This window comes from Schistocerca cancellata, chromosome 6 (genome assembly GCF_023864275.1).
Source record: "Schistocerca cancellata isolate TAMUIC-IGC-003103 chromosome 6, iqSchCanc2.1, whole genome shotgun sequence".
In the NCBI taxonomy this organism is placed as follows: domain Eukaryota; kingdom Metazoa; phylum Arthropoda; class Insecta; order Orthoptera; family Acrididae; genus Schistocerca; species Schistocerca cancellata.
This window is the reverse complement of record NC_064631.1, coordinates 441,451,419-441,595,597: the sequence shown is the minus strand read 5'-3', so window position 1 is coordinate 441,595,597 and position 144,179 is coordinate 441,451,419.

Here is a 144,179-nt window from a genome sequence, read left to right as displayed (position 1 = left end):
ACAACAGGCAGGCTGGCAGCAGCATTCTACGCTGCTCTTCAGCCGTAGAATAGACAATGAGAAAAAACATAAGGAATACACATGATTTACATAATGGCGGGTAATAAAACAGTAGACACATAAATACAAAACCACGGAGCCGTTCACACACTTGGCAATAATCCACATTACAAACTGTTGACACGACGCACAAACACTGATGATGTCAATGGTACATGTGAACGATGGAGTGTGACGGTGAACACTAAACACAAAACACGACGGCACACACGAGAAACGGACGGCGATGATCTCCGGCGCGTGAATGTTCACGTAACGTGTGCGAGTCCGGGGACCTTGCAAGAGGGGGAGAAGGGTGAGGGGGAGGGAGACGGGAGAGCAAAGATGCCAATGGCAGAGGAGATGGGGGGAGGAGGAGTAGAGGGACGGGGGCAGGGGAAGCCCGGGGGAAGAGTGGGAAGAAAGGGAGGAGGGAGGGAGGGAGGGAGGGAGGGAGGGAGGGAGGGAGGGAGGGAGGGAGGGAGGGAGGGAGGGAGGGAGGGAGGGAGGGAGGGAGGGAGGGAGGGAGGGTGCCCAAAGGAAAAAACACAGGAAGTGTGAGGGGCGGATCAAAGTTGGTAGGAGGGATAGATGGAGGGGAGGAGGGCATCATCAGGGAGGGGGAGCTGGCGGAAGCCACCTTGGGAGAGGCTAAGGAGAGTGGAGAGATGGAGAGTAGGTGGGACATGGGAATACAGGCGCGGCAGTGGGCGGGGGTGGGAGAGGATGGGTGAGACAAGCGGGTGAGGAGGATCGAGTTTACAGGAGGTGTAGAGGATCCGTATCCGTTCGAGGAAAAGGAGGAGGTGGGGGAACGGAATTAGGTTGTACAGGATCTGCGTGGGGGAGTGGAGACGGATGCGATAGGCAAGGCAGAGGGCATGGCTTTCAAGGATCTGAAGGGATTTGTAAAAGGTAGGGGGGCGGAGATCCAGGCGGGATGGGCGTAACGGAGCATAGGGCGGATGAGGGATTTATAGGTGAGGAGTATGGTGGAGGGGTCCAGGCCCCATGTACGGCCAGAAAGGAGCTTGAGGAGAAGGAGTCGGGAGCGTGCCTTGGCTTGGATTGTCTGGAGAGGGGGGTCCAGGAGAGGCGACGGTCGAGGGTGACGCCAAGGTACTTAAGGGTGGGGGTGAGGGCGATAGGACGGCCATAAATGGTTAGATAGAAATCGAGGAGGTGGAAGGAAGGTGTGGTTTTGCCTACAATGATCGCCTGGGTTTTGGAGGGATTGACCTTAAGCAACCACTGTTTGCACCAAGCGGTGAACCGATCAAGATGGGAATGCTGCGGGGTGGGGGCAAGGGCAAGGAAGGCGGTGTTATCGGCAAACTGGAGAAGGTAACGTGATTCTGTCTGCTACACACCATTTAAATGACGCCGTGGTCATGAGTCTTCACACATCTCAGAAGATTTAAGAGCTGTGACGTTCAGTGGCTAAACTGCGACAGGTTTGTGACTGATATCAGTGGGGTAGTATGGATTAAACACGTTGATAATTTATATAAGCATTTTACCCATTACATTGAATCATATTACCTAGAATGTAAAATCAGTAGGCATTTTATACATATGATAATGTTCAGAAGTAAAAAAGTAAATAGCTTTTTCAAAGCGTAATTACTATTTCATATTTCGCGTTTATCCTTCAAATCAATAAATATCTTGTACTACACACTTTCTGAAGTACCTTACGTTCTTCCTCATCGGTCAAGCTATCTCCTTACAAAATTTCTGGAAAATCGTTTCAGTAGTTTAGTCATGAAAACGTAACAGAAAGAATTACTTTCGCATTTATATTATTAGTGTGGGTTGCCGGACACGTAGTCAATGGACAAACAATTTTCATGTGGCCTACGTTTTTTACTTTACACTGTCAGTATTGTCGTAAGCGATGTTGATCTTTTCCAAGAATCGGTGCACATCGAAATAGCAGACGCATTGCGAGCGATATATATCGAAATTTCGACTCTGCCGAGTCTCGACGCAGGAGATACTGATATTTTTTTATACTTTGACAGCGTAACGTCGGATGAGGGCAGTAAAATATTACGTCATGGAGCTACATGTATCGGGTTAGCCTACCGTGATGAATGTATCGGATTCTCTTACGTGGAAGGAGTTGATTCCACGTTTGAGCGATACAACGAAATGTTAGGAGTATGGACTGCTTCCTAGCCACCATGCGAGAAATTACATACGTTGTGACGCAATTTCCATTTACCCTCTGCAAGAGAGAAGTCAAACTTAATTATCCTTTATCAGCATTCGCTTTCTTATTTGACTGAATTGGAAGAGAAAAGTTATGAGTAAAATTCCTGATGAGTGCGTTGTCAATATCTATTTCCAGTAAGAGCTTTATATTGGCCATGTTAGATTAAATGTATCATTTTTACCAGCAATGGACTTACGGTGACTGCATGACTTTGGCAGGATTTACTTATAGAAATGGTACTCAATGTTACCATTTATGTTTTCTATTAAATCAAGTCCACGCAAAATTTAACAATTTAATGTATGAAAGGATTAATACACATTGGAGAAATTTTTGCAATTCATGTTATTTGAGGCAGAGACATATCTAATACGACTTGCGCGTGAAAAAAAGTTTTAAATTTCAATGGATATCCAGTGACTGTAACTAATAGAGGTCGTGGACATACTGATTGCATTCATTATTTGTGATAGATTGAGTCGTTGCTTTTCGCTACAAATAGGCATTGACAATATTCTCGATCTCGGGCTTGACTCAAAGTGAAGTGCGCTTCTTTTTGGGCACAATTATGGGTCACTGGCAACCCTCTGTAAGCCGGCAGAGATGTGCGCAGTCTAACACTCGATAGTTGTTGCTGATATCCAGGATTTGCCGGCTGAACAAGTATATCCTCCAATTTATCTGTCGTACACGAAGACGCAACGTGCTTAGAGGTCTCTTATTGAACATCATGACGAATATAGAGAAACAGCACTACATGGATGTAACAGTTCTGTTTCGTTAATAGAAATTCAAAGGGGAAGTTGCAGGTAGACCGATACGGCAACTGCTTAGAAGTTTGTTATCAGACATCGCGACAAATGTTTCTGACAAGCAACATTGTAAATATAATTACTGATCGTTTCAGTCGCAGTAATCCAACTTTTACTCTTAGATTCCTGTACAACCACATTCTCGTATATCGTAACTCTGTGATAGGACAGGTAATTTTAGCTTTCCCATTTCGCTTCAGTTAAGTAAATAAAACGGTTACACCCATGTAGCGACTGCTTGTCGACGTACGTCGAGATGTCCAATACCAAGTAATACCTTTCATTTACCAAGAAATATCGCCTAACAACCGTACGTTTTGAGAAGTTATTTTATTTAGATAACCAGTTTCGACCTCTCAACATTATCTTCAGACCCTATATGCACTTCACACGTAGCCAATCACAAGTGTCGATACCCGAGCCATCTGTATCTGGATGCCGTGAATTCTTTATTCGAGTGTTTCCTTCGAAGGCTGGAAAAGACAGCAGTTGTCAAGCCTTCGAAGGAAACACTGGAATAACGAATTATCGATATCCAGATACTGATGGCTCCAGTGCGCAAATATTGATACATCTTGTATATACATTACGTGCATATGGGGCTTAAAGACTGCATTATTGAGGTGCTGAAACTGGTTTTCTAAATAAAATAACTTCTTACAAAGTACCGCTGTGTGAATATTTTCCTTGAAAATATTTGACCAGCCGCTGTCCCACATCCACAATGGATCAGCAGAGATTCATTGAACTTGTCATGAACTTTAATGTGTCATTTTATATGCAAAATTTGCAGCTCTTTTCAAATCTGAAATAATAAATTGGGGTTCCAATGTTAAAAAGTCACTTTAATCTCCAAATCACCTTCATGGTCATGGTCGTTAGTAACAATGCATCACCCTCTGTGCCACCTGTGCTTTTCATCTAAATTTTTTGCTGTATTTCCTCTCTATTCCAAGTTATTCCCATTAAGGATTAAAGTGGTTCACCCTGTATATCGCTCGCAGCGGGTCTGCAACTTCGATGTGCACAGATTCTTGGAAATTATGTCTGCTACCCTTCCATTTTACACCCTTTTTTGTTTTTTAAATTTCGTTCTGGCACCGCTTGCTCTATCTTGTTATGCTTTGTTTGATCCGTGGTTCATGCACTATTACTTTTCAGTACTCTAGTGAGAAGCTGTTGACATAGACCGTCTATATTCATCGAGTTATTGGTCTACTCACGTAATTTGTTAGTGCTGTTTGCATACTAGCTAGCTGTAGCTTATAGGTAACGCTAAGGCCCGTCTCACACAGAGCAAGGTTCGCCACAAGTTTGCGAGATGGCGTGCATGCCTGCCGGCTTACAGGGGAAGGAGCCGGCTATCTTCCATGCCAAAGCTTCCCCACGGTGCAAGATCGGCAGCTAGTTGTGTTGTGATCGGCTGGATGTTGTATCGAGCGAAGATGGCTGCTTCAGGTACAGATGTTCAGAGCAAACTGCCGTTATTAGCTGTTTTGGTGCTGAACGATGCAGAAATGCATGCTAATGAGAGAAGAAAGAAAGAATGGACGAAAAACTGGATTAAGAGGAGAAACGCTGGAAAAGGTATGCTCTCCATGCTTCATAAAGAGTTGTGGTTAGTTCGCATAACACATACTTTTGTTTGAAAAGTATCACCATGTTGAGTCAGGCCTATGGATGTGCTATTTCTTGGCAAGCAATGATCCGCAAAAAACAGTAACTTATAATACCCTTAGGTTGGTTTGTATATCTGCAAAATTGTAAGTTCATATTAACATAGTAAAATGTACGTGGGAAAGCAACATCGTAATCCATTACCATTCAAGATTATGTGGTTTCAAAACTCGGGTGAATATTCAGTGTGATATTTCTAGGAAATAGTCTTAAATGTGTCCGATTTCTGCAAGTAGTAGGTTTCTACATTCAACACAAAATTCATAGTTTTCTACTTACGTCGTTCATCCCAGCGCCACTGCTTTTCGATGATTTTACTTTGGCGTACTCCACTTTAAAGTGAGTACGTAAATTGTGCATTTTGCTATAGCACTCCTTGCTCGTCGTATACGGTCGAAGAAGACACGGCACTTTCAACTCTTTCCACTGCTTCTGCACACAAGTGTTTATTATAATAGTTTGCGCTTTTCACGACGTACAGACACTGTTCTTCGCTATAAGTACATATCAATGCTTCAATCGCTTCCTTGGGCCATTGCGGTGCCATTATTTAATAATTATAAGAACTTCCTACCGCACCTCACAACGGCAGAAAAGCGACTATCAACAAAGGCTTTCCGCCCGAGCTTTCCGCGTCTGACGTCACAAACGAAACGTCGCATGATTGGCCAAAGCAGGTAGAAAGCAGGGAACCTTACAAGAAAAATAGCACCGGACCTATCTTGGAAATCTTACAAGGTTCCCAGCAAGGTAGCCCGCAAGCAGACGACGGAGCCCGAAAGGTAGCCGTCGCGCGAGCCAGCAAGGAAACTTACAACGAATCTCGCTCCGTGTGAGACAGGCTTAAGTAGACGTTTGCAAGACGGTTTCAACTGACTACACTTATCCCATCGCGCGGTGGGGTAGTCCAGCACTACTGATTAACACCGGCTGCGTAGCTACAGGCCAAGTTACTTTGTGTGCATTCTATGCGGAGAACAGCATTTTACCATAGCTATGACGAACCTTTCTACACAGATATACCATTTTTTCCCAAAAAAAGCTTAATACGGACTCGATGTGCTACGAAACTAATTTTAAGATACCGCAGGTTTCGACATAGGACAGCATGAACGCATGCATATTTTAAGGTTTGTAGGGTATAGAAATTTGGGCTCTATCGACTAATGAAAAAACTGAATAATTCAATATTCCTACCCTTTATTTGCAACCAGGCGTAGACCTTTTATACAGCAATCATAAATTAAACAATTTTAGGTTACCTAAATAACAGAAAAATTAATGTGATTTCTGTTGTTGAAAATTGTATGCCAAATAATTTAGAGTAGGTGCATATTTTATAACTTTTAGCAGAACGTAAGCTGAGCTCGAGTCAGTTAAACTGTTCTTAACTAGTCAATGTTATTCGTTTCAGAAAATGATAGAGGAATAAGCAGATGATTTGCTATCAAGATAGCAAACGACAGTTCCTTTAGACAGCTGTATGTGTCTGGAATTTAATTCCACGCTTTCGTAATTTTAAAGTCAGCAGTTTTGTTCATATTGCCTGAAAGTTCAAGACTAGTTTTTATGGAAGAAAGGTGGCTCTATTTATTCAAGACGATATGCGTGAATACTTCGCGTTTGTGAAATTTTATTGGTTGTAAAATTTACTAGGCTAGTCACGACGAAAGGGGAGAGGGTAAGAAAGAAACTCTTCATGGGCTAGCCGGCTTGTCAGTGATTGGTGACTAATTTATGGAGTACGTAAGTTCCGTAAGGAGTGTTACCCACTGAGGCATGTACTAAACGGAATCATCTCAGCCACCTGTTACTTAGCAAAACACCTGACATCTAAATTGCGCCGTCTTGTGGGACAAATAGACTTATGTGAAGGATTCTTCCCTCTTTGTTCAAATGATTAAGGACCAACTGACATTGTGGTTAATTTCGGTATCAAGTCTCTCTTTACCAATATACTTATACAGGAGACCATTCGCTTCTTACAGGAGCAGATTCCATCTGATATTTGTGATTTGGTGCGCTTATGCCTATCATCAACGAACTACACTTGGCGGGAAAAATTGTGAAAGCAGTTATATGGAATGGCAATGGGCAGCCCCCTCTCCGCAGTCGCTGAAGATATCTTCATGGAAGCTTTTGAATAAACGGCCCTAGCTACTGCACCGTTACGCTCCCGTTGCTGGCTACGGTATGTAGACAACACATTCGTTACCTGGGCACACGGGGAGACAGTTCAGAAGCTTCTTTCACCATTTAAACAGTCTGCATAGTAACAATTTAACTCATGATTCCGAAAACAACGGTGTTATTTTTTGGGCATGGAGGCATATGAAACTACTGGAACATTGGGACACGTGTGCTCGAAGCCAACCCACATGAATCGGTACCTGCACGCGGGGAGCGACCTTCACCCAGCTCAGAAGTATTCAGTGCTGTACACGCTGATTGCCCGTGCCTACCGCACAAGTGACACTAACAACATTAAGGAAGAATTATGGGAGCTACACCACACCTTTCGCGCCAATGGTATGTGAATAACAAAGAAAGGCGACCAAAGCCCATCGAAATAAAACGAAAGAGGGCAAGGACGAGATGCTTCCGCTAGTGCACTTACCGTATGTGAAGGGCGTCAGTGAACGGCAAGGCAACGTCTTCTGCCGATGAGTTTTCAGACAGTTTTTCCGCAGCAGCCACAGTACCCACGACATGATAGGTTCCAGCAAGGACGCAGTCAACAAACTGAGCGCCTAAACGTTGCAGGAGTATATGAACTGCGTTGAGAGTGCGGAGCTGTCTACATAGGGGAGACAGGGAGATCAGTTAGCACACGAGTAGCAGAAAATGAACCGTACGTACGATTAGCGAAGCATAATAAATCGGCAGTAGGGGAACATAACCTTGACTGTGGACAACCTATCTTGTTCAAAAAAAAGTCCGTGTGCTGGCGAGAGAGTCGTGTATGCGTCAACGCAAAATTCGAGAGACGATTTAAATTATTAAGCAGCCAGACACCACCAATAAACAGGACGACTTCAAACTTCCTCCGCCCTGGCTGCAGTCTTTCCTCGTACAACAGGCCAAGAGCTGTCGCGGTAGCCTAAGCAAACGGCTAAAGGAAAACTGTCAGCGCATTTCCGCGCACACCAGGAAGAAAACGTGCCCACTAGAAGCTAACCTCTGATTTGCAGACTGTCGCCAATCACTGACAAGTCGGCTAGCATACGAATAGATTCCAAAGGCCGCTATACGCGCATCAACAAACCGACCGACAAATTGGGCGTCTGTAGGCGATTTGACTGACCGACCGACAAACTTTCCATTTCGATATGTCGGGCGGGTAGGACCAGCCGACAGCCAACTCCCCCCATCGTCTCCACCCCCTCCCCCAACCACCACCACTCCACCAAACAAATTGTGCCATGTTTATTGGTGTCATGCCAACCACCCGATAGAAGTTCGTCCTTAGTCACTGTTTCTGGATAAATTTAAAGAGACAAATTTTTGTGGGACACGCCTGTGCGAGGAGTATAAGAATACAGATGAAACAAATGAAGCACCTCTTTGATTTTTTTACGAATCTGTAATGGTTGTGTTTGTGTCGCACGTACAAAGAATAAGTCCGTTGGCCTACTGTATTCCTGGTTTCAGATTTTATTTCCGGTACTTATCGGAAATGAGACGTAAAAACAGAAATATAGGAATTCGATGGACATCAGTTCATAAAATATACTTTCTTCATTGTTCTATGTGTTAAAAAAAGTTCAGTCTATATCCAATCCCTCTGTTACAGTTGCAACAGTCTTTAATGCTTCATTTCTTATGTATCTATTGTTGCATTTATTAGATGATGTACACCACTGCCATTTGTAGTCGTTCTTCTTCGAATAAATAAATTAATAACGTTTAGACTAACGTCTTTTGTTTTATTTATCTTGCTTTATTATAAACTATAAATCAGTTAAAGTCACTTAGAACGTTCAAGAATCACTCTAGTTAATAACTACGGTGATATAACAGCACTGAATTTGAGGTCCTCTTTAACTTCTGCCTGTGGCAAGAAATCGTAATGCAGCAAACAGCCTCTCTCATGAATGTATTATTTGTCGTTAAGAATGGTTCGATGATGTTCAGCAGATACTAAATGCATGATTCATCCGTTCTTATATAATTACGAAAATCATCGGCTTCCAGTTGCTTAAATAACAAAACGTGAGTGAATTTCTTTCCTTGCATTAATCCCTTAATTGCCCTCAGTTCTGTTTTTTTTCCGCCTTGTTATCTCCAAAACGGTCAAGGAAAACCTCTGTTTTGGTTTCTATGTAAAACCATGCGGAATTTCGTAGAATATAAGCACAGTGAACCTAAGGTTAACAAATCAGAATAACACGACAGCACTTTAATCGCCAAGTGCAGTAGGTCGAGACGTGTAGACTGCCACGAAATCAGTTGCTCGATCGATAGGCCGATAAACCGGTGAGTGTGTAGGGTCCTTTAACTACCCTCTCCTCTAATCTACTGTATTCAAGGGTCACTATAATTTGACAAATAAGACGTATTGACACCTATCATATGCAATAAACAGAGCTACCTTTCCTCCACCAAAACCAGATTTGCCCTGAGAAAGACCGCTGTAATACAGTCGGAACATTGTTTTTATCGTTTATAATTACAGTATTTTACAAAGGGACGCTGTAGAACACACTGAAGAGTTTATCATCGTGACACCGGCCGCAGAAACCAACGTAGTTGTCTTTCTAATTTGTTTACTTCCAATTCTTTTCTTGTTCCGACGCATTTTTGAATTCATATCTGACTGGAAAGCGATCAGCTGCATTTCAATTTCTTAAGTTTCCAACCAACCAAATTTGGACAAGTTCACTTTATCCAGTGAAGTCACATCTGGATAAACAATATAAATTTTGGTGTTTCCGACAATTCTTTGACCTGAGAAAATCTCGATGTAAATTCTTACGTCTAAAGAATCCATTACCGAAGAAATATAACAAAAAAGAAGAGGAGTTAAGTTAAATGAAATATGGATGCCGTCCTTGCGCCAATTGAATGACGATAGGTTTCTTCTACTTCACAACGATGTCCGTAAAAAAGATCACTTTTTGAAGACACGTTATATCCATCAACTGTGAATATTGTACAATGTTTTGTAAAAAGAGTCTGATTTCTTCCAAACAATCCACAAATCTTTGAACATGTACTTGTATTTCAGTTATTTGAAAGCAGATAATAACGTAAGAAATAAGACTGTTTTTACAAAATGAAGGAAAAATTGAGCAATATTCACAGTTAATGTATGTTACGTGGCTTAAAAAGTGATCTTTTGTTACGGACGTGTGCCAGAATTTCACTGATTTCAACATAACGCTTTAAATCACGAACAAAATAGTTATTGTAATTTGGTAGGTCTTACTCGCGCTGACATCAGCCAGGAATAGACACTCGTTTGGCAGCACCTGAAAGATTAGGGTAACAGAGAATTTCAATCTTGGTGGACCGAGAAATATGCCATAATTAATAAAGGCAATAAAGTCGTATGTGTTTTACGTTCCACAATGGCACTATCGAACAAATTACAAATCTTTGTATTTTCAACATCGCAGCACAGTCAGAAATCGTGATAATCTAATATATAGGAAACCATCAGCCTCGATTGCGGTAATGAAACCAACTTTTACCTAGGTTTTAGCCCAAATAATTGAGCCATCCTCAGAAAATATACCTGAATCTATAATTTGTCTAAGAGTGCATGGTCTAGAAATAAATTCAGGCTGTTTTAGTTTTATTTCTAGACAATACCCTCTTAGACATTTATAAATAAATTTATTATAAATGCATTATTTTTATTATTTATTTTATTACTAATTTTATTATTTATTTATTATATATTTATTATAAATAATAAATTCAGGCTGTTTTAGTTTTATTTCTAGACAATGCCCTCTTAGACAAATTGTAGATTCAGGTATATCTTCTGAATAAGGCTCAATTATTTGGGCTGAAACCTAGGTAGAGTTTGGTTTCATTACCGCAATCGAGGCTGATAGTTTCTTATATATTAAATTACAAATCTCTGTCGAAAAAGCGAACTAGATCAAAATGAATTCAATGTACATGATATTAAAGACAGGAACAGACAGTCGGAGAACTGAAGAATCACTCCACATTTGCTCGTACGTAGAGCTGTCTGTTCTACCATGACTAACAATAAGTGAGCTTGAGCGTAGATCCGTCATTCACAACTTCCATGATGCGTCCACACCAATAACCCCTTCACGATCAGCTTTGTTACTACAACTTCAGATGCAGAAGAACAAATGAATTATTTCGATTAAGTACTCGTCGGCCGACGTGGCCGAGCGGTTCTAGGGGCTTCAGTCTGGAACCGCGCGACCGTTACGGTCGCAGGTTCGAATTCTGCCTCGGGCATGGATGTGTGTGATGTCCTTAGGTTAGTTGGGTTTAAGTAGTTCTAAGTTCTAGGGGACTGATGACCTCAGATGTTAAGTCCCATAGTGCCCAGAGCCATCTGATTAAGTAAGCCTACCTAAATTCCTCATTTAATGTCGTGTCCAAATTATTTGGCTGCGTGCCACTAACGGCGGCCCTATCCTACGGTCTCCCCCCCACCCCCACCCCTTTCCACGACGATATTTAAGCCCTAATTCACTAAACATCACTGGGGAAGTCATTATGTAAAATGTATGTTAGAGGAAGTAATACGTTTCTGGTTTTTTAAATGTAAACTGTGAATAAGGATCTTTTCAGTACCCGGTGCCTTTCTTCTGACGCTTTCCAATGTAGTTTATTGCGCATTTTCGTGAAATGTTCATACTAAACGAGCTAGTGGGAACACACGGAACTCTTCATAACGTCCTTCATAGCATCGTGTCTGTTAATTAATGACTTCAATTTGTTTAGAACTTAAATTATCATATTAAACTCAAAAACGAGGCTTTTGTAAGCGACCTCATGCTCAGAATTCTTGCATACTGAGGCAGCTCACGGACCAGCTTGCCGCGTTACATACAGGGTGAGACAAGTAATCTAATATAAGACACGTGGGACCGCAAAGGTCGGGAAATAGACCTACTCTAAAAGTGGATGACAAATGCTGAACATGTGCCGTCAGCAGATGACTTACATTGCTGCATGTGCATTGCGGTCGGTCGCTCCGGGCCTACGTGCGCCACGAAGCGTGTGGGGCTCAGGTTTCGAGTCTTGCGTCTGGCAGGTACTGTTTTTTTGTGTTTACATTGAGGTAATATTTATTTTTTTATTTACTGGTCTCGCGGTCTCCGCTGGTTAACAGCAAAGGATGGTACAACAAAAGACTAGCGATTTGCGTCACAAGTAAATACGTTTAAGCTTCCGAATTGCACCGCTATCAGTAAATTACCTATGTGTTCTTCACTAAATAAAGTCCGTAAACAAAACAAAAAAAGACAAAAGGAAAGAAACAGAAAATAATAACGACTTTGGCTTGGTTACACCGAGGACAATATTTTTATTTACTTCAATGTTTACCACAGATCACATGTGGAAAAGATGTTCGAAAACAGACTAGCCCATTGGAGCGATGTGTGTCACCGTCCCCTATTGCGAGGGTGTGATCGAAAAGTCCAGCCGCTGCACGGGCTGAGAGGGGCGTCATATGGCGATGTCACATCTTCAACACTTGTCATCCACTTTTAGGTTATTTCCCGACATCTGCGGCCCCATGTATCTCATAATAAAGTATTTCTCTCAGTGTCGTCTACGTCGGCTTGTGGTTATTTAAGCCTTAATAAGAATCAGCATGTACACACATTTACATCTGTATTCGTGTGTTCGGTGTAGCGTATTTTTTTGCCTCTATAATTCCGCCATTTTCTGTTCCTTTCGTGAATGATACGTGGGAAGAATGAGCTGGTGAAGTTCGATACTAGCTTTGATTTGTTCATCATGATCATTTCGTGAGAAGTTTGTGGAAAAAAGTAATATGTTGCCTTACAAATTGGCTGTAGCGGAACACGCTTTCCAAGCTAGCATTTTAGCAATGTCAACGCCTCGCCCTGCTGGCTTTCATAGACTGGCTGTGGACGTTTACAAACTTGATAATAATATTGATAGAAAAGACGAGATAGTTATCTTAAACAAGGCATGGATGCCAACTTTGCGCCAGCTGATTGACGACAGGGTGGTTTTTGTGGTGTCACCGCCAGACACCACACTTGCTAGGTGGTAGCTTTTAAATCGGCCGCGGTCCGCTAGTATACGACGGACCCGCGTGTCGCCACTGTCAGTAATTGCAGACCGAGCGCCACCACACGGCAGGTCTAGAGAGACGTACTAGCACTCGCCCCAGTTGTACAGCCGACGTTGCTAGCCATGGTTCACTGAGAATTACGCTCTCATTTGCCGAGACGATAATTAGCATAACCTTCAGCTAAGTATTCAGTTAAGTATTCCAGAAGCTACGTACTTTTCTTTATAGCATTCATTACGTATCCTGTTTCAGACCTCACGCCAGCCTGCGTGAGCTTATAGCGTGCATTTCGGTCTCCTCCAACAAAACAGTGCTGGCACGTCTGCCGACACTTCAGTTTTAACCGAGAACGATGACACCAGCCAGAAATAATCACGCATTTGGCAGCACCTGACGAGTGATGGTTCCCTCTAAACATTTCTGTAATTTCGGGGCCGCTTAAAACAGTTGTTGGTTTCCCTCAGAAGAAGTCCCCCGCCGTCGTAGAATTGAAGAATCACCTTCATACTTGTTCTTAGGTAGCGCCGTGACTTTGCAGAACATCTACACATATAAAAAAAAGCTTTGAATCACCCCGGTTCTCAGAATTCCTGAAGATAGACATTGACTGTGGATACTGTATCACAGACACAGTCCGTTTGACTGTTCAGAGATGTCACTAAACCCGCCCGAAGATGTAAACAACCCTGCATGAGCAGCATCCATTAGACGGAGGGGGTCCGACAGCCGATCAGTTCCAGTCATTCCACCAGGAAGGAGGTACACGGCTCGTGTTGTCTGTAGTTCAACCATGCCTGGAAGGTCACTACCGCGGTTCGATCGCGTCCGCATTGTTACTTTGTGCCAGGAATGGCTCTCAAAAAGGGAAGAGTCCAGGCGTCTCGGAGTGAACCAAAGCGATGTTGTTTGGACATGGAGGAGATACAGAGAGACTGGAACTGTCGATGACATGCCTCGCTCAGGCCACCCAAGGGCTACTACTGCAGTGGATGATCGCTATCTACGGATTATGGCTCGCAGGACCCCTGACAGCAACGCCACCACGTTGAATAAGGTTCTTCGTGCAGCCACAGGACGTCGTGTTACAACTCAAACTGTGCGCAATGGGTTGCATGATGCGCAACTTCGCTCCCGACGTCCATGGCGAGGTCCATCTTTGCAACAACGACAGCATGCAGCGCGTTACAGATGGGCCCAGCAACATGCCGAATGGACCACTCAGGATTGGCATCACGTTCTCTTCACCGATAAGTGTTGTATATGCCTTCAACCAGGCAATCGTCGGAGACGTGTTTGCAGGCAACTCGATCAGGCTGAACGCCTTGGACACACTACCCAGCGAGTGCAGCAAGGTGGAGGTTCCTTGTTGTTTTGGGGTGGCATTATGTGGGGCCGAAGTACGCTGCTGGTGGTTACAGAAGACGCCGTAACGGCTGTACGATACGTGAATGCCATCCTCCGACCGATAGTGCAACCATATCGGCAGCATATTTGCGAGGCATTCTTCTTCATGGACGACAGTTCAAGCCCCCATCTGCACATCTTGTGAATGACTTCCTTCAGGATAACCACATCGCTCGACTACAGTCTGCCTGGGATAGATTGAAAAGTGCTGGGCTGGTCCCGGCGGAGGTTCGAGTCCTCCCTCGGGCATGGGTGTGTGTGTTTGTCCTTAGGATGATTCAGGTTAAGTATTGTGTAAGCTTAGGGACTGATGACCTTAGCAGTTTAGTCCCATAAGATTTCACACACATTTTAACATTTATTTATTTATTTTTTATTTTTTTAAGGGCTGTTTATGGACGACGTGACCCACCAACCACTCTGAGGGATCTACGCCGAATCGCCGTTGAGGAGTGGGACAATCTGGACCAACAGTGCCGTGATGAACTTGTGGGGTTTTAGAGCACCTACATAAAATGGTTTAGTCTGAAAAACAGTGTTTCTGGCACCACACTCTTTTTCAATACTTGTCCAATCACTAACTTCAAGAGGATGTGCTAATGGTTATTAGAGGTACCGGTGTGTACAGCAATCTGGACCACCACCTCTGAAGGTCTCGCTGTATGGTGGTACAACATGCAATGTGTGGTTTTCATGAGCGATAAAAAGGGCGGAAATGATGTTTATGTTGATCTCTATTCCAATTTTCTGTACAGGTTCCGAAACTCTCGGAACCGAAGTGATGCAAAACGTTTTTTGATGTGTGTAGTATTCATAGTTTCTTAGGAATCTATTGTGTTCCACATCATTTTAAACTAATTTTTTCTCGGTTGAATATAATTTTTTTCTAATCTTGAGAAACAATGAGTCCATGATGAATCGCCAACTTGTAATACACTTAAAAATAGACTAGAAAATGTCGTGAGCTCCGTATTAGTGGAGTTACGTATTATCCCGTCCCGTTCCTCTGAGTTAGTAGCAATTTGGTCTAAGGCAACGAAACTATTACACGATCTTTGGCAAGTATCTAAGTCACTACAAAATTATCGCTGTGCTTCTCACTGTCACAATCTATTTCTACAATATTTTACTTCCATTTTCTTCATGATGCCAGGTAGATGAAATTAGGAACACAGGAGAGTTTCGCTAACGATCCATGTTAATGCATTGTAACGTGATATCCCGTAAAATGTTTTTAAATTCAGAATGCGTTAAAAACAATTTCTGACGGATGTGATCGATTGTTCAGGACGATTTTTTATCAGTCTCCGACGTTTCTTTTCTTTTCTTGCCATTGCATCAAAATTTGCTTATCCACGAACGTCGCTACCTACGTTATTATTAACACGTTCAGGAGCTTCTATTTTCATTCAAGGGGAAATTAAAAATTTCGAAAGAGACTGGCGCTGTCAGGATTCTGTGTCGTTTAAGAATTTTGGCAACTTTACATACAGCGACCTTTCATTGAATTACTGATAAAACTTGCAGATTAAGATACACTGGCGACGACCAAAGTTCGATTATTGTACCAAACTTTGCTAGCTCATAGGTCTCACAAATTAGAAAAATATGCGTTAATGTGGATGAGTAGGAAATTCAAACCTGTAATGTTCGCATACTGTATTACTAGTGTCCTGCTTGACACAGTTAAGTCGTTTAAATATCTGGACGTAACGTTGCAAAGCGACATGAGCTGCAACGAGCTTGAGAGAACTGTGGTAGGGAAGGCGAATGATCGACTTCGGTTTATTGGGAGAATTTTAGGAAAGAGTGGTTCACCTTAAAAGGAGACTGCGTATAGTACGCAGGTGCCACCTATTCTTGAGTACTGCTCGAGTGCTTGGGATCCATACCAGATCGGATTGAAGGAAGACATCGAAGCAATTCAAAGGCGGGCTGCTAGATTTGTTACCAGTAGGTTCGCACATCACGTAAGTGTTACGGAAATGCTTCGGGAACTCGAGTAGGAATCCCTGGAGGGAAGACGACATTCTTTTCGAGAAACACTAGTGAGAAAATTTAGAGAACCGGCATTTGAAGCTGACTGCAGAACGATTCCACTGTCGCCAATATACGCTACGCGTAAGGTGCACAAAGATAAGATACGAGAAATTAGGGCTTATACGGAGGTATATAGGCAGTCGTTTTTCCCTCGCTCTATTTTCGAGTGGAACAGGAAACAAAATGACAAGAAGTGGGAAAGGATACCCTCCGCCACGCACCGCACGGTGGTCCGCGAAGTATCTATGCAGACGTAGATGTAGATGTAGAAACATGGACGATAAGCCGAGTAAATAACAGGAGTATCGAATCTCCTGAAATGTAGTGTTACAGAAAAATGTTAAAGATTAAATGGGCAGACAGATAACCAATGAAGAGGTACTGAATCTGATTAAGGAAGAAAAGATATTTAAAACACCACCTGACTAAAACAAGGATTATGTTGAAAGAAAATATTTGAAGGCGTCAGTGGTGATAAAAGGAAATGTTGGCAATAAAAATTGCAGAGCAAGATAAAGGTTAGCCTACAGTAACCAGGTTTGAATGGCTATAGGTTGCAGTAGTCATGCAAATATGAAGATACTTAAACAGAAAAGACTAGTGCAGAGGGCTGCCTCAAAACGAACTTCACACTGAAGGCTAAAATAACAGCAACAGTTATAAAAAAAGCTCATTATTATTATTATTATTACCATTTAAGTGGTATTGCACGATCAGTTGAAACATTATACCACATGGCCTGTGCAGTCCTCCTACATCAATTTAAAGTTTGGACGGTTTATATTAGGACGATAAGGCACATATATTTTTTTTAACCTTATAGAACCATTACCTTCTGACAGTTGTGGCATGTGTTTTGTGCACGAAACCTGTCATACTGTGAAAATTATTTGAATTTTTGTCCCAAAATAACATTTTCGTTCATAATAAGAAATCTATAATTATACTTATGTACTGTGACAAGCAACCCCCCCCCCTCTCTCTCTCTCTCTCTCTCTCTCTCTCTCTCTCTGTCTCTCTCTGTATATATGTGTGTGTGTGTGTGTGTGTGTGAACTTAGAAATTGGAATTTTGTGTTGCTCACGTATTTCTGTTGACACTCTGGACGTCAAATTAATATTGTGAAACTTGACTGCATCATGCATTTCACAGAACAATTTATATGTGGACATACGATTATATGAGGGGCCATTGTGCGTTACACCAAATATGCTGCAGAGATCGAACTACATATGTTCACAAGTGTCTACCATACGTTAGGTCAGTAATGCCAAGCTATACCGGTATTGTCAATACTTTTACGTGTTTTCGATAAATAATCGAATACTGTGAATATGACGCCAATTTACACAAAATCAGGTTAAGCTTATGTATTTTTGACATCGAAATAGTGCAATATAGTCAATATCTGTCCATATTTTTGAACGAAACGCAACTTTACATATTTTTAAATATTACGCAATTTATAGATGTTCGGATAGTTCTGATCATTATGACTTAGACGCTGCTGGTACAAGTGAGCTACTTCTGCTATTCTGAATCTTTTTTAATTTCCCACTGTTGTTGTTGTTGTGGTCTTCAGTCCTGAGACTGGTTTGATGCAGCTCTCCATGCTACTCTATCCTGTGCAAGCTTCTTCATCTCCCAGTACCTACTGCAACCTACATCCTTCTGAATCTGCTTAGTGTATTCATCTCTTGGTCTCCCCCTACGATTTTCACCCTCCACGCTGCCCTCCAATACTAAATTGGTGATCCCTTGATGCCTCAGAACATGTCCTACCAACCGATCCCTTCTTCTGGTCAAGTTGTGCCACAAAATTCTCTTCTCCCCAGTCCTATTCAATACTTCCTCATTAGTTATGTGATCTACCCATCTAATCTTCAGCATTCTTCTGTAGCACCACATTTCGAAAGCTTCTATTTGTCGTCCATGTTTCACTTCCATACATGGCTACACTCCATACAAATACTTTCAGAAATGACTTCCTGAGACTTAAATCTATACTCGATGTTAACAAATTTCTCTTCTTCAGAAACGCTTTCCTTGCCATTGCCAGTCAACATTGTATATCCTCTCTACTCCGACCATTATCAGTTATTTTGCTCCCCAAATAGCAAAACTCCTTTACTACTTTAAGTGTCTCATTTCCTAATCTAATTCCCTCAGCATCACCCGACTTAATTCGACTACATTCCATTATCCTTGTTTTGATTTTATTGATGTTCATCTTATATCCTCCTTTCAAGACACTGTCCATTCCGTTCATCTGCTCTTCCAAGTCCTTCGCTGTCTCTGACAGAATTATAATGTCATCGGCGAACCTCAAAGTTTTTATTTCTTCTCCATGGATTTTAATACCTACTCCGAATTTTTCTTTTGTTTCCTTTACTGCTTGCTCAATATACAGATTGAATAACATCGGGGAGAGGCTACAACCCTGTCTTACTCCCTTCCCAACCACTGCTTCCCTTTCATGTCCCTCGACTCTTATAACTGCCATCTGGTTTCTGTACAAATTGTAAATAGCCTTTCGCTCCCTGTATTTTACCCCTGCCACCTTTAGAATTTGGAAGAGAGTATTCCAGTCAACATTGTCAAAAGCTTTCTCTAAGTCTACAAATGCTAGAAACGTAGGTTTGCCTTTCCTTAATCTTTCTTCTAAGATAAGTCGTAAGGTCAGTATTGCCTCACGTGTTCCAGTATTTCTACGGAATCCAAACTGAAATTCCCCGAGGTCGACTTCTACTAGTTTTTCCATTCGTCTGTAAAGAATTCGTGTTAGTATTTTGCAACTGTGGCTTATTAAACTGATTGTTCGGTAATTTTCACATCTGTCAACACCTGCTTTCTTTGGGATTGGAATTATTATCTTCTTCTTGAAGTCTGAGGGTATTTCGCCTGTTTCATACATCTTGCTCACCAGTTGGTAGAGTTTTGTCAGGACTGGCTCTCCCAAGGCCGTCAGTAGTTCCAATGGAATGTTGTCTACCCCGGGGGTCTTGTTTCGACTTAGGTCTTTCAGTGCTCTGTCAAACTCTTCACGCAGTATCGTATCTCCCATTTCATCTTCATCTACATCCTCCTCCATTTCCATAACATTGTCCTGAAGTACATCGCCCTTGTATAGACCCTCTATATACTCCTTCCACCTTTCTGCTTTCCCTTCTTTGCTTAGAACTGGGTTTACATCTGAGCTCTTGATGTTCATACAAGTGGTTCTCTTCTCTCCAAAGGTCTCTTTAATTTTCCTGTAGGCAGTATCTATCTTACCCCTAGTGAGATAAGCCTCTACATCCTTACATTTGTCCCCTAGCCATCCCTGCTTAGCCATTTTGCACTTCCTGTCGATCTCATTTTTGAGACGTTTGTATTCCTTTTTGCCTGCTTCATTTACTGCATTTTTACATTTTCTCCTTTCATCAATTAAATTCAATATTTCTTCTGTTACCCAAGAATTTTTACTAGCCCTCGTCTTTTTACCTACTTGGTCCTCTGCTGCCTTCACTACTTCATCCCTCAAAGCTACCCATTCTTCTTCTACTGTATTTCTTTCCCCCATTCCTGTCAATTGTTCGCTTATGCTCTCCCTGAAACTCTGTACAACCTCTGGTTCTTTCAGTTTATCCAGGTCCTATCTCCTTAAATTCCCACCTTTTTGCAGTTTCTTCAGTTTTAATCTACAGGTCATAACCAATAGATTGTGGTCAGAGTCCACATCTGTCCCTGGAAATGTCTTACAATTTAAAACCTGGTTCCTAAATCTCTGTCTTACCATTATATAATCTATCTGATACATTTTAGTATCTCCAGGGTTCTTCCATGTATACAACCTTCTATCATGATTCTTAAACCAAGTGTTAGCTATGATTAAGTTGTGCTCTGTGCAAAATTCTACCAGGCGGCTTCCTCTTTCATTTCTTAGCCACAATCCATATTCACCTACTATATTTCCTTCTCTCCCTTTTCCTACACTCGAATTCCAGTCACCCATGACTATTAAATTTTCGTCTCCCTTCACTACCTGAATAATTTCTTTTATTTCATCATACATTTCTTCAATTTCTTCGTCATCTGCAGAGCTAGTTGGCATATAAACTTGTACTACTGTAGTAGGTGTGGGCTTCGTATCTATCTTGGCCACAATAATGCGTTCTCTATGCTGTTTGTAGTAGTTTACCCGCATTCCTATTTTCCTATTCATTATTAAACCTACTCCTGCATTACCCCTATTTGACTTTGTGTTTGTAAGCCTGTAGTCACCTGACCAGAAGTCTTGTTCCTCCTGCCACCGAACTTCACTAATTCCCACTATATCTAACTTTAACCTATCCATTTCCCTTTTTAAATTTTCTAACCTACCTGCCCAATTAAGAGATCTGACATTCCACGTGCCGATCCGTAGAATGCCAGTTTTCTTTCTCCTGATAACGATGTTCTCTTGAGTAGTCCCCACCCGGAGATCCGAATGGGGGACTATTTTACCTCCGGAATATTTTACCCAAGAGGACGCCATCATCATTTAATCATACAGTAAAGCTGCATACCCTCGGGAAAAATTATGGCCGTAGTTTCCCCTTGCTTTCAGCCGTTCGCAGTACCAGCACAGCAAGGCCGTTTTGGTTATTGTTACAAGGCCAGATCAGTCAATCAACCAGACTGTTGCCCTTGCAACTACTGAAAAGGCTGCTGCCCCTCTTCAGGAACCACACGTTTGTCTGGCCTCTCAGCAGATACCCCTCCGTTGTGGTTGTACCTACGGTACGGCTATCTGTATCGCTGAGGCACGCAAGCCTCCCCACCAACGGCAAGGTCCATGGTTCATGAGGGGGGGGGGGGGGGGGGAATTTCCCACTGTGACAACTGTAATATTTGTGCCATTCTTTTCTTTTTTTTTTTAATTCCCCACTGCCGTGAGCTTGGATTTTTCAACTTCCCATCAGAAGCATCTTGATTCAGCAACTGTAGCACTACGACTATGCTATTCCTAGATGAAGAGGTTGACACACAATAGGAATTCGTGACGTGCCACATCAAACTACTTAGAAGAGTGATGCTAATGGCCCTATAAAAACTGTTTACAGAATATATAAATTATCTAGAGCATAAAGTCAGAAGGTCCATGAGGCTTTTTGCAGATGACGCCATCGTCTATAAGAAGGCTGCAACGCCAACAGGAAGACCTGTGGGAGATCGATGATCAGCGCATGAACTGGCAATTGGCCCTGAATGCATGCGCGTAAACAGGAGAAGATTTCCATTACTGTTAGATTACCCTATTAGTGAAAATATACTCGAAACAATACCTATAAGTAATCGTTCGAAGCCACTTAAAATGGAACAACAGCAATATTGTAGTAGGATAAGCAAATGCTAGGGTGAGCTTCACTGGAGGAATATTAAGGTAATGTAATTCAACCACGACAGCAGTGGCATACAAAACTTTTATTCGACAGACTACTGAGTGTTGTTTATCAGCATGGGACACTTACCAGATAAGATTTACAGAAGAGATAAAAAAGATCAGCGATGAATGACACGTTTAGTAACTTTTAATAATCTGAATTGAAGGATTTTTAACTATCTTAGTTTAAAGTTGATTGATTTTTCAAAGCTTCTCGTGACCATATCATTAACTGTCATTCACAGGATATGAAACACACGAGATCTTAGCGCCCTTCATTACAGCCAGACCACTGGAACAAGACGGGATTGGACATGATCATGGAACGTTTAAAGGGTGGAGCAAATCACGCCTGCATAGGTAAGTGGAGGAAGGTCATGATATGTTCCTAGATTTACCTGTGAGTCACAAAACGGTAATATAATGTTTATACTAACTGTGTCGAAAGGAGATCCAAATTGCTACTAAATGGTGAAACATAATATGATCAACAATATGAGGGAAGCGGATTCTCGTGTACCGATGGTTAGGACATAATCAACTACTCTCTGCCACAGCTAATATCGATGTACACAAACAGAGAGCTCTCTGTAAGTTTACTACGACATTAAGATTAAACAAAACATCGAAGTCACTAATCATACCCGTTGCACTTATAATGCCTTCAATACGGAGAAACAAGTCTCCTCATGAATATAACGTGCAGAGGAGATGAACTTAGGTTAAGAAACACTGATGAGTTTCCTATGGATCACAGTGCATCAAGGAATCCGCCTGATCGATACTACCGCATCATGGAATGTACTCGAACTAATAAGAATTCTTTCCTCGAAACGACACAACTGAGGCATTGTCAACCATCGATTACAATTCGTACGACTTAATTCCTGAACCTTGAGCCGGAACATCACTGTGTCGAAGGAACAGAGGATAGTAATGAAGTGGTGCAGAGAACAACGGTACTATACTATCCAAAGTTTTCCTTCCAGGAAGGCAATGTTTACAGAAGGGAAAAGTAGTGGACGAAAGAGACCATTACAGTGAAGGATACCAAATACAGTAACACTTCCAATCGAAACTAGGCAAGCTGAAACACGAATTTACCACTGGCGCAACTACCGTCTTGGAATTCTAACACATACCAATTCACAAAATATAAAACGACTGACTTGTATACATAACGTCACAAACCCCTTAACGTTAAAAGGCCGCTGCTGGAAAACTGGAACATGGTTAACTTCCCATCACTCCGTGCTTCACGCACACATCCTACATCTTCAAATCCCTGATCACCTGGCCATCTCTCTGCGGGTTAAACAACTAAAAAGGAACCCCTTGAGTGCAACTCGCAAGTTCAGTCTTTAGTAACACTCACCTGAAAGTGTTGTGTTGAGAAATATGACAGGAAAAATATTCACTGCTAATGACGCACCATGTGCATCAGGAGGGCGACAGAAAATGAGACCGTGAGGTGCAGAGATAAACCTTCTATGGGGTGTTTATCTACACATCACAAATGGACATTCTCGACATTCAAGAAATGTTAAAAACAAACCATTGACTTGCACCATGAACACCGAATGAAAAATAGCCTGTCACACTGATCACAAAGTTTGGCATCATCAAGATCGAAGATGAACTCCTTGGAAGTTACAAACCGTCCAGGACGTCAGATAGTTCTATACTCTTAAAGAATGGTTATACAATCATATTGGTGCAAAGGGGTGATGAGAACTGATACAATGTAATGGCATGCAACCGAAAGCGAAACAGTCTCTATGGAGCTTATCGTGAAAATGGCTATCCTTTAATAAGGCGTAGCTGCAGATAATGCGACAATATGTTTTGTAGACACAGAAAAACAAACACCCAGAATTTCTCCAGTGGTTCCAGGTGCCCCCCCCCCCCCCCCCTCGTGAACTGGTGGGAGGGGGCTTGCATGCCTCAGTGACACAGATGATAGCCGTACCGTAGGTGTAACCACAACGGAGGGGTATATGTTGAGAGGCCAAACAAACGTGTGGTTCCTGAAGAGGGGCAGCAGCCTTTCCGTAGTTGCAGGGCCAACAGTCTGGATGATTGACTGATCTGGAATTGTGACATCAACCAAAATGGCCTTACTGTGCTGGTACTGCAAACGGCTGAAAGTAAGGCGAAACCACAGCCATAATTTTTCCCGAGGGCATGTAGCTTTACTGTATGGTTAAATGATGATGGCGTCGGTAAAATATTTCGGAGGTTAAATATTTCCCCATTCGGATCTTCAGGCGGGGACTACTCAGGAGGACGTCGTTATCAGCGGAAACAACACTGGTGTCCTACGGACCGGAGCGTGGAATGTCAGATCCCTTAATCGGGCAGGTAGGTTAGAAAATTTAAAAAGGGAAATGGATAGGTTAAAGTTGGATATTGTGGGAATTACTAAAGTTCGGTGCCAGGAGGAACAAGATTTATGGTCAGGTGAATGTAGGGTAATAAATGCATAATCAAATAGAGGTAACGCAGCAGTAAGTTTGATAATGAATAAAAAAAATAGGAGCGCGGGTAAGCTACTACGAACTGCATAGTGAAGGCACTATAGTAGCCAAGGTAGACACGTAGCCCACATCTACCTAAGTAGTACAAGTTTATATGCCAACTAGCTCCACAGAAGACGAAGAGATTGAAGAAATGTATGATGAGATAAAAGAAATTATTCAGACAGTGAAGGGAAACGAAAATGTAATAGCCATGGGGGCTGTAATTCGATAGTAGGAAAAGGACGAGAAGGAAAAGTAGTAGGTGGATATGGAACGGAGGTAAGGAATGAAAGAGGAAGTCCCTAGTACGATTTTGCACAGAGCATATCTTAACCACAACTGCCACTTTGTTCAAGAATCATAAAAGAAGGTTGTACACATGGAAGAGGCCTGGGGACACTGGAGGTTTCAGATAGGTTATATAATGGTGAGACAGAGATTTAGGAACCATGTTTTAAACTGCAAAACATTTCAGGGGCAGATGTGAACTATGACCACAATCTATTGGTTATGAACTGTAGATTAAAACTGAAGAATGAGCAATAAGGTGGGAATTTAAGGAGACGGGGCCTGGATAAACTGAAAGAACCAGAGTTTGTGGAGAGTTTAAGAGAGAGCATTAGGGAACGATTAACAGGAACAGGGGAAAGAAATACAGTAGAAGAAGAATGGGTAGCTTTGATAGGTGAAACAGTGAAGGCAGCAGAGGATCAAGTAGGTAAAAAGACGAGGGCTAGGAGAAATCCTTGGGTAACAGAAGATACATTGAATTTAATTGATGAAAGGAGAAAATATAAAAATGCAGTAAATGAAGCAGGCAAAAAAGAATACACACATCTCGAAAATGAGATAGACAGGAAGTGCATGGCTAAGCAGGGATGGCTAGAGGACAAATACAAGGATGTAGAGGGCTATATTACTAAAGGAAAGATAGATACTGCCTTTAGGAAACCAAAGAGACCTTTGGAGAAAGGAGAACCACTTATTTGCTCATCAAGAGCTCAGATGGAAAACCAGTTCTAAACAAAGAAGGGAAAGCAGAAAGGTGGAAGGAGTATATAGAAGGTCTATACAAGGGCGATGTACTTGAAGACAGTATTATGAAAATGGAAGAGGACGTAGATGAAGATGAAATGGGAGATACGATACTGCGTGAGGAGTTTGACAGAGCACTGAAAGACCTAAGTCGAAACAAGGCCCCGGGAGTAGACAACAGTCCATTAGAACTACCGATAGCCTTGGGGAAGCCAGCCCTGACAAAACTCTACCATCCGGTGAGCAATATGCATGATAAAGGCGAAGTACCCTCAACTTCAAGAAGAATATAATAATTACAATCCCAAAGGAAGCAGGTGCTGACAGGTGTGAAAATTACCGAACTACCAGTTTAATAAGCCACGGCTGCAAAATACTAACACGAATTCTTTACGGACGAATGGAAAAACTGTTAGAAGCCGACCTCGGGGAGATTAGTTTGGATTCTGTAGAAATGTTGGAACACTGGAAGGCAATACTGACCCTACGACGTATCTTAGAAGATAGCTTAAGGAAACGCAAACCTACGTTTCTAGCATTTATAGACTTAGAGAAAGCTTTTGACAGTGTTGACTGGGAAACTCTCTTTCAAATTCTGAAGGTGGCAGGGGTCCAGTACAGGGAGCGAAAGGTTATTTACAATTTGTACAGAAAGCAGATGGCAGTTGTAAGAGTCGAGGGTCAGGAAAGAGAAATAATGGTTGGGGAGGGAGTGAGACAGCACTGTTGTCCATCCCCGATGTTATTCAATCTGTATACTGAGCAAGCAGTAAAGGAAACAAAAGAAAAATTTGGAGTAGGAATTAAAATCCATGGAGAAGAAATAAAAACATTGAGGTTTGCGGATGACACTGTAATTCTGTCAGAGACAGCGAAGGAGCAGTGCCTTGAAAGGAGGATATAAAATGAAAATCAACAAAAGCAAAACGAGGATAATGGAACGTAGTCGAATGAAATCATGTGATGCTAAGGGAATTAGATTAGGAAATGAGACACTTAAAGTAGTAGATGAATTTTGCTATCTGGGGAGCAAAATAACTGATGATGGTCGAAGTAGAGAGGATATAAAATACAGACTGGCAATGGCTAGGAAAGCGTTTCTGAAGAAGAGAAATTTGTTAACATCGAGTATGGAATTAAGAGTTAGAAAGTCTTTTCTGAAAGTATTTGTATGGAGTGCACCATGTATGGAAGTGAAATTTGGTGCTGCAGAAGAATGCTGAAGATGAATAGATCACGTAACTAATGAGGAGGTTCTGAACAGATTTAAGTGCCAGGAAGTATTTTCTGACAGTATTAGAATGGAGAATAGCCACGTATGATGATAACTAATTTAGACAAGAAGAGAATAGAAGCTTTCGAAATGTGGTTCTACAGAAAAATGCTGAAGGTTAGATGGGTAGATCACGTACCTAATGAAAATGTATTGAACTGAATTTGTGAGAAGAGGGATTTGTGGCACAACTTGACTAGAAGAAGGGATCGGTTGATAGAGTATGTTCTGAGGCATAAGGGATCGCCAATTTAGTACTGGAGGGCAGCGTAGAGGGTAAAAATCGTAGAGCGAGACCAAGAGATTAATACACTAAACAGATTCAGAAGGATGTAGGTTGCAGTAAGTACTTGGAGATGAAGAAGCTAGCATAGGATATAGTAGCATTGAGAGCTGCGTCAAACCAGTCTCTGGACTGAAGGTCACAACAACTACAAGTACAACAACAACAACAACAGTTTGCTCTAAAAGACTATTAATTTTATACGCAGCTAAGAAATCAACAAAAATGAAGTTATTTTGATCAGCTACTGGCCAAAAACAGCGCTCATACTTTAGTTGTCTTACGGACATTCTCCCACTCTTGCTTGCTGTGACGTAAATATTCCCTCCTGCCCTTTCAAGATAGCGCACATGAGAAAGAATTGTATGCGGCAGAGCACTTCCATCTTATCGTAGCGCAGTAAATAACTTTCCAGCCAATTTATCATCCTGATTGACAGTCGGTATATTTGTATACGAATCCGTTACGGCATTGATGTCAGTTGATCTTTATGCAACGCTCTTGGTACCTCTAATTTACAGGGCTCTTCATGTGCATTTCCTGTTAAAATCCCGATTGGTCAGATTTGAAATCAAGTTTCTTACTGAACGATGTTTGTTTTCTCACCCAAAAATTTTCGATTCCACAGTATCCTGCGCAGCGTCAAGTTGACACTTTGCTTGAAATTTCTTTACCTCACGTCTCCGAATCCTGCAGCACTGCTTGGAGTTATGCAACCATCCACTGATTCCCTTGAAATCACTGCAATCTATGTCGCGCGCTATTTGATGTGCATAACATAGAAGGTCATTATCACAAGCAGTCTGTAAATTGAATCGAGCATCATTGAAACACGCAAACATCTGTTTTTGTAACAATTGCGCCTGCCGCCCCCCCCCCCCACCCCCACTGAATATCCGTAGTTTTCCCTATGCACTTCACTGTCGCACTTATTCGAAATACATTGATTAATTTTTTATATTATGCTGCATCTGATCTTCTATACAGGTAATTATGTTTAGTATCCGCTCCTTGGACAACGATTCTCCGTTACTACGTCTCGAGATGGGATTTGTGACTCCCTGTCTGACAAGGATGATGAACTGACGGCCCGACACCTATTTCAATATCGCTTTCATTTGTTAAGCACGTATCATCACCATTCTACTCCTCGTGTGCTTTGTCCGCAAAGTGGAGGGTACATGACACCACTGACTCATCTTGTAGAAACACTAATATTTCATCTGCCACTTCTTTCTTTCTCTGCGACATTCCTTGGGTTCCATTCCGACGAAATGTCAATTTCTACAACAGTTGTAGACTAGCGCTTTAGCACTGTCGTGAGTTACTCGTCGACTAAGAAGTTCAACTACGCTCCATTGCCTCATGTTGTGCCCATCATTGAATTCCTCCAGTCCTGCCACTTGTTGCCATCAGCAGCCAATACTGTGGACGCACAGTTGACAATATACGGGACGTCGAAATCTACAAACGCCACTGGCATTTTGCGACCTCGGTATCAAAGGGTCCCTTGTCAGTCTCTAGCAAATCTCTTTATGCGAACATGTTGTTATTCTATAAGAATGATGTTTATCTGTAGTGTAATTGGTCTTTGCAGGGCTACGTTGTAAGTAGACTGTTCATATTTTCTTATTGGCAACGTTACGTAGCGCTCTGTATGAAAATCACTGGCTGTGCTGTGTGCAGTCTGTGGCTAGTTTGCATTGTTGTCTGCCATTGTAGTGTTGGGCAGCTGGATGTGAACAGCGCGTAGCGTTGCGCAGTTGGAGGTGAGCCGCCAGCAGTGGTGGATGTGGGGAGAGAAATGGCGGAGATTTGAAATTTGTAAGACTGCATGGCATGAACTGCTATATATATTATGATTATTAAGGTAAATACATTGTTTGTTCTCTATTAAAACCTTTCATTTGCTAACTATGCCTATCAGGAGTTAGTGCCTTCTGTAGTTTAAATCTTTTATTTAGCTGGCAGTAGTGGCGCTCGCTGTATTGCAGTAGTTGGAGTAACGAAGATTTTTGGTGAGGTAAGTGATTTGTGAAAGGTATAGGTTAATGTTAGTCAGGGCCATTCTTTTGTAGAGATTTTTGAAAGTCAGATTGCGTTGCGCTAAAAAAAAAATATTGTGTGTCAGTTTAAGCACAGTCATGTATAATTTTTCTAATACTATGTTATTTACTTTGTAAAGATGTTTAGACATTATTTATTCTGTTTTGTTTTAATGATCATGTGTGAAGTTGATGTTTCAAAAGTTATTCTGATCTTTTATGTATTTACTTATCTCATAATTCCTGTAACACTGATGTATATGTTTATTTCGATTCTTTTGTAAAGCCTGTACTACAAATGTTATCTGTATTGTTATGTTCTTTAATGATGTATTTTGTACCTTTCTTTTTTTTTTCTTATGTTATAAATTGTAATTGACACCAGTTCATCAAATTAAGTAACTTGTAAGTTACATTTCACTGCACACATTTCTGTTGGTCATAGTATATGGACAATATGTAAGAAGTAGGGACTGTTAGTGTTTGCACGTGTGTTAATAATTCAGCAAGGGACTGGATAACAGCATTGCTGGTTCTAAGGACAATTCCAAAAACATTGTGCGTGCACGAGTGGTGGTTTATGGACTTGCTATCTTCTCTGCAAGACTCTTCGATGGTGATTGTGCACCTGCACAGTCGCAGCAGATGGCTGCTGGCCTTCTCTACAAGGACTACAGTGGGTCTACACCTTTGATGACCCACCAATACCATTATTTCTACAAGGACTACAGTGGGTCTACACCTTTGCTGACTCACCAGTACCATTATTTCTGCAAGGACTGCAGTGGGTCTGCACCTCTGGTGGCCCACCAATACCGTAATCTCTACCAGGACTACAGTGGGTCTGCTCTGTGATGACCTACCTACCAATATTCTTCAAACCGTCGAATGACTCTGCTGTGGGTTTGCTCTGCTGTGAACCATTACCTGCCTGCATGTCAGGAGTCAGCACTGTCTTTCCGTTGGAAGGACAACACTACTTGTTCAAGACTGCATGGAAATCCACTACTTCCGTGTGCATTTTCTTTTACTGCTCAGACTTAAAAAAAAAAAAAAAAAAAAAAAAAAACACTGAAATTTTACTGTGATGGATGATCAGGACTGTCTTTATGGACTGTGAGAAAATTTTAGCTTTTGACCAATATTGTATCAATTAGTGTGTGCATTTGATTTCTTTGTTATTGTAATTATGAAAAATTTTATCAAATCATTATTGGCCACTGCCCAAAACAATTTCTAAAATTTTTTGTGGGGAGCATGGGGTCTATGTAAGTAGGCTGTTTATATTTTCTTATTGGCAACGTTACGTAGCGCTCTGTATGAAAATCACTGGCTGTGCTGTGTGCAGTCTGTGGCTAGTTAGCATTGTTGTCTCCCATTGTAGTGTTGGGCAGCTGGATGTGAACAGCGCGTAGCGTTGCGCAGTTGGAGGTGAGCCGCCAGCAGTGGTGGATGTGGGGAGAGAAATGGCGGAGATTTGAAATTTGTAAGACTGCATGGCATGAACTGCTATATATATTATGATTATTAAGGTAAATACATTGTTTGTTCTCTATTAAAATCTTTCATTTGCTAACTATGCCTATCAGTAGTTAGTGCCTTCTGTAGTTTGAATCTTTTATTTAGCTGGCAGTAGTGGCGCTCGCTGTATTGCAGTAGTTGGAGTAACGAAGATTTTTGGTGAGGTAAGTGATTTGTGAAAGGTATAGGTTAATGTTAGTCAGGGCCATTCTTTTGTAGAGATTTTTGAAAGTCAGATTGCGTTGCGCTAAAAAAAAAATTGTGTGTCAGTTTAAGCACAGTCATGTATAATGTTTCTAAGGGGACGTTTCAACGTTATAAGCATGTCTGCTAGTTCCTCCGAAAAATAATGCTCCATCTCTTTTAGCCAGTCATTAGGTATGGATAGTAGATAAAATATGTTTTATGAGTGCTACAGCAGTTTAGGAACATGCTGCTCACGCATGTTACTGCCTCAAGACATCGAGATGCTTGAAATGTTCATATGTAAGCATTGGTTCTCAGTTTCATCACATTCAGTACAGGTAGTCTGTCATCTGTATAATTTTAATCGCAAACATTAGAACTATGTAGTATGTAATTTCACCGAGAGAATTCCAGCACTTCCTGTATGTGTTTTATAATCTTACTTATTATAGAAATGATATTACGACCGCCGGCCGCTGTGGCCGAGCGGTTCTAGGCGCTTCAGTCCGGAACCGCGCTGCTGCTACGGTCGCAGGTTCGAATCCTGCATCGGGCATGGATGTGTGTGATGTCCCTAGGTTAGTTAGGTTTAAGTAGTTTTAAGTCTAGGGGACTGATGACCTCAGATGTTAAGTCCCATAGTGCTTAGAACCATTTGAACAATTTTTTTGATATTACGTCCAAAAGATTTTATTTAGCTGTTTTGTATTAGAACAAATCAACTCACTCGTATCATGTTTCACTTATATGTTTTATTCAATTTGTACAACCGTAAAGAAACACATTTGCAGTCGGTTATCATATATGTTACTCTAAGAACCGGTAAGAGGGACTTTGCAGATTTGTTTATAAAGACATGAGGTATGCTAATGTCATACCTAGATTAGCGATACTGCCGATTAGATATAAATACTATTGGTGTAGTATATAATAGCAAAAAAACCCATAAAAGTATCAAGATATGTTTCAGTTGGAAAGCTCATATTACAAAAGATCTACTTGCAGCAAGGTACAGTTATCTATCTGGCTTAGCGTTACTGCCGATTACACACAAAGTGCTATTGGCGTGGTATATAAAAGCAAAAGAGCCCACAAAAATGTTAAGGTATGTTTCACTGGGAAAGCTCATGTCACGACAGACCTACTTGCCAACAACGAACAGTTATATACTTGTCAACGAGGTGCAGTTAATTTTGTGATGGTCCTCTAGTTCGTCTGGTCTCACCCCACGCAGAACAATGGTGAACCCAGCCGCCACGCCATCTAAGGTTCTTTATTTCACTTGCGCCTTTGAGCATGCCTCTGTAAGTCAAAGCTTCCAGTTTAACGATGAGTCGCCCGACCGTTCCCGAATTGAGCCAAAACGCCCCCAAGTTCACACTACGAATACTGGGGAACTGCTCCGGTCCCCTACGATATCAAGCATGTCTGGGATGTTGTCCAGGGGAAAGTGCACAGCTTCAGCTCCGCTTCTGCCAAGCTCTGAATGTTCTATACAGCTGTTAGGTAGGCACTGATCATCATGATTCGCGGACACATCCAGTGTCTCGTGGAATTCATACTTCGACCAGTAGCTGCCCAAAGAGTGAAATCCAATATTTTATTGTTAAGGAAGTATCTTTAAAGAAGTTACTCATTAGTTTAAGGCAGCACCAAGAGGATCCTTAACCAAAAAGATTTAATTCCATCTATGACGTAATTCTAGCAATCAGCCTACTACACTAGAGAAATCCATAGAGACTGAAATCCATCACATTCTCCATGTCAGTACTTCCTTGCCGTACGGTATAAAAATATGCGCGTCTTCTTCAAGAAGTCTCTCCTTGCTACTAGCCAGACTCTCGTGTACATTTTAGAGTTTCTATGCCCCGTTTTTGTAGTAACTATCGCGGTATTCTACAAGGTGTTTCAAAAAGAATGTACGTATTTCGAATACATACATCTATGAAAGTGAAAGAAATGACATCTGAAACCTGGGACATATATTTATGAATCTATCAAGTTTAGATTACAGATGTTCCTCTATGAGCGACACTAACAATATCACATCGTTACTCACATGCCTCCAATACTCAGGTAGGCATTTCCACTTCACTGACTTAGTAGTAGTGCGGACCCAGTTCTACAACTCTTCTAGGTTCTTCGGTAGTGTTGTTGCATATGCGTTGTCTTTATGAAACCTCTGAGGGATTTTGTAGGACTACGTCGGAAAGCAGTTTGAATTTGTGCGATAGTTCTGTCGGAAACACGACGGCCGCCAGGATTCTGTGTTATTCTGATTACAAGAGAAAGTTCCTTTGGACATGCATGCATCGAACGATGACAATAAAAATTTGTGCAGGACCGGGACTCGAACCCGGATTTCCCGCTTATCGCGAGCGGTCGCCTTGCCATTTGACTATCCGTGCACGACTCAGGACCAGAGACAAGCTTCCACATGTTGCCAACCATGCACCTACGATCTGTACTCGTACATCCATTATGTATATGCCCGCACAGGTCGGACGTTGTAGTTTAAAGTCGCTTGCCCGGTATCGGCAAATAAATACGATGTGGACATGACCAAAGGAACTTTGCATTGTAATCAGAATAACAGACGGACTGCAATATTGTATTTATCAGCCGGTACCGGACAAGCGACTTTCTAGTACAACGTCTGATCTGTACGGGAATGCACATAATGGATGTACGAGTACAGCTCGTAGAGGTATGGTTGACGACATATGGAAATTAGGGTCTCGCCGTGAGTCGTGCACGGATAGCCAAATGGTAAGGCGACCGCTCGTTATAAGCGATAAATCCGGATTCGATTCCTGATCCGGCATAAATTTTCATTGTCGTCGTCCCATTCTACAGCTGATGGTTGTCCTTATTCGCAATTGCAAATTCATTTCATGTCTTTTCTTTCCATACAAATCCTATTTCAACAAACTGTCGACACCATCTCCGAAAGTTTCATCCATTCTGAGGACCAGTTGGGTGCTTCAACTTGAAAAGTATTTGCAGTGTAATCACGGAATTACACATCCCCAACTAAAGAACACAAAATTATTTCTATTGCTGAGTAGCCATTCTGCAACATGTGACGGTAAGCAAGCAAACAGAAGACAACCAACATCCAGCGGTTATGAACATAAACTAGATAATGTATTCATTCTTCGAATAACAGAGCCGTGGCGCAGTGATCGACAGTTTTCGCAACGTAATACTTTATAATATGTACGAGTATATTCTTTTTGAAACACCCTGTACCTCACTTTTACACTGAAGCACTGTCAGTCTTTACAATCACAATAGAATGGATTAGATATAGTTGCTCTGAAGGAGGGAGAGTGCTCCTGTCGCCAGGGGGAATGTGACATTTCAGGTCGTCCCGTGATTGAACACTCCATGTCCAAGGTCGTGCAGATACTTATTATTTTTATGTGTTCCCCGCTTTAATTGTGTACCGATAGTAACTCGATTTGACGTAATTACATGAAAACAATGGACTGATACAGGAATCGCCGTCAGCTGTAGGGAATTGAAGGCGGACAGATGGACCACACTAGAGAAAATCACACCAAACTGCTAAGGTCATCGGTCCCTAGGCTTACACACTACTTAATCTAACTTACACTAATTTACGCTAAGGACAACACATACACCCATGCCCGAGGAAGGACTCGAACCTCCGACGGAGGAAGCCGCGCGAACCGTGGCATGGCGCCCTAGTCCGCGCGGCTACCCCCCGCGGCTAACTGAATTATGAACAACCAGTTATACCATACAGATACGCCAAGTCATTGTAGGGTATAGAAGCGAGGGACAGAACGTGTTCCTGCTTTCCGCACTTCACTAGACACAAAAAGCCGCATAGTAGCAGAATGACAGCCAACACATGCTCCAGTCACCTAGACCGATGGGCCGTGAAGCTGGGAATCACATTGGTTCGCACCGACAGGGCACGATCACGTTGAGGGGGGGGGGGCGTAATGTGGTTCTTGAAGCATTTATGGCCTTGGGAGTCATAGCACTCACTCTCAAACATCACTTACGCAACTGAAAAGAAAATGTCTTATGTAAGAGGTGGAGTGACGTAATTCAGATTTTATTGACAATATCCCAGCGATCCTCAGTAGTAAGCCGTCATATACAATATTTAGATTGTTCATTAGTGCTTTCCTTTCAGTAATCTCGGCACGTTGTAATGCGGATGAAACACGCTCCTATTGAGCACGCATGCCTCCCAAAGGCTTTCACACGTGCTCTTGCTCAGCATGCCTTTCAGAAGACTTCCAACCTGCTCCTATTCAGAACACCTCCTAAAGACCTTCTGACCTAATATTCAGCACATCTCCCGAAGACCTGACGTGCTGTTAGCAGGCCGAAGTGGCCGAGCGGTTCTAGGCGCTACAGTCTGGAACCGCGCGACCGCTACGGTGGCAGGTTCGAATCCTGCCGCGGGCATGGATGTGTGTGATGTCCTTAGGTTAGTTAGGTTTAAGTAGTTCAAAGTTCTAGGGGACTGATGACCTCAGCAGTTATGTCCCATAGTGCTCAGAGCCATTTGAACCATCTGACCTGTTGTTACTCACTATATGTCCCAGAGGCGTTCCCACCAGCTGTTACTCAGTACACCTCCAATAAGGCCTTTTGATCTACTACTGATCATCACATACGAATGACAAAGAACTGGACACATCTTGAAGGCTCGCCAAGTGGCGAGCGATAATTGACTGGCAACTGAGCAGGACAGCTTTGCAAAGCTATTGGTGTCTCGTTGAATCTATTCCACGATGTGTCAACACCGTCATCATCACGACGCAACGGGGTGCTACCAAAAAGTGTATTCCAGTATCTATTTGGAATATTAACTGCTGTCTGATCCTTTATGGTGTGTTTTAAGTAAATTTCGAGATGAAGCAAATTTTTATTGACTATTCTATGGTGTTTATTTGACTTTTATTTCTATAAAACGCGTATTTTGTCTTTGTAATGGTTCAAATGGCTCTGAGCACTATGGGACTCAACATCTTAGGTCATAAGTCCCCTAGAACTTAGAACTACTTAAACCTAACTAACCAAGGACATCACACACACCCATGCCCGAGGCAGCATTCAAACCTGCGACCGTAGCAGTCCCGCGGTTCCGGACTGCAGCGCCGGAACCGCTAGACCACCGCGGCCGGCTTGTCTTTGTACATTGAATAAAACCATGGTGTGCATTTTGAAACTGTGTCTACTAGGTTCGTTACCCTACAACAGAACAGTCGTGTCAATACAAATCATGAAAAAAATCTTGAAGATTCCTCTGTCATTACGTTGTTTTCACCGTTTGTATAGTTACAGCATGGTAGCGGCATTCTAAGCGCCTCAAAAATATTTCTGTATTTCATATCGCACTCATGACGCTAGAAGTCATGGTCATTAGTCCGTCAGGTTTTTTCTGTACGAGCTTCCTCATTCCACAGGTCTGTTCCAGAAGAATTAGGTGTTCTTTCTCTACAGCAAGGACTTTGGTTACTCAACTACAGCCTGACATTCCAGGTTGTATGTGTTGTATCAGGCGTCTGGGGCTATACAATGTCAAGTTCCCATATATTCCTTCATTCATAACAAGTACTGCTGTAACCCTGTAACTAATACAGCTATTGCACGTAGCAAACGAGGCGCTATACAGTTTAAAGTATCTCAGAACGTGCTACGTAAATATGTAAGATGGTAATAAAGACAGCTTATACCCGTTGACTGTAGTCACCCTCTGTTATCTTAAATGTAAGATGCATCGTGCAAAATAATTAGTTCTTAGATAAACAACGCCACTGACGGAGGAGGAAAAATAGTACTTGCCATTATCAGTAGAGTCTCTTCACTCGCTGTTAGCGTAGACATACCTGCAAAGAAAGGAAGCAGATGATTATTCGGTAATAAAGGAAGCTTTAGTCATGTCTGAATGATCGTATTCTGTAAGATGTATGAGACTGTTATGTTCACGTAGTTGCCGCTCATAAGTCTCACCCAATCACAGTTCCTCGAGCATAATACAGTTGCAGAACGCTTGTTAATACACGTTGAAGAATTTTATAAGACAGAGCACTCACGTTTTCCTCTATAACCAAGTCTGTTAAAGCCTTTTACTTTCTGGCAATTTTTTCTGTCGATGCACAGTCAGACCCACATCTACATACAAATATTGCAACTTAGCATACGGTGCTTAGCGGGGGGTACCTCGTAACATTACTTGTCATTCCGTTTCCCATTTCACTAGCAAATGGAGCAAGGGAAAAATGACTATTTCACGGATGGTCAAGAATTCTGCACGTCTGCAGAACTGTCTCGCCTAGCTGACACTTCTCCCAGTGCGATACCACGCTGTCTTAGAGGTGCGAAGCGGAAGTGGGGGAAACGGCGAACACTCTGCACATAAATGCCAATGCAATTGCGCGAGGAACATTCGACATGACTTGGTTCTAGATTTCACATTTTTCAAAATATAGGTCGCAAACAAATTTTCAGTATTATTTGTGACAATATTATGAAAGGAAAGTTGCTACTCACCATACATCGGAGATGCTGAGTATTATTTGGTTATTTTTGGCGCGCTGAAGACATAAAAAAATTATTATCTGGAGAAACTGTCGGCATACGAACAGATGAAGACAATATCGCAGATGTCAGTCATACAGTTTGCCAGGTAATAGTAACATATTTCGTTTAATATTTGAAAACAGACATTAATCGAAAACAGTCATTCGCGCACATATGTTGATCGAAATATTGTATCACGTCTGCAAAGTCATTATGGGGACGTGCAGACTCTTCCCAGGAAAAACAACTTACAACTCCTGGGCAATTTTAAGGTAAAATAATTTGTCTTTAAGAGGGAATTACACTGCAGGTAGATCAGTTCGATCTTCACACGCACACGGACGCTTAACTGACACGGCAAACGATCTCGAAAATATCTCAAACCGGATGTAAAATACGCAGCATCCTCAAAGCGTTTAGAAAATTACCCTTTTAATTATTTCAAAGTCACAATGAATTTATCACAATTCGCCTTTTCTTTAACACCAGTGAGCTTAGGAAAGTTGGACGTGTTTTTTGACAGAATTTGTCCCTCTCAGAATGTGAAGCACCATCAGATCAGAAACAAATTATTTCTCACCTTCCGCATACACCGTCGTGTGCAGTCAGTCAAGTCCACTTAAAATGGGAGGTGTGAAATCCATTTCCGATATTCTAATTTTCGTTCCTGCCTCCCTTTTCCTTCCTAAATTCACGGCATCGTGTTTTAAATAGAAAAATCGTTCCAGGCATGCCCCTTGACTTAACCAACATACTTGACAGTAATATAGTAAAGTCTCCATTCCCTTCGTTCAGTTTCATCGAAAACTGTTGCAACTAACAGTGTAACAAAGCGTGCAACTTTGTAAAATTCATTTTTCGTACCTTCAGCTTCATCATGTGCTCCATGCCTACAAATTTAGCACAAAGTGCTTCGTGATGTACAAAACAATGAATATCGTAGAAATGGTGTGGCGATCGTTGTAATTTTTGGCTCTTTCATCGTCAACTTAATCATTAAATTCTTTCCTCATGATGTGGTAATGTCGTTCCATTTTTTTACTTCTATAGGACATTTGTGATACTCGCTGATATTCGACCGTAAGTACACATTGAGAAAAAAAGATTATGACGACAGTTTGCTAAACTGCCCCTTTTTGCGCAAACAGCCACTCGACCTGTGAACTGCATTTGTGCCATGAACAATTGGTGAAGGATAAGCAGCACTGACACCACGATTCTGCGGAATTGGTGGATGTTTTACAGACTGAAAAATGGCACATCGCACTGGTAAAGGAAATGTGTCGTACCGACTACTTCAGAGAGGGAGCGACCAGTGCCGGGTCATGTCGAGCACCGTAACGCAAGCGAGCAGCACGTCATGTACTCTCATTTGACTTCACGGAGAATTTCCTTAACTACTTGGGTTTTGTTCAGAACTTTCAGTAACAATTCTAGCAGCACACTTCCGACCTGCATTGATATCTTCCTTCAATTCGACCTGGTGAGGATTCCAAACACGAGATGTACACAAGAATGGGTCGCGCTGGTGCTGTGTACGTGGTCTCCTTTACAGGTCAGTTAAACTTCCCTATAATTCTTTTAATAAATCTAATTCGACCATTCGCCTTTCCTAAAACCGAACTACATCGACCAAATAAGAGAATTTAACTATTTTGGTGTATTGCGAGTTATTAAAGGTATTTTATAATTCGCCAGTCTTTCCATCTCTGTATTTGTTTATGAGTTATATAAGTATTGGTTAAATTATCCTACTCGAGCCGGAATAATGCACTTTGTAGCGCAGATTGTTTAGCAGAATACTCGAGTTGTAGATGATTATATCTGATGAGGCATTACTCTCACTTGTTTTAAGTTTCTGTCAGCAGCGAATCATAATTAAAGAGTGAAATAAAAAAATCTGTTCGACATATTCCATTGCAAAATTTTGTTTAGCACGTTAGAAACATACTTTTAATCAACTATTAAAAACATAGGATACACAGGAGAGAAGAAAACGTCATACGTACATTACTGATATTTAGTGGTGAAAAAGAATTTGCCACCAAGTAAATTTAAAATTTCCGCCGATAGCTTTTATTACACGTTTCAGAAAACAGGTCAAAAAGTATCAACATTGAAACTGACGAGCAGTTCGCTGATATATGCTGCAGCAGATACGTACGAAACATATTCCTAAATTTTGTTTGCCTTCTTCTTTAGAGTAAGACTGAAGTTACAAAATATGCTATATTGGAAAAACTGACAACGACTTAAATATTTCTTTGGATCTCGAGTATTTCGCACCGAAGCATTCCATTTTGAAATAGATTTTCTGGTACTTACTGGTGCTCCCTAAGACTTTTTCTTCTTGACTGTAGATCTCTGCAGTTTCAAGGTTATTTGTGAAAAGTATGTGGCAAAGTAACGCCGTCTCTGAATGTCTCACTGACAAAACCAAGGCATATATTTTTAAATAAACATACACATACATGTGCACGTTAGTAAAAAACCCATATTGTTTTCTCCGTATGAGGGCAAATTTGAAAAATTATCACTGTAAAAATAATGTGGCAGTTATATCAATGAAATTTTTGTATCACTTATATTGGCACATGCCGCACAATAACGTAAGTCAAGTGTCACCTTCATCTGCAGAATTATTCTAATTACACGGCTTTTTAAATTTGCCAAATTTTATGTGCTTCGTACGAATGGAAATATTAGAATACCACACTTTTATATTTTTCGATACATTTTAAATGCTTAAGAAACAGAGGACTAAACTAAAGCGTGCGGTACTTCTCTTGAAGATGGTCCATGTGAAAGTCATTCCAGGATTTCAATCACACACGAAAACATTGAGGATATGCACAGTGAGATACAGCCAGACCTCTGATACCCGTGATCCGAATGTTATAAAACATTTGACGTCATATTTACAGAGAAAGAGTACGGTAGATTTTACTATGAGAAAGTCACAATCAAAGCCGCTGATGGAAATCTGTGTCAGAAACAGAAGTAGTCTTTCTCATCCATCAGAAATGATTGCCTGATTTTCAAGGATAAAAAAGGATTCTTCTTATTGCCTTGCAAAGAGTAAAACAATAACTGACGAATACTACGTCACTGAGCCAACTGGGTGGGAAAATTCAATCGAAGTGACCAGGAACGCAAAAGAAAAAAAATTGTCTTTCTTCGTGAGAATGAATGATGCAGTTAGGTGGGGAAAGTTACGGAATTGATAATTTGAGCTTCACAGCGCCTCACGAAGTATCGTCTTATTGGAGATGGCATGTCATCGCCTTCCTCGGTCCTTCGAACTGACTTACAATTAACGCCTTGAGAGCGAGGTCGCAAGTTCCATATTTAGTAACGCTTATTTGAAAGTGTTGTGTTAACAACTGTGATAGGAAAAATATTAGCTCCTAATAACCCACCATGTGCATCACGAGGGTGACACCGAGCGAGGTGGCGCAGTGGTTAACACACTGGACTCGCATTCGGGAGGACGACGGTTCAATCCCGCGTCCGGCCATCCTGATTTAGGTTTTCCGTGATTTCCCTAAATCGCTCCAGGCAAATGCCGGGATGGTTCCTTTGAAAGGGCACGGCCGACTTCCTTCCCCGTCCTTCCCTAAAACCGATGAGACCGATGACCTCGCAGTTTAGTCTCTTCCCCCAAAACAACCCAACGAGGGTGACAGAAAATGACTGTCCTTGAGATGCAGAGATCAGCCTTCTATGGGATGTACAAACAGTCATCGTCGACATTCAAGTAACGTTCAAAACCAAACATTAATTTGCACCATGAACACCGAATGAAAAATGGGTTGTCACAGTGGTCACAAGGGTTCGCACCATAAAGCTCGAAGGCGAACAGCTTGCGACTTGCAAACAGTGAAGGTTGTTCTGTTAGGTATCCACTCTTAGAGAATGCATCTAGAATCATATTGGTGAAACGGTATGATGAGAACTGATGGAATGTGATGGTACGCTACCGAATGCGAAACAATTTGTCGTGGGGCTTATCATGAAATTTGCTATCCTTTAAGGCGTAGCTGCAGATAGTGCGATCATACGTTTTATAGGAAAGGAAAAACAAACGTCCAGAGACTGAATTTGTCCGGTGGTTCCAGGTGTCATGGAATGCATATGTTATACATTTTTCAGGAGGGACAGTTTGCTGTAGCGGAGTATGATTTTTATACGCAAGACCAGCATTCACGCAAAAACAAGTTATTTTGACCAGTTAATGGCCAAAAGCATTGCCCATATCATAGCTGTAGTTCCCTTATGCCCATTTTCCCTCTCATCCTTGCTGTGATGTGAATATTCCCTACTGCCTTTGCAAGACCAATCACACGTGAAAGAATCTTAGGGGGTAGAGCACCTCAAGCTTATCGCAGCACAATAAGTAGCTTTCCAGCCAATTCACCGTCCAGATTGATAGTCGATAAAATTGTATACGAAAGCGTTACGGCTTTGATGTTAGTTGATCTTGATGCAACTCTCGGTACCTCTAATTTACAGGACTCCTTTCGTATGCATCTCCGCCTAAATTCCACATTGGTCGGATTTGAATACAAATTCCCTAACGAACGATGAGATAAGTTTGTTTTCTCACCTAAAAATCTTCGAGCAGATTCCGCAGTTTGCTGTGGATCGTCACGTTGACGCTTTGTTTGAAATTTAGTTATCTTATGTATTCCAATTCTACAGCACTGTTTGAAGTTATGCAACCATTCACTGCTTCCCTTGAAACCATTGTAATCTATGTCGCGCGCTATTTGATGTGTATAACGTTGTAGATCAGTATCACGCGCATCCTGTTGATTGAATCGAGCATCCTTGAAAAATGCAAACACCAGTTTTTGTAACAAGAGCGCCTGTCCTCCCTTGAATATCCGTAGTTTCCCTTATACACTACACGAACGTATTACTGCGGACTTATTCGAAAACTGTTCATAATTGTTTATTTACTATGCTGAGGATTATCTTCTATGCGCGTAATTATGTTAAGTATTCGCTCCTTTACCACATTTCACTCGAGACAGGATTCGTGGATCCCTGTCCCACAAGGATATGAACTGCATGGCTCGACATCTTTTTCAATATTACTTTCCGCAGAGTCGAGCGTATATGACACCACCCATTCCAGTGACTCATCTTGCAGAAACTCTAATATTTCACCTGTCACTTCTTTCTCACACTGCGAAAATCCTTGGCTTCCTAACTGACGAACTGTCAACTTGGGCAACTGTTGTAGATGTAATGCAATGTTTGGTTAGTTTTTAGCTGCGATTGCCTAGCCTTGTATCAACACCGGACCTCCAGGCCCGCTCCCGTTGCCATCAGCAGCCAGTATTGTGGTTACATGGCAGAATATGTCGGGAGTCGAATGCCGCAAACATCATTGGCCTTTTGCGACCTCTAGTTCAAGGGGTTTCTTGTCATCCAGCTATAGCAGGACCTACAGTTTAACACGGCTTTCAAACAACTGTGAAATTCAGCTTTTATCGAATATACTAATTACCAGAATGAAAAATGCTCTTGTCATAGCACAAAAGAGACAAGTATGTCATGGGCACAGCTAGGGATATAAAGAAGGGAACTGGTTTTTCGACTTCCACCTTCAAAGACGTTTAAATCAAAACATCTTGACGTATTCGCGCTTTTTCTTTTGTAGTATTAGAACCCATGTTATCTAATATAACGCATTATCTTAAGTAAAGTAACATGATGTCCTGTATCATGTAATGCAATATGACGCAATGTGTCATTAAAGTTTAGGCTACATGCATCCCCACTCTGGGATACACCCCAACTCTTGCATACTTCCTATTGTAGATACACCCCACTCTTTAGCAGCACATAAGTTTGGGTATATTTGTTCTTACACCCTTCACCATACTTGTAACATACATGGAACAAATTCACCCCAGAAATATTGTCCCTCCCAAAAACCTTCTTAGCTATTTCATATATGCTCTTCAACCATATGATGTTATACGAGGTGCATTCAAGTTCTAAGGCCTCCGATTTTTTTTCTAATTAACTACTCACCCGAAATCGATGAAACTGGCGTTACTTCTCGACGTAATCGCCCTGCAGACGTACACATTTTTCACAACGCTGACGCCATGATTCCATGGCAGCGGCGAAGGCTTCTTTAGGAGTCTGTTTTGACCACTGCAAAATCGCTGAGGCAATAGCAGCACGCCTGGTGAATGTGCGGCCACGGAGAGTGTCTTTCATTGTTGGAAAAATCCAAAAGTCACTAGGAGCCAGGTCAGGTGAGTAGGGAGTATGAGGAATCACTTCAAAGTTGTTATCACGAAGAAACTGTTGCGTAACGTTAGCTCAATGTGCGGGTGCGTTGTCTTGGTGAAACAGCACATGCGCAGCCCTTCCCGGACGTTTTTGTTGCAGTGCAGGAAGGAATTTGTTCTTCAAAACGTTTTCGTAGGATGCACCTGTTACCGTAGTGCCCTTTGGAACGCAATGGGCAAGGATTACGCCCTCGCTGTCCCAGAACATGGACACCATCATTTTTCAGCACTGGCGGTTACCCGAAATTTTTTTGGTGGCGGTGAATCTGTGTGCTTCCATTGAGCTGACTGGCGCTTTGTTTCTGGATTGAAAAATGGCATCCACGTCTCATCCATTGTCACAACCGACGAAAAGAAAGTCCCATTCATGCTGTCGTTGCGCGTCAACGTTGCTTGGCAACATGCCACACGGGCAGCCATGTGGTCGTCCGTCAGCATTCGTGGCACCCACATGGATGACACTTTTCGCATTTTCAGGTCGTCATGCAGGATTGTGTGCACAGAACCCACAGAAATGCCAACTCTGGAGGCGATCTGTTCAACAGTCATTCGGCGATCCCCCAAAACAATTCTCTCCACTTTCTCGATCATGTCGTCAGACCGGCTTGTGCGAGCCCGAGGTTGTTTCGGTTTGTTGTCACACGATGCTCTGCCTTCATTAAACTATCGCACCCACGAACGCACTTTCGACACATCCATAACTCCATCACCACATGTCTCCTTCAACTGTCGATGAGTTTCAATTGTTTTCACACCACGCAAATCCAGAAAACGAATGATTGCACGCTGTTGAAGTAAGGAAAACGTCACCATTTTAAGTATTTAAAACAGTTCTCATTCTCGCCGCTGGCGGTAAAATTACATCTTCCGTACGGTGCTGCCATCTGTGGGACGTATTGACAATGAACGCGGCCTCACTTTAAAACAATGTACATGTTTCTATCTCTTTCCAGTCCGGAGAAAAAAAATTGGAGGCCTTAGAACTTGAATGCACCTCGTACTAATTACCAGAATGAAAAATGCTCTTGTCATAGCACAAAAGAGACAAGTATGCCATGGGCACAGCTAGGGATATAAAGAAGGGAACTGGTTTTTCGACTTCCACCTTCAAGGACGTTTAAATCAAAACATCTTGACATATTCGCGATTTTCTTTTGTAGTATTAGAACCCATGTCATGTAATATAACGCATTGTGTTAAGTAAAGTAACATGATGTCCTGTATCATGTAGTGCAATATGACGCAATGTGTCATTAAAGTTTAGGCTACATGCATCCCCACTCTGGGATACACCCCAACTCTTGCATACTTCCTATTGTAGATACACCCCACTCTCTAGCAGCACATAAATTTGGGTCTATTTGTTCTTACACCCTTCACCATACTTGTAACATACATGGAACAAATACACCCCAGAAATATTGTCCCTCCCAAAAACCTTCTTAGCTATTTCATGTATGCTCTTCAACCATATGATGTTATACAAGCTGAGTCATTAACTATTGCCACCAAGAATAACTCCGAAAGTAAATTCTGTAAATGGACGTTCATTCCACCTTTGTGACCTTCGTTGAACTTCAAAGACCTTATTGTTACACATCATATGATACGTCTCGATAGCCGCTATCAGAAAATAAGTACCAAACTATAGCATCCAGTTTAAAAAAAGAAAGTTGGCCATTCATATCTCTCAAGGGACCACACTTAGCAACAAAAAACCAACGTCGTATTATGGCACCCGTTGTCCCATGCAACTTTTGTCCTACAAAATTTTCAGCTGCTATCATACTTTCGGAGTTATTCCTGGTGGCAGTAGTTAGTAACTCAGCCTGTACATTGTTCGGCTACAATGGCAGGCGAATCTTCTGGATTTTGTGCACGTGATCAGGGACTTCAGCCTAGAAATTGCAGGATACAGGAAATGCCGCCACCTTACAGCTAAGAGAGCTCACTGGGCTGGGGAGTAGGGGTAACTCACAAAAAAGCGCGATTATATCAAGATGTTTTGATTTAAATGTCATTAAAGCTACCACATAAGTCAAAAAACTAGTTCTCTTCTCTAACATTCTAAACTCAGTCCAGGACATGCACGCCTTTTTTGAGCTATGAAAGGAACATTTTTCATTCTGGTTCCCAACTTTTACTCTAATTTGGACATTAGACCGCCATAGCTTCACAACCAAAGTAGGTTTCCGTTGACTCGGGCAACGACTGATCCCACATAGCCCTTTTTTATTGTCTTTCGAACCATGTTACTTATAGCGTGGCAATGGTTAAAATTTCACAAAACGACAAGACGACTATCAATTACGTTTTTGTTTACCTTCTTACAAAATTTGAAGCGATTCCCAAAAGTCTGAAACATTTAAGTGACGCACTAAAAACGTGTTTTTTGCATATAAAATCCGAATGAAGCAAGACTTTTGAATGAGAGTTTTCAATTTTATCGTAAGAATACATTACTTTTTATTTCATTCACTTTAACCCATTTCCGCATTTTCAATTCACGTAAGAACGAATTTTACGTGCTACATTTAGCTCAACTTTAAACCACCGTACGTCGACAACGCATACAGATTATTGGTTAAAAAAATTCGCACGTAAAATCCGAACGGTATACATACAAATGGTGCCATTAGCTGAGCGTTAATTTCAGCCCAATTAAAATCGTTTGCAAAATAAATTAATCGATTTTCGCAATTTGCCTGTGTACCAGCTCCGGTTCGTCGTTCAAACCCTGCTTAATATACTTTAACATAACTACCGTGAGACATATCACCCATGCATTCCCCCAATCGCCATTTAGCGTGAGGCCCTTTCAGACATAACTGTTACAGCGGTTCCGCGCTGGGCCGATTGCCAACGGCGACAAATAAAATCCAAGAACCTACTGGGGAATCAACCGTGGATCGTTAGATTTGTAGTCCCACACCTATTGAACTTCCATACCCATAAGATTTATGACTCTATGACTTCCACAGAGAAATTTGTGGCAGGAAAATGTTTTGAGTCCAATGAAGACGTAAAGACTGTTGTTGTTGTGTATGTTGAAGACGGAGACCTATCAGAATCGTACTTTGGGTTGGAATCTATTCCCTTTAAAAGTTATGGGCTATGTCCCTTGGCCAAAACGGAGGCTAAATCGAAATGTAAGCGCAGATTTGGCTGGTCGCAGTACTTTTTGCTTATCAAACTGTTGCCCTAGAAGGCCTGTTGATTACATGATTTCTTCTACACTTCTTGTGGCGCTATTTCAGTTGCCAGTGCTGACCTGGAAGAAGAAGAAAGAAGAAGAAGAGCGCCACATTGAACTTCATAGTGAGTCCGACTACCATGAGGTTCACATTGAAGTAGCTACGTTAGAACTGGTGACGATGTCTTTCTGCCGTTGCATTACAGGCACAACTTTCTACTGTGATAAAAGTTAGCTTATAAACTTTTGATAAAGGATCGGCATGAAATGTGTTTACTTCTAGATCTACATAGATACCCAGCAAGCTACCGTACGGTGCATGGTGGAGGGTACCCTGTGTCATTACTAGTCATTTTCTTTCATGTTCCACTTGCAAATAGAGCGAGGACAGAATGGCTGTCTATAAGCCTCCGTATGGGCCCTAGTTCTCGTATCTCAACTTCGTGGTCCTTACGCGCAATTTACGAGCAATGTACTCGTATGAAACTTACTGGCAGATTAAAACTGTGTGCCGGACCGAGACTCGAACTCCGGCACACAGTTTTAATCTGCCAGTAAGGTTCATATCAGCGCACACTCCGCTGTAGAGTGAAAATTTCATTCTAATGTACTCGTATGTTGGCGGCAGTAGAATCGTTCGGTACTCAGCTTCAAACTCCGACGTTATCGAAATAACTAAATACACCATTACCATACGAAGGTTTTCCCCATACAAAATGTGTGGGTAGTCATTGTTCAGATTGGTGTACAGATGAAGCCCTGCTCATTACCTGTAACGCAGTTTCTTTGCTAAAACATGGCATGTATGGAATCCATGCAGATCCGGAAGCGAGAAAAGCAATCCATCGATCAGTGCTTCCATCACTAGGTACGTTTTCACACGAAGAATAGGTCAGACTGCTCCATGTGACACCTTCACTTGTCGCGTCGCGTGATACTCTGACTTCTAAGCTATCTTGGCAAAGGTTTCGACTGTCTCGGCTGGCTGTTCCTTCTGCTGCACATCATCCGAGCACCCAGTTTCTGTTGCGCTTAGTACCAATTATTTTGTTTAAAGTAACTCGCCTATCTTGTATTTATCTCCGTCATATCTTTGTCTGTGACAAAGGGGACTGTGTCGAAGGAAAGCAACAGTGAAACGTTTGCACGGTCCAACGCAGGAATCCATACACATGATGAAAAAGGCTCTACGTATGTATATATGTATGTTCCGCACCTCCTCCTAAATCACTGGACTGATTTCAACCAACTTTGGTACACATAACACTTATTGTCCGTAAATTGTATCAGAGAATGATAGCACTTAGTGACTTGCAACAAAATTTACACGTAATTTCAAATCTTTACAAAACTTTTTTCGCTTACAACCCCCATAAAATGATGAAAGAAAAAGAGTTTACTGTCTACGACATTTTCGCTGTTCGTGGAGTAAAACTGCCGCGTCATGCATGGTGTTTAAATTAATTATTTCTTTGCGACTAACTTTATCCGCAGCACATTTCGCAGACAGTATCCAAATACGTCGTTCAATGTACGTACAGAAGATATGACCTCATAAAAATAGCTGGGCGAAAACTAAACTGCAGGGCGAAATTCGCTACAGACACTGTTGAAACTTGTGTACAAATTTGTGCGAAATGCGTTAAATACATGTGCATGTGCGTTTGTGGGCAAAGCCGTGCATAAAAGACTCCCCCTAACCCCTTGAATCGATTTCAACCAAACTTCGTACCTATATTAGTACTACACTATTGGCCATTAAAATTGCTACACCAAGAAGAAATGCAGATGATAAACGGGTAGTCATTGGACAAATATATTGTACTAGAACTGACATGTGATTACATTTTCCCGCAATTTGGGTGCATAGATCCTGAGAAATCAGTACCCAGAACAACCACCTCTGGCCGTAATAACGGCCTTGATGCGCCTGGACATTGAGTCAAACAGAGCTTGGATGGCGTGTACAGGTACAGTTGTCCATGCAGTTTCAACACGATACCACAGTTCATCAAGAGTAGCGACTGACGTATTGTTACGAGCCAGTTGCTAGGCCACCATTGACCAGACGCTTTCAGTTGGTGAGAGATCTGGAGAATGACCTAGCCAGGGCAGCAGTCGAACATTTTCTGTGTCCAGAAAGGCCCGTACAGGACCTGCAACATGCGGTCGTGCATTATCCTGCTGAAATGTAGGGTTTCGCAGGGATCGAATGAAGGGTAGAGCCACGGGTCGTAACACATCTCAAATGTAACGTCCACTGTTCAAAGTGCCGTCAATGCGAACAAGATGTGACCGAGACGTGTAACCAATGGCACCCCATACCATCACGCCGGGTAATACGCCAGTATGGCGATGACGAATACACGCTTCCAATGTGCGTTCACCGCGATGTCACCAAACACGGATGCGACCATCATGATGCTGTAAACAGAACCTGGATTCATCCGAAAAAATGACGTTCTGCCATTCGTGCACCCAGATTCGTCGTTGAGTACACCATCGCAGGCGCTCCTGTCTGTGATGCAGCGTCAAGGGTAACCGCAGCCATGGTCTCCGAGCTGATAGTCCATGCTACTGCAAACGTCGTCGAACTGTTCGTGCAGATGGTTGTTGTCTTGCAAACGTCCCCATCTGTTGACTCAGGGATCGAGACGTGGCTGCACGATCCGTTACAGCCATGCGGATAAGATGCCTGTCATCTCGACTGCTAGTGATACCAGGCCGTTGGGGTCCAGCACGGTGTTCCGTATTACCCTCCTGAACCCACCGATTCCATATTCTGCTAACAGTCATTGGATCTCGACCAACGAGAGCAGCTATGTCGCGATACGATAAACCACAATCGCGATAGGCTACAATCTGACCTTTATCGAAGTCAGAAACGTGATGGTACGCATTTCTCGTCCTTACAGCCGGCCGGTGTGCCCGAGTGGTTCTAGGCGCAACAGTCTGGAACCGCGCGACCGCTACGGTCGCAGGTTCGAATTCTGCCTCGGGCATGGATGTGTGTGACGTTCTTAGGTTAGTTAGGTTTAAGTAGTTCTAAGTTCTAGGGGAATGATGACATCAGAAGTTGAGTCCCATAGTGCTCAGAGCCATTTGAATCATTTTTCCTCCTTACACGAGACATCGCAACAACGTTTCACCAGGCAACGTCGGTCAACTGCTGTTTGTGTATGAGAAATCGGTTGGAAACTTTCCTCATGTCAGCACGTTGTAGGTGTCGCCACCGGCGCCAACATTGTGTGAATGCTCTGAAAAGCTAATCATTTGCATATCACAGCATCTTCATCCTGCCGGTTAAATTTCGCGTCTGTAGCACGTTATCTTCGTGGTGTAGCAATTTTAATTGCCAGTAGTGTATTTTTATAACTAATCTCCACAATGTTCAATGGTCCCTGTCCGTCAATACATCTATTACTACATGTATACTCCGCACCCATATTACTGTGTGTGGCTGAGAGTGCTTTGTGTACCATATCACTTCCCCACTTTCCTACTCCAGTGACGAATGGTTCGCGGTAAAAACGACTGCTGGTAAGCCTCCATGTGGGCTTGAATCTCTCTGATGTTGTCTTGAAGTTCGCAGCTCGTGGTCGTGCGGTAGCGTTCTCGCTTCCCGCGCCCGGGTTCCCGGGTTCGATTCCCGGCGGAGTCAGGGATTTTCTCTGCCTCGTGATGACTGGGTGTTGTGTGCTGTCCTTAGGTTAGTTAGGTTTAAGTAGTTCTAAGTTCTAGGGACTGGTGACCATAGATGTTAAGTCCCATAGTGCTCAGAGCCATTTGAACCATTTTTTTGTCTTGTCGGTCTTTTCGCGAGACACATGTAGGAGGAAGCAAGATATTGGTTGACTCTTCTAGGAACGTACTCCCTTGGAACTGTAAGAGTAGACCTTACCGTGATCCAGAATGACTCTCTTGCGATGTCTGCCACTGGAGTTGGCTGAGCATCTCCGTGACGCTTTCACACTTACTAAATGAAACTGTAACGAAGGTGCTGCTCTTCATTATATCTTCTCTGTTTCGTCTGTCAGTCCTATCGGGTACGAATCCCATACTGACAACCAATATGTAAGAAATGGACGAACGAGTGTTTTGTAAGGTACTTTCTTTGTTGATGGACTACATTTTCTGAGAATTCTTCCAATAAATCTCAGTCTGGCATGTACTTTACTCGCGATTAATTTTATGTGGTAGTTCCATTTCAAATCTATAGGTACGCATACTCTAGATATTGGACGTAAATACTTCCAGTGATTGTTCTGCAATTTTGTAATCATACAATAAAGGGTTATTCTGTCCATGTATTAGCAATATGTTACATTCGTGTACGCTGAGACTCACTTGATACTCCATGCACCAAGCATCGATTCTCTGCAGGTCTTCCTGCAGTTCGCTATAACTTCTAGCATCGCGCCTTTTATACATGCAGCGGCATCATCCGCTAAAAGCTTCATTGAACTTCCGACGTTATGTCCTTCGTCATTTATAATAAAGTGAAAAGTAAGGGTCCTATAACCCCCCCCCCATTTTTTTACTCATTTTGTTCGATATAATTCGTTGTGTTTGGTCGGGGCGGACGTCACAAGACATCCGTTCAAATTGATCGTTGGTTTCTTGACTCAGTTTTTTTACTACAGAGAGCACGCAGCCCTCTGACCGAACACGCTGAGCTACCGTGCCGGCATCCCTGGGGCACGCTCGACGTTATATTTACGTTTGAAGACTTCTCTCCATTCAGAATGACATGCTCTGATCTGTTTGCTAGAAACACTTTATTCCAGTTAAACAGTTGGTCTGATATTCCACACGCTCCAGTTTTTCGCATTAAGTGACATTGCGGAATTGTATCGAATCCCTTCCGGAAATCAAGAAACACAGTATCTGCCTATGCGCCTGTGTCTATTGCTTTCTGGGTCTTGTAGACGAACAGAGCGAGCTGGGTTTCACATTATTGTCGTTTTCGGATCCCATGTTGGTTCCTACAGAGGAGATTTTCAGTGTCTAAATGTCATAATATGCGAGCATAAAACATATTCCAAAATTCTTTGACGTCAGAGATACAGGCCTACAGCTTCGTGCGCCTGTTGACGATCGTTCTTCAAAACGGGAATAGATAGTGCTTCTTCCTATCATCAACCACTTCGCGCCTCTTGGAGACCTGTAGTACACTGCTGCTTGAAGAGGCGCTAGTTCTTTCTCATACTCCGTGTAGAATCGAAAATGTATCCTGTCAGGTCCAGTGTTAGTTCTTCTGTTGAGCGATTTCAGGAGCTTTTCTATCCTTTGGTCACTTATTTCGATAACTGTAATTCCGCCAAGAGGATCTGCAGTGTTAGCTTCATGTATGAAACAGTTTTGGAAAAAGAGATAAGTTCTTTAGCCTTTCCTGTGTCATTCTCTGTTTTAGTGCCATTATTGTTACAGTGTGTCTGGACAGATGACTTGGATCCGTCTACTGATATAACGTAAGACCAGAGATTCTTAGGATTTCCTGTTAAGTTGGTAGAGTTCTACTTTCGCATTTGTTGAACGTTTCACGCATAGCCCTCCATACGCAGATTTTCACATCGACAACTTTTTCTTTCTCTGTGAGGCCTTGACTACGTTTAAAGTCCCAGTGAAGCTCCCTTTGCTTCCTTTGCTTTCGTAGCAGCTTCCTAAGACTGTTCTCAAAGCACGGTTGGTCTTTTCCATCCCTCACAATTTTCATCAATACAATAAAGCGTTTTGTACGATGTTCTTGATCTTTGTCCACTGATGTTCAACATTAGAAGTGCTGGAGATGAAATTTTCGTGTTGACCTGTCATGTAATCTGAAATCTGCCTGTTGTTGCTCTTTCTAACCAGAAAGAACGTCCTGCTCTTCTTTGTATTCCTGTTTACGGCCGTATTCAGTGATGCTGCAACGACCTTATGATCAATGATTCCCTGTTCTACGCTGAGTCGAAAAGTTCGGGTCTGTTGTCACCAGCTGGCCTAAGATATTGTCTTCACTAATCGGTACCCGCCATACCCACTTGAATCTTGCAATCTCCAGCTGGTAATTTAAAATCTCCATCTAAAATTATAATATGGCCAGAAATTTACGTGGAATATTCTCCAAGTTCCCTCAAATGTTCTGCCATTACTGTTACTGAGGCAGGGGATCTGTAACAGCACCCGATAACCATATTTGATCCATCTTTTAAGGGGAGACGGAAGGCAATTTTTATCCCTATTCTGCCAATGCTATTTTACCATTTGAATAGGTACACTTTTCAAAAGAACTATAAGGGATAAAACAATGAAATTTTTAATATATATATATACGTCTCAATTTACAAATAAAATGAACATAATATGGTACCTCTTATGGTTTTGAAGAAAAAAATTTATTCTTTCACTAGTAAAATTTAACTTTTTTGTACATTAATTATTATAAAACAGATTCTCATTATTTGGTGGTTCTCAATTTACTTGCAATAACTTATTACCACCTGCAGTACAAATTGACCAAATTTCATGTTTAACCCCGTTAGCTTATCAAATAATGGTACCTGAAAGAAAAAAATGTAGTTTTGAGAAAAATCAATTTAAATTTTAATATTGCAATTCTAGTATAGTTATTGATGAGAATTACTTACCACTAATATTTTCCTACACCATACTGAGCATCATCTGAATCATACTGATCTTCTTTTCTTCTCTTGGTCCCTCTTCTTTTTCTGTCTGGATTCTTTTGTGCATTTTAAATTAGCAATATCTGCTTTGCGGATTCTCTCTTTATTATTTGCACCAAGGATTTTGCAGTATTTCCACTAGATTTTATGCCCCAGAATCCCAAAAAATCCAGTTCTCTAATTACCCCATCATTGAAGCATAAAATAGCATCATAAACACCAAATTTGAGGGCTGTAAGCTGAACAAATACAGTTTTCGGTAACCGGTTCCAAATGACAGAATTCACACATTCATTAAAATTTTGAGTTTTGTCGTGAAGACATTTCTTCAACAAAGTATCTTCACAAAGGTCTCTAAATATAGGTTTAATTTCATTCATTACTGATGCAGATAAAGAATGTTTGTGGTCATATCTGGCACTTCTCTTGTACTTACACCAAGTGTCAGGATCATTTGGCAAAGATTTTCATTTGTGGAAAGCTTGTGGAAAAAGATAGCCCATACAGCTTTTTTCATGTTTTCTAAATTCCCTCCATTTCTTCTTATGGCCAAGCCATAATAATTCTGTAATCTATCTATTTCAGCAATTGTCAGGCGACCTTCATCACCTATCTTCTTACCATCTTCCAATACTATTTTTTACTTTTCTTTCAATAATCGTCTCAGCCTGGACCAAATTCTCTTCTGGACATGCCCAATGCACTCTAATTTAGAAATTGTGACATTAGAACCATAGGGTTGTTCTGCACATACCCAGTCATAAGCCTTGCTGTCACTGTCCCCTAAATACTGTGTGTACCTGACACCACTGTTTGCCAATGAACGATTAAAAATCCTGAGAACTCCTGCTACATCCATCCCACCACTTGGACCAGTATAACTCATCCGACAGTTATGTCCATGCTCTTTCTCAGTTCCACTACCACAATTTTTACAGTACTTGCTTAGAATCTCTACATGAATTACCTTGCCGGTATCAAATGATGTAGCTGTCACGACACCATTTAGTGAAGTGTGTCCACGTTTCTGCCAGCTGCCATCAAAACGTGCACAAATATCACCACTTTCACTGTCATTACTTTCCTCGAGTGCTTCTTCAACTGCTTCCTACATTGAGATGTTGCAAACTGCAGCAACAGCAGTACCAATTACATTATTGTGAGTCATAAATTTTGCAGGAGGATTTGGAATGTCAAGTAATACACATAAGAATTTGCCTGCCTCCATCCCTTTACCAACAGATCTGAGACCATAAACTAGCCTTATGTTGTTCTCATATAAATTATTATTTGCCATTTTTATGTCATTGTTGTAGCAACTGCGCCAAATTTTGTACAACTCAATGTCAGGTTTCACACAATCCCATTACGTAGACGCTGATTCTCACCCAAATATACGTCACCACCACATATTCTGCACGCAGCATTTTTGGAAATGAAATCACAGAGCAAAACATTTCCAAACGAATGTTCTGATTTTCTTTATGTCTAACATTCTTGGGTCTTTTGACCCACTTACGTCATTTAGCTCTACATATTTATTTCCTCTGAATTTTAATTTAGGCGAAAATTTCATTATTCGCAGCATTTTTATGAAAACACGCAGAACCAAAGAAAATACAAATCAACACGTACTTCACTCACAACAAACTTCGCTAAGTACAACCATTAACGCTCGAAAACAATAACAAACACGATCGGAAAAACGAGTACCGATAGTAGATACAGGGGAGGAAAAATTGAAGTGATAAAGCAATAGAAGCATGAAATAATATACACGGAGTAAAAGAATGTTGTGCTTTATCTCTGCATGGCGCAAAAAGGAAGGCGTGGCATTTAAATGCCAGGTTGCACAGAGCGTCAGGAAAACCATCATATCTCACGAAAAAATTGTCGTATTTATATAAAACAAAAACATTTCAAATATGCTAAAATCTAAAAATTGAATTTTTGAAGTCCACTTGCCTTCCGTCTCACCTTAACACAATTTTCAGCTAAATTAATTCGTATTCTGAGTCTACACTAATCTCGCTAGATATTATTATATTTTTTTTAATGATGTAACCAAGACTCTACTACAAACTGCAGTCATAGTACAGAATTTCATTGCTGTTTCCCTCTGGTTTCAGCCAGCTTTCTTTCCATAGTACTATCTACGTCTACATCTACATCCATACTCCGCAAGCCACCTGACGGTGTGTGGCGGAGGGTACCTTGAGTACCTCTATCGGTTCTCCCTTCTATTCCAGTCTCGTATTGTTCGTGGAAAGAAGGATTGTCGGTATGCCTCTGTGTGGGCTCTAATCTCTCTGATTTTATCCTCATGGTCTCTTCGCGAGATATACGTAGGAGAGAGCAATTTACTACTTGACTCCTCGGTGAAGGTATATTGTCGAAACTTCAACGAAAGCCCGTACCAAGCTACCGAGCGTCTCTCCTGCAGAGTATTCCACTGGAGTTTATCTATCATCTCCGTAACGCTTTCGCGATTACTAAATTATCCTGTAACGAAGCGCACTGCTCTCCGTTGGATCTTCTCTATATCTTCTATCAACCCTATCTGGTACGGATCCCACACTGCTGAGCAGTATTCAAGCAGTGGGCGAACAAGCGCACTGTAACCTACTTCCTTTGTTTTCGGATTGCATTTCCTTAGGATTCTTCCAATGAATCTCAGTCTGGCATCTGCTTTACCGACGACCAACTTTATATGATCATTCCATTTTAAATCACTCCTAATGCGTACTCCCAGATAATTTATGGAATTAACTGCTTCCAGTTGCTGACCTGCTATATTGTAGCTAAATAATAAGGGATCTTTCTTTCTATGTATTCACAGCACATTACACTTGTCTACATTGAGATTCAATTGCCATTCCCTGCACCATGCGTCAATTCGCTGCAGATCCTCCTGCATTTCAGTACAATTTTCCATTGTTACAACCTCTCGATATACCACAGTATCATCCGCAAAAAGCCTCAGTGAACTTCCAATGTCATCCACAAGGTCATTTATGTATATTGTGAATAATGTGGGCACTGATACCGTTTATATGCGAGATTAGCTCCAGGACGTTTCCATAGCTGTTTCTCCAGTTAAATAATATTACATTAACATTTTTTTTCTCCGACCTGCTATAACGAAGCTACTCCGTGTGGACTCAGCAGGCATTTTATCGGGCCTGTGGAGGGGTTCCTCTATCCTAAAAAACTCTCATGTGCACGCCACATGCACTCCGCTACTCTAGCAGCCACTTCCTGGCCTAGTGCACGCCTGACCTCGAAATTAACCAGCCGCCTGTAGTAACCGAGGGTGGCCTCTGAACACAGGCGGCAGATATCATTTGTGCCTACATGAGCCACGATTTGCAGCCTGGTGCACCCAGTATGCTCAATAGCTGCCGGCAGAGCCTTCTCTACATCTCTGGTGAGAGCTCCCGGTACGCAAACAGAGTGGACACTGGTCATCTTTCCCAAACAGCGCGCTATTTTGCTGAGGGGCTCCACCACCTACTTAACACTGGAGCTTCCAATGAAAAGCAATGCCACCCTCTGCGCTTGTCCGGATCTCTCAGGAAGATTGGCTCCAGTCCCAGAAGGCGAGGCGTCCAACGCTGGCTCAGACGTTTCAGCAGCATGGAATACCTGAAACCTGTTTAAGACGTAAGGGGACAGCTATGAGGTGGATGCCCACTTCCGTCTTCCGTCCAGAGATTCACAACGCTGCCACTGTTCGCCAGTCACCGTCAGGTAACTGTCGGCCGGCCGAGAAGTGCGAATCTGGAGGCGCAGCAGCATCAGGGATCCCAGACGTCATTATAGGCCCCAGAAGTGCCAAAGCATTCGCCCCAGGTGCTCCAACGCCACTGCAGCCCACGGTAGCTGCCTGAAGCATGTACACAGTGGCCAAAACAGCTTCCATCTGTTCACGGACAGTGACCAGTTCCTCCTGCATCCGTATACAACAGGCGCAGTTCCTATCAGTCTTTAATCAATGAATTAAAAACGAAAACTACCCCAGCTGTTTTTTAGACAGCGCTGAATGCGGTACTACTAATCAATGTCGCAAAATGAAAAGAGCATGCTGCTACATGACCACTAGCTCACTGAACGCAAGTGGACAGCGCGCAGGCAGACAACGAACGGAGACTACCAACTGGCTGGTCTCCGACGCTCAGATTGCTCGACTGTAGTGATGCAAGCGCCATAAATCTACACTACTAAAACTACGATACATACAAAAATTTAAAAAAAAGAAAGGATAAACTAGCTCTGATGTCTTTTAGAAGGCACTGAAGGTGATACTATTAATCAGTGTCACAAAATGAAAGGCGCAAGCTACTATTACTAGCTCACTGAACACAAGAGAACAGCACATAGCATGGTTGTGGTCTGCCTGGTCTTGGTTTATCTGTGTTCGTTCCTTCACGTTTACATTTCACAATCACATCACAAACATTCCACTCGGGCAGCTTTAGAAACCTCGAAATGCTCCTGATGGATTTGTTTGACTGATCCACATTCTACATCCAATGACTGGTCCACCTTCGAAGTCACTGAGGTCTGCTGACCGCCCCGTACTGTTGTTGCTGTCTCTCCACTGACAACAAGTTATTTCTGTCTCTTTTTTTTATACTGTTGAGCCTGCCTCTCATGACAAATAGTGGTCTATTCCGCATTAGACAAGGGGATACATCTGACCAGAAGGTGTATACGATGTATGCCCCACAGTATATTAACCCGCGCGATACTATTGGGGATGGATGTGCTTTATGCCCACCATATGAAATTACTGTAGCGTAATCTTTTGTCTTATATTTTAAAACATTGAAAAAATTAGTTCTACTACGATTCCATAAACGATTTAAATTTTTTAGTTACACTTAACCCAAAAATATGTATGCCGTATAGTGTATTGATCCTCGCAATACCAATAGGGATTGCGGTGCTTTTTGCCCACCATTTGAAAATGTTGTAATGTAGTCATTTGTCTTATATTTTAAAATCTTGAAAAAATTGTTGTTTTCAATGAGTTATACTATTAGAGTCCATAAATGAATTAAAATTTTTAGCTACACTTAACCCCAAAATTGAAGTATTAGAAGAGATATCACTTTCCACAATGAATGTTATATTCAATACCTTCAGGTTCAGGACCTTACGCACATATCAACGTATCTTTAAAAAGTACTCTGTAAGTAAACATCAACAACAATTAACGAAATGTTTATTTTTAAATTTGTTTGTTGTGGTCACCTTGGTAGTAGGCCTACACGTTATTGAAAATGCGTAGTTATCGCTAAGAGTCTTCTAAAAGATATTTACAGGTTCTGGATCATACTTACACATCAATACGTCGTTAAAAAGTATGCTATTGATATAAGTCAATAACAGATAACGAATTTTTTAAAACTTTTCTTTGTTGGGCATCGCCGGCCGCGGTGGTCTAGCGGTTCAGGCGCTCAGTCCGGAACCGCGCGACTGCTACGGTCGCAGGTTCGAATCCTGCCTCGGGCATGGATGTGTGTGATGTCCTTAGGTTAGTTAGGTTTAAGTAGTTCTAAGTTCTAGGGGACTGATGACCACAGATGTTAAGTCCCATAGTGCTCAGAACCATTTGAACCATTTTTTTGGTGGGCATCAAGTACATACCCCCCTCACCCTCGTAATACGTGTTATGGAAAATGCGTTGGTACTGCTAGGGTTAAGGGAGTCATGAACAACTGAAATAGGTTTCACTTATTTGTAAATGGACTTAATATACTATTCCTGAAAGCGTAACAGAGAAATAAATCGGATTTAGCAGCATTCAAAATACAGTTATCGTGTTCATGACAAATACGCAATTGTTAAGCAACACGATAGTTTCTCGGTTTATTTCTAACTTGTAGAAATCTCGAGTGTCCGCCCGGGCCACATCGTGTGCCATCCACGTTATTTCGGCAAACATACTCGTTGCCATCTTAAGTGTATAACAGTAGTCATCAGGAACCACCTAAAGATGGCAACGAGCCAGTTTGCCGACGTATCTTGGACAACTTACGACGTGGCGTTGAAGAACACCCGAGAGTTATACAAGTATTAGGCCACTTTGAGATAGGTGAAAATGCAAAACGTGCCTTGGCATAAACAAAGTTAAAAATCGTGTCACGTTTCCGTATCACTGAAAAACGTAACGTCTTTGATTGTTAAGATAATAGCGGCAACGGGCAGACTAAATTACCAGGTGTCAGTCGTGTAATAGGATGTCGGGAACACAGTGTCTGATCATTTGCGCAAAGAACGTGGAAGCTCAACAACTTTTGGTTCGCCACTCGTTCGACGAGCTAATACAGAAAATAGAAAAACGAGCTAATACAGAAAATAGAAAAACCTAACTGCACTCTAGCTGCAACAACGTCACGTCTTTTAATTTACCTGCAAGCAATTAATTGGCTAACGGTTGCATTAGTTTACTTAACCGCCGATAAATTCTTCATTCGAGTGCGAAACAGAAACGCGGCAGATATGTAGTCGCGGGACCATTCCAGCTCAGGGTGATACATTATCTTATCTCCAGCAAAGACTTCTGTATCGGCGGAATGAAAGGAGCCGCCCATTACGTACAATAATACGGCTCTACAAGTAACTTGTCAATTAATGTTTGCGGCGCTTGGTATCAGAGTCAGATAAGCGGGCGACAAGTAGATAGCATCTGCAGCGGCCTGCGTAAACAGACTGTGCGGCCCGGCCACGCTGGAGTCACAAGGCTTTGGCGTCGGCAGTAATTAGCGGCGGTGCTCTCCCTAAGTGGGCCACCGGAAGCGGCCTATGTGTGTGCCCAGGTCGCCTAATGCCAGCAGCACTGCCTGGCACCGCACAACTGCAACAGCTCTCTTGCGTCTCATCTTTACAGTGTAGAGTAGCAGCTGCACGCTCATAGTCTTCCACTACAAACGGACACATTTTATCATCTTTCTCAACACACATAAACATGATAGACGCTAGTTTTTCGTGGTCCGCTAATCCGGGTGCTACTGGTCCGAGTGCCGCCGGGGGCATACATACATACATACATACATACATACATATATACATACATACATTAATCCTTGTTTCATAGATCATGAATACGACATTTCGTAATGATGTGCAACGTGTCACTTTAAAATTAGTTTTCTTTACCCAAAATAATAATTATATTTTACAGTTACGACTTCGTATCTAAGAATTCATCTATTGGGTAGAAGGAGTTATCACTCAGAAATTCTTTTAATTTGGTTTTAAATGTTGGTTGGCCATCTGTCAGACTTTTAATACTATTTGGCAAATGACAAAAGATATTTCTGGCAGCATAATTTACCTCTTTCTGGGCAAAAGTTAGATTTAATCCAGAATAGTAAATACCATCCTTGTTTCTAGTGTTGTAGCTATGGACTTCGCTTTTATTTTTGAATTGGGATGGGTTATTAACGACAAATTTTATAAGTGAATATATGTATTGTTAAGGTATTGTGAATATCCAGAGTTTCTTAAATAAATGTCTGCAAGGTGATCTTGGGTGGGCTCCAGCTATTATTCTAATAACATGCTTTTGTGCAATGAATACTTTCTCTATTAATGACGAATTGCCCAAAAATATGATACCATATGAAAGCAGTGAATGAAAATAGGCATAGTAGGCTAATTTACCGATATGTTTATCACCAAAATTTGCAACAACCCTAATAGCATAAGTAGCTGAACCTAACCGTTTCAGCAGATCATCGGTGTGTTTCTTCTGATTCGATTTCTCATCAATTCACACGCCTAGAAATTTTGAGTATTTTGCCTTAGCAACAGACTTCCGTTCAATGTCTATATTTATCAATAGTGTTATGCCACTTACAGTACAGAATTCTATAAACTGTGTTTCCTCAAAATTTTGTGAGAGTCCATTTGCAGGGAACCACTTACTAATTTTCTGAAAGATATTATTTGCAATTTCCTCAGCTGATTCTTCTTTGTTGGGTGTGATTACTGTACTTGTATCATCAGCAAAAAGAACTAGCTTTGCATCTTCATGAGTACAGAGTGGCAAGTCGTTAATATATATTAAGAACAATAAGGGACCCAAGACTGAACCCTGTGGGATACAATTCTTGATACCTCCCCAGTGAGAGGAATCTGCTAGTTTTTTCTGACTGTCTCTACTGTTAATTTCAGCCTTCTGGATTCTTACAGTTAAGTATGAATTAAACCATTTGTACACTGTCCCACTCATACCTCAATACTTACGCTTATCTAGAAGAATTTCGTGATTCACACAATCAAAAACCTTTGAGAGATCACAAAGTATCCCAATGGGTGAAGTTCGGTTATTCAATGCATTTAATACTTGATCAGTGAAATCATATACAGTATTTTCTGTTGGAAAGCCTTTCTGAAAACCAAACTGACATTTTGTTAGTACTTCATTTTTAAAAATATGTGATGCTACTCTTAAGTACATTACTTTTTCAAGAATTTTGGATAAAGCTGTCAGAAGTGAAATTGGGCGGTAGTGGTTAGCATCAGATCTATTCCCCTTTTTATGCAATGGTTTCATAATAGCGTATTTCAGTCTATCTGGAAAAATGCCTTGTTTTAGTGTGCTACTACTATTTGTTGGGAACAAGCGTTTAGCCTCTGTTGGAAATGCCATCAATTCCATGTGAGCTTTTACTTTTGAGTGAATTTATTATTTTCCTAATTTCAGTAGGAGAAGTGGGCTGAATTTCAATTTTATCAAATTGCATAGGTACTGCCTCTTCCATATACTGCCTTGCATGTTCTAATGAATAGCTGGATCCTATTTTCTCTACAACACTTATTAAAAATGTTTTCTACTTCTGACTTCTTGTTAACAAATTTTCATTGTGTTTGACAGACACACAGTCTTCCTGTGTTCTCGGCTGCCCTGTTTCTTTTTTCACGATATTCCAAATTGTTTTAATTTTATTATTAGAAGTGCTAATCTCAGACATAATACACATACTTCTGGACTTTTTAATAACTTTTCTTAATGCAGTGCAGTTGTTTTTATAATGTTTCACTGTTTCGCGATCATTATCCTCCTAGCTATAAGATTCATTTCTCTTTTCTGTTTACAAGATATTTTTATCCCTTTAGTAAGCCATGGCTTTTTACATGGTTTCTTACAATTATATTTCACTGTTTACTTAGGGAAACTGTTTTCGAATATACTCACAAAGGTATCATGAAATAGGTTAAATTTTAAATTAGCATAATGCTGGTCTTTGAAAGTGCAACACTGGAAAGGATAAAAAATAAAGAAATTGTCCTTACTGTGCGTATACAGTATATTAAGGAAAACACATCATAAAATCTTTAGGTGACCTGGAGGTGCACAAGATGCGAAATTTAGCACACAGAGCTGCCAATTCTGGCAACAACAATTGGGCCATCCTGGCTGTATATCGTGAGGAAATGATCTTGGTTGACAGACAGGGTTGTGTCATTTCGTGCTGCTTAAGCTTTAGTCAAGAGTTCGTCAATCACAGTGGCTGGCGATCGGTGACATGCCAATCTCTTGGCAGTCTTCGACCAGAAACATTGACGAAACATAATCGCAAAACCAAAAAATAATTAATGCAGACTAATGAAATTTATCAAATACATTTGCCTAGGTAACACATTTAAGTGATTAACATTGCAAGAGCACAGGTTAATGTAATCGCGAGATAATTCAGGGCACAATGATATGCTGGAACATTAATAGCCGATGTAACTGCCAGAATGTTGAATGCAAGCATGCAAACGTGCATATATGGTGTTGACTCGTGCCGGAAGTCAGTTTATGGGGTGGAGTTCCATGCCTGTCGCACTTGGTCAGTCAATACACGGACGGTTAATGCTGGTTGTGAAAGACGCTGGAGGTTTCGTCCTATGATGCCCTGTATGGGCTCGATTGCAGACAGATCTGGTGATCGAGCAGGCCAAGACAACATATCGACACTCTATAGAGCATGCTGGGTTACAGCAGCGGTATGTGAGCGAGCGCTATCCTGTTGGAAAACACTCCCTGGAGTCCTGTTCATGAAACGCAACACAACAGGTCGAGTCACCAGGTTCACGTACAGATTTGCTGTCAGGGTGCTTGGGACAACTACGAGAGTGCTCCTGCTGTCATACGAAATCGCACCCCAGACCATAACTCCACCTGTAGGTCTATTGTGGCTAAAACGCAGACAGTTTGGATGCAGTTCGTCACCTAGCCTCCTTCTAACCAACACACGGCCATCGTTGGCGCCAAGCAGAACCAGCACTCATCAGAAAACATAACAGATTTGCACCCTGCCCTCCAATGAGTTACCGCTTGACACCAGTGAAGTCGCAAATGGCGTCAGTGGAATGCAAGCTAGAGGGCGTCTGGCTCGGAGCTGTCCTTGAAGTAACCGATTTGTAACAGTTCGTTGTGTCGCTGTGGTGCCAACTGCTGCTCAAATTGCTGCTGCTGCAGATGCAGTACGATGCCCCAGAACCGTACGTCGAACACGATTCTCTTCCACCTCGGTAGTAGCACGTGGCTGTTGGAAGCCAGGTCTTCTTGGGACCGTACATTCCCGTGACCACTGCTGCCAACAATCATGTACAATGCTTATTTTCCTGTCAAGTCTTTCTGTAGTATCGCAGAAGGAACGTCCAGCTTCTAATAGTCATATTACATGCCTTCATTCAAACTCAGTGAGGTGCTGATAATGGCGTCTTGTCGCCTCAAAGGCATTCTTGACTAAAATCAACTCACCATGTCCAGTCTCAAAGGTAACTACTTCTCTTGACCGTTACAGCGTGTATTTAAAACAAACCTGATTTGCATTCTCGTAGAGGCGCTAGTAGCGTCACTCTCATGCGATTGGCGCAAAATCCGAATATACATCATCTATCAGATGTAGAAACACCCCTAGCAACTTACATTTATGTCGCTCAACTCCATCTTGGGGCTGCGATTTTTTTCCGTCAGTGTATTTTCTGTGGGTGAGAGTGTGTGGTTAGAGCAACAGCCCGTTATCCTCTGTATACAGATAGGTGATAGTAGTACTGTCAACATCTTGTTGAAAGATGACTTCATGGAGACTTCGAATATAGGGTGCATTTACCAGCGTTACGGCAGAATGTGACGCATGCTACGCGAACCACTGGTAATAACGTTTTTTGCCCAATAACATCATATACTATCAGGCCACATGTTTGGTGCCGTATGCCGGTGACGAAAGCAGTCTAACAACATTCGTTTTCTTCGGGACCTCCACACAAATACAACGTGTGTTAGGAGATATGGTCGACATTCAGATATATGATAGAAGGGCTCATTTGAAGCAAAATACTTCATTTGGACATGTGCCCTATTCCGAAAGGTTTCCGAAATAGCACACATTTAAAGAACATCTGTTCTTGGGCTGGTGGTGCGCACCTATGCGTGTACGTGCCAAAGCTCTTTGACATTTTATTTTAACACAACCTACGCCGATGTTTCCAGCCTCTTTCCTCTGGATGTCTTTCTGCCTTTAAACAAGCCAGTTGAACGCGCAGCTGTCCACGGTGAGTTGTGAATTAATTAACGCGAGAGATTGAGAGTTTGTCAGACAGAAGTATCGGTTAACTGTGTTTGTATACGCACCTGCTAGAATGCCACACATCTACACTAATAAAGAATATGCAGATAAGGTATATGTTTACGGCTTCTAGGATGGCAGTGCTCCTGCTGTTTTAGAAGGATACCATCGACGCTTTCCAACACATCGAAACCGTGATCGTTTACCAGAGTTTTCAGCACATAGCGTGACACAGGTATTGTTCCAAGTTTCAATTTTTCTTCTGAAAATGTACTTCAGCAGCCCGTGCGGGAACAGCAACAGAGTGTTACTGTTTCATAGTAATCCTGTTACCAGTACATGGCGACTTTCTGCCCGTGTCGACGTCTCATGAACACGTGTGTGTCGAACATTTCATGCGGATAACTTGTACCCATTTCACATACAGCGTGTCCACAATCTTCACATTAGCGACAGCGCCACACGACTTGAATTTTGTCACTGGTTAAATGACAAGCGTCATATGCTTCCATTGACACTGTTCAATGATGAAGCCACGTTTATTCGGAAAGGAATTATAAAAAAACGTAATAATCATCGATGGTGGCAGGAACTGCCACACCTACAGAGGAAACCAATTTGCAAGTTCGTATTTCAGCCAATGTTTCATGCGGTATGGTTCGTAGCATGTTGACAAGTGCAGTCATTGTAGATGAGCGAATGACGGAACAGAATGACTTGTATTTTTTGGAAATTTCGTTTGTTGAACACCTTGAGGACGTTCACTGGGCCAAGCGGACTGCAATTAAGTTCCAGCATGACGGAGCCGCCCCATATTTTACCAGACGTGTGAGGGAACGCCTCAACAGTACTTATCGTAATCGCTGGACTGCTCGTGGTTAAACTGACCATCAATATCGACAAACCTTACGACATTATATTTTTGTTTATAGTGTTGTATGAAGTCTGAGATGTATAAACGGGGAGTAAATTTGTGAAATGAGCGCATCGTGGACTTTCTGCCATCATCAGGGATAGTGAAGAGGTACTCAGACAAGCAGCAAAGCATGTACTCCCAAGAGTACACTAATATATTGAAGTTGACGGTGAGATATTCGAACATTTATTGTGAACTATATAACAGCTGTAGTGTTTCGTGTCTCGCGCACGATAATGTTTAGAAGTTAATGTGTTAAAATACGTTTTTTCGATTGACACTTTGTAAAACGTATGTTGTAATGTTTACAAACTGTTGTACATGTGTAAACCTGACAGTTTATTGAATGATATAGAAGATAAATAACAATGTGCATTACATGTGTTGTATCTCAGAAACCATTCGAATAGGGCGTATGCCCATGTGAAGTTTTTTGCTACAAATGATTGCTGCTGTCATATCCCTCCACAATGAGTGTTCCTCTTGGGACACCTTGTACACTCGTATTTATCACGATGTTTTACGCAGAACTGGGGCTCGTCTGAAAAGGCGACATGATGCCATTCACATGTCCAGCATTGTCGCTGGGCGCGCCTCTCTCTGCTGCCGCCTCGATGGAAGCAAGGTCGTCGTGCTGACAGCTTGTGGAGATCGAGATGACAACGCACGGTCCGTGAGGATACTTGTCATACTGAAAAGAAGCCCAAATCCTGACCCAAGGTACGTGACGTGGCTGTACGATCCTGTACAGGTCTTTCTTCCAGCGTGGAGCCACTGCGATCCTGCGTGACCTTCAGTATGGTCCTCCTGAACTCATCGATACAGATTCGCAAGACAATCGTTGGATCCCGCCGACCAACGCGGGCATCAGTCTTCTTAAATTTCCGTTCCCCTGAGCTCGTATATCAGAAAATATCTATATGGTACTCCTATAAATTCTTTCTATATCTGTCGCTATCATTATCATGATTACCTGACATCGTCGATAGGAGAGCGATCATTGCTTTGCAAAATATAATCTCCTGATTCAACAAGTTTTATTTGTCCATATTGCACGAAAGACAAATGTGGACGACTAGTTTCGGCAAACTTTAGTTGCCACCTTTAAATCTGAAAGAATTCTTTTTTTACACTCTAAAGGTCAAAATACATTTAAAAGAACATTGTTGAAAATATGTGCGTTACATACCATTAACATATATCATGTGCGCACCATCTGCACCTCTAACACGTTTTAATGTACTTTTGATGTTCGTTGTTGCATAATTATTTTTATTTAAGTTGGAGTTAAGTATTCAGCATAAGATGACAGTGTACCACATACAGTGGCACTAAACTGATGTACATTAAGAGTATGTGACGGACGTATTTTTAAAATGTTCTTCCAAATGTACGATGACGGTTAGAGTGTAAAAAAAAGCCTTGAAAAACCTAACGTAAAAAAATTCTTGCAGATTTGAAGGTGGATATTAAAGTTTGTCAAAACTAGTTGCCCAAATTTATAATTCGTGCTATCTGGGAAAATAAAACTTCTTCAACCAGATCACATTTGTACTACTACTACTACTACTACTACTACTATTATTATTATTATTATTATTATTATTATTATTATCACTGTTAATGGCAGTAGCAGTACTAAAATTACTGCCAGTATTAACTGTACTAGTTCATAATCAGTATTATTTTCTCACATCGTCACTTCTGACATTCAAATCATTTTAATATTGTTGGTTATAGTAAATTAATCGTTATTTCTTAGGTAACTATGATGTAAGAATGGTACTGCTCTTACGTGTGAAACCCTAGTCCGATGTATGAGAGGACCTGATGTCCCTAATCACACCAAGTTAAATAAATAAAAAAAATATCGCGGAAAGGTAAACCGCTATCTCGATAGTCCACGATCCTGAAACCCGCTTGCAGACGTTTCTGCTTCCTACATAAACCATAACACGATCTTGTCAGAAACAAACCAACATTCATTTGCGATTTCTGAATGACAAAGCCGCTCCGTAATCTTTCCTTAAATGCAGAATTACACTGTACTCCTAAGTACAGTGTAATGTTCCGCTGGGTAGTTAATCATTTGCATTCCCAAGCACCTCATACCAATTTGACGTTCAGTGCATGTCGCCCTCGTAGTGCTGCAATTTTAACGTCCAATAGAGTAGTTTTGAGTCGCAGCTGCCACGATACTGTGGAAACAAATCATACTTAACTCGTTAGCATTCACTAGAAATGGTTTTCAGGTTCTTTTCTTGAGCTTGCGGACATGATATTCTCGGAAATGTAGCACATACACTGAAGAGCCAAACACCTGCCTAATATCGTATAGGGCCCCCACGAGCACGCAGAAGTGCAGCCACACGACGTGGCATGGACTCGATTTATGCCTGAAGTTGTGCTGGATAGAACTGACACCATGAATCCTGCAGGGCTGTCCATAAATCCGTAAGAGTACGAGCGGTTAGAGATCTCTTCTGAACAGAACGTTGCAAGGCATCCCAGATATGCTCAATAATGTTCATGTTTGGAGAGTTTTGTGGCCACCCGAACTGTTTAAGCTCAGAAGAGCCACTCTGTAGCCATTCTGGAGGTATGGGGTGTCGCATTGTCCTGCTGAAACTGCCCAAGTCCGTCGAAATGCACAACGGATATGAATGGATGCAGGTGATCAAACGGGATGCTTACGTACGTGTCACCTGTCAGAGTCGTGTCTAAACGTAAAAGGGGTACAGCCCCACACCACTATAGTGCCTCCACCAGATTGAACAGTCCCCTGCTGACATGCACGGTCCATCGATTCATGAGCTTGCCTCCATACCCGTACACGTCCATACGCTCGATACAATTTGAAATGAGTCCCGTGCAACGTCGGTGTTGACAGGCTCAAGCGAGGCGTGAAGCAGTGTGTCGTGCAGTCATCAAGGGTACGTGAGTGGCCTTCGGCTCCGAAATCCCACATCGATTAGGTTTTTGTTGAATAGTTCGCATGCTGGCACTTGTTGACGGCCCAGCCCTGAAATCTGCAGCTATTTGCGGAAGGGTTGCATTTCTGTCGGGTTGAACGATTCTCTTCAGTGTCGTTGGTCCCGTTCTTGCAGGATCGTTTCCCGGCCGCAGCGATGTCGGAGATTTGATGTTTTGCCGGATTCCTGATACTCATGGTACACTCATGAAATAGTCGTACGGGAAAATCTCCAATTTATCGCTACCTCGGAGATGCTGCGTCCCATCGCTCGTGCGCCGACTATAACACCACGTTCAAACTCACTTAAATCGTGATAACCTGCCAGTGCAGCAGCAGCAGCAGCAGCAGCAGTAACCGATGTAGAAACTGTACCAGACACTTGTCGTCTTATATAGGCACTGCTAACCTCAGCGCAGTATTCTGCCTGTTTACATATCTCTGTATTTCAATACGCATGCCCATACCAATTTCTTTGGCGCTTCAGTGTAAATTTCGAGCACGTAGTTTTTTTTTGTTTTGTTTACAACGCAACGAAAAATACTTCACAACTGTAATACAATACGTTAGACTGATGAGTTCAATCGACATCAAGAAGTGGCACATTGTAAATCTACCAACACAGCACAAAAATCATAAATAAGCGTGACGTATTCGTTCTACACAATCACTAAGTTCCTACTAGTTAATGGCATGATACTGCCTGAGCTGCTTCTATATGAAGGTAAGCTTATGTATGGCTGCTTTTGTAAGAGATGAAACGTTTTTAATAACATATATGATGGTTATCGGTCAATTTGATATATAAATGGTTTTCTTATTGCTAGGAAGAGAGACTGTTTCAGAGTGCTGGCTCTTTAGTAGTTGAATCATCATTTCCAATACTTGTGTATAACTAGGTATGTTTCCAGGGCGATCATGGGAAAAAATTGTATAACGACCACAACATTTTTTGCAAGCTCCGAATTTGTGTAATGTATATAAAACAGTATATAACATCTTTGATTAAATGTATAATGTTCGTTTCTCATGTCGCAAGGGGCTTATGTCCACGAATCAGCACGACTTTACAAAGCATAGCTCCTGTAAAACTCAACTTTCCCTTTTCTCACATGATATGCTGCGAACTATGGATGTATGGCAATAGGCTGATTCCATGTTTCTAGATTTCCGGAAATCATTTGACGCGGTACCCCTCTGCTGACTGTTAACGCAGTTATGGGCACACGGAATAGGTTCACAGATACGTGAGTTGCACAAGACTTCTTAAGTTATAGAACCCAGTATGTTATCATCGACGGCGAGTGTTCATCAGAGATACGGTTGTCGTCATGAGTGTCCAACGGAAGTGTGATAGGACCACTATTATAAATTTCTGTATACATAAATGCCGGCAGGTGCGGCCGAGCTATTCTACGCGCTTCAGTCTGGAACCGCGCGACCGCTACGGTTGCAGGTTCGAATCCTGCCTCGGGCGAGGATTTTTGTGATGTTAGTTAGATATAAGTAGTTCTAAGTTCTAGAGGAGGGATGACCTCAGATGTTAAGTCCCATAGTGCTCAGAGCCATTTGTATACATAAATGATCTGGTACACAGAGTGGGCAACAATCTGTGGTTGTTTGCTGATGATGCTGTGGTATATGGGAAGGTGTTCGAAGATGAGTAATTGTAAGAGTATACAGGATGACTTAAACAAAATTTGTAGTTGGTGTGATGAATGACAGCTGGCTCTAGATGTATAAAAATGTAACTTAATGTGGATAAATAGGAAAAACGAACCTGTAATGTTCGGATACAGCATTACTAGCGTCCTGCTTGTCGCAGTCACGTCATTTATATCTATGCGGAACGTTGCAAACCGATATGAAACGGAACGAGCATGAGAGGATTGTGGTAGGGAAGAGGAATGGTCGACTTCGGTTTGTTGGGAGAATTTTAAGAAAGTGTGGTTCTCCTGCAAAGGAGGCCGCATATAAGATGCTAGAGCGACCTATTCTTGAGTACTGCTCGAGTGTTTGGGATCCGCACAAGATCGGATTGAAGGAAAGCATCGAACTAATTCTGAGGCGGGCTGCTAGGTTTGTTATCTGTAGGTTCGAACAACAAGCATGTGAGATACGGTTGTCGTCATGAGTGTCCAACGGAAGTGTGATAGGACCACTATTATAAATTTCTGTATACATAAATGGCGTCCGGTGCGGCCGAGCGATTCTAGGCGCTTCAGTCTGGAACCGCGCGACCGCTACGGTTGCAGGTTCGAATCCTGCCGCGGGCATGGATTTGTGTGATGTTAGTTAGATGTAAGTAGTAGATAGCACTCCACTCTGCTTCGGGAACTCAAATGAGTTAGATGTAAGTAGTAGATAGCACTCCACTCTGCTTCGGGAACTCAAATGGGAATCCCCAGAAAGATAGCGACTTTCCTTTCGAGCAACATTACTGAGTAAATTTAGAGAACCGGCATTTGAAACTGACTGTAGAACGATACATACATACAATGCGCGTACGGGCCACGAAAATATGATACGAGAAATTATGGCTCATATGGAGGTATACATACAGTCGGTTTTCTCTCGCTCTGTCTGCGAGTGGAACAGGAAAGGAAATGACTAGTAGTGGAGCAGACTACCCTCTACCCTCCGCCACGCACCGTACGGTGGTGTGCGAAGTATACATGTACATGCAGAAGTTGAATGTATTAGAATGCCCTAGAAGTTAGTGTTTTATTAGGCTGTTTCAAAAAATTCAGTAAGTATTAAAATATATTCGTTAACTGCAGTAGACTGCATGACACAAAAGTAGTTTGAAACCGCCGGTCGTGTGTAATAGTATCTTTACTTTGATGAACGATAGAATCAAAGTGGTTGACTGAGTCACATGCAAATCGTACATTTCATGTGTGATGCAGCAGCGCAGTGACGCAGTCCAATACAAAGCCCATTATATTTTTTTGATAACTGCAGCGTTCTATCTTCGGACAAATGATAAGAAAATTTAGCTTGAATGCAAAACAAGAATCGATAATCGTAATCTGAATTCTTTCTATGTTGTACGGACATTCAGAAGTATTCACGGTGGCTGGTCTCAAAACGACTCAGAAGTTTACGGGCGACAATAGGCTGCTGTTGGAAGTTTATGTTCTGTATTATGAAAAGAGAAGTGTGAAGCACTCCACTCTGCAGTAGTTGTTCATTTATTTACCTTGTAAATATAATCGATGTTTGCGTCTGTCAGCTATGCATTTCTAAAATTATATCACAAAGTCACATGACGTCACCCCTACTGAGAAAATCTGCGATGCCATTAAGCGAGATATGAGTGGTGTCGCCGTTGTCATGAAGGCGATAGTGGTTGCTACACGTTACTAAGTAGCTGTGTAAAATCTAGCTGTCAGAGTTGTGCTAGAACCTCATTGTTGAAAATGACTTTTTTTTACGTGACTAAGTGATTCAGTACACGAGAAGGCAGTTATTAAACCACTAGAATATTTCAGAAACTCACGGTACAACCGTAATTATCGTCGCATTGCATGAGTGTAATAGGAATCCAGTGGGATAGCTGTTGAAATGAAATAGCAAATTCACCCCCGCCTCAATAAATGCCTTCCATCTCTGGAACGGGTGTAAAGACTGTTGGCGTAGTTGTGGTACCTCATCCTAGCAAAACAGTCACGTTCACCTAACTTCAAGACCACTCCACACGTTGGACACGTAATCTGAGTAATCGAGTGATGCAGTCGCCACTAAATCAACTTTGTGGGAAGCAGCATACTTCTGCAAATAAAGGAAAGATTAATGAATGACACCTGCATACTAAAGAACAAATCTGATACTGCTCTCTCTACCATCAAGCCCTCAAATTTGATGTGGCGCTCCTTAGGCTTGCCAATACTGAATCCTACCGGAAATGTTTCTTATTTTTCGCATGTAAACGTACGGACATTTCATATCTTACGTTCTTCCATGATGTAAATGCATAGGCTGCTAGATTCTACACTGAATCGTTGACGTCGTATGTATAACACATACGTCGTCGACATACATACATACATGATCGAAATTATCCGGAATATTCTATGTAACACAGAAGTGGCTACTAGGTGTCACGAGAGGCGCACACGAATGTGAAAAAAGGGGCGAGGAGTATTGTGTTGTCCGTGCAGAAGCAGTAGCTGCGGAGTGTATCGGTCAGGTGAGCTCAGTGACTTCTAACGCGGACCACTCAAAAAATGTTCAAATGTGTGTGAAATCTTATGGGACTTAACTGCTAAGGTCATCAGTCCCTAAGCTTACACACTACTTAACATAAATTATCCAAAGGACAAACACACACAAGCCATGCCCGAGGGAGGACTCGAACCTCCGCCGGGATCAGCCGCACAGTCCATGAGCGGACTACTCATTGGGTGTCACTTGAGTAACAAATCCACCGAGGACACTTCAGCCCTTCTAAAACTTCCCAAGTCAACTACTGGGAATCTGAATCTGAACTGGAAACGCGAAGAAACAACCACAGCTAAACCAAGACCAGGCAGACGTCATGAACTGAAGGATTGGGACCGTCGAGCATTGCGGAGATCGGTTGTAAAAATCGTATGAAATCAGCGGAAGGAATCACTCGTAGGTTGCAAAGTACCACCAGAAATTCACCTAACACAATGACTGATCGTGTGGAGTTACGAATAATGGAGTAAAATGGTCTAGCAGCTCCTCATAAACCACACATCTCTGTAGTGAATGCTAAGCGACGCTCGAGGGATTGTAAACAACGATGATACTATTCATTCTATGACTGGAAATGAGTGATTTGAAGTGATTGACTACACTATAGCTTATCCGTGGCAATCCGATGAAAGGATTTGGAGTTTTCCAACACCTAGAGAACGTTACCTGCCTTCATGTGTTGTGTCAACAGTGAAGTATGGAAGACGTGTCGTTAACGTGTGGAAATGATACTTGTGGTTAAAGTGTTTCCCGTTTTGCACTTCAGAAAATGGTAAATGTGGAAGCAAATGAACGCATTTTACAGAATTGTGTACTGCGAGCAGTAGAGGACCATTTCGGAGACGACGTTTGTACCAGCATTGCATTGCACTGTATCATAAAGCAACATCTGTCAGAAAAATAACGTTCCTGAAATGGACTGGCCCGTCCAGAGTCCCGACGTGAACCCAACAGAACACCTCTGGGATGAGTTAGAACGTCGACTTCGCTCCATAACCAAGCGTTCGACATCATTGCCTTCTCTGGTCTCGGCTCTTAATGAGTAACGGACTGCCATTCGTCCACAGATAAGCAGACACCTCCCTGAAACTGTTCCCAGCAAATTTCAAGCCATAATGAAGGCGAAGAGTGGACCCACCCCACATTAATGTTCCCTAATAGCTGTCGGAATACTTTTGATCAGATAGTGAAGCTGCCACTTGCATGGAGACGATTATAAACAGACTGGTTTTACATTCTGAGACACGCTGTTGTCTATTATGCCGACTGCAGTGAAGTTGCATTCTGCAGCCTTCTCTGTTCAAGGGCTAACGATTATCATCACTTACAATTGTTTCAGAACGACCCTACCGCGAGTAGTGGAACTTGGGGACACTCCGAATGCATTTATAACATCACGCAGCAACTAGCCAATATCTAATTTACTAGTGACTCGCCATAAAAAGAATTACAGTAAAAAACATTACTCTAGAATGAATCTTTCACTTCCCAGCGGATTGGGCGCTGTTTTGAAACTTCCTGGTATATTAAAACTGTGTCGGAGCAAGACTCGAATCTGGAACCTTGAATTTAGCGGGCAACGATCTGCATGTCTGTGTTATCCAGAACGACTCAAAGTCCGCACTCCCCTCACAGCTTGACTGCTGCTAGTATCTTTCTCTTACTTTTCAAACTAGACTACGGCTAAGCAATGTCTCCACAGTGCCCTTTCTTTCGGGAGCTCTATGTAGAAGAACTTCTGTGAAGTTTGGAAAGTAGGAGAGCGATATCAGCAGAAAAGCTGTGAGGGAGCGTCTGGATAGAAGTGTCCGCAAAATGTAAGGTGCCAGGTTCAAGTCCGGGTACTACACACAACTTTAATCTGCAAGAAAGTTTCAACGACATTGCTGTCAATGAACCGATAAGTTTCATGACTTTTAAGTCTCTCCCGCACTGGGACGCCATGGCAGCCATGCTGGCAGTACTCCGGTCTACCAGTATGTCTGCCAACAGAGACCCCACAGGAATTTATTCAGTCTGCGCTCAGTATCGAAATCGCTGTAGAACAGCTAGCACACTCCAGGCAAATGCCGGGATGGTTCCTCTGAAAGGGCGCGGCCGACTTCCTTCCCAGCCTTCCCTAATCCGATGAGACCGATGACCTCGCTGTCTGGTCTCCTTCCCGAAATAAACCCAACCCAACAGCTAGCGACATCGATAATGAATCAGAACACAGAGAAAGAAGAAATTCTGAGTACATCTCTTCATCGATGATTCTAAAATAAATGAACTGTTTCGTAAACAGTACAATGATTTAAGAAATTGCAGTGTTAAATTTTTCAGTTTCGTGCGAATATCAGTACGTCCATTTGACAATTTAGAGGAGATCTCCTGACACGAACGTAAGAAAAAGGACACTGTTTTAAGGAAAGTCATCTAGCCAGAAGAAAAGATATTCGTGATCTGTCTAACTAGTAGCTAATTAAGGTATAAAAAAAAAGAAAAATTGTGTCTCTGGAACTATCTGTTGGTGTTGCAAAACTTTGTTATTGTATTAAAGGCGTCGTCGAGGCATTCAAATATGTTTCATTGGATTACAAAGTATGGTAACATAAATATCTTCTTGTAAATACTTTTTTCTTTGCATTTTAAATATTTATTTGTAAAGCTTCTTACCGCTTGTGCGGTTAATCATTTTATAAGAAACTGGAAGAAAGAGAGAAAAGAATACTTGAAATAAAGTTGCTACTAGACGGCGGAGTTCCGATGAGCGCCCGCTATCCTAGTCTTCCTCATACCTCCCTCACTGTGACGTCTCATTTAGGTGAATGAAGCTCAGTCCTGCACTACTTCACAACGATGTGTTTAACTAAAATGAACAGTCATGTGGGTGTCGCAATTTATGCAACTGTGGTATGTTCCAATTATCATCATTTATCTTTGTACTGCAGCACTGTTTTGTAATGTAAAGAGTACTTATTATTTGGTTTCTATCTTATTATCTTAGGGCTCATCGATATAGAAATTAATATTGCAACTTCGACTCTTTTTTTAATTTTATCGCATAATTAGTTAAGTAAAAGTGATTTTCAGTTTTTATTTGAAAAGTATTTTTCATGTGAACTCATATTCAGTTTACATATATTTTAGACAAAAAGTATGAAATCTGCCTCATTTGCTTATACACTCCTGGAAATTGAAATAAGAACACCGTGAATTCATTGTCCCAGGAAGGGGAAACTTTATTGACACATTCCTGGGGTCAGATACATCACATGATCACACTGACAGAACCACAGGCACATAGACACAGGCAACAGAGCATGCACAATGTCGGCACTAGTACAGTGTATATCCACCTTTCGCAGCAATGCAGGCTGCTATTCTCCCATGGAGACGATCGTAGAGATGCTGGATGTAGTCCTGTGGAACGGCTTGCCATGCCATTTCCACCTGGCGCCTCAGTTGGACCAGCGTTCGTGCTGGACGTGCAGACCGCGTGAGACGACGCTTCATCCAGTCCCAAACATGCTTAATGGGGGACAGATCCGGAGATCTTGCTGGCCAGGGTAGTTGATTTACACCTTCTAGAGCACGTTGGGTGGCACGGGATACATGCGGACGTGCATTGTCCTGTTGGAACAGCAAGTTCCCTTGCCGGTCTAGGAATGGTAGAACGATGGGTTCGATGACGGTTTGGATGTACCGTGCACTATTCAGTGTCCCCTCGACGATCACCAGTGGTGTACGGCCAGTGTAGGAGATCGCTCCCCACACCATGGAGCCGGGTGTTGGCCCTGTGTGCCTCGGTCGTATGCAGTCCTGATTGTGGCGCTCACCTGCACGGCGCCAAACACGCATACGACCATCATTGGCACCAAGGCAGAAGCGACTCTCATCGCTGAAGACGACACGTCTCCATTCGTCCCTCCATTCACGCCTGTCGCGACACCACTGGAGGCGGGCTGCACGATGTTGGGGCGTGAGCGGAAGACGGCCTAACGGTGTGCGGGACCGTAGCCCAGCTTCATGGAGACGGTTGCGAATGGTCCTCGCCGATACCCCAGGAGCAACAGTGTCCCTAATTTGCTGGGAAGTGGCGGTGCGGTCCCCTACGGCACTGCGTAGGATCCTACGGTCTTGGCGTGCATCCGTGCGTCGCTGCGGTCCGGTCCCAGGTCGACGGGCACGTGCACCTTCCGCCGACCACTGGCGACAACATCGATGTACTGTGGAGACCTCACGCCCCACGTGTTGAGCAATTCGGCGGTACGTCCACCCGGCCTCCCGCATGCCCACTATACGCCCTCGCTCAAAGTCCGTCAACTGCACATACGGTTCACGTCCACGCTGTCGCGGCATGCTACCAGTGTTAAAGACTGCGATGGAGCTCCGTATGCCACGGCAAACTGGCTGACACTGACGGCGGCGGTGCACAAATGCTGCGCAGCTAGCGCCATTCGACGGCCAACACCGCGGTTCCTGGTGTGTCTGCTGTGCCGTGCGTGTGATCATTGCTTGTACAGCCCTCTCGCAGTGTCCGGAGCAAGTATGGTGGGTCTGACACACCGGTGTCAATGTGTTCTTTTTTCCATTTCCAGGAGTGTATATTGATTGAACCCGGCTAACTTGGGAATAGAAGGGCTAAATACATGCAAAGAACAGAAATCACTGCAAAAAGGTCAAACTCAAAATGAAACAGAATATTGTTGGTATATATGAAAAGATTCATAGATTACAAAAAAATTGTTCAAATGGCTCTGAGCACTATGCGACTTAACTTCTGAGGGCACCGGTCGCCTAGAACTTAGAACTAATTGAACCTAACTAACCTACGGACATCACACACATCCACGCCCGAGGCAGGATTCGAACCTGCGACCGTAGCGGTCGCTCGGTTCCAGACTGTAGCGCCTAGAACCGCACGGACACTCCGGCCGGCCATGGATTACAAATCAGAGGATTTCATAAGTAATGGTTGAATCTTCATCCATGTTTTAATTAATTAATATTAATTAAAAGTCGACTGTTAATTGAAACAAATTACCTGTCTCTAGGTATTCATACCTCGTACATCGATGGTGTTAAATAAATTGCTTCAGAATGCTTTTCAAAGAAAGTGTCGAAAAGAAGTTGAACTGTGCACTCGTATCAGGCTTTGCGGAATTTATTCATAGAAGCCATCCCCCACATACCCGTTGTGTCACTGTGAACGAGAGGTGATTCTGGCTTCTAGTAAATGTTACTAATGCTGAGGATAATTTCTTAAAGGGAAAAATATTTGAAAACTGAAGCACGAAGAAATTTGATAAAATGGATGTAAATAAAGAGATCGGTAGGGCAAAAGAATCAATAGGGCAAAAGACCGATAATGTCAAGGAATTTTTGTGGTACCCGAAAGTGTCTGTTATGTTATATCAGAATCAACTTCTTATCCGCAGTAATTTATGATGAACAAAGAGCATTCCTTCTAAAGCACTGGGTTAAAGTCTACATTGAGAACTCGTAGTGGAGCTTTGATTTTCAAAAAGAGTGGAAAATTCTGTTGGAGTTGTATCACGACATGATGTCCTCTATTTGCAGAGTTCCTCAGTGACTCGAATGTCATTCAACATTTAGTCACTGACGAGGTTGGGTCAATACTGCCGCTGGTGTGATGGGTACAGGTGCTACATCGATATGCTATTAGTTTGTGACAGGCATTCCTTGGTGTGCTATGCCAGTGAGGCTACCCAAAAATTGTTTATGATAAAAGAAGGTAATAGTTGAGGTAGTCAGCTATTCATAAAATTCACAGGCTCATTTCCTTCACTGCCGAGGTCTCCACAAAAGTTGTTGGTCCACTGTTTTCATTGAAACAAAGTGCTCCAGCGTTCTTTCGAGTTACGAAAATACCTGTACAATAAACCTACCTACTCTCGCAACTAGTCTTCTTACTATCAGCTTCTTCGCTGTAATCGATTTGAGATTTGTTTCAATATTCTTCTGCTGATCTGTTTTGCAGTAGTTCCTGAATAATCTTTTTCTAATCCTTTATTCCTTAGCTTTTAATTTTTCCCTTTCACATTCCCATCTGCTTATGACTTCTTTTAAGGCAGAGAATTTTTCGAAACAGTCGACTTTTCCTCTTCTGAGATGTTCTATTTGAATTTTATTTTACGTCCGGAACGGTCATTAATATTTTCGGTGATACAGGGTTAAATGAAGTCCTCTGATTTACTGTTGCTGTCCGGAAACGCTTGGCATGTTGTAAGAATCTAAAGTTGTTTCAGAAAATAGATTTATTCCGCCAACTGACGCCAATGTGCTATACTTTATAACTATTATGATCATGAGTTACCCTCATATCCAATATCGTAATGGAACGCTTGTAGTGAACAATAAGAGAGAAGCAGAATGTTTTACAGGGTGGACAAAAATATGTAAACACCAAAAACACAGCACATTACAGTGACTAATACTGTGAAGGATAATCTTTGACATTCAAAACCTCTTTCAGTCGTCTTGGACCGGATAAATACAGGTCCTGTATGGTTTTAAGGGAATATTATACCACTCTTCTCGCAGAATACTGGCAAGGGCAAGTAACGATGATGGAGGTGGATGGCGATCATGCGTCCTTCTCTCCAAAGTAGACCACAAAGGCTCAATAACGTAGAGGTCTAGTGACTGAGGTGCCCTGGACGATGCGAGCTATGTGAACAGGGCTCTCTCGTCTTGGAACACAGCATCGCCATTGGGGAACAAACATATTACCATGGAAACGACCTGATCAGCCAGTATTGTCGCATAATCCTGGGCAGTGATTTGACCTTGCGAAGTAACCATGGGGCCCATGGAATACAACGATACGGCTAACCCCGACAGGTTTCATTCTTGGCAACCTGCAGTCTGCATCGTAGGTTTGAGGCGGCATACGTCAGACGTACACTGGGAAGAAGTTGGAAACAACATGAAACAAGACATATGACCAAATGACATTCTTCACTTGCTACATAGTCAAGGTTTTATGGCTTTGGTACCACATTTTAAACTCCAAGTAAACTCATTAATAATGACATACAAGAAAAAGCCCTGGAGGAATAATCCTAATTTATGGGCAATCGGTAAATGTGACGTACATGTACCGACAAACAAATGATTCAAATTTCAGAAAAATTGAATGATTTATTCAAGAGAAAAAGCTTCACAAACTGAGCAAGTTAATAACGAGTTGGTCGACCTCTTGCCTTTATGCAAGCAGTTATTGGGTATGGCATTGACTAATACAGTTGTTGGACGTCCTCCTGAGGGAAGTAGTGGCAAATTCAGTCGAACTGGTGCGTTAGATCGTCCAAATGCCAATTTGGTTGGAGGACCCTGCCCATAATGCTTCAAACGCTCTCAATGGAGAGAGATTTAGCGACCTTGCTGGTCAAGGTAGGCTTCGAAAGTACGAAGACAAGCAGTAGAAACTCTCACCGTGTGTGGAAGGGCATTGTGTTGCTGAAATGCCATCGGGGTCTGGAGTCTCCCTGACTGGAGTGGATTTGTCTTCAGTCGTGAGTCCCGCTTCGAACTGAGCTCCGATGCCCAGCGAAGTCGTGTCTGGAGACATGCCGGGCAGCGATTGGATACCAACCTGACTATCACCCGCTGTACTGTCTGAGAAGCAGGAACGATGGTGTAGGGTGCCATTTCCTTTCATATCAAGACCCCTTTGCTTATCATCCGCGGTATACTCGCAGCACAGCGGTACTTCGACGATATTTTACGCCCCGTTTTGTTGCCCTCCATGACAGATCATCCTGGGCTTACATTTCAAGAAGACAATGGCCCTCCCGCACACGGCGAGAGTTGCTCCTGCTTGTCTTGGTGCTTGTCAACCCCTACCTTGGCCAGCAAGGTCTCTAGATCTGTCTCCAGTTGAGAAAGTTTGGAGCATCACAAGCGGGGACCTCCAACCAGATCGGCATTTTGACGATCTAAAGTGCCAGTTGGACAGAACTTCGCCCGATTTCCCTGAGAAGAACGACCAATGCTAAGCTGAATAATTGGTTGCATAAGGGCGAGAGGTTGACATAAAGGCGAGAGGTTGACCAGCAAGTTATTGACTTGCTCAATTTGTGAAGCCCTGTCTTGAATAAATCATCCAACTTTTCGGAAACTGTAACCACTTGTTTGTCTGCACATATACGTCAGATCTGCTTGTTTCCGTCCCATTCGGATAATTCTTTCGTGGTGCGTGATTTTTGTGTTAGAGTATAGTTTGGTTCAAAACTGCGTGTTTTTTTTCTGGGGGTGGGGGGGGGGGGGGAAGGGGGGCAATTTGTGGTAAGTTCCTACGGGATCAAATTGCTGAGGTCGTCAGTCCCTAGGCTTACACACTACTTAATCTGACTTAAACTAAATTACGCTAAGGACAACACACACACCCATGCCCGAGCGAGGACTCGAACCTCCGACGGGGGGAGCCGCGCGAACCGTGGCAATGCGCCCCAGACCGCGGGTCTACTGCGCGCGGCCCACTGCGTATCTGGACATATTTATTTAATGTTTAAAAAGATCAGATAGATCAATTAAATATCCTCATTAAAGTATATTTCCAGAAGTGTTCTGAAAATGTTCTAACTATATGATTTACGTGACTAAAAATTTACCTTCGTCCCCGCATCAGGCCTTGTAATATGGCGTACGACTAAAATTCAAACTTCCCAACACAGTGGTAACAGTTCTCGCGTGCTGGCATGTCCGATTTGGAATACGATGAGGGAAAAAATATTAGTCAGCATTAATCTTATCAGGCATGTATTAGGGATAAGCAATGTTATTCTATAATATAAATATGCTGATAAAATTATTAGTATAGAAGCGATACGAACATGTATATCTGCGAAGATAAATATCGTAATGAACTGGCACAGAAACTATCAGAAACGAGAAGAAAGAATAAATATGCAGGTTCATGGCACTGTACCAGATTCTAATTTGTGTAACGAACCTTCTTAATAGATTTATTTTGATCTGGGAAGTGGAGGGAGGGCTTTCTATCTAGTCAGTTCCAAGACTTTTAATTTACTGATGGAAGTTTCCATTTTGCGATAATGTTATCCATAGAAGACCATACTCTCATTTTCTTAAAGTCATAATAGTAGTTCCCGTCGTGACACCCAGTAATACAAACTGCTCCAAAAGGAGTCGAGATTTATGTAAGAAAAACAAACACTTCCCAAGTTCCCAGCCGTAGTGTTTCATGAATGACACACCTAGCGTCTATAGCCTGTGGAAATAGTGTGAGGCGGTAACACTCTATTCTCCCTTGCATTGCTTAAAGACATCAATTTTTTTCCATATGAGTTGGATGCGTATCTAATATGAGAAGAAGTGAGGGTTCTTTGGAAGCCTTTGAAACCTCTGCCAATCAAGGATGCAGGTGAGTGGTCCAAATGGTTCAAATGGCTCTGAGCACTATGGGTCTTAACATCTGAGGTCATCAGTCCCCTAGAACTTAGAACTACTTAAACCTAACTAACCTAAGGACATCACACACATCCATGCCCGAGGCAGGATTCGAACCTGCGACCGTAGCGGTCGCGCGGTTCCAGACTAAAGCGCCTTTAACCGCTTGGCCACGCCGGCCGGCTGAGTGGTCCAATTGACGCTTCCCGCACTGAGTATTGGTTGCGTAATGAACAAGGAAATCAGGCAGAAACATGAATGGATTTTGTCTGTTCTCTAAAATGGAAACAAAATTGTTTCTGGACATAAATATGTTGCTGCGTAATATTTTACATACTCAGCTGTAGAAACCTTTACAATTCGGGGTGTACATACCCCGGGACAACCGGGAAAAACCCGGAATTCTTCCATCCGGGAGAAAAGCGGGGAAAAACCGGGAATTTTTTAGAATTCCCTGACTTTTTCAGTGTTTTAGTTTTCGGCTAAATTTTTGTAGTTTTGACTGGCAAGAACTGATACTCTAACAAAGAAGATTACTGCAACAATAAGAGACAAGAAACAAAATAACTTAGTTGCAAAGGAAATGCGCCCATTTGCAACAAGACGCAGTGCACACCAAGCGTCTGCCAACAGCAAAATGTGTCAAAGGCTTTAGGACGAAGACTATACAATACTTCATAACAACAAACTGCTTCCGATGAGCGTGACGACACAATTTTTTACATTAAGTTCGTTTGAGCTTTACCAGCGGGCTCATGCGCATGTGAGCAGTACCTTCTTCCGCATCTGGCTACTTGAAGTGAGGCTGTTAGCTGTAATCAACAGTAGCAACAAGCAGCCAAATGCTACCCGGAACATTTTTTCTGGCACTCTCAAGCTGCCAGAATAGCGCATGCACAGAGCCGTCTGAGTTGTAGTAGTGGTTGGGTAGTCTCCACGAGACCCGTGTTTACATTTAGTGATTTTGCTGTTTCCTTATCGTTCCAAGCTCCCACGTCGAACCGGCCGGGATAATCAAGTGAATTAAAAAGCATTCACATAATTACGGAAGGCTAAATTATGTTATTGGTTTCAGTTTTCTTTTATTTCCACGTTTTTGGCAGTCAGGCATTAATCGCCTTGCAGAATAATGAAGCCATTTTTGTCGGTTTGATAAAGAAATTTGGCTTTTGTTAATCTTCTCCGCTGAAGTAGTCAATTTATTTGAAAAGAAGTGTTTCATTCCACATTATTGGCTGCTTTCAACTCTTTGCTGAATTTCAAGTCCACGTTTTCATCTTCTGGCACGTATGCAATTATGCCATAACAAAGAACCAAACATGAGATAATATAGTTCCAATATTCCAAGAAAATTTACATCCCGAAAACCAAACTGGAAAGCTTAATATCATGTTGAGGCAGGTTTCATTGTGAATCTGGACGCACACATGTGCACGTTAAGTCCAATTACGCGTTTTAGTATGGTTTATGAAATTCCAATGCTCTTGGAGTATGCTCTGATGTCTTGTGTCTTTTTTGACGCAATGTAAGATCTCTTAGCGCTTTATACGTACGAACATACGGGCTTCCTGCGTAATCTAGCTGCGCACGCGCAGTAACGCTTGTTTTCTGGTGCTCTCTGGCAACTGCTGATACGAACCTGTTTCTAACAAGTCGCGGGAAAATATTGTGAATGGTGATTTGAAAAGAGTCACTTTCAAAGTCAATGTGCTTTTGCGCGGGATGAATCATGTTACTTGTGAGAATGTTGGATGAGTTTCTTAAATCACAGAGCGTTTGAGCTTCACTTAAAACTTAACACTTTGAGGACCAGCCACTTAGAAGAATTTCGAACCCAGAAGGCAGCACATTTATGCCATTATTTAAAATGTTACTTGCACATTTTTATGATTTATCTTAAAGTGTAACACACGCAAAAAACGACCAATATTATATGTGAAAGCTTAGCTTTTCTTGTATTACACTATGTTTATTAATTTAAACCAGTAAATTTTCTTATTTGTGTGTTCACTCTACTTAACAGTGATGTTGCTATTGGCTGTCTACATCACGTGTCATATGTTCTGCTGTCATCGGCTAGCTTACACAGCGTACATGCTGCTGCACATCAAAGATCTTTCCAAACGGTTTTTTTCTTTTTCCCCCGAAGTGGGGGTAAGTTCTACGCCGGTGTACAAAACCTTAACAATTCAGAGGATTGATAAGTTTAACAGCCCCGAGGAAAAGTATACTGCCACTTACTACTAAAAAGTGTATTTTCACCGGGGAAAATGTGTATTTTTAACCGGGAAATTCGGGAAAATCCGGAAATTTTTTTCCTTGTCCGCGTATACTCCTTAAAATATGTATCCCTTTAAATACTACGCGTTATGTACTTTGTATAGTAGGGGTACTGTGAAACTGACAAATCATCTTTGCATCACCTCAAGCGAATGTTCGGCCTATTCCCTCAGACAACAGTGAATCGAGTGCTGTCTTCCTCTTCGGACTGGGCACGTGTTCCGTCTCCAACGTCTTACCTGCGGAGGAAACGCTAGTTATTAATAAAGAAAATGTCTTACTGCGTTCGACATGAAAGCATGTGCAGGAATACAAGCTAACTGTTAAAGATATGATCTAAGAATGAAAGTTACCATTCAGCAAAATACACGGAGTTTCAGGAGGAATAATAAATATCTGCGGTGGTTGCAGTATAGATTAATTCAAATAAAAAGTTCCATAAAACGTCTATCCAGTTTTAATTGGTTACTGCTGTTAGAATGTTAGCCAATCGAATTCTCACAGAAGATGTTAAGCAAAGGCAAATGACGAAGTTCAGACTTGATGTTCATAAATTCCACCTCCCACTTCAACGCACTTCCGAATTCTCTTGACGTCACCATTGGAAGGTCTTCTGCGATTATCTAGGCCTTCTTTGATGAGGGCAGCGTTATTCGTAACCCGAACGATCAATTCGTCTCTTGCACTTAGTTACTCTTTGTAGATCTAGCGTTCCAACCATCGCCACAGGTAAAAATCAGAAGGGGAAACGTCAAGGGTCCAATGTGACCAAGAACTGTAACCATTGTAAGACGTGTATTGTCTATTGTCAAATCACAATTTATGAAAGATGTTTATATTTTATTAATAGGATTAAGTAGGAATAATTAATACTTGTCATGTTGGAAATAGTTGTGGTAGCAGGGAATGTCTGCACCAAAGTATTGTTGACAAGAGAGACCGCAAATTGATATAATTTTAAAAAGGGCGGGAAAGACCGCGCATTGATACATTTTGTAATGGTAGCAGGGATTGTCTGCACCAGAAAGCATTGTTGGCAGGAGAGACCGCACTTTAGCGTTCGTAGGAAGTCAGTAGGAAGCGAGATGTGAAGCGAGTCGGTAGCAGGTCTGAAGCGAGAGGTTGAGAGGAGCGGTGTGCCTGCCAGCCACTAGCTATGATTTACAAGAGATTGTAAACGGATGTACAGAGACATCAGCTAACTATTATAATAAGAGGAACTAATATTAGTGAATTGTTTTTTTGAGAAACTCAAGACTACTGAAGGTATGTTTGCGCATTGCTAGTTGTAAGATTATTGTAAAAAGTAAGTCCCATTTGAACGTTTGTAAAATCATTTCATTACCAGCAGTAAATATTTGAAGAAACGTTTTCAGAATATAATTAATTTTTGCCAGCAATGTTGCATTACTGATTATAATCCATCCCAAAAACCATCAACGTAAAACTTTGCAAAAATTTTATTGTTGTCAAGACAAAGTGTAACTATGAATTACGTAACTTCAGTCAGCTTTGCTATTAAAGAATAACGTCAGCTTTGGTAATAAATACAGACCCTTATTATGACAGCCCACCAGCAGTTAATAGAGTATAGTAAACCAGAGTAAGTATATTCATGTCGCAGTTCGATGTAGCAGTCAGATAGCGATCCAGTAACAGTAAAAAAGGTAAGCAACAGTTTTGGATTATTCCAGATAACGACTGAGGGCCACACGACGACACATTCTATGTTTCGTCGAAATACGAGGTGCATTCAAGTTCTAAGGCCTCCGATTTTTTTTCTAATTAACTACTCACCCGAAGTCGATGAAACTGGCGTTACTTCTCGACGAAACCGCCCTGCAGACGTACACATTTTTCACAACGCTGGCGCCATGATTCCATGGCAGCGGCGAAGGCTTCTTTAGGAGTCTGTTTTGACCACTGGAAAATCGCTGAGGCAATAGCAGCACGGCTGGTGAATGTGCGGCCACGGAGAGTGTCTTTCATTGTTGGAAAAAGCCAAAAGTCACTAGGAGCCAGGTCAGGTGAGTAGGGAGCATGAGGAATCACTTCAAAGTTGTTATCACGAAGAAACTGTTGCATAACGTTGGCTCGATGTGCGGGTGCGTTGTCTTGGTGAAACAGCACAAGCGCAGCCCTTCCCGGACGTTTTTGATGCAGTGCAGGAAGGAATTTGTTCTTCAAAACATTTTCGTAGGATGCACCTGTTACCGTAGTGCCCTTTGGAACGCAATGGGTAAGGATTACGCCCTCGCTGTCCCAGAACATGGACACCATCATTTTTCAGCACTGGCAGTTACCCGAAATTTTTTTGGTGGCGGTGAATCTGTGTGCTTCCATTGAGCTGACTGGCGCTTTGTTTCTGGATTGAAAAATGGCATCCACGTCTCATCCATTGTCACAACCGACGAAAAGAAAGTCCCATTCATGCTGTCGTTACGCGTCAACATTGCTTGGCAACATGCCACACGGGCAGCCATGTGGTCGTCCGTCAGCATTCGTGGCACCCACCTGATTGACACTTTTCGCATTTTCAGGTCGTCATGCAGGATTGTGTGCACAGAACACACAGAAATGCCAACTCTGGAGGCGATCTGTTCAACAGTCATTCGGCGATCCCCCAAAACAATTCTCTCCACTTTCTCGATCATGTCGTCAGACCGGCTTGTGCGAGCCCGAGGTTGTTTCGGTTTGTTGTCACACGATGTTCTGCCTTCATTAAACTATCGCACCCACGAGCGCACTTTCGACACATCCATAACTCCATCACCACATGTCTCCTTCAACTGTCGATGAATTTCAATTGGTTTCACACCACGCAAATTCAGAAAACGAATGATTGCACGCAGTTGAAGTAAGGAAAACGTCGCCATTTTAAGAATTTAAAACAGTTCTCATTCTCGCCGCTGGCGGTAAAATTCCATCTGCTGTACGGTGCTGACATCTCTGGGACGTATTGACAATGAACGCGGCCTCATTTTAAAACAATGCGCATGTTTCTATCTCTTTCCAGTCCGGAGAAAAAAAATCGGAGGCCTTAGAACTTGAAAGCACCTCGTAATCCGAAAATCACTTTTAAGAAACAGCAATTAAATTTGTATGCGAAGATTGAGAAAGAGAATAAATTTCAAAGGGAAGATTTCATTTGTTATTATTAAGCAAAAGATAGAAATCCTAAGAAAAGGTTTCATAGGTTATTGTAAAAAGGGAAGGTTATCATTAACAATAGAGGTATAGAGGAGACGGGAAGGTTTCACCATTTCAACCGCTTCATCTTCTGGGGAATGTTAGATTTATGTGATGTGTCCCGTGAATGTGTTGGGGGGCCCCATCAGGCTGGTAGAATATACTCACCCTTGTAGCCAAAGGAACCACGTGTAATGATGATGGCAGCTCGTATTCAAGGAAGTGTGGAAAAAGGGGTCCTGAAAAACGATCCGGTAACACAACAGGCCCAGTAAGCGATTGTCTGTCATACAACACCGCATCTTTAAAAGAAAGCGTTATTGAAAACGTGACTTCATATCGGACCACCTGTGTGAGACGTAGACTTTCAAAAATGAAAGTGATGTATTCGCTAAACAGTATTAATAGGATTACGTGTCCATTTACGATTGGTGAACGACAAAATTCCAAAATTCCAATCATCTACCTTCATCTGTAAATGATAAGGATGTAGGCCACGCATACATTATCTCCGACAAATACTTGTATATGGAACATTGACACGTGTAGAAATTCTCCGTGAGCTTTTTGAAGGACTAGGCTATACCAAACGAATAATGTCTTCTACTTCATCAACACTCCATCTATCCATTTGCACTTTGTGAGGAGACATGACTCCTGGATACTGCACCACTCTCCCACAGTTTAGTGAATCTGGTACTCTGCGGTAAGGAAACCGTCTACCCTTTTCTCCACAAGCAGCAGCAGCTTTTTTTGTTACTAAGCACGTACACAAATAGCATATCGACTTATTAGTTTTTGCAAATACGTGCGAGTGCTTAAACGATACGGTAGAATTGGCCAATAAATCACAATCACAATTGGAAAATTCAATTATACATTTGAACTTCAAAAATGACGTTCGATATATAGGATGGTTAGAAACTATCTGAAAAGCTTGTAGGGGTAAGATTGTGCTAAGAAATAACTGTTAAGAAATGAATTCGATACGTTGCGCCGTTTTCGGATTAATTAGCATTATAGTTAGGCAATCAGCTTTTGCAAGCACAAGTTCAAGCAGCCTGCCAGATACTGTTAGTGTCAGTTGTTCTCGTAGCGTAGATATAGCGCACAGGACTGCTCAGCGTTTGGCTCGGGTTCGATAATTACTACCGTACCATTTCCAATTTTTGTATCGTCCTCTTGTTCGATTTTAGGAAACCAAACAAAGCACACGTTTGGCGACACCGTCTGTAGTGGCCCGCTTGAATTTGCACAGCCTACCCTGCGTCACTCTTAACAAGCTTTTTAGACTGTTGCTGACTGCCCTGTCTAAGCCCATTGGAACTGCAGTACCGACGCGCGAAATGAAAATTTATCTATGTAAGCAGCTATATCTCTATATCTGATAACTATTGGGCTCATGTTATACGAAATGATTTACTCGAATTAGTTTTCACCATCTCCTAAAATATTTACTAGTGCTTCTGAATCACCCTGTATTTGTTGCCGGCATGAACTAATATCATTGGATTTTAAACAGTCTCACATTTCCAACGTTTTCCCTCATTCTTCATTCTCAATTGAAATGGATCCCATGGTGACAGGACACCAAAGATGGAGGTAGAAGGGTCGGAGGTCCAACGACTGCTTTCCATTGCTGGACATTGTATCGCCTGATGTTAAGAGCGGTGCATACTTTCCAGGCGTTGCCACCTGCCGCAATCTTTCGGAAACCAGTGTTGGAACGGACGCTATATAAAACGAACTTCAAAGATTCCAGGTTGTTCTAGGTTCCAAAAGAGTAAAACATTATGTTTGTTCCTTGGCTGTAATGAATGTGCCATCGGTTGAGATTCGTTAGCCGATCCGATAAAAGTGCCGGGAAACATTCCGCTTTCTTTCTTTGCTGACAAGGGAAGCACCCCAGTTCGAACGCCTAAAATCAAATAATTTTGATTTTATAAAAAGGAGATTATCTGTTCCGGCAGCCATCAAATTCATCCAGACGATAAACTCTGCATTTGCGTTCAATCGATGATTGACGGAAGGTTAACGAGTGTAAAGAAGACAGAAGCGCAGGTAAGTGAAGAACAATGCCGTGTAACAGGCAGTTGTGACCAGCAGATTCACAAGAGTCATAAATGACTTAAGATTTGGAAAAATGCAAATATTTGTGTGAAACAATACACGTTAACAAATGCAGTAGGCGTAGAGTTATATTTTTCAAGACAGAAGTAACCGTGTTGTCGTACGTTCTTGCATTATTCTTTATTGAAGAGAAAATGTGGAGTTTCCGTTAAGTTATTAAAATATGGCGGAATGGGACAGTACATGTGGCGGAATGGGATGCTACGCACACTTGAGAAACGGAACGTGTGGACACGCTACATATTTTCGTTGTAACCACACTGCCGTAGACCAATGACGAAATCCCCAGTGATTAAATTACCCACATCTTTGCTAAGAGCTGTTCCATTCCGATGAGCTTTAATCATTTCATTGACAGTACACGTTTGCTCATGACGAATAAGTGAAGGATATACGATAGCATAGCAAATTTTATTTTAGAAAATGCAACTCTATTAGTGCTGCGTGTGTTCACATATACGTACTGTTAGAAAGAAATGTTTAGTTTTTTTCCAAATAATGCATCACATATGACACTTGTGAGTCTGCTGGTCATCGTTGTTCCTTAAGCGTCTTGTGCTTGTGTTGTCCTTAGACTCGTTAACATTCAAACATCGATTGTACGCAAACATAGAGTTTTAAAGCTGAAAATCCCGTATGGGTGATACAGCTCTGTATTTTAAAATTTGTACTGAGTTTTAGTGCCGTTAGAACTGGGATACTTCCCTTGTGAAAGCCGCGTCCGACCCTGCTTCTAGATCGTAAATGATTGGTATTTATATTTAACGTTTCCATACAGTCATCTAAGTACTTTTTAATTTTCAGATAATTTTGATTCCTTGTCGTTTGTATTAATCAACTGTCACTTATCGTCCTCTTCTATGATGGTCAATTGAGAAACAGCTGTTAGAGAGAGAACTGTCCTCTCACCTTGTACAAATGATCAAGCCATCTTGGCTCGTCAGATGTTCAACTGGCGCATGCTGCAATTGTGCGCAGCAGTAGTACAGTTAGGACTAAGTCCATTTCCACTACAGCCGACATATTCTTCTCGGACAATCAGCAACCGCATCGATATTTAAAACAATTCTCACTTACTCTTCAGTCTCAGTTGCACATTGACAAAAATTAGATGACATGTTTCGACACTCCGGATCATCTTCGCATTTAAAACAAAGTAAAACTATTTGTGTACCTTCTAAAGTATTACAATAAATGGAAAAGAATTGTACATAAATGTAGAATCTGCCTAAGTAGTTGCGCCAGCAACCCGTCTTGTCTGCTCAGAACCTCAGAGTAGTATTGTGTTTTGCAACAGCGTTCATTGCTTTAAATAGCTACCTGGTGGTAGTAGAGGAGAGGGGGTGGGAAACGGGGAAAATAGGGAAGGGAAAAAATGGAGCACTGGTGATTGGGAAAGGAGATGGAAGCAGGGAGGGAGCGTAGTAGGGATGTCATGATTCTAACAGAATGGGTCTTGTAAAGTTATAAAAAGTATAATTATGTAAAAATTGTCGTTAAAAATTAACAGTGTAACACAATGAGTTCGTAAACTGTAAACGACGTAAAATAGTAAAATTATAAAATGGAGCGAAGGGCACTGGGAGTGGGCGCAAGAGGCAGGGAAGGGAGAGTGGAGGAGGGTAGTTCAAAAATGGCTCTGAGCACTATGAGACTTAACTTCTCAGGTCATCAGTCGCCTAGAACTTAGAACTAATTAAACGTAACTAACCTAAGGTCATCACACACATACATGCCCGAGGCAGGATTCGAACCTGCGACCGTAGCGGCCGCTGGGTTCCAGACTGCAGCGCCTAGAACCGTACGGCCACTCCGGCCGACGAGGAGGGTAGTGAGATGGACTTAACAAAAGAGGGTCTCAAACGTAAAAAAACCAGTTACTTGAAAATATTTTCCGTGAAAACATTAAAAGCGTAGACAAATGGATGCGTAAAACTGTAAAAGGGATAAAATAGTAAATTATAAAAGTGGAAGTAAAGTGACTGATACTTAATTACTGTCTTAAAATATTAGGGGTGTGAAACACTGATAGTACAAAATCATAAGGTCTCGCTCTGGAAGCATAAAGAATAAAACAGATAAAAAGTTTTGTTGAAATAGAAAAAGTATAGAACTAGTGATGAATAAACAGTAAATGAGGGAAAGATCGTAAAACTGTACAAGTGGAATTATGTAGACTACCTAGAATTAAATGAAGCGCCGTTGAATATTAAAAATTTAAAGCAATGAAAGTATAATAACCATGAAAAGTACAAAATAATAAACTATAAAAGTGAAACTAAGGGCAGCAACTAAATTTAGGGGGAACAGGTTATGATTAAATGCATTTGCTTCTTCTTCGTCGCGTCGTGCGCCGCGCAGATGTACAATGTTTTCGGAAACAAGTCTGCACGCCGACCTGCTGCTAGGACGGTGTGTACAAGCCACCGCTGCCAGAGTCAACTTCCTAGTTTAGTACCGTGTAGATTGCAGGGGTCGACAGTGGTCAGCAAAGGTTCTAACCGGCGTAGGCATTCGCTTTCAACCATGATGATGTATAAGAACAACGTGCGATAAAACATATCGTCCAAAACCTTTTCCTTCCAGGGTGCTTCAGAAGCCGCCGTACCTTTGTGAACCGTACGTCACATTGTTTGGAAATTGATACTGTACAGGAACGTGGGTATTGGTTGCACAAAGCATGGAAGAAGATCAACCGAGTAGACAATTCGTGGCACATATCGGTACACTCCGATGCAGGGTAAGAATGCATGGGAAAACACATGGATCCCTCTCGTCACCGAAGCGCTGTTCAGGACGTTGGTACACTAATATGGGATGTGCTGCGAATACATAGAAAGAAAGATCCTTTATCATTTAGCTACAATACAGCAGGTCCGCAACTGGAAGCAGTTAATTTCATAAATTATCTGGGAGTAGGCATTAGGAGTGATTTAAAATGGAATGACCATATAAAATTAATCGTCGATAAAGCAGATGTCAGACTGAGATTCATTGGAAGAATCCTAAGGAAATGCAATCCGAAAACAAAGGAAGTAGGTTACAGTACACTTGTTCACCCATTGCTTGAATACTGCTCACCAGTGTGGGATCCGTACCAAATAGGTTTGATAGAAGAGATAGAGAAGATCCAAAGGAGAGCAGCGCGCTTCGTTACAGGATCATTTAGTAATGGCGAAAGCGTTATGGAGATGATAGATAAACTCCAATGGAAGACTCTACTAGAGAGACGCTCAGTAGCTCGGAACGGGCTTTTGTTGAAGTTGTTTCGAGAACATACCTTCACCGAGAAGTCAAGCAGTATATTGCTCCCTCCTATGTATATCTCGCGAAGAGCCCATGAGGATAAAATCAGAGAGATTAGAGCCCACACAGAGGCATACGGACAACCTTTCTTTCCACGAACAATACGAGACTGGAATAGAAGGGAGAACCGACGGAGGTACTCAAGGTACCCTCAGCCAAACACCGTCGTGTGGCTTCCTGAGTATGGATGTAGATGTGATGTTCACGTGGTTCAGATGGTTCAAATGGCTCTAAGCACATCTGAGGTCATCATGCTCACGTGGGATGATGCAACGAATAATGTTTCTAGTGTCCCTGCATGAAAATACTGGAAGGCGCGTTCTGGCAGAAAACAGACAGGGTGACCCGGAATTCTACTGACAATTTTCGTAGGTTTTTCAGCGACATTTCTGAGTACTTTGTTGCATGGGACCCGTGGTCTCCTGTGGCTCATTGCATAGTGATTTCATTTGGTTTGATTTATTGCCGCCATTTGTCTTTGTATCTGTTTTGCACTGATTCCGTCTTAGTAGTGATCAGCGCGGCTGACTGCTACATGAGGGAACGGAGTTTGAGCTCCCGTACTGCCAAGGATTTTTTCTTGGTTGGAGGACTAGTTTGGGGTGGGCTTAGCTTCATGAGGCCAACTGATGAACTACACGACCGATTAGTAGCGGTTCCAACTCAGGAACCGTGACAACGACCGGGAGAGCTGCGTGCTAACCACATGCCCCTCCATACCAGTGACGCCATTGGCAGGAGACGAGACGGCGATAGATCGGATCCGATTGGCCCGTCTAGGGACAGAACGCGTACCTTTACCTTACCTGATGTTAAACTGAAAACATCTGCACAACAGTCCAAATGTTGACGATATGCGCAGTTTACGTTGTTTGGGGATCGACTTGTTCCATTCACCAATAGTACTTGCTGTTGACAACAGTAATGTCCACTTTTCTCTTCGCCTTCAAGTTTGCACTGAGTACTGCGTGGTTCTGTATCGGGCTTGAATTTTTCCAGCAGTGATAGTTATACATTAACAGCTATACATAGCAGTACGGATAGGTTGGCCGACGTGCACCTCGGTATGGATTCACTGAATGTAGTGGAAGAGCAGCACAACGACCTAAGCTGATCTGTTCCCGTAGCGATGGCAATCACATCAGCACCTTTGAATCTGTCTGACGGTTTTGCATTTATCTTTGTTTTTGTTGTTCGTCATGTCGATAGCATTTTTCGCTGTTTTGAAGATATTTTCACAGAAAAGAAATTTAGATATTTTGGATAACAAACCGAATAAATCATTATTAATTATTCTGCTGTAGTTGAACACCCGAGACCACGGATCTGTTACACAAAAATACTCATAAAATATTCCTGTGGCAACTTCCGAAATTTTATCGGTGAAGTTTGGTTCGATCGAAATTTCGTGACTGTGGATCTACTGCTCTGACCCTAGAGGTCCTCTCGCCGAGATACTATCGAGTTCATCTGTGATGCTGCAGACAATTGTATCTGCATCTTGGGCTCAGCTCTGCTTGATTCCTGTGAGTTGTAAGCGGGTATCAAACAGCCATAGATCAGTATGGTTTCTCAACGCTTGGTGAATACTTCTGCACATATTGTGGAATACCAAGGTCACTATTGCATTTTGAAATGGTGGAGGTACATGTAGGAGTAATGCTCTTTACAGCCCACTTTTTCCCCGTCCAGATTCAAGTTTTTTACAGTTTCCTCAAATAATAGCTTAGGACGGATCCTTAAACGAAATCGTGGCTAATATCGTCCCCATAGTGCGAGTAGAACAGGAAAGAAAATGACTAGTAGTGTTACAAGGTACCGTCCGTCATGTACCGTACGATAGTTTGAGGAGTATGTATGTAGATGTAGAACGTGGTCCAATTAGTTATGGTTCGGACTATGATGAGGCCAACATCGACACACGTTAGGCAATCATTTTCCTTGTTTTTCCACAGATTTCTTGATAATGGTAAAATAAAGACTCTCTGCAACTTTAGTTAATGTGAAATTTGGTACAGGAAAGGCTAGGTAGCAGTACGAAACATTTTTCTCCGAGAAATCTTCTGCATAGTTTTACCGCCTAATTCACGGGGCAGGGAGAGGAAGTGAGTAACAGCACTGTTGAAGTGTGGTAAAAATTAAGTCTCATAGTAGTATGAAATTGGATTTTTAGTGTCAGTTGAGCGTTTCTTGATCAACCAGATAACTCTATGGTAAAGGCAAATGTTTTTAATGGCAAGAAACTATATATACTAACTTTAGTTTAACAGTAAAAAGTGAATAAGTAACAGTAGAGCGAGAAGTCATGTTAACAGAATCTTCCGTCGGTTCTTGGTGGAACAACATTATAATAAATGAAAAGCACGAGTTTGCTTTTGTTCTACAATATTGTAGAGCAAGAAGTTTTAATCTCTGGAAATTATCTCTTAGCAGTCAACACGCTTCCAGCACGATATGTCATTTGCAATAGCGAAGCAGTTTTCTGCAGGAGGTGGTTCATGAAAGGAGGAATGAAATGAAGATTACAGCGTAAAGTTCAGACGGCAATAAAGTCATTAGAAACAGCAGACGGGCTCAAATGGCACAAGGATGAGACAGGAAACAGTACACGTCCTTTTGAAAAAGCCATCCCAGCATTCGCATTAATGTTTTCAACGAAATCCTGTTAAACCTCAGTATGGAAGATTGCACGTGGATTTAAACACAACTCCTCCAGAATGGAAGTATCTTACCTTAACTACTTCCCTACATTATTCGGATCACGGTTCAGTTCCCGATACTGTCTGGGATTTTTCCTTGGTGGGAGCACTTAAACGGGATCCATTCATCCTCATGATGCCAGGCAGAGGAGCTACTTCACCGATAAATAACGGCTCCCGGGTCTGCAAAGGCAACAACGGCCAGGAGAGCGGCGTGCTGACCACACACCCTCCGTACTGCATGCAAATGACGTCACAGGCTGAGGATCATACGGCAGTCGTTCGGCGCCGATTGGCCCGTCTGATGCGAGGGCGGCGGAATTATTCGCATATGGAACTCAGTCGAAGGAATTATTCTTTGTATCTCCCTCTCCCTTCAGAACAAATAATTATCTCATTTGTGGATTTAATATTTCATGCACCCGTTAGAGTATGGAACAAGTATCTAGTAAATTGCGTAATAGAGGTGTACTTGTACGAGTAGAAGGAGAAGATAACGCCAGAAAGGAGACAAGTAACTGATAAAATGTTCTCTACGAATCTGCTACTTGTCATCTTCGCCTGAAGTAACGTTGCGACAACACGACGCCACGACACGCATGATAACCCGAGAAGATTTCATCAATGAAATTCGCCAAGAAAGGTTGCATTTCCACACCGAGAAAGGTTATGTTTTATTGCCGCTCTCATATGATCCACTGGTAAAAGTCAGTTATTTACTCGTATTCCCCTCTGACTTTTCACATCTTTTTAGATTTCGTGGAAGAGACAAGGCATTATTTGTGAACTACTCGCGGCCTAACGTTGTAGGTCAGGCAAGGTAGTGGGAAATTCACTTTAACTTGGAAAGGCTTCTGTCACAAGCTAGTTACTTATCGTTTCAGTTTGAAAACTAATTCCCAGCCACTAAAAGTAAATTTCAAGCCATTTGTGACGCAGCAGAGATTGTTGCACGGATTACCAAGAAATCGCATTTCGCAGGACAGCACCTTCCTTGTCAATCTTCAGAGGAAAGATTTGTGCGGTCGTCGGCATCCGGAGTGGCACTCGCTTCTGTGAAGCAGGATTCCGCCTGTTTGAGTGCAGCGGCGCCGTCGGCTGCGGTGAGACCGCGCTTCCTTTGGAAGCTGTGCGTCACGCCTGCTGCTCAAAGGCAGGAAGCGCCGACGTATCGGAACCTGCGAAAACACGTGTCGAGCCCTTTGTCCTCTCAAAGAGATCATCTCAACGCAGTTAACTACAACAAACGAATTCAGAGTCGGAAGTTGTTTCCAACGTGTGTTTAATGAAGCTGCAATACACAAGTACTTAGGCAGCTAACTACTTAATACAAGTTGTGCTGAATGTTTGTGAATGCTGTGATTTCATAGGATGATCCTATCCTTGAGTTCCCAGTGCAGCAAAGAGCCTTCACTTGAACTTACCACCGCTCACAGTTCTTTGGTACATTATTTGCTGCTTGCCACCACTTCGTCATAAATACCAGTTTCCGTTCCACAGACTCTCTCGACTTCCATCTACATACATGCTCTACAGACCACTTTGAAGTGCCTGCCAAGGAGTGCTCGGCATGGTAACGTACCATACTGGATGTTAGGGTTTTTTTTGTCATCAGTCTTCTGACTGGTTTGATGCGGCCCACCACGAATTCCTCTCCTGTGCTAACCTCTTCATCTCAGAGTATCACTTGCAACCTATGTCCTCAATTATTTGCTGGATGTATTCCAATCTCTGTATTCCTCTACAATTTTTCTCTGTCTTCCTCTACAGTTTTTGCCCTCTACAGTTCCCTCTAGTACCACGGAAGTTATTCCTCCATGTCTTAACAGATGTCCCATGATCGTGTCCCTTCTCCTTGTCGATGTTTTCCACGTATTGATTTCCTCTCTGATTCTCCGCAGAAGCTTCCATTCCTTATCTTATCAGTCCACCTAATTTTCAACATTCGTCTGTAGCACCACATCTCAAATGCTTCGATTCTCTTTTGTTCCGGTTTTCCCACAGTCCATTTTTCACTACCATACAATGCTGTACTCCAGTAGTGCATTCTCAGATATTTCTTCCTGAAATTAAGCCCGATATTTGATATTAGTAGACCTCTCTTGGCCAGGAATGCCCTTTTTGCATTTGCTAGTCTGCTTTTGATGTCCTCCTTGCTCCGTCCGTCAGTGGTTATTTTACTGCCTAGGTAGCAGAATTCCTTAATTTCATCTCCTTCGTGACCATCAATCCTGATGTTAAGTTTCTCGCTGTTCTCATTTCTACTACTTCTCATTACCTTGGTCTTTCTTAGATTTACTCTCAATCCATACTCTGTACTCATTAGACTGTTCATTCCGTTCAGCAGATCATTTAATTCTTCTTCACTTTTACTCAAGATAGCAATGTCATCAGCGAATCGTATCATTGATATCCTTTCATCTTGAATTTTAATTCCACTCCTGAACCTTTCTTTTATTTCCATCATTGCTTCCTCTATGTACAGATTGAACAGTAGGGTCGAAAGACTTCATCCTTCTCTTACACCCTTTTTAATATGAGCACTTCGTTCTTGGTCGTCCACTCTTATTATTCCGTCTTGGTTGTTGTACATATTGTACACACATCGAAAAAATGTTTGCATCACCTCGGTTCCGAGAGTCCCGAAACCTGTAGAGAAAATTGGAATAGAGACCAACATAAACATCATTTTCGCCCTTTTTATTGCTCTTGAAAACCACACATTGCATGTTGTACCACCATACGGTGAGGCCTTCAGAGGTGGTGGTCCAGATTGCTGTACACACCGGTACCTCTAATATCCAGTAGCGCGTCCTCTTGCATTGATGCAGGCCTGTATTCGTCGTGGCATACTATCCACAAGTTCACCAAGGCACTGTTGGTCCAGATTGTCCCACTCCTTAAGTGCTATTCGGCGTAGATTCCTAAGAGTGGCTGGTCGGTCACGTCGACCGTTTACAGCCATTTTCAATCTATCCCAGACATGTGCGATAGGGTTCTTGTCTGGAGAACATGCTGGCCACTCTAGTCGAGCGATGTCGTTATCCTGAAGGATACAATCACAAGAGATGCACGATGGGGCGCGAATTGTCGTCCATGAAGACGAATGCCTCGCTAGTAAGCTGCCGATACGGTTGCACTATAGGTCGGAGGATGGCATTCACGTATCGTACAGCCGTTACGGCGCCTTCCATGACCACCAGCGGCGTACGTTGGCCCCACATATTGCCACCCAAAATATCAGGGAACCTCCACCTTGCTGCACTTGCAAAAAACGTCTCCGACGATTGTCTGGTTGAAGGCATAGGCGACACTCATCGGTGAAGAGAACGTGATGCCAGTCCTGAGCAGTCTATTCGGCATGTTGATGGACCCATCCGTACCGCGCTGCATGCTGTGGTGGTTTCGCCATGGACGTCGGGAGTGAAGTTGCGCATCATGCTGCCTATCACGTACAGTTTGAGTCGTAACACGACGTCCTCTGGCTGCACGAAAAGGGTTATTCAACATGGTGGCGTTGCTGTCAGGGTTCCTCCGAGCCATAATCCGTAGGTAGCGGTCATCCACTGCAGTCGTAGCCCTTGGACGGCCTGGGCGAGGCATGTCATCGACAGTTGCTGTCTCTCTGTATCTCCTCCATGTCCGAACAACACCGTGTTGGTTTACTCCGAGACGCCTGGACAACGCCCTTGTTGAGAGCCCTTCCTGGCACAAAGTAACTATGCGGATGCGATCAAACCGCGGTATTGATTGTCTAGGCATGGCTGAAGTACAGACAACACGAGCCGTATATCTCCTTCCTGGTGGAATGACTGGAACTGATCGGCTGTTGGACCCTCTTCGTCTAATAGGCTGCTCATGCATGGCTGTTTACATCTTTGGGCGAGTTTAGTGACATATCTGAACACTCAAAGGGACTGTTTCTGTGATACAATATCCACAGTCAACGTCTATCTTCAGCAGTACTGGGAACATGGGTGACGAAAAACTTTTTTGATGTGTGTATATGACCCGTCTCTCCCCATGGCGTACCTCTACTTTTTTCAGTATGTCGAACATCTTGCACAATTTTATATTGTCGAACGCTTTTTCCAAGTCGACAAATCCTATGAGTGTCTTTACTTTTCGTTAGTCTTGCTTCCATTATTAACCGCAACGTCAGAATTGCCTCTCTCATGCCTTTACTTTTCCTAAAGCCAAACTGATCGTCATCTAGCGCATCCTCAATTTTCTTTTCCATTCTTCTGTATATTATTCTTGTAAGCAACTTGGATGCATGAGCTGTTAAGCTGATTGTGCGATAATTCTCGCACTTGTCAGCTCTTGCCGTCTTCGGAATTGTGTGGATGATGCTTTTCCGAAAGTCAGATGGTATGTCGTCAGACTCATACATTCTACACACCAACGTGAATAGTCGTTTTGTTGCCACTTCCTCCAGTGATTCTAGAAATTCTGATGGAATGTTATCAACCCCTTCTGCCATATTTGATCTTTAGTCCTCCAAGGTTCTTTTAAATTCTGATTCTAATACTGGATCCCCTATCTCTTCTAAATCGACTCCTGTTTCTTCTTCTATCACATCAGACAAACCTTCCCCCTCATAGAGGCTTTCAATGTATTCTTTCCACCTGTCCGCTCTCTCCTCTGCATTTAACAGTGGGATTCCCGTTGCACTCTTAGTGTTACCACCTTTGCTTCTAATGTCACCGAAGGTTCTTTTGACTTTCCTGTATGCTGAGTCTGTCCTTCCGAAAATCATTTCTTTGTCGATGTCTTCACATTTTTCCTGCAGACACTTCATCTTAGCTTCCCTGCACTTCCTATTTATTTCGTTCCTCAGCGACTTGTATTTCTGTATTCCTGGGTTTTCCGGAACATTTTTTTACTTCCTCCTTTCATCAGTCAACTGAAGTATTTCTTCTGTTACCCATGCTTTCTTCGCAGTTACCTCCTTTGTACCTATATTTTCCTTCCCAACTTTCGTGATGGTCCTTTTTAGAGATGTCAGTTCCTCTTCAACTGTCCTGCCTACTGAATTATTCCTTATTGCTGTATCTATAGCCTTAGAGAACTTCAAGCGTATCTCCTCATTTCTGAGTACTTCCGTATCCCTCTTCTTTGCGTATTGATTCTTCCTGATTAATGTCTTAAACTTCAACCTACTCTTCATCACTACCATATTGTGATCTGAGTCTATATCTGCTCCTGGGTACGCCTTACAATCCAGTATCTGATTTCGGAATCTCTGTCTGATAATGATGTAATCTAACTGAAATCTTCCCGTATCTCCCGGCCTTTTCCAAGCATACCTCCTCCTCTTGTGATTCTTGAACAGAATACTCGCTGTTACTAGCTGAAACGTGTTACAGAACTCAATTAGCCTTTCTCCTCTCTCATTCCATGTCCCAAGCCTGTAACCTTTTCTTCTACTCCTTCCCCTACAACTTCTTTCCAGTCCCCCATGACTATTAGATTTTCATCCCCATTGACATACTGTATTACCCTTTCCATATCCTCATACACTTTCTCTATCTCTTCATCTTCAGCTTGCGACGTCGGCAATTATACCTAAACTATTGTTGTCAGTGTTGGTTTGCTGCCGATTCCGAAAAGAACAACCCTGTCACTGAACTGTTCATAGTAACATACTCTCTGCCCTACCCTCCTATTCATAACGAATCCTACTCCTGTTATACTATTTTCTGCTGCTGTTGATATTACCCGATACTCATCCTTGTCTTCTTACCACTTCTCTTCACTGACCCCTACTATATCTAGATTGAGCCTTTGCACTTCCATTTTCAGATTTTCCAGTTTCCCTACCACGTTCAAGCTGCTGACATTCCACGCCCCGACTCGTAGAACGTTATCCTTCCGTTGATTATTCAATCTTTTTCTCATGGTAACCACCCGATTGGCAGTCCCCACCTGGAGATCCGAATGGGGGACTATTCTGGAATCTTTTGCCAATGGAGAGATAATCATGACACTTCTTCAATTACAGGCCACATGTCCTGTGGATACACGTTACGTGTCTTAAATGCAGTGGTTTCCTTCTGCATCCTCGTACCGTTTATCATTGCTGATTCTTTGGCCCCTAGGGGCAGTTTCTCACCCCTAGGCTAAGAGAGTGCCCTGAACCTCTGTCTGCTCCTCCGCCCTCTTTGACAAGGCCGTTTGCAGAATGAGGGTGACTTCTTATGCCGGAAGTCTTCGGCCGCCAATGCTGACTATTTATCAAAATTTAAGCAGCGGCGGCATTCGAACCCGGGACCGAAGACCTTTTGATAATGAATCAAAGACGCTATCCTTAGACGACGGCTACAAAGCGTGTTATGGTTATAGGCGCAGACATTTTTATTCGTGATTGAGGAGAGTGTACCGAACAACATTACATCAGTATTTACTTCATTTTCGGACAAATAACTATATCTGTTAAGCGTAGTAAGCTTTTAGGTTAGTTAGTACCTCCAAGTACATGTGGCAATATCAGGCCCAAGTCATTAACGCCTATTTTCCCTGTGCAGCAAGTCAGGTGTTGAAGTGTCGACGCCTGGTTGCAAAACGGTTAGTCTATACCAGTGGTATCAACCTCGTCCCTATCACCCCCTACTGGGCGTTCTAGTTTTCATCGTGACCGGTAGACGGTTGGAAGTTAAAAATATTTTCATTAGGTTTTCATAAAATTTTGACAATGTATTTGGTTAAGTAATTATTGAACGCTTTAGCTTGCTGCAGCTCTGCTTTACAAAACATTCTTACTTTATAAATCACAATTACGTGGAATTGTGGGCAATCAGAAAATTTTAGTACTAACTAAGATACAGAAGCTGGTGGTAGGCAGAAAAGGCTGACTATTCCTGTTCTGTACTGACAGGTGTAGTCCACTTAGTGGTGTAGTTATGACTGTCCAGAAAAAATCAAGTTGTAAATTATGTGACTTGTTTGCAGGAAGACTGTTAGGCTCAGAGAAAGACACAACTAACACATTGAAGTGGGTACACATTAAAGTACCAGTGATCACAATATCGGCACATACACCCGCAGCACCCTTTATGTTAGGGATTCTTCCCATTCCAAACGCTTATAGAACGAGAGAAGAATACTGCTTATATGCTTCAGTGCGTGCTGTAATTAGCCTAATCGCGGCATTACGTTCCCTACGGGAGCGATATGTAGGGTGCTTCACTTAATGCTGATTCTCGACACTTTGTAAGTATGCTTTAGGGGGATGATTGGCGCCTATCTTCAGTGGTCTGCCAGTTAAAGTTTTCCATGATTACAGTGACGCTCTCCCGTGAGTCAAACAAGTCTGTGACCGTTCGTGCCGCCCTTCTTTGTAGACGTTCACGTATCCCCTATCAGAACTGTTTGGTAAGGGTCCTACACACTTCAGAAATATTCTAAGATGGGATTTACAAGTGATTTATAAACAATATCCTTTGTAGACTAACTGAATTTTCACATTATGTTGCCAAGTCTGATACCTGCCTTACCTGCGATTGAGCCTGTGTGATCAGTCCATTTCGTATCCCTACAAATTATTGTATCCGGATATTCGTGTGAGGTGACTGATTTCAGTATTGTAACTCATTGATGTTGTAGTTGCAGATTAGAACTTTTCTGCGTTTTGTGACGCGCAGGTTTACATTGTTGAACGTGTAAATCAATTTTTCAATCACTGCACCAATTTAAATTCTTGAGAAGATCTAGGCTGATACCCGCCTCGATAGCCCTACTTGTTACAGCACCGCCTCCGGGACGTGGAGGGGTGCTGACCCCGGATCGAATCTGCCTGGCAGGTTAACGACGAGGGTCGGTGTGCCAGCCAACCAGGATGTGGTTCTTAGTCGGTTAACCACGTTCCACCAGTTGAATACCGCGCTACTATCTCACACTACAAGCAGATTGTTGGAGTACACACATTACATACAGGGGGAGGGGGAGGGGTGGGGAAGGAAGTAACAGGGTGCAGGAGCAAGGGCATCAAGTCACCCCTTAAATTAGCCATGCCAAATCCGTTAATAACTATGCCGACCACCGCAGATGCGGAACAAGGGTGCAAGAAAAGAAGAAATTATAGCTTGATATTTGAGTAGATTTTTTCATGTGGTATTATATTATAGATAACAGCATCTTCTGTGAAAATCCTGAGGTTACCATTAACAATGTCTGCAGAGTTATTAATCTGTAACATGAGCAACAAGAATCCTGACACATTTCCCCGGGGCACGCCTGAACTTAATTCTATTTCCGTCAATGACTCTTCATCCAAGGTTACACACTGTATCCCTCCTATCTAGAAATCCTCAATCCAGCCACAAATTTCGTTTAAATATAGACATGGTACAGAGCCAAATGCTTTTTGAAAGACTAATGCTATTGCATCCAACTGAATACTTTGATCTATGGCTTTCTGGATGTCATGTGAGAAAAACGGAAGTTGAGTTTCACATGGCCATTGTTTAAGAAATATATGCTGGTTACCATGGAGGAGGTAATTCTGTTCGAGGTACCTCTATGTTCCAGCTGAGAGTATGTTTTATGTGTGTACCATTGGATGATATCTTTCTGGATCACTTCTCATATCCTTCTTACAGATGGGCGTGATCCGTGTTATAACTTCCTTTGGACGCTGTGTGGTTCTTTAGTGGATACAGGAGTGAGGAACAGATGCGGTTTTGGAACAGAGAATTCAAATATTAATTTATTCTACATCTGATGTCGATTAATAAGAATAATACATAACCTTGGCGCTTTAGTAGCAGCGTCAGTTGCCAACAGCGGCTTTGAATGCTGAAATATATGCATATACTTGAGATTTACTAATCAATCTGTAGCGAATACGACCAACATAACCCGTCAAGCCTCTGTATGTTCGTATTCCTCCATGCATATACTTATTTTTCTCTGATCTTCATGATCCCAACACTAGATGTCAGTCAAACTGTTGCTCTGTCCAACTAATATACAGGTCCCCAAAATTTCATGAAACCAACATCATATTACTTGATATGGTTTGTGTTTACGTTACCTGGGACTATCAGTTGTACACTACTGGCCATTAAAATTGCTACACCAAGAAGAAATCCAGATGATAAACGGGTATTCATTGGACAATTACATTATACTAGAACTGACATGTGATTACATTTTCACGCAATTTGGGTGCATAGATCCTGAGAAATCAGTACCCAGAACAACCACCTCAGCCGGCCGGGATGGCAGAGCGGTTCTAGGCGCTACAGCCTGGAACCACACGACCGCTACGGTCGCAGGTTCGAATCCTGCCTCGGGCATGGATGTGTGTGATGTCCTTCGTTAGGTTTAAGTAGTTCTAAGTTCTAGGGGACTGATGACCTCAGAAGTTAAGTCCCATAGTGGTCAGAGCCATTTGAACCAACCACCTCTGGCCGTAATGAAGGCCTGGATACGCCTGGTCATTGAGTCAAACAGAGCTTGGATGGCGTGTACAGGTACAGCTGCCCATGCAGCTTCAACACGATACCATAATTCATCAAGAGTAGTGACTGGCGTATTGTGACGAGCCAGTTGCTCGGCCACCATTGACCAGACGCTTCAATTGGTGAGAGATCTGGAGAATGTGCTGGCCAGGGCAGCAGTCGAACATTCTCTGTATCCAGAAAGGCCCGTACAGGACCTGCAACATGCGGTCGTGCATTATCGTGCTGAAATGTAGGGTTTCTCAGGGATCGAATGAAGGGTAGAGCCACGGGTCGTACACATCTGAAATGTAACGTCCACTGTTCAAAGTGCTGTCAATGCGAACAAGAGGTGACTGAGACGTGTAACCAATGGCACCCCGTATCCTCACGCCGGGTGATACGCCAATATGGCGATGATGAATACACGCTTCTAATGTGCGTTCACCGCGATGTCGCCAAACACGGATGCGGCCATCATGATGCTGTAAGCAGAACCTAGATTCATCCGAAAAAATGACGTTTTGCCATTAGTGCACCCAGGTTCGTCGTTGAGTACACCATCGCAGGCGCTGCTGTCTGTGATGCAGCGTCGAGGATAACCGCAGACATGGTCTCCGAGCTGATAGTCCATGCTGCTGCAAACGTCGTCGAACTGTTCGTGCAGAAGGTTGTTGTCTTGCAAATGTCCCCATCTGATGACTCAGGGGTCGAGACGTGGCTGCACGATCCGTTACAGCCATGCGGGTAAGATGCCTGTCCATGTCGACTGCTAGTGATACGAGGCCTTTGGGATCCAGCACGGCGTTCCGTATTACCCTCCTGAACCCACCGATTCCATATTCTGCTAACAGTCATTGGATTTCGGCCAACGCGAGCAGCAGTGTCGCGATACGATAAACCGCAATCGCGATAGGCTACAATCCGACCTTTATCAAGGTCGGAAACGTGATGGTACGTCTTTCTCCTCCTTGCACGAGGCATCACAACAACGTTTCACCAGGGAACGCCGGTCAACTGCTGTTTGTGTATGAGAAATCAGTTGGAAACTTTCCTCATGTCAGCACGTTGTAGGTGTCGCCACCGGCGCCAACCTTGTGTGAATGCTCTGAAAAGCTAATCATTTGCGTATCACAGCATCTTCTTCCTGTCGGTTAAATTTCGTGTCTGTAGTACGTCATCTTCGTGGTATACCAATTTTAATAGCCAGTAGTGTAATTTCACATGGGTCTTAGCCACTTCTTATGATGCCTTCGATGTCTGCTCTCATGATTACCAGATAATATCACAAAATCTGGAGCAATTATGTAGTACAGGACGCACGTTGAGTCTTTAACTGTCGTACGCAGTTTTCGAAATTGATGCACCGCACCCTATTGGAGTTACCGCCGTAAATTTAAGCCTTCTCTTCACTTTTTCTACAGCTTATTTTAGTGTTCTTACCATTTCACATTGTTGTGTGGTGCTACCGACAGATATTAAATCCGCATGACAGGCCACAATGTTTAAAAATCTCTAACGTCGCACAATGCTTAACGCATCGTGCCATGGACGAACATCATCGATGACGTACATACCGTAACTAAGACTTTCCGACGGGTTATGTGTGATTTAACCCGTGATGTTAGCACATAGTCTGATAATTATCCTGTCCAACTCTTCCCGGCCAAATGCGGGTGAAGAAATTTCTTCATATATCATGACTTGAACCGACAACTTCAGAGTCGTATGGTGCACTAAAAACATTTTTCGTTTGTGTTGATTTATACGCTGCCAAACAAAAAAGTGGAGCACACAGAAGGGAAGAAGGAAGTGAAATGAAACTTAACACGTTAAGAGTGTATGTGGTGTTATTTCAGTGATTACAAGAATGAACCAAATTGACAAAGTACTTGGCAGTACGAGCGCACTTACCGGTATGACGCTCCATCCCTCTGCCCTGCACCCACTCACTGATTCTGTTGGAAAGAGTGTCATAAAGCCATTGTAGCCTCTCCTGACAGATGCTGGCCCACAACTGTTATAACTTTTCTAGATACTGGCACTGGGACAGAAGTGATGTCTGGACAGATAGGGGGATCTTCCTGGCCCCGGGAGTATCGCAACATCACGCAGACAGTTCATAGAGATACATTCCATATGAAGAAGAGCATTGTCCTGTTGAAACATAGCACCACGATACTGTCGTATGATGTCCATGCCGTGCCGTTGCCGGCTGGAGTGGCCGAATGGTTCTAGGCGCTGCAGTCTGGAACCGCGCGACCGCTACGTTCGCAGGTTGGAATCCTGCCTTGGGCATGGATGTGTGTGATGTCCTTAGATTAGTTAGGTTTAAGTAGTTCTAAGTTCTAGGGGACTGATGACCTCAGAAGTTAAGTCGCATAGTGCTCAGAGCCATTTGAACCGTGCCGTTGTGCCGCCATGGTCCCCTCAATGCCGTGACCAGAAGTCATACCCGATGGCTCACAGCACCATAACGCCGTGACGCAGACGTTTGTGTTATGGTGTTTGACGGCAGCTTACGCGCGGGTCGTTACTTCTTTAGTCCGGCTCCTGCTTATCTCCGATCACTGGTGCAAGATGACACGGAGTGTTTCAGTGAGTGCATTGCTTGTCCTCGGATGGTAGGCAGACATGTGAAAAGGTTACGGTGTTCTTGCTGCACAGTACGCCGATCCTCCCTCTTGGTGGTCAGGCGTGGTAGGCCGAAAGCCTAAGAACGAGTATGCCTCCATCACGTTTCCATGCAGTCCAACAACTGGCCACTGTCTCATCCAAATACCACGCAAATCGGGATATTGCACGATTCGACCAGGCAGCCACACGGAGACCCAGAACGAGATGCCTTTCACACTGTGACAGATGCTGATAACGCTGCCTCTGACGCGTACACGGCATCTCTGTGTCTTTCCCAGTGAGCACTTAACATGTAACGCTGTTTACGCCTCTTGTATACCAGACCTAGTAACTAACACTAAACAGAATGAACGCTGATGTACTCTGATGTCCGTTCTACTTGTCACAGAGATTCGAAACTCCTAATCATTTACATGCCCGGTGATACATGTACGAAGTTGCATTGACATCCGAACATGTCCCCTGAGTGCTTCCCTTTGCCGGCCGGTGTGGCCGTGCGGTTAAAGGCGCGTCAGCCTGGAACCGCGTGACCGCTACGGTCGCAGGTTCGAATCCTGCCTCGGGTATGGATGTGTGTGATGTCCTTAGGTTAGTTAGGTTTAATTAGTTATAAGTTCTAGGCGACTGATGACCTCAGAAGTTAAGTCGCATAGTGCTCAGAGCCATTTGAACCATTTTGCTTCCCTTTTTTTTGTTAAGCAGTATATGAATTATTTTTAAGAGCACTATTGTTCAGCATACGTACATCTCACTGTAGTTCTGTTGTTACTTAAACAGATAGTTTACTTTCAAGAGAGCAGTCACTGTCAACCACAATTATTTTTTGCCATGCGGAGAAAGGCTGACCATTACCGTTCTACGCGCTTTTTGCTTTGGCAGTAAACAAGTGGTTCGCGTTTCTGACAAGGAATGACCTGTGTGCTCCCTCTACTTTTTGTAGCTGCGTCAAAAAGTAGAAGCAACTGTTTGCATCTAATTAAAATAACAGAGCAATTAGCGAATCCAGAGTTGAGTCAGATGCCATTGCTGTTTATTTATCTCTCGGATGCTCCGCTTGTGGAATTTTCCAGACACTCAACGGTGTGAAATGCATGCTGGGAACAGCGAAATAGTTGTTCAGCGAGGTACTATTTCTCATGTTCCATACTGTCCGAAAACGCCTTCCAACCTTAAAAATTTACAAGTTCTCAACCGAAAATAAATTTGTGTGACAGTGTTATTAGTCTCAGTTCTGTTGACTAAGTAGGATTGTGACACTGTTACCTCTTTATCAGTAACTCATGCATAAAATCACCGTCTCTGATACGATGTTTAAATAAAATCCGGTTTTCAAGCGGCGTTAGTTGAATTATAGTCCCGTGTGACTCAAAAAGAGCAAAGGTCACTCCTGTATATAAAGAGGGAAAAGACTGAATACACAGAATTACGCAACAATACCTCTTAGGTCCACTTGATGATCCTAGACCATTATATATACTCAGTTATTATGACGTTCCTGCAGGAAAATAACCTTGTCTCAAAGAATCAATAGGGATTCAAGAAAAACTAGTGGTGTGAACACAGGATATACATCTTACAAAGAGTATCTGCAGATGATTTCGTCTTCCTAGATTTCGGGAAAACGTTCAATACTGTACTATATCGTCGACTACCAAGCACGATAGGACCTTGCAGAATGTCTACGCATATATGAGGTGTAGGAGGAATATTCCAGTTAATAGTAACAGTTTTGGAATAAAAAAATAGTTCAAATGGCTGTAAGCACTATGGGACTTATCATCTGTGGTCATCAGTCCCCTAGACTGAGAACTACTTAAACCTAACTCACCTAAGGACATCACACACATCCATGCCCGACGCAAGATTCGAACGTGCGACCGAAGCAGCAGCGCGGTCCCGGACTGAAGTGCCTAGAACCGCTCGGCCACGGCGGCCGGCAGTTTTGGAATAAGTGTAGTCGTTTGGGTGAGGGTAGTTGTGGGAATGAAGAGAAAGTATCTTTAAAAATGAACCGAACATTGTGAAACAATAATCATTAATTTATTATACATCCTTGAATATACATTTACATACATGTAATTTTGAACAAAATTCCGTTATAGTGATCACGTAAGCCCGTAGGACAAACTGGTAAATCACAGTTCAAGGTGACAGTGAGAAATATGTTTGTCGTTTCGGAAACTATATTCATTTAGAAAAATCAGCTTGTACGACGAAAAGAGATAATTGACTACCGCAGTATCTGTGAGAATGCTGTTTACAAATTATTCAGTTAATAAAAACTTTAAAACAAATAAAATGGTGTTTATAATAAGATAATATGAAAAGGTAGTCTATTTTCGTGATTAATAAGTTAGCTTCGTAAAATATAGGCATGAAGCTGGGCATCGTGATGCCCTTTTGTCTCTGATGGTTAAAAGTTTCGTTTATATTAAAATTTTTCACAAATAGTAGGTTTTAGCGCACAATCGGTATACAATTTCAGAAGCCGATGAAAAAAATCTTTCTGATGGCAGCTCATTCATCCAATTTCGATTAGTATGAGTTTAAAAAAAGGAGTGTTATCTTGAGAAATAATATAAATGATATAATGCAGTGCGTTCTGTTGTATGAGGAAATGTCCTACAGAATCTAAAGCAACATAAGCTGTGCCCCAGGGAAGCGTAACAGGAGATCTAAAGTTGTCAGTGTACTCAAAAGAATTATCGGACAGCATCAGGAGCGTAAGACTGTTCACTGACGATGCAATTGTGTACAAGGAAATATAGTCATTGGAAGATCGAAAGAAAGTGCAGAAAGACTTTGACACACTTTCCACATAATGTAATGAATGGCTGCTCTCTTTAAATGTGGATAAATGTGTGGTAACGGCTGAAACAAACAGAAAGACACCGACAGCATGTGGTTATAAGATTAGTGTTGAACATCTTGAGCACATCACATCGTGTAAGCATTTAGGGGTAGTACTAAGAAGCGGTATGAAACGACACGAGTGCGCAAATCAGAACTGAGGAAGGCAAATGGAAGGCTTGGATTTCTTGGAAGGGTTCTGCCGAAGTGCAATGTATCTGTGAAGGGAATCACTTACAAGACTCTACTGCGACCAACTCTAGAGTGTTGTCCTTATCGAGTAGATGTGACGGCAGATGTCGAACGAACTCAGAGACGCGCCGCTAGATCGTAACAGATCAGTATGGCAGAGGGAATTCGATATAGTTCTCGCGAAACCCTGTTTGTTAACATTGGAGAATCTGTATTCGACCATTACGCTGCGCCGGCCGGGGTGGCCGAGCGGTTCTAGGCGCTACAGTCTGGAACCGCGCGACCGCTACGGTCGCAGGTTCGAATCCTGCCTCGGGCACGGATGTGTGTGATGTCCTTAGGTTAGTTGGGTTTAAGTAGTTCTAAGTTCTAGATAACTGATGACCTCAGGAGTTAAGTCCCATAGTGCTCAGAGCCATTTGAACCAGCCATTACGCTGCTATCATTATATATCTCGCTTAGGGATCCTGAGGACAAGAGACATTATAGCACGTACAGAGGCATACAGACAGCCACGGACTGGGAAAGAAAATCGATAATATTGGAACAAAGTGCCCTACATCTTGCACTGTAACAATGGCTTGCGGTACATACAGGGTGGTCAGAAAGAATCTGAAAAGTTGTAAGGGGCTTGCGGGGGAGGCTGTGCTGAGAAATAATTGTGAAGAACAAAATTCGACACGTTGCATCGTTTCCGAGTTATTTAGAACTGAAGTTAGCCAATCAGGTCGCCGCGCACGCAAATTCAAGCGACCTGCCACAGGCGGTGTTCAAATGGTTCAAATGGCTCTGAGCACTATGGGACTCAACTGCTGTGGTCATAAGTCCACTAGAACTTCGAACTACTTAAACCTAACTAACCTAAGGACATCACACACATCCATGCCCGAGGCAGGATTCGAACCTGCGACCGTAGTGGTCGTGCGGTTCCAGACTGTAGCGCCTTTAACCGCTCGGCCACTCCGGCCGGCCCACAGGCGGTGTCGCACAACGTGTTCTTTGATTGGTTTCCTCAAACAGAACAAACGCAAGGGCACATTTTAACTAGTAATGAGCATTTCAACAAGTGGTAACTCACGGATCAACAGGTGCTGTGCATTACCCCACTTTAACGCGTGTAAGTACTTGAATTTGCGCGCGCAATGACCTGATTGGCTAACTTCACTGCTGAAAAACTCGGAAAAGGCGCAACGTATCGAATTTTCCTTCTTAACAGTTATTTCTCAGCACAGCATCCCATGCAATACCCTTACAAGCTTTTCAGGCTGTTTCTGTCCACCCTACGTAAGTATAGATAATTTTCGAGTTTTCATCAACTGCACCTCCATTTATCAGAAGATAAAACTGTTGTATATGTCCGGGAGCGTCCAAAATCTTTCGTACATGGGACGGTTTCGCGCGTCAAGCAGAGCGCTGCTGATCCACATCCCCGCGGAGTTGGTGATGTCACGCGCCGCGATGGGCCAAAGTCACTTTCGAAACTGCCATTCCCACTCGTGTGCACTACTGACCGCATACTTCCTATCCCTATTAAAATTATTGTGTGGTAACCAGATTTCGCTTGGATCTTATCCGGCCGCTGTGGCCGAGCGGTTCTAGTCGCTTCAGTCCGGAACCGCACTGCTGCTATGGTCGCAGGTTCGAATCCTGCCTCGGGCATGGATGTGTGTGATGTCCTTAGGTTACTTAGGTTTAAGTAGTTCTAAGTCTAGGGACTGATGACCTCAGATGTTAAGTCCCTTAGTGTTTAGAGCCATCTGAACCACCTGGACCTGGATCTTACAGTAACTTGTCACGTTAAGAAACTTCCTGGTGGCAGATTGAAAGTGTGTACCGGACCTAGACTAGAAATCGGGACCTTTGCCTTTCGCGGGCAAGTGCTCTACCAACTGAGCTACCCAAGCACGACTCACGCCCCGTCCTCACAGCTTTACTTCCGCCAGTACCTCGACTCCTACCTTCAGACTTGTCAGGTTAAGGATAACGATACCGCTAGGATGTATCGAAACTTACCCTTATCCCTCCCCGATGGACCCCAGATCACAGGCGGCCTAGGATGCCCATTCAGCTAGGGAGTGGGGAGAGCTATTGGCGCTTGCAGAGAAAGCGCGTAATCAGTTAATATGCGGGCTCGACTCATGGAGCGAACGAGTCGGGGTGTTGAAACGACGGCACGAATAGGAGCGCGAAGCAGTTATTACATGTTTATGGCATTGTAAACCGGGAAATTTTATTTTTCTTTACGGCGAATTCAAGACATAATGAATCCAGTGTTAATCATAAGCTGTTTACTTTCAAGATCCCTTTTCATCGCAGTGTGTTAAAAGAATCAGTGTATTGAAGACTGTCAGTATCAGATAGAGAGGACACATGTCACGCAGGAACAGACACTTTTTTCCCACGTAAATACTGCCACGTTCTCAGGAAATATCACACACACCAGTAAATCTACATCCACATACATACTTCGAGCACCAGTACAGCTACATCTCGATTCCGCAAGCCACAGTATAGTACATGCCGGAGGGTACCTTGTACCACTATACGTCACCTCCTTTATTACAGTGTTTCGTGTATCTGGGGTCTATCTCCGTAGCTGAGTAGAGAGCAGAGCGACTCTGTGCCTGGTGGACCTGGATTCCATTCCTGGTATTGCGAGGGATTTTTCCTTAGTGAGAGAACTGGTACGCGATACACTTAGCCTTGTGAGCAAACTGAAGAACTACTCAAACGATTAGTAGAGGTTCGTGGGTCAGGACACCAAACAACGACCAGGAGAGCTGTGTGCAGACGACATGCCCCTCCACACCGCGTCCAGTGACGCCGTTTTCAGAGGATGATGTGGCGTCTAGGTCCAGAGCGCGGAAATTTATCTTTCTACTACGTGTACCTTTGTAGTAAGGTTGTCCGGTAATGCTGTTTACAAACAGTCCGATGCTGATTTAATTCGACAGGAAATAACAGCTCAGAAGCCTTACTGAGCCAATGAATCAGTATATATATAAGATCGTCGAAACGATAGGGCAACTTAAAAATTATCCTGATAAGTTTTTACATGGTCAAGATTCTCGTCGTTTTGATCCACATTTTATGGCCATTCTGTAGGCAATGCTTCGTGACTGCTAAATAACCTAGTGCCCTTCGTTTTATATAGTGCGTGTGATGAGGACAATGTTTGGCGACAGTGTCAATGATTTTTTTCCGCGTATATACTGCCACGTCCACAGGAATTACAGCATACACCAGTAAATCTGCATCTACATACATACCCGCAAGCCACCGTACGGTGCGTGGTGGAGGTTACCTTGTTTCACTACTATCTCCTTTCCTGCTCGAACCGCAATAGAGCGAGGGAAAAAAGACTTTCTATGCGCCTCCGTACGAATCCTAAATTGTCGTGCGGAGTGGCCGCGCGGTTTGAGACGCCATGTCACGGCCCCTCCCGCCTGAAGTTCGAGTCCTCCCTCCGGCATGGGTGTGTAGGTGTGTTGTCCTTAGAGTAACTTAGTTTAAGTAATGTCTAAGTCTAGGGACCGAATACCTCAGCAGTTTGGTCCTTTAGGAATTCACACACATTTGAACATTTGAATCCTAAATTCTCTTATCTTCGCTAGAGGAGGCCGAAATACACGCGTTTAAGCTCACGCAGACTGGCGTGAGGTCTGGAACAGTTATGGGAATTTATAATAGCAAATAAAGTACGTAGTTGATGTAATACTTAACTTTAATCCATAATTGGTGTACATCGCTCTTGATGATACATAAGTGCAATCTCAATATTAACTGTTAATGGCGCCTTGCTAGGTCGTAGCAAATGACGTAGCTGAAGGCTATGCTAACTATCGTCTCGGCAAATGAGAGCGTATTTGTCAGTGTAGCTTCGCTAGCAAAGTCGGCCGTACAACTGGGGCGAGTGCTAGGACGTCTCTCTAGACCCTCCGTGTGGCGGCGCTCGGTCTGCAATCACTGACAGTGGCGACACGCGGGTCCGACGTATACTAATGGACCGCGGCCGATTTAAAGGCTACCACCTAGCAAGTGTGGTGTCTGGCGGTGACACCACAGTTCCCTACTACCGTTCTCACGTGCTCGTTCCATTTCATATCGCTTAGGTCTTTAATTGACACCACTGTGTCATTCAGTACTCTACTAATGCTGGTTTCGAACATTATGGGACTATTTTTCCTACGCATCTGCATTAACATACATTTTTCTACATTAGAGCAAGCTTCCATCCATAACATGAAGTCGAAACTTTGTCTAAGTCTTCTTGTATCCTGCTACAGTCACTGAACGACGACAAATACCCGTACACCACAGCTTCATCAAAGGCAGCCGCAGATTGCTATTCACCTTGTTTGTCAGATCATTTATGTATATAGAGAATAAGAGTGGTCTTATCACACTTTCTTGAGGCCTCCTGACGATACGCTTGTCTTCTAATCAACATTCAACGTCGAGGACAACAAATTGGGTTCTGTAACTTAAGAAGCCATCGGGCCACTTACGTATCAGGGAACCTATTCCATATGCTCATACCTACATTAGCAGTTTGAAGTGAGGCCTACGTTGTTACCAGATCATAGCATTTGCTGTCCTTCGAGCGGGATTGTGTCCCGCTCTCAGCCTCTACTGCTGGAGAACTCGTCACGCCTAAGTGCTGAAGAAATGATGCCGCATTTGCGTCTTCCGCTGAGTCACGAAGCATCCTTCGTTCACTGCACCTGCAAGCGTCCGCAGTATGTGTATTGCTGCAGTTGTTGGCCTTGGCAAGTATCGGAAAAGTTCGTGTTACGGCTGGAGATATTCGTTGTTGGGAAGCGCCTTAGCCTATGTACGGGGGTAATTTTAATTATCTCCTCGTAAACATGAAGCTGCAAGCATAAAACTAGGGGACGATTTTAACCCTTCTCTAGATATGCAACCTTCAGTGTAACACACGTTGTCTAATGACGTGTAGTTAGGTGGCATCCATTTTGGTTCTTCAGGAAACGTATCACCTATAAAATCAACTTGTCGTCAGTGCGGAAGCCCAAGTAAGCAGCATGTGTGACTACGTGCTCTGCAGAATCAACTGCTGCGTTGTCGTAGAGCAAAAACACCGCATTGGACAGCTTTCTGCGACGCTTCTCCTTGATTGCCTTCCGCAATCTTGTAAGGAGTTTTCGGTAGTATGCTCTTGTGACCGACACGAAAATAATCTCTTAACGCCGTACAATGGAAGTTCCAGAAGTTTACAGCATCACCTTGCCCAATGATGGTTGGGTCTTCGCCCTAGGCGGTGGTGATTCCACATACTTCCACTGCTTGCGTCACTCCTATGTCTTAGGGTCATAGTGCTATACACAGTACTCTCGTCCATGGTGACTGGACGGTTAAAGACGTCATCTAGAGTGGGCTGACACAGTTGTAATATTTCCGCTTCTGCCTCGGTTCGCGGCGCTTTTTGAAAGGGGGCCGGTACGGCCGACGGGAAAGGGGGCTTGCGACTGCCTCGGGAACCGCGAGAAATACGGCCCGGCAACGAACATTGGACGTCACATTAGTCGCTTAGCCCGCTGTACATCGCAAACGATCCGATCCGTTAGGGCCCACGTCAAATTAGTAAGTCAGTGAGAAGGTTCTCACTGAAGGTCTTAAAAACTTTGTCCTGTGTTCTGAAATAGTACCTCGCTACTCGCTGGTCACGGTGGCTGGGACTCGTAGTGTCACGTGCTGCGAGGAACGTTACAGGAACCTTCTACCTCGTTTGCCCCAGGACTACCTCTAGTGACGTAACAGCCCGAGTACTAATCTTAGATGTCTGATTTCCAGTGCTAAATGTTGAAGGTAACTTCTAAGCTGTAATATACTGTGCATTTCACGAAGATTATATTACAGCGTAAATAAAGCTGTATTTTTGAAATTATATAAAGCTCCAAGGCTGTACATTTCACAAAACACGAAAATTAAACTACTAATCACCTTGAAGATAAGATGCGTTTAAAGTAATATTGATGAAGAGAATTTATAGATTAATTCTAAAGCTCCAAGGCTGCACATTTCAAAAAATACGAAAATTAAACAACTAATCGCCTTGAAGATAAGATGTGTTTAATATTGATGAAGAGAATTTATAGATTAATTCTATGAACTCTCTTCACCTATATTACTTCAAACACATCTTATCTTCAAGGCGATAAGTTGCTTAATTTTCGTGTTTCGTGAAATGTGCAGCTTGAGAGCTTTATAAAACGTCAGAATTAAGGCTTTTGCGCCACTTGTTACAAAAAAACAAACATTTCGGAGGTAAAACTAGAAATTAAAAGGCAAACCACTACATAGAAATCTATATTTACTTTGACAATGTGTGTAATGATGTCTATTGTTGTTTAGAAGCCGATTCTTCCTTATACTGGAATATTTGTTTGCGCAAAAACTCCCGAAGTGCGCCATGTTTCTGAAGTGATTTCTTTCATATCTTTACCATAGTTATGTGTCTCTGAAAATAAGGTACAGTCAACACTGTCATTTCCAGAAGTTATTTAACACTTCTCTGCGATTTGTCCTGCTTAAGACCGAACTTTTAAGCTCTAGGTTGAGTAAATACGAATTAATGCCACTATTCATCCCTCTTGCAGTTAACTGCTTCGTATCTGTCGTAGCAATTTATGAATATTAGGAAAAAATGCAGTACGTTAACTCCTGCGTTGGACAGTGTACTTAAGTCATTCCGAGACGTTTCAATTTTACTTGCATGTTAATGACTCTGCTCTGAAAGACACTTGTTCGTCAGACGTTTCTACATAATTCAGTGTCGGGTATTTTATCAAAAGTCTCCAAACAGCTCATGTCTCATTTTTTATACACTGATTATTTTCAGTTTCTTTTCAGAGTATAAGATCGAAGAAACTGACTCATAGTAACATGCACCCATAGTGATCAAACCTACCCTATAGAGGATGCGTTTGAAATTTATTGAATAAAAATTATTTGAAACCATCAAAAGAGTTGTTTGATTGCAGTTTCAATGTAACAAAGACAGGAATACTGCATATTGTACATTTTCCAGTATGTATATTCAGAGGAAGTTATATTATGTATATTTTTCTAGTGCATTAGGAATTTTATAAGATTTCCGAAGCTGTGAACACTGGCAGCATCAAACCCGGTCCCTACAACGGAATTCGGAAACATGTCAAAAGGAGGAACAGTCAAAATCTTTCACAACAAAATAATAATTTGAATAATTTCTGCGCTATCAAGTGAATTTTGCCCTTAAGAAAATCAGTATGAAGCTGACACATTTTTCACATCAGAATGGAAAACTGGCAACTAAAGAATTTTGACACTGAATATTTGAAGCATGCAATGCTGCGTTCGAAGGGATTATGATTCGGTCATTACCTACGGGATTGCCAAAATTGAGCGGGATTTGACATTGCTGGTCATGGTGCAGTAATAGCTTCGTGACGTCGTGCGGGCTATCTGTCACTTATCCCATGCTCTACATCCCGTAGGCTACGATGTGGACCCCATATGGACGGAATCCAGCGGGCGGCAACATTTATCATGTTCGAAATATCGTGGCAACAAGCTGAAAGCTGGTCCAAGACTGATTTTCATGTTTTTCCGTTATCACCTCGCTTGAGATGCTCTTCCAGCACCAGGGCCTCGTGTGATTCCCTGTTCTTCACAGAAATGTGGTCTGGCACTTCGTTCTTATTCATTTTGTCTTGTTTTGACACAATGGAAATATCAGCGTCATCTAACCGCTATCCCCTACAGTGCAGCGTTCTTGCCGTAAACTTCATCATTTCAGCACGGACTGTTGCAACTTTCGTGCCCTACAAATGCAGAAAACGAATAAGCAGCAGCAGTGACTCCGGATTGTTTTTTTCCGCAATTTTGAAGAAAAAGATGTTTTTGGGAAAACGAAAACGTCGGGGGAATATTCAGGGAAGAAAATTTCAGCACTGGAGAAATTGGGGACGCATTTTATCTGTGTAGCCTTTCTGCTAATGCCATCTCTGATACTTTAGTTCAAACAACGTGTAATATCCTAGAGATTCATTGTATATCACTCTCCCTTCAAATCAATCGATACACCTTTCCTTTTCTGGGAGACACTTAGGCTCACCGCGATGGCATCTCTCCGCGATGTCAATAGTACATGTAGATGCCCAGTTTCGACCGTTTGGGATATCTGTCGACTTTCGTGCTAGCATCGAGTTCTCAGGAGCCGTCATTTTGGATTTCATCATTTTAGATGATTTGTTTTTGATGAGTTTTATATTATACTTATATCCTACGAATGTATGCTGTTCCAAATATTGAAGATCTCTCGATAACGCGTCATTATTGGTATGTTAGGTAATATAAGGTTATGAAAGCTCTACGGTTATGAGCTTTCAGCAGGTTAAGTACTAGACACAGGCACGGATTTTGTGCGCTCACAGTATCGTAGGGGATGGAGGTGTTGATGTAGGAAGTGCGCTAATGGCACATCATCACAACAATGAAAAAAGCACGAAGATAGATGTTTCAGGAAAAGTTGCAGAAATTGTATCATTTTGGGGATTTTTTTTCTCTGGTATCGGAGGATTTCGAAAACTCAATCTGTAAACGCTGCTCAGCAGTATTGCGCCGTTGCCGCCAGACAAGCTGTCGACAGTGTATTGGAGACGGTGTTGTACTCGTCGAATTTCGTAATCTCATCCAGCTAAAAGAGCGCCAACATCTCGTTTCGTTTACTACTAACGGATTAACGTCTGCAGTCCTTGATAACAGTATACAGAAAGGAGGCAATAACAATACATTTCCAGGAAGGGAGCTGACAGTTTAACATCATGTCGATTTCCTGGTTTGTGCAGACAACGAGAAGTCGGAGATGCAAAAGGTGGAATGTTTGATTAGCATAATTTCTCTCATAAAGATTATACAGTCTTTGATAACCTGCCTCCTACTTCACTCTATAAGAACTAGACTCGTAGAAATAAAGTAGGCCGGCCGGAGTGGCCGTGCGGTTCTAGGCGCTACAGTCTGGAGCCGAGCGACCGCTACTGTCGCAGGTTCGAATCCTGCCTCGGGCATGGATGTGTGTGATGTCCTTAGGTTAGTTAGGTTTAATTATTTCTAAGTTCTAGGCGACCGATGACCTCAGAAGTTAAGTCGCATAGTGCTCAGAGCCAAATAAAGTAGGTATTAAAAAGTGGGATTCCTGTACTACGAATATAACAGATTAAAATTTACTGGTCAACAGCAGTTTTATTTCATTACAACTTCGAACACACTCGCCCGATCTTGAGCTGTCGCTTCACTTCTTTTTCCGTGGTCGCATATGAACTTATCCGGACAACATTCCTGAGGATACATCTAAGCCGTGATGCTGCAGTTGAAAGGTCACTTCAGCGAATGGTTTCAGTAGGGTTGTGCAAAACTGTACGAAGTGTGAGAATGTAGGCGAGGAATGCTTCGAGGAAAACGTTGCCTAAAACGTGCAAGCCCAATAAGTATTTCGTTTTTAATCTGTTCTGAGAGTTTCTTAACTATACCGTAAAATGATTTGTGCGGATTCCGGACTCCGTAGAGGAAGTCAATATATAGTAATTTTATTTGATAATAGTAAATTTACATTTGACTGCGAAGAGTCTACTGTTTCTCAGAGACAGTAATATGTTTCACCTTCGTTGTCTTACTGTTGATAGCCTGTTATGCATATGGTGACTTGTCAACATATGTTGCAAAAATGATATGACATACTGGTAGATTGCTCACGGTTACTAACCTGAGCGCTAGTGACGGGGAAATCTGGTAAACTAACAAACCCACAGCGTAATACTAATGACATCTTCCTATCACAGACATCAATTTTTTTCTAATGGTGATGTTGATAGTATTCTTATGGGTTACCAAATGACTGCTAGTGACAGGAACCTGGTACATTAGTGCTCACGCACTTTGGTGTCAATTCCGTCTCCCTGTCAGACACAACCGATGTTTCTTATCAAGAGGTTGGTAGTACTGTTACGGGTTACCAATATAACTGTTAATTGTTACGGATATCAGATGTTTCTCAGGAGCAATAGCTGTCAAATTGCAACAGTTTTTTGGTATTGAAGATGGAATGATTTTAAATACGCCTTTTTGTGTTCCTGGAGATCATCTACGGCGAAAAAGGGACCATCCGATATAACTCCTTCACAGTGGTGGTATGAAAGAGAGTCATTTCTTTCATAAAACTTGTTTCACATATTTTCCGGTGTTTGTTGATTATTGTTCAAATGTTAGCGAAATTTAACTCCTCTCGCATCTTTGTGAGAAATATAATACTCTATTAGGCGAAAGACTATTAAGCTGTAGTATACAGTAATTAAGATTTATTGAAATTTCAAATGTATGTCACGGATACTACTATAGGGCAATTAATAAGCATTCAGATAATGTGAATAGCATCACTGGAATGTTCGCCTGAAGTCAGTGGTCTCAATACTAGTATAGAGATCATAGCCTGAACTACTATAGTCTACACATATGTTCTGTTCTATATCGACTTGGAGAAGGTTTCAAATAACGTTGAGGCGTTGTAACCTTTATTCTCCTTATTAGAAAGTGCACAAGGGCTTACTTGTAAGACTACAGTAGCGTATTTTCTCTGTATAGTGAGCATTTTGATTAATAAAAATGAAATCCTGTAGCATGACGTCCAAAATTCAAACACATTCTGTAAACATAGTACGTCCATGTAGTAATTGAACCCGTATGTGATACAAATGTCTTTCAGATGTTCTAGAGGAGGCTATATACGAGTACATCACGTTGTTGTGCGCACGTTTACCTCAAATGTAGTAAATGCAACGTCATACTCCAAACCCATTGAGAATCGATTATATGTGAACAGTGCTGAGATACCACAGAGATCAAAGTGCGGCGATTAAGAATACATTAAGTATAATCTCGTAAAATTAAAGTGGCAGGTTAAAGTTCACTGGAAAATTTTTGTGATATTTCTTTCATGATAAGTGCGGTTAATTATCGCTCAGGTGACCGATTTTTCAGGAGTGTTTATTTACGTGAAGTTACCAGTTTTCGAACTACCGAGTTAGCTCAACTGATTTAAAAGCGGAGTGAAAGGGTAATTGATGTACACTTACGATGGTTTCATGCATATTCGAAGTAAAAATGGAAAATAAACGTAAAATTAACCCAGTTTGCCGTTTATCGGCTTCGGCTTGTTTGTTTATCTGTCAACTGGTAAGTGCGCGGTAGAGCTGGAAGGTAGTCTAATTTATTCTTGCAAAGAAGAAAACAGCAACCTGGCACTGTTAATAATTCTATCTATTTACACAAATAACGCCGTTACAGGTTTCGAACCAACTAGTTCATCTTCAGACAGGTGTTCGCCCGTTGATTACATGCTGTGTTCTTGTTTACACAGTTGTCGGTTCCCCCCTCCCCGCACCGAGCGAGGTGGCGCAGTGGTTAGCACACTGGACTCGCATTCGGGAGGACGACGGTTCAATCCCGTCTCCAACCATCCTGATTTAGGTTTTTCGTGATTTCCATAAATCGCTTCAGGCAAATTCCGGGATGGTTCCTTTGAAAGGGCACGGCCGATTTCCTTCCCGATCCTTCCCTAACCCGAGCTTGCGCTCCGTCTCTACTGACCTCGTTGTCGACGGGACGTTAAACACTAACCACCTACCTACCTACCTACCTCCCCCCTCCCCCTTGAGGCGAAAATTCCTTGGAGTGGTGGTGCCCCGCGGGAAAAAGGATGTGAGAAACGGCCTAACTGTAACTGTACCTATTTACGAATTGAAACATTGTAGAAGTAAACAAATTTCTAGGGAATTGTTTTGTAGTAAAACAGTAAGTATGTTGTTTGTATAAATAAAGAGCAATGTTAATAGTGGCTGGTTGCTGTTTTGATCTTTTCAAAATTCATCTTATATTTAGTGCACAACCATGATCTCAAAATGTCGGTTTTCGACAAATTAGTGTGAAAGTTATTTTCTGTTCCACTGACTTCGACTGCAGTGAGTATGTCTCCAAAGATTCGTTTCAGTATTCGTGTTATCGACACCGTTAAGAAGTTGAAGAAAAGTGACTATACGTTTTAGAATTAACTAAATCTCTTTGTAAAATTTTTTAGTAGATGACGAAATGATTTTTTTTTCTATCACAAGATTATCTCAGATGTGAATTTTACCTGTTTATGTACGTGGCATGACCGTAGATACTACAGAAACTTCAGAATTTTTTCGTGGCGCAGTCAATAATACTTGAAAGAGAGAGAGAGAGTGAAGAAAAACTTAAACTGCACAATATCAGGTGAGCATGTAAACAACTCCATGGTGTCAGTGCTGGACTCTCAGCAACCAGAAGAGGTAAGAGACAGGTAGGAAATGCGAATAATTGCTTGAGAACAGTTGATGGCTGTGTATTCGTCAAAACGGTTAGGATATCAGCTGCGATATTTTGGTAGATTCTGTGGACAATGTGTGAAGCTAGCAGTACAACTGCCCAATAGTGGCAGGCGAATCCTGCACTAGGACGCCGGCAGAGCTGCCACGTGCTGTCTGCCGTTCACCAGCACGTAGTTTTCTTTGATTTCCATGAGTGCGCTGCGGATAGTTTTGACACCGAATCTTGTATCGGCGAGATTCAGATGAGACCAGCAGTTTCGGACACTTCGTTTCAGGACTATCCGAATCGTCAACTGAAAAAAAAAAGTGTTGGGACTCATGAGCTTCAAAAATGAGTCGCAGTTCGAAGACTACTCCCCCTGCACGTTACTGTCACATTCAAGCAACGTCCAGTAACCATTCACAGACGGCAGGTGGCAGCAACAGCGGGTCAGGGGGACGCTGAAAACAACAGTGCAGTCGGAAACGGAGCGATCAATCGGATGCCCTAAAGCGTACGATCACTGGCTTTTCGAAACGGCTAATTTTGTTAACTGTTTGCGTGCGACCATGGTTAAAGTATACTGTGCATGGCAAAATGGCGCTATACAAAACTGGCGCCAAGCTAACTGTGGTGCACCACGGCCATAGATGAGAGCAGTAAACGACGGCATTGAAGATATGTGCGGGCGAACAGATGAGCAGTTGATGAGCAACTGACCTCCAGATGACCCAAGCTGCTACCAACAGTGTCTCCTCAACGACCGATCAGCGAACGTTTCTGCGTATGGGCCTCCGCAGCAGGAGCCCAGTTCATGCATTCATGCTGACTGCAGTTCATCGGTGAAAAAGGCTGAAATTTGCACGCTAATGCCTCAGCTGGACGTCCATTGAGTGGAATGAAGCACTTTTTGTGTTCCATCGGACAAGTGGCCGTTGAGTTGTTCGGCATGAAACGTCTAAAATCAAATATCCTGCGTGCGTTACGGTCTGACATTGCCCAGATGCTCTCGTCATTCTGGGGGGCACAGTGGATCAGTTCAAGTACGTATCTGTCCACACCTACATGTTGTCCGTTTTTCCTCAATAAGGTGGCACCTACCAGCAGGACAGTGCAATGTATCACGCAGCTCGCAGTGTACATGCTTGGTTCGAAAAGCACCAGGATGAGTTTACTGCACTCCCCTGGCCACCAAATTTTCTAGTCTTAAACCCAATCGTGAATCTGTGGGACCATATTGATCGGCCTGTTCACGCTATGGAACCTTACCCGAGAAACCTAGCACGGCTGGGCACGGCACTCGAGTCGGCATGACTCGACATAGCTGTCAGTGGCTCGCAGAATCTCGCTGACTAGTTTCCAGTACCTCTCGTAACGGTCCGTGCTGCAAAATATTGTTTTGACAAGTGGTCTCATTGATAGGATTGGACAATGTAATAACGCACTTCCACGACACTGACTGGTTAGAAAATTCGGAAGCTGCCAGTCCTAATTTTTCTCACAGCCTGTTCGTGATGGTCCCCTCCAATCACAAACAAAGCACATTACTATCCGGGATATGGAAGTTTTCTTTAGTATCTATTTCCAAACTTCATTGGTACAGCTACGTCTCCTGTCGCATCAAGTGACGCTAATGGATCCAAACCATCAGGCCCTTTACAATTATCCTATGAAACAAGATATACACTCCTGGAAATGGAAAAAAGAACACATTGACACCGGTGTGTCAGACCCACCATACTTGCTCCGGACACTGCGAGAGGGCTGTACAAGCAATGATCACACGCACGGCACAGCGGACACACCAGGAACCGCGGTGTTGGCCGTCGAATGGCGCTAGCTGCGCAGCATTTGTGCACCGCCGCCGTCAGTGTCAGCCAGTTTGCCGTGGCATACGGAGCTCCATCGCAGTCTTTAACACTGGTAGCATGCCGCGACAGCGTGGACGTGAACCGTATGTGCAGTTGACGGACTTTGAGCGAGGGCGTATAGTGGGCATGCGGGAGGCCGGGTGGACGTACCGCCGAATTGCTCAACACGTGGGGCGTGAGGTCTCCACAGTACATCGATGTTGTCGCCAGTGGTCGGCGGAAGGTGCACGTGCCCGTCGACCTGGGACCGGACCGCAGCGACGCACGGATGCACGCCAAGACCGTAGGATCCTACGCAGTGCCGTAGGGGACCGCACCGCCACTTCCCAGCAAATTAGGGACACTGTTGCTCCTGGGGTATCGGCGAGGACCATTCGCAACCGTCTCCATGAAGCTGGGCTACGGTCCCGCACACCGTTAGGCCGTCTTCCGCTCACGCCCCAACATCGTGCAGCCCGCCTCCAGTGGTGTCGCGACAGGCGTGAATGGAGGGACGAATGGAGACGTGTCGTCTTCAGCGATGAGAGTCGCTTCTGCCTTGGTGCCAATGATGGTCGTATGCGTGTTTGGCGCCGTGCAGGTGAGCGCCACAATCAGGACTGCATACGACCGAGGCACACAGGGCCAACACCCGGCATCATGGTGTGGGGAGCGATCTCCTACACTGGCCGTACACCACTGGTGATCGTCGAGGGGACACTGAATAGTGCACGGTACATCCAAACCGTCATCGAACCCATCGTTCTACCATTCCTAGACCGGCAAGGGAACTTGCTGTTCCAAGAGGACAATGCACGTCCGCATGTATCCCGTGCCACCCAACGTGCTCTAGAAGGTGTAAGTCAACTACCCTGGCCAGCAAGATCTCCGGATCCGTCCCCCATTAAGCATGTTTGGGACTGGATGAAGCGTCGTCTCACGCGGTCTGCACGTCCAGCACGAACGCTGGTCCAACTGTGGTGCCAGGTGGAAATGGCATGGCAAGCCGTTCCACAGGACTACATCCAGCATCTCTACGATCGTCTCCATGGGAGAATAGCAGCCTGCATTGCTGCGAAAGGTGGATATACACTGTACTAGTGCCGACATTGTGCATGCTCTGTTGCCTGTGTCTATGTGCCTGTGGTTCTGTCAGTGTGATCATGTGATGTATCTGACCCCAGGAATGAGTCAATAAAGTTTCCCCTTCCTGGGACAATGAATTCACGGTGTTCTTATTTCAATTTCCAGGAGTGTATTATAAACATAATTTACCTTTGAAGAGAAGCAGCAATCTGTGAGGGCTTATTGCACTGAGTCCCACTGAAAATTGGCCTTCAGTGTCATTTGAAAAAAAAAAAAAATGGCTCTGAGCACTATGGTACTTAACTTCGGAGGTCATCAGTCCCCTAGAACCTAGAACTACTTAAACCTAACTAACTTAAGGACATCACACACATCCATGCCCGAGGCAGGATTCGAACCTGCGACCGTAGCGGTCGCGCGGTTCCAGACGTAGCGCCTAGAACCGCTCGGCCACTCCGGCCGGCGTCATTTGAAAAGGTACATAATTGGAATCATAAGACACTTCATAATTCTGATGCAGGTCTTGGCTGCCGCTAAGTGAATGACATCACAAGCCACCACCACAAAAGAAGCCGCTTCAACTGAATGTGACCAACTACGGGCAGTTCTAGCAAGGTTCCACAAAGTTACGCTAGTTACTAACAGAATGACGGGAACGGCAGTCAGATTCATTTCTGATAAATAGTAAGGTGGCAACACTGACGACGCCATAGCGAAGTGAAACAGTATGTTTTATTTTGTGCTGAATGATATTATCATTATTATTTCTTTCCTTTCTCAGACGTTATGTCTGGTTAAAAATGGAAAGAGACGCGGACCTTTATTATTATTATTATTGTTATATCCTATTCCTACGCAAGGATGCGTTTCGGGCTTTGACTCGACTTCATCTTACGTAATATCTTATTTTAGATCTTCATAAATACGAAGTTTTTATCTAATGAATATTGAATGTTCTAACCGCCATTTGTTCTGTAATTTGTAGCTCCTTTTTCGGCCTTTGTATCCACAGCACAAACACTTTTAGTTACACTGATGAACTGATGCAGCGGATTAATTAACACTGTATGAAATCGTGGACCTGCAACCTTGAACAAATCAGTGACCAGAAGGTAAGTATATCCACATCAGGTGTTGATTTCAGACTCTACTAATTGGTCGAAGTATACGTAAGTAGATCTCACTATTAAAACGATATCGGCTAACTAACTAGAAACGCGCAATGGGAATTGAAAGGGTCCGGGGGAGAAACTGCTAACTCTCAAGAGCATATTTTGAGAGATTACTTGTTATATGTTTGGTTAAATTGAAAAACAAGAATTTGAATACAATAAAGCAAAAGAATTTATGTAGTAGACTCATCTGTCTGGCGGTACACAAGGAACTACATGTTATCTGTGTGTGGTGCATTCGAAAAGACAACAGATAATGTGACCCCAGTAGTCCTTCCTGGATTGAGGGTTAGCACTATGTTCTGCCGACGCTTTGACTCTCGATTCTAGTACGCCAGCAGCAATGGAGGGTGAAACTTTTGACAGGGTCAGCTATGATGCTGACATAACGTCAGAAAAATCGTTAAACAAATGTCTGCTGAAGATCCCTAAACAAAAACCAACAGGCATTACGTCAACAAGTGGCCATGAAATCCAAAACAGTTTCGCACATATTAAATGTCTTTGATAACGGATTATGTCCGACGTGAATACATTAAAAAACTGTCCTTCCTCTGTGTCTTACTCATACGTAACAACATCGCAAACGCAGCACAACACTACACAAGTAATCGTCACACTCGTTCAGACGACACACCCGCTTTTCGGAGGAAGGTGGTAAGCAACCAAGATCCTCTATTAGTTTTTGAAGGACGCAGTGCGGGGTATCGCATATTGTCACCAAGCGCACTGATGCCCAAGAGGGATGAACTGGCAATTGCAGATGCCACTGAGACTGCGCGAGTAGGTCAGATCGCGGACGGTGATAAATGCGCATGCGCCGGCTGAGCGTATGTGGGCACATGCGTCGCCTGGGCCGTCAGCAGCAAACCGGACGCTGGCAGAAGAAAACTCGGCAGCCGTGGCAGGCTGCGACCCCGCGACCCGCCGCCGGATAACCCAGCGCTGATAACAGCCACACGTGACGGCCGCCCGCAGCCTGCAGCGACGCCAGCGCGTCTCTAGCGACGTTTGTTGTATGGTCACACAGTTAATAACAGCTACATGGATTCCTCGACTTCCTAAGTAATGGCCAACCACAAATCAACTTCACTTCGTAAACAGAGTGACGTCAGCCTCCCATTCGTAGATTTTTGCTGCCCTGTAGAAGATCTGTCGGTACTCTAGGACAGAAAGGTTATAACAAGACCATCAGCGCAAACAGATATTAAGGCCATCCCGCAATCCAGAAGCAAGCAGTTCTGAATAGGGTTAGGCAAACTCGTTCTGCTTTCGGAACTAGTTAACTGGTGATCAGTTATTTATTTTTTAGACCCGTTCATTGTTACTCGTTCAGCGTTCCTTTTTTATGTACACTGCGTGACAAAATAGAAGTGAAGCACCCAGAAGGCGAGCAGGAAACGAAATGAAACTTCACGGCTTGAGAGGGTACCTGACGTTATGTCAGTGATTAAAATATTGAGCCAAACTGACAAAGAACTTAGCAGTAAGAGCCCTCTTATCAAGATTACGTAGCAGCCCCTCTGGCTTGCGTGCATGCACTGATTCGGTGGGAAAGGATGCCATAAAGCCCTTGTATCCTCTCTTGAGACAAGCTGCCCACAACTGTCGTGACTGGCCCTGCATACTGGTGCTGTGAGGGAGTAGACGTCCGAGCTGTTCTATCAGCGACAGGTCTGGGGATCTCGCTCGGCACGTCAGTACGTGAACATCGCACAGACAGTTCATAGAGACAAGTGTCATGTGTGGTCGTGCATTGTTGTTTTGAAAAAATGGCACCACGATACCGTCACGTAAGAGTTAACACATGAGGACGACCTAAAAGCAAGAACAAATCCTAGTTTCATGCTCTGTAGTGGGCTATATTTTTGCGTACATTCAAACATCATATTTTTCAGTTCGTGTCGCTTGTAGAAAATGTGTCATTATTTGTAAGAAGTGTTAATCCTTACTCACAAGCACTCTCAGTCTAGTTTGCAAAGTTATTTCTGAAATTTTCATTCTATTTATTTACGTATATTTTTTCATTTACAAAAAGGATAGAAAGGATGTCCAAGAATGTTTTGATTTTCTTTCATGAAAATCACTTACCTGTTTCCCTAACAACAGTCGTCGAAACAATCTGAACACTGGTTTCTAATTTATCTATTTCTTACAGCTCGTTTCCAAGGAGACACTTATTTTTTCCAAAGATTGGTCTTAAACATTGTTGACATTGTTCTGGGACTAATTCTGCAAAAAAACCTCAACACAAGCGAAATTAGCTTCATTGTCAAAAGGCTGGAAACAACTGCCGAGATAGCTAACGCACACCTCTGGCGGTGGCTCTCGACCCTGAGACGTACTTCGTATCCTGGTGCCGGAACAAATTTTCACTGCTAGTATTTGCCCAGCAAGGAGAGGAGGGATTGTGGTGTAAAGTTTTTGATCGCTGCTCTCGATTAAATTCCAGTCCTCTGCACAGTGTCACATGGTGCAGGAGCATGTGGCACCATTGATGGTGATCTGTCTATCAGGTAGGGGCGCTAAGCCCTGCTGCCCTGTCGGTGCTATTCGAGAGGAGTAGGCTGTGTGCCAGCATCATATATCACCATTTCCCCTACTTTCAACATTATTCAAGAATGACATCACTCATTGCGGAAATCTAGGCTTAACACATAGCTCTCAAACTTCGCGAAGGGATGATACCATCGTGTGCAAAGGAAGAAAAACCTTTCCAGATACGAGGATGAATCTACTCTTTGGGATCTCCCAGCCAGCACTGCTTTACGACTTTAGTTCCTTACTTGATATATAAGTAAGGGCGTCTGTAAGGTGGAAGTGTGGGAAGGAGGGTCACTTGCTCCCTCCCCGCCCGTGACATGTGGAGTACAGAGTTTTTATTCGTTACAAAATTCTCACGCGCTTCCAAAAGCGATTTCACGTGATACCACTAAACCCATAGTTCAGTTATTTGTACCATTATGTGCTGCCCCATGAACCATGGACATTGTCGTGATGGGGTGGCTTGCGTGCTCAGCGATACAGATAGTAGTAATGTAGGTGCAGCCACAATGGAGGGCTATTTCTTGAGAGCACAGACAAACGTATGGTACATTACGAGGGGCAGAAACTCTTTTAGTAGTTATAGGGGCAGCATTCGAGTGATGGCCTTGTAACATCAACCAACATGGCTTTGCTGCGCTGGTATTGCAAATGGCTAAAAGCAAGGGGAAGCTATAGCAGTTATTTTTCCCGAGGGTACGTAGCTCTACTGTACGGTCAAATGATGATGTAATTCTCTTTGGTAAAATACTAAATAAACAAACTCCGTCCGAACAGGCCTTAAAGGCCCAACGGTACCGACTGGCCGCCGTGTCATCCTCAGCCCCTGGGTGACATCGGATGCGGATACTGACGGCCATGTGGTCACGGTCAGCACACCGCTCCCCCGGCCGTTACCAGTGTCCAGGACCAAAGCTGCTTCTTCTCAATCAAGAAGCTTCTCAACTGGCCTCACAAGGGCTGAGCACGCCCCGCTTGACAACAGCACTCAGCAGACCTGGACCGTGACCCATCCAAGTGCTGACCAAGCCTGACAAGCTTAACTTCGGTGATCTGACTGGAACCGGTGTTCCCACTGTGGCAAGGCCATTGGCTGTGTAAAATATTCCGGAGGTAAACTCTTTTGTCTGCGGGAAAGTTTTTTATTTCTTGATGCGACGGGGATTCCAATGATATAACGTACGTTATGCATGCATTGAAAAATCAACTTATGATATCGTTCAGAAACCAACTTAAAATGTGTTCAAAACCATCAGGGATGCGTTTCAAAATCATATGAATAATCGATAGACTAACGTGTGCTGGATGCCAGGCGCTTTGTCAAAAACAAGATTTCTTTCTTCAAGAATATGAATTTGGCGCCACCTGAAATTGCCGCCAGGGGCAGATACCCGGTTTTCCCCCCGCCCCCTCCCTCCATAGATACGGGCCTGTCCTCTGCATCATGGGAGCTCCGAAATATAGTGTTTAACATGGTGGAGTGTAACGTAACTATGTCCGTGTACTGTGAGTCCCTCAGAAAACTAAAAGCACGAATTAGAAGAGTTAGTCCATACATGGAACACGTTCTCCTTTAGCATGACAAAGCCAGACCACACACGAGCGCTGCGACATCTGCAACAACGAGACGCCTTGGGTTCACTGTCATCGGTCATCCTCCATAGAGTCCCGACATGGCACCACCGATTTTCACCTGTTTCCCAAACATAAAGAACACGATTGAGGACATCACTTTAACAGTGAGAGCAATGTTTTAGTCGCCAGGGTGACTATGTTGAGAAATAAGTAAGTAGATGTGATGAATGAAGAGTAGAATATTAATAAAGTTTGTTTTATTTAAAAAGCTTTAAAAATTTTCAGCATGCCCTCGTAATATTTGTAGAACGGAAGTCCGGGAAGCAGTTGAAATCTCTAATAACGAGTGCAACTTCGATAGAGATTACAGTTACAAGCTTTCTAATTCGTGGCTACCTGCCTTCAAGGAATAAATACCGAGCCACGATGCGCTAGGAACATCATTAATTTCTAGGTAGCCACCTATACGATACGACAACAGTATTTTGAGATCATTCCCCCTCACTTACATTACCTGCTATCAGATACCTACCAAGTGATGACGACCCTCCAATGGTAACCTGAAGTCCTATGCCCAGTAGCTCCATTTCTCCGAAAAAGCGAGGAAAACCAATCTTTTATATAGTACTTGAACAATGAAAATTGAAACCAACAGCTGTATTGTAATTCAAGTGTCTTTTATTGAAAACATGCTACAACTGCTGGTTTCGGTTTTCATTATTCAAGCACTTATGCCTGGCTGGGGTCTCACTGTCCTCGCTGGATTATCAGACACAGACTTGTATGAGAGTATGCGAAATGACTTTCGACAATGTTCATCTACTCGGGGCACCAGAAGACTCGTGAGGGAGATTCGAGCAAAGGAAATGAAACGTCAAGTGGTGGAGGAATGTGAAGAGGAATAAGACGCGACATAACAGCTCGGAAGATTTTACCACGAACTCCGCAATTTTTGGTCTCCGAAGCTTCATGGTCAGCATGGAATGGCATGGCGCTAAGAACTGCGTGACGCGGCAGTCATCAACTGCGGTACTGATCAGCTATTAAAAGGTGTGTAGGAAATCACCGGTCTACATGGAAACTATCTGAACAAGGCTCGAGTTCAAATGGCTCTGAGCACTATGGGACTCAACTGCTGTGGTCATAAGTCCCCTAGAACTTAGAACTACTTAAACCTAACTAACCTAAGGACAGCACACAACACCCAGCCATCACGAGGCAGAGAAAATCTCTGACCCCGCCGGGAATCGAACCCGGGAACCCGGGCGTGGGAAGCGAGAACGCTACCGCACGACCACGAGATGCGGGCCTGAACAAAGCTATCCGGACACCTATTAATGTTCACCCTTCGCCTTTTTGACTATTTCATCTCTGCTGGGACACTTTCTGTTAGGTGTCTGAATGTTTGTGGAGCAATGGCAAGCAATTCTTCCTCAAGACCCGAATCCAGAGAGTGTAGTTATGATGGACTCTGGGGTCTGGAGCGAAATCGACGTTCTGTGTCATCCCAAAGATGTTCTACGGGTCGGTCTCTGGGCAGGCTAGTTCATTTCAGGAATGTTATTTTCCACAAACCATTTTTGACAGGTGCTGCTTTATGAAAGGGTACACTGTCATGCTGATACGAACAGTCACTATCTCCGCACTGTTTCCCTACTCTACGCATTACATAATGCTATAAAGTATGTTTATATCCTTCCGTATTTAGTGTTTTCCTAAGCGCAATAAGGGAACATCACACTAACCATGAAAAACACTCCCATACCGTACCACCAGTGACCACTTAGTCCGTTCTTCACTTATGGCACTACACATAATGGCCGGTAATGTTCTCCAGGCATTCGCCAAACCCAACCTCTTCCATCGGATTGCCGCAAGACATACGTGATTCATCACTTCCGCCCAGAACACATTAAAATGTTCGCCATATTGTTCCCGTATCTTTTAATGAGTGAGACAGTGCAAGTGAGAAGTGTAATTACAGAATGAAGAGAATAGTGGACACCTGTAAAAGTAAGTCTCAACATATTGCGAACACACGCAGAGACACAGACATACATTCTTTCGCAAGGAGTACAATGATATAAACCACAAGAGTCTAACATTCCCAGGCGTAACTTTCGTAGTGATTTAAGTTTTCTATATTACGTTCTCTGTGGTGGTAAATGACAAACTGTAAAAGCAGAACAGCTACATTACGCAACAAAATTAAACGATAACTTTTTCGAAACCCCGTAATTGTCTCCCATTGCAACGTATACGATGAAGTTTGGCTCAAAGTTGCCTACAACCTTCACCTATAATTATGCAAAAGCATGGCGTCCTGTGACGACACGCCCCGCCTCGACGACGCTTCAAGCAGCAAGATGACGACAGCTGCGAAAAAGAGGACACAGCTCAAAAATTCATGTGACCTCTAAGGTGGATTAATGAACTCATATTGGCACCAAATTTAACCATAATTCTGCACAACGCCACCGCCGTTGGTTGGCTGATTTGGGGGAGGGGACGAAAAGCCAGGTCACCGGTCCCATCGGATTAGGGAAGGATAACGAAGGAAATCGGCCGTGCACTTGCAAAGAAACCATCCCGGCATCAGCCTGAGCTGAAAATCTAATTTAGGATGGCCGGACGTAGGTTTGAACAGTCGTCCTCCCGAATGCGAACGCCACCTTGTACGTGCCACACGATGATAAGGTCATCATAGCCCGTCTTACCTACACTTCAACCTTTCTTTTGGTGTCGCTGCGATGGAGGACAGATGCGCGACACTCAGCGTCGAACTCACGTGATTTTCTTACGGGTGGGCGAGGAAAACATTTCAGACACACCGCCGATCATAATAGACCTAAAAAGGCCGCAAGGGGTAGCATAAAGGGTGTCAATGAAACCACTCCTTCTCTTGGGGCGTTGATTCCCATACATTTCGCAGTCGAAAACGACAGTTCTCAGTGCGATGAGTAACAGGAAGATGTTCTTGACAACCTTTGACATTGCTGATACCCTCAAGACGTTTCAGCTCCTCTCTGAGGACATTGTGGAGCTGCATCTCCACTGAACGTGATCAGACCGCTTTGAAATGCAGCACGACTGCAGTTTTGCTCTCGTGTACAGGTTGGAACCGCTAGGGACCGTTAAAAACCATTCAATGAAATTTGAACGTGATCCGAAGCTTCAAAGGCTACTCATGCTTTGTCAGTCCTCCTGTTTTCCGCCCTCCACTGCTGTGATCACGCATGGGTGCAACATTCACAGGTGCGTGAATAAAGGCAGAGTTTGCAAACACGTTCGGTGCCACCCAAGTAGCTTTGTTGAGTCCCAGTTCACCCTGGCGGCTGCTCTAACGCCTGAAGGTATGCAAACCGCACAAAACTGTTGTCAAAAGGTTCCCTAACTCTCAGGCGTTAGAGCAGCTGCCAGGCTGATTTGTTGTCGAAATTTCTGAAGGTCCATTCCTAACGTGCTGAACAAAGTTGCGTGGGAGGCACCGAGGATGTTGCCAAACATCGAGGGATCTTTTGTCGTTATATTTACGCACATATTAATGCTAGATATGAACTATTGAGTTGTGGCCTTCTTTTCGCCTGTGTCGACATCTTGCTGTTTAAAGCGTCACTGGGCCCGAGGGTGAAGTCGGAGGGCACCACGCTTTTTCACCATTACGGAGTAAGGTTGTAGGTACCTTTGAGCCAAATTTCAAACTTACATATCGCCGTGAGAAACAGTCCAGGGTCTCGAAAAAATCATACTTTAATTTTATTGCGAAGTACATATTGCAAAGTACAGAAACCAAAAGAAACCATAGCATATGTTATAAAGATACAAAAATAATTTTTTTAATTTATAATTACTTTAATTAAAATCTTAAATTCCATATGTACAGACAGTAAAAAGAATTTTTTCATGTTATTCGTTAAAGAGAAAATAATAAATCCATTGATGGTTCAAAAATGGTTCAAATGGCTCTGAGCACTATGGGACTTAACTTCTGAGGTCATCAGTCCCCTAGAACTTAGAACTACTTAAACCTAACTAACCTAAGGACATCACACACATCCATGCCCGAGGCAGGAATCGAACCTGCGACCCCATTGATGGTGCTGTAACTTCAGCGAAATATGTCTAGGTAAAAATTAAGGAGGGACATATCCAAAAACAGACTGAAAATAAAGAGGTCCTATTACACTTCCTTGGGGTGCACCTGATGTTACATTCCTTTCTGTTGACCACTGGTCGTCCAGTATAGTGTACTGGATTCTATTAGACAAACATTTGTCGGGCTTAGTTGCATACAACCGAAGATATCCTGTGTTGTCGTATCCTAGCTATTAGTCGACGCTAAAGTGCTTTGTCGTACGTTTTTCGGAAACTTAGAAAGACAGACTCTACCTGTTCTTCCGTATCTACAATTCGCAAGATAGCGTGCGTGAATAAATCCAGTTGTGTTCCACGTGGGTGGGTTTTTCCTGAATCTGTGCTGACTCTCTTAGTGTAGGTTTCTTTCCTCCATAAACGTCGTAATGCTTCAGCTGAAAATGTGTTCTAAGGTGGTATTAGTCTGTAATTCCATACAACGAGACTGTGACTCATTTTCTAGGCAGCACATTCAGTGTGAAATCTTATAGTACTTTCATCAAGGCACGGTGCCTGGTTCCCTTTGATTAATCTCAATTTATTTTCTGTTCAAAGTGATGAGTTAGCGAAACAAAAAGTAGAGCTATAAATTTACTGCTATCCCGAAGTGGGCATCGTGTTCCATTCATACTTACAGAGGCGCCAGAGCAGGCAAATAAAAAGAGGCGGGAGCGCCAAATGCGGAACTGAGTCTTGAGGCAGCCAGCGGCTGTCGGTGACCTTCATGGTTTTTCCATTATTTCCTTATTTCACTGTAGAGACGAACTGTACCTGAAACATAAACAACCAACAGTCATAAAATTTTGTCTCTCGGAGATCAATCAGTTTTATTAGTGATTACGTCTGTGTATACCGACTACCAGCTTCGCATATCGTTCCGTAAGCAGATTCTTATCGAAATGAGTATTTCCTGATGATGTACTCATTCTCAGACAAGAGACACTGCACTCTATTTCAAAGTTTCCCTTAATGCAGTAACTTCCGCGAGAGGGACCGCACTGACAGTACAGAAATAATACACAATGACTTTGTCACACTTTCACAGGTGAGTTGCACGATACCATATACAGGGTGTTTCAAAAATGACCGGTATATTTGAAACGTCAATAAAAACTAAACGAGCAGCGATAGAAATACACCGTTTGTTGCAATATGCTTGGGACAACAGTACATTTTCAGGCAGACAAACTTTCGAAATTACAGTAGTTACAATTTTCAACAACAGATGGCGCTGCGGTCTGGGAAACTCTATAGTACGATATTGTCCACATATCCACCATGCGTAGCAATAATATGGCGTAGTCTCTGAATGAAATTACCCGAAACCTTTGACAACGTGTCTGGCGGAATGGCTTCACATGCAGATGAGATGTACTGCTTCAGCTGTTCAATTGTTTCTGGATTCTGGCGGTACACCTGGTCTTTCAAGTGTCCCCACAGAAGGAAGTCACAGGGGTTCATGTCTGGCGAATAGGGAGGCCAATCCACGCCGCCTCCTGTATGTTTCGGATAGCCCAAAGCAATCACACGATCATCGAAATATTCATTCAGGAAATTAAAGACGTCGGCCGTGCGATGTGGCCGGGCACCATCTTGCATAAACCACGAGGTGTTCCCAGTGTCGTCTAAGGCAGTTTGTACCGCCACAAATTCACGAAGAATGTCCAGGTAGCGTGATGCAGTAATCGTTTCGGATCTGAAAAATGGGCCAATGATTCCTTTGGAAGAAATGGCGGCCCAGACCAGTACTTTTTGAGGATGCAGGGACGATGGGACTGCAACATGGGGCTTTTCGGTTCCCCATATGCGCCAGTTCTGTTTATTGACGAAGCCGTCCAGGTAAAAATAAGCTTCGTCAGTAAACCAAATGATGCCCACATGCATATCGCCGTCATCAATCCCGTGCACTATATCGTTAGCGAATGTCTCTCGTGCAGCAATGGTAGCGGCGCTGAGGGGTTGCCGCGTTTGAATTTTGTATGGATAGAGGTGTAAACTCTGCCGCATGAGACGATACGTGGACGTTGGCGTCATTTGGACCGCAGCTGCAACACGGCGAACGGAAACCCGAGGCCGCTGTTGGATCACCTGCTGCACTAACTGCACGTTGCCCTCTGTGGTTGCCGTACGCGGTCGCCCTACCTTTCCAGCACGTTCATCCGTCACGTTCCCAGTCCGTTGAAATTTTTCAAACAGATCCTTTATTGTATCGCTTTTCGGTCCTTTGGTTACATTAAACCTCCGTTGAAAACTTCGTCTTGTTGCAACAACACTGTGTTCTAGGCGGTGGAATTCCAACACCAGAAAAATCCTCTGTTCTAAGGAATAAACCATGTTGTCTACAGCACACTTGCACGTTGTGAACAGCACACGCTTACAGCAGAAAGACGACGTACAGAATGGCGCACCCACAGACTGCGTTGTCTTCTATATCTTTCACATCACTTGCAGCGCCATCTGTTGTTGAAAATTGTAACTACTGTAATTTCGAAAGTTTGTCCGCCTGAAAATGTACTGTTGTCCCAAGCATATTGCAACAAACGGTGTATTTCTATCGCTGCTCGTTTAGTTTTTATTGCCGTTTCAAATATACCGGTCATTTTTGAAACACCCTGTATGTACTACCTGTAGCTTAAGGGCAGTGGGACATTAAAGATAAACAATAAAACATTTATTGTCATTAAGTTTGGTAGTGAAGGATGTTGAGTGCAACACTGGCAGTGGTTGAGGGCTATTCTTGATTTCGTTTATTAAAGTCCGATCGTTCGCGAAATGGAAACCACAGTGAAAATCAAAACTGTTTTATTTGCTGCAGTAAAATACACCTTCCAACAACTTCTTTACATAGTCGCCGCTCCGACTTAGACATCTGTCGTAGCGTTATATCAACTTTCCAATACCCTCGCAATAGCAGACAGCCGCCTGTGCTTTCCGTCATTTCTCTACGCTTGTCCGCAGCTCGTTGTCTATGCCTAAATGTTGTCTTCATAGCCAGCGATTCATGCGAGCAGAGATGAAACACAGAGTGATCCAAGTCCGGGCTTTACGATCGGACATTAATAAACGAATAGCCCTCGTATCAAATAGTGCAATTCATGGCTTTTAGAAAATACGTTGAAGCTAAATCACAATAAATTTAAGTTTCTAACATACAATTCAACTAAAAGTGACATTTTAATTACACAGAATGGGAATATTATTAGCGAGTCTGAATAAGTGAGATAGATAATAAGCTGTAATGGAAGCCCATTTTCAGCAAATTGTTTTAAAACTGAATGCTGATATATTTACCATTAGAACAGTATCTGCAATAAATGATGCTCCAACATGAAAATTAGTCTACCTTGCTTATTTCAGTTCGTTTATACGCTGGACCGCCAAGGAAACTGGTATAGGAATGCGTATTCAAATACAGAGATACGCAAACAGGCAGAACCCGGAGCAGCAGTCGCCAACGCATATACACTCCTGGAAATGGAAAAAAGAACACATTGACACCGGTGTGTCAGACCCACCATACTTGCTCCGGACACTGCGAGAGGGCTGTACAAGCAATGATTACATGCACGGCACAGCGGACACACCAGGAACCGCGGCGTTGGCCGTCGAATGGCGCTAGCTGCGCAGCATTTGTGCACCGCCGCCGTCAGTGTCAGCCAGTTTGCCGTGGCATACGGAGCTCCATCGCAGTCTTTAACACTGGTAGCATGCCGCGACGGCGTGGACGTGAACCGTATGTGCAGTTGACGGACTTTGAGCGAGGGCGTATAGTGGGCATGCGGGAGGCCGGGTGGACGTACCGCCGAATTGCTCAACACGTGGGGCGTGAGGTCTCCACAGTACATCGATGTTGTCGCCAGTGGTCGGCGGAAGGTGCACGTGCCCGTCGACCTGGGACCGGACCGCAGCGACGCACGGATGCACGCCAAGACCGTAGGATCCTACGCAGTGCCGTAGGGGACCGCACCGCCACTTCCCAGCAAATTAGGGACACTGTTGCTCCTGGGGTATCGGCGAGGACCATTCGCAACCGTCTCCATGAAGCTGGGCTACGGTCCCGCACACCGTTAGGCCGTCTTCCGCTCACGCCCCAACATCGTACAGCCCGCCTCCAGTGGTGTCGCGACAGGCGTGAATGGAGGGACGAATGGAGACGTGTCGTCTTCAGCGATGAGAGTCGCTTCTGCCTTGGTGCCAATGATGGTCGTATGCGTGTTTGGCGCCGTGCAGGTGAGCGCCACAATCAGGACTGCATACGACCGAGGCACACAGGGCCAACACCGGGCATCATGGTGTGGGGAGCGATCTCCTACACTGGCCGTACACCACTGGTGATCGTCGAGGGGACACTGAATAGTGCACGGTACATCCAAACCGTCATCGATCCCATCGTTCTACCATTCCTAGACCAGCAAGGGAACTTGCTGTTCCAACAGGACAATGCACGTCCGCATGTATCCCGTGCCACCCAACGTGCTCTAGAAGGTGTAAGTCAACTACTCTGGCCAGCAAGATCTCCGGATCTGTCCCCCATTGAGCATGTTTGGGACTGGATGAAGCGCCGTCTCACGCGGTCTGCACGTCCAGCACGAACGCTGGTCCAACTGAGGCGCCAGGTGGAAATGGCATAGCAAGCCGTTCCACAGGACTACATCCAGCATCTCTACGATCGTCTCCATGGGAGAATAGCAGCCTGCATTGCTGCGAAAGGTGGATATACACTGTACTAGTGCCGACATTGTGCATGCTCTGTTGCCTGTGTCTATGTGCCTGTGGTTCTGTCAGTGTGATCATGTGATGTATCTGACCCCAGGAATGTGTCAATAAAGTTTCCCCTTCCTGGGACAATGAATTCACGGTGTTCTTATTTCAATTTCCAGGAGTGTATAAAACAACAAGTGTCTGGGGCAATTGTTAGATCGGTTACTGCTGCTACAATCGCAGGTTATCAAGATTTACGTGAGTTTGAACGTGATGTTATAGTCGGCGCACGAGCGATGAGACACAGCATCTCCGAGGTAGCGATGAAGTGGGGATTTACCCGTACGACCATTTCACCAGTGTACCGTGAATATCAGGAATCCGATAAAACTTCAAGTCTCCAACATCGCTGCGGCCGGAAGAAGATACTGCAAGAACGGGCCCAACGACGACTGAAGAGTACCGTTCAACGTGACAGAAGTACAACCCTTCCGCAAATTGCTTCAGATTTCAATGCTGGGCCATCAACAAGTATCAGCGTGCGAACCATTCCAAGAAACATCATCCATAAGGGCTTTCGGAGCGGAAGGCAATTTTTGTACCTTTGATGACTGCACGACTCAAGGCCTTACGCCTCGCCTGGGCCCGTCAACACCGACATTGTACTGTTGATGACTGGAAACATGTTGCCTGGTCGGATGTGTCTCGTTTCAAATTGTATCGAGCGGATGAACATGCACGGGTATGGAGACAACCTCGTGAATCCGTGGACCCTGCGTGTCAGCAGGAGATTGTTCAAGCTGGTGGAGGCTTTGTAAAGGTGTGCGGCGTGTGCATTTGGAGTGATATGGAACCCGTGATACATGCGTATCACATGCATCCCTTCATGTCGACTGTGCATTCCGACGGACTTTAGCAATTCCAGCAGGACAATGCGACACCCCAAACGACCACAATTGCTACAGAGTGGTTCCAGGAAGACTCTTCCGAATTTAAACATTCCGCTGGCCACGAAACATTTTTGAGGATACCTGGGATGCCTTCCAACGTGCTGTTCAGAAGAAGTCTCCGCCCCCTCGTACTCTTAAGGATTTATGGACAGCCCTGCAGGATTCATGGTGTCACTTCCCTCCAGCACTACTTCAGACATTATTCGAGTCCAAGCCACATCGTGTTGCTGCACTTCTGCGTGCTAACGGGGGCCCTACTTGATATTAGGCAGGAGTACCAGATTCTTTGGCTCTTCAGTGAATCATACGCCATTATATTCATGGGTAACTTCTCCCAATCTTTGGCTCAGAAACGGGCAGTCCGCGAACCTCTTGCCAACACCTGTTCACGAGTTAAGGAATTCTGACACTGACCTCTCAAAATTTATTTCCTTTAATATTGTTTATTGTTAACAATACGAGCTTATTCCCAAGATTGCGCAGTTTCGATTCAGTTAATACTAGGTAGAAATCCAGTTTGCATTTGGATTGCATCACCTTAGATCTTGTGCAGAAAAGCTGCATCTATTTGCAGTAAGCTAACACAGGGATTAAAAAATGTTAACAGTAATCCTTGCACTAAAATGTCTAAACTGGAGAATTCCCTCACAGTTCACTCTTTCTATTCGGTCGGGAAGGTTACTGGGAAAATAACTAATTTCTGTGTTATGTTGACGATTATGCTACGACAACTATTTATCCACAACCGATACAAAAGAGTTAATGTTTGCACGTGTTACTGTCTTTCAAAGTAGTCGCTAGCGTTGTGTAGAACCCGTTGCCAGCTGGTGACTACTTTGAAGGACAGTAGCAGGTACAAACATGTAACTCTTTTGTATCGGTTGTGAATAAATAGTTGCCACTATTTAAGTTCCAACCCTCGTATTTACGTACCGTTTGTCTTCTGCATAGGATTCTTGCACATTTTAATTTATATTTATATTAATCAATTTTCTGTTGTTAATTTCATGTATTGACTCGTTCCATGATCATAAGGATATACTCCTCAATTTGGCCCTACTGAACTAAAAGTGTAAAATAAAATAGTAAGGAGAGTAAAACCGCTACTCCTTGCTAATGATGGGTACAATGCTTGTAACCGAAATGCTCATGTAAAATTGATAGCTTGTAAACGACCGGCGTATACTTGTAGCCTTCATACGCAGAGATGCATCTGATGACACGGTAGCATGGGAACAACAGGCACACCTTTCGGTGCGGCATTCCTACACGTTCCAGATAGAGAAACCGTGGCAGCCACTTTATAATTAATGTTGCTCTCAGAAACGCCTACAAGCACAGAGTCTAACATAATGCAACTGATATTTTCATATCACCTATTATTAACACATGAGAGGCAATTCTGTGGTTTACTGTAAGGATGGCACTGTCTAATGAATGTTCCCTAAGTATGATGTGTCTACTGGTTATAACGGCGAGTGCAGCATAGATGATGGATCGATAATAATCACAGCTTCAAAATCTGGTGCGCAATACCGTTTGGTGCGTGTAACGAACAACATTTTCACTGCGATAACAAACGAGTATGGAGTGCACTTCACACGCCAAATGGCCAACTGCAGATATAATTCTTGAAAGATAGCTAGTTACAAGTGCTAAGAACAGACGTAAGCTGACTTGCAACACGTATAAGAATCAAGCACAAAAGTAGTATTACAGTTCATCAATACTACCGATAGAGAGAAGTTACCTGTACCTGCTATTGTAATCGTTATACTTTTGTTAGTTGTAAGGAAACAAAACGATACTCGTAGTACAGAATCCAGTATTTCAGCTTCAAAAAGGAGAAATAAAGTATAAAGTATACGAAGGTTTTGTTTGTCCATAATTTCAGTAGACCAACAATCACATCCAAGTGCAGTGGTGAAGGTCTTCTTAAAGCAAAGATAAGCTTTCCAAGTCGTTGATAATTTACTGTGACCGATTTATGGCTGTGAAAACAGTATTCTACTCTGAGGTGAAAGATGTCATAGGATACCTCCTAACATCATGTCGGACATCCTTTTGTTCGGCGTAGTGCAGCAACTCGACGTTGTATAGCTCAACAAATCGTTGGAAGTCCCCTGCAGAAGTACTGAGCATGCTACCCCCATAGCCGTTCACAACCGTTAAAGTGTTGCCGGTACTGGATATTGTGCACGAACTGATCTCTTGCTTATGTCCCATAAATGTTCGAGTGGATTCATGTTCGGGCGATCTGGGTGCCAAGTGATTCGCTCGAAATGTCCAGAATTTTCTTCAAACCATTCGCGAAGAATTGTGGTCCAGTGACAGGGCGCATTGCCATTTATACAAATTCCATCATTGTTTGGCAGCTTGAAGTCCATGAATAGCTACAAATGGTCTCCAAGTAGCCGCACGTAACCATGTCCAGTCAATGATCGGTTCAGTTTGACCAGAGAGCCCAGTTCATTCCATGTAAACAAAACTCACAT